Below are 144,179 nucleotides of genomic sequence, written 5' to 3' on the forward strand. Positions count from 1 at the left end.
TTCAATTTACTTAGCAAGAGGTGTTCCATTTGGGTTGTACTACGTAAAGGGCAGAGAAATTAGGCAAATGATTCAAGCTCTTTTAGGCGGCATTTATCTGAGCAGTGCACACGTATGGAATACATAAAATGCATTCACCCTGCTTGTACTTATAAAAAAAGGATAATGTCACATGTGTGCTGTATGTTAGAGTGTATGCTGAAATATGAACAGCAGGATTAGCATTTAGGATTAGGAATTTGTCTGAGACATGAGATCACAAAAAAGAGACTGAGAAAACGAAAGAATGGTGGGAGCCTAAATGTGTATTAGCAGCATTTTCCAGCCATAACCAGAAGCCAAAGACAACTTAAGTACATAAAGTACTGACATCATAATTTCACTTCACCAGATTTCGTTTGCCTGCGGTATATTTTAGCTGGCAGTCACAGATGCTACTCACTTTTCAAGTTGAGATCTGAGGGATTTCTAAAATTTGTTAAATGTTTAAATGCAGAAGAAGTTAAAAACAGCCCGACCATAACCAACCAGATTGTTATTATGTCGTTAAAAACTTAATTTAAAAGAAAAAAACATAAAATTAGAAATTTGTGTAAATGTTTTTCCAACTAGACATGAATAAATAGAACTGGCTGAATCGCTAATTGACATCCAGCCTGATATTGATGCCACCTTTGTGGCTCTAACATAATCAGTTTTTTATTTGTCCACCCTCTGTATGATTTACATAATGTGAAGTGAGAGATGAGGGGGCTGCATGAGAATTTAATTGCAGGGTTATAGGTGCAATCTGCGGACATGATAGCAGACTGTTTAATAGGTGATTTCAATTAGGAAACAGGAGAAAAACATGAGACCAAGGGGCCATATGTTCACTTCTGCCCCAAAGTCTCTGGAAAAAAAGAAAGAAAAAAAAGAACACATAAGTCAACAGATAGTTTTCAGATTAATCCCTGTGACATCCTTTTGTACCAGAGCAGCCCCCACGTGGGGGTCTGCATAAATCGCGTCTTGCTGGATGTGATTGGATAGTTTATAGATGATTGGCAGGGGGGTGCAACGGAGCGTGTATACTTTTCTGTCGCTATTGGCTGGCTTTAATGGCCGCTCCTCCCTCGGACCACACACCATTGGCTTTGGGGGTTTCGCGAAGGAGCTGGGAAGTTGTAGTTCTTTACAGCAGACGCACATCTGTAGGGCTTATTATCGACTAATATGAATTAAACTACACGTCCCGACGTCGTGCTACGGGTCCTTGTAATTGTAGTGAATATGTAATTGAGCTCGTACGACTGGTTGCTTCTAAATTTGGCGTCGCGGAGGCAGGCTGCTGTAGTCGGAGAGGTGGTCGGTCGGCGGGTGCTGAATGAGGATGCAAACCTTTAACGGAGACTGTAGGAAATAAACCAATGAACGCGTGACAACGGGACGCTGTGGAGAAGCGTACTCGCAGACAAGTAGGGTCATGGTGTGCGAGATTTTAATGTTTTCTGTGAGAAATCTGAGAAGATAGAGGATTTGTTGTTAGTTCAGAAGGAGAGCGTTAAGCGCTTAGAATAAGGTGCTGAAGATTTTGGAAAAGACTGAGAAAATTTTTGCTTTTATTATTACGCTGAATGGACTTTTGAATTACTGTCTTGCTGTCTCTGGTCAGCCAAAGGTCCGAGGATGTCTCCACTCTTCGCGGAACCTGCATTTAGCCCGCAAACCAGCCACTGACTGACTTTTTACGCACGGAGAAAGCTCGGTTCTCACACACTTTGTTTTCGTGTTTTTCTGGATGAACATTGCAATACATTTTCAATGATTCGAGATCTGAGCAAGATGTACCCCCCGGCGCGGCATCCGGTAAGTACAGAACAGTAGCGGTAAGAGCAGTGTGTCAAAACAGCGCAGATTAACAGTCGCGCCTGATGCGTAATCAGTTTAGATCAAGTTTCCGTGCCACTGCGCGCTCTCACGGACAATTGCGCTCATTGTCAAACTGCCACAGCTGCATGTGTGTCTCTGAGTGTGCGTGAGTTAACGTGTAAGGAGACTGAGTGAAACCAAAAAGGCCATCCTTATCACAGAGGCCTATTGTCAGCTACAGTCCTGCCTGTGTGTGTGTGTCGTGACGCTGAACTTTGGTGGCTCAGTTCTTCCTTTCTTCCTTCGCACGCTGTTTGCTTTGGATTGAGGTCCCTCATCAGCCGGGACAGCCGTTCAAGTTCACTGTCACCGAGTCCTGCGACCGGATCAAGGAGGAGTTCCAGTTCCTGCAGGCGCAGTATCACAGGTAGGATTTCGGATACGAGCATGACATTTGGGCTGCACTGAAACATCAGCTCGTCAGCCAGAACGGCAGTAAACTTACGAACCGTTCTGCATTCCCCACAATAGAAGCGATTGCGAATTTGATCCCTGTTGTTCTGAGTGCGCATTAGAAGTAATTAGTGGGTTAATTAATCACTTTAATAGCTGGAATTAAAAAAAAATTAAATGTTAAAAAATGTTTACATGTAAAATGCACAATTAATAATTAATACATACGTTTGGTTTTAGATTATTAAATGTTACCTATAATATTTTTTTTCTTCGTAATTACCTTTTGGTTCTTGCACTTTTGGTCAGTTGAAACCAGTTTTCCTAAGTCACCTTGGATATCAGGAGCTTATACTAGTGACCCCCCCCCCCCCCCCCCCCCCATCCACACACAGAAAATGCTAACTAAAGAAATAATAAATCTAAAAGAATTAATTGATTGATTGACTGTGGATTGACTCACTGTAAAACGAAAAACCCGAGATAGTGTTAAAGAAATGGTCGAGTTCTGTGCTGCTGTGTACTAGTCATGTATGAGTCACGAAGTATGACCAAATTATTAGGGAAATGTGTGATGCAAGAACATGAAATACAAGACAGAAATGTATTTTTTTAATTTAAGTTTCTATTAAGAAATACAGTATGTTGAGTTTGACATTTATATTCAGGGATGTTATATTGCTATTCCTCTCAAATGCACCATATGCAGCTAAAACAGTGGTAGCCTCTATTTGTCCAAGGTCCATCTATTACTAGTGACTAACCACGGGTAAACCCCCATCAACCTTTGCATGCATGCACATCTCTCTCTCTCTCTCTCTCTCTCTCTCTGCAAGTGCAAGTGGTGTGAAATACTTTTTTACCTGACATGATGAAGTGTGAAATACATTGCTCAGGGCTGAACCACAGGCACAATACCAATGCATAATAATCACCCACTTCTGGCCACCTCATAATTATTACCCAATCACCTGGTGAGATGAACCAGTGGTCCAGTTTGTTGGCCAGTCCTGAGGCTGAACTGGCTGAATGGTGCGCTGCATGCTTAATGCTACAGCCGCACAGATCAAACTCTTTCGTTCCACTGAAATCCAAAACGAGGGTGGCGCTGATCAGATTTTATTTATTCATTTTTTAAAATAGCAGTGAGTCAGACATACTCTGGGAATACGCTACAATAAGAATTACTGTGGTCCCACATGTTTCATGTTTTTTAAGGATGAATTTATTAGTATTTATTATTACGGTAGTTCTTATTTAGAAGAAATGTAAACATGTTATGGACCTTACTAAAACAATTAATCTCTTTGAGAATATTCCCCAACCTTAGAGTACAAATAAAGAAGAGGACACCGTCATCATCAAACTTAAATAAAGTTGAGGTATTAAACATTTAAAGTCTGGCAATGCCCCAGATTTTCAGCTGATTTCAGCATTTATATTTAAGCAAATGTTGAAATTTCTCATTTCTTTTCATGTTTTACATTGCTGTGATTGACGTGTACACGCAAAGGTTTTGATGATGATATAAACCCGATGAGTTCCTTCTTAAAAGATGCACAAAAACTTCATGAGGAGCGACACACTGGCAGACACAAAAGAGTTAAGCTTTTCCGCAAAATGGATCCTAATGTTATGGTTGCTTTTTTTGTTGATGTTGCAGTTTAGGCTTTTACTCGCACTATAAGAATATATGATGAGGTTTGTGTGGTTGTCCATCGATCCATTAATTACTGCACTACACCTGCTGAGTAAGTGCCTGTGTCTGCAGAGGAAATTGCTGCATTCCAAACAACTTATTTGTCTTTCTTTTGTAGCTCTCATATTTAGAAATGCAAATTTAAAGTGGCAGGATGCAGTGACTTGCCTGCGCAGTATAGTGCAAGTATCATCTCTGCTTTCAGTTTGCTAAAGTCTTGTTTCATTCTCGCTCATCCTCTTTTATCCACTCCCTACAAAATAAGTCAGTTAGAAGTCAGAAGTCAGAAAAGATTTTTGGTCTTTTGGTTTTACTTTTGATCATGTGTTTGCGTGTGGCATGGATGCAGCTTGCTGTGTGTTTGATGGTGACACGTGCTAACAAAACATTTTCTATCTGTCTCGCAGTCTGAAATTGGAATGTGAGAAACTGGCCAGTGAGAAAACTGAGATGCAGAGGCACTATGTCATGGTGAGACAGCTTACTTCATGTGTTGCCATTAGTATTTTATTAGTGTGTGTGTGTGTGTGTGTGTGTGTGTGTGTGTGAGAGAGAAAAAAGAGGAACAGAGAAGACATGTTTGATCGACCTTGCTTTTATCTTTCAGTACTACGAAATGTCATACGGGCTGAACATCGAGATGCACAAGCAGGTAAGAGATGTTTTTACTCAAATGATGAAAAGGAAAAAAAACCCCAACAAAACAAAACATCTGACGTAAACCACGCTGTACTGTGTGACAAAAGGAATGCAAATGGAAATGGGACTTTTATTCCAATTTGTAAGTGCTTTTAAATTCTAAATATCTCACTGGGCAAAGTCCAGCAAACTTGGAGGCACTTTAATTTATTCACGCCATTACATAGGACGGCTTTTAAGCAGAGGACTGACATATCTCAGTTTTTAAAATGTCCCAGCATGCTGGTAATATTCTGGAAGAATATTTTTGAGGTCTTTACCTTTTCTCTTTCACCATTTTCTTTGACAGCGAAGGGTCATGTGCTTCCATAATACAGATAACGCAGCTGATTTTCCGAAGTATAGTTATTGCTTTTTCTGGATGTCAAAGACTGCTATCAGTTTACAAAGTGCTCTGAAAAAGTGGCATTTCCAACATAAAACAAGTTACATTATCAATATGTTGATATTTACACACAAAATGATGTTATTCTTATTGCTTGGGATTTTCTAAAATAGGATTAGAATTCCCAACTTGAGAAATGAGTTACACATTAAAAAAAACTCCCTTCACGGCACACATTTAGCAACTTTCTGAATCATTGTAAAGAGTCATAGTGAAACGGGAGCAGCCCAGGATGAGGCCAGAACATCAGCCACCAACATTTAAGAATTTGATCCATTTGTCCCCTGTTCTATTTTCGAGCGGTCGGTTGCCTCGTGAGGTTGAATAGTCATTTCACATGCGAATAATAATTTCATCAGTTTAATTGAACAAGAAAATGGGCTGAAAAATGACTCAAGCGAACGAGGATTTGGCCTTTAACGAGCCTTTACATTATTGCTGCCTTTTTTAAACACGGAAGGTCATTAGCATAAATGTCTCTGTTAACCACACATCAGCTGCCAGGATAAATGAACCACAGCTAACCAGCTACACATTCATTTCCAGACAAATGGTGTGTGTAGTGTGTGTGGCTGTGTGTGCGTGCGTATGTGTGTGTGAGAGAGAGAATGGAAGTGATAAATTGTTGGCCTTTGTCTTTCTGTGTGTGTGTGTGTGTGTTTTCTGTATCTATACCATGTGTTTGCTTTGCTGTGTGTGTGTGTGCATGCGCGCGTGTGTGTGTATGTTTAACAGCCTGTACATACTGTACATGTTTACTCTGTGTGTGTGTGTGTGTGTGTGTGTGTGTGCACACGTGTGTGATTGTGTGTGTTGGTCTGTGTTTGTCTGTAGGCACACTTTCGTTGTTTATTTAGTTTTGTGTGCACTATTTGTGTATTTGTTCACATTGTGCGTGTGCTCCTACAATGTAGACATTTACTTGTGTGTGCTCTAGTGTTTGTTTCTGTCAGTACGCGTGTGTATTTCTGCGTGCAAATGTTGGACACACGTGCAGCTTTTTACTGCCACACTAATCAGACTCGTCTGATAAAATATGGGATCCCTACTATAAATTCCTGCTGGCTGCTGCTGTTTGTGTGTGCGTGTGCTGTGTTTATATGGGCAAGGCAGGCAAAATAAAAAGCGGTTAAATGTGGCCTGTAGCTCCGTGTGGTGCCCAATGATTTCTCTCAGAAGAGTGAATCCCTCATCTCTGCCAGCAGTGTGCGGTGCACGTTTTGTCCTTGTGTGAGGGAGAGACTTTTGGAAGCAAATGATTTTGAGTATTACACCAACATGCCCAGGCTTAAATATGTGTTTTCTATCCATGGCATTCAATATGATGATACAAAGTATGTGGCTTGTTGAGTGGATGCTGAGATTGAAGAGAGGGGGGCTGGTGGTGGTGATGCTGAGGGTCGGAAGGGGAGGGCGGAGGACATTAAGGCCTCCACCACCAAGCGAGTCGCTAATTTTGCTTGTTTAGCATTTTCGGAGGGTAATAGGCCCATTGATTTTTGACTCTGCTCTGTGTTTTATTTACACAGAAGGGCCCCGGTGCCCGGGGAGTGAAATGTACCAATGCTTGTTAAAGAGAAATTGACTCGCGGATGGAAGAGAGGATAGGCTGTGAGGCAAGGGGAAGGGGGGCGAGGGATAAGGAGGGAGGAGGGTACGAGGGATGTCGAGCATGGGACTGAGCTGACTGAGAGGACAGCTAATCAATTGCAAATTAACAAAGCTGAAAGAGAAATAAAGAAAGTGAAGGACGAGGAGAAAATGGGTAGGAGAAGGGATGAGAAAGTGGTAAAAGAAGGAAGTAATAAGACGTTTTGATACTGAAGACTGGCAGCGATTTCAATGAGGTCTGACAGCTCATTTTACTGGTGCAGACAGGGAGCCATTTATTTCGATTTGAGGATTTTGGTCACATAGTGTTCCAGTGGTACTTTGAATTTGGGATTTTAGAAATGCATTGAGAACAACATTAAGTTAGTAATATAAAACTACAGTAAAGCTACTCCCTTATTCACAAGGTGTTGCCACAGCAGGTTGTTCCACGTGTTTGATTTTGCAGATTTTCATGCCAGGTTGTGTCAGAAAGGACATCGAGCCCGGCTCAAACCAGGGATCTTTTGCCTTATTAGACAAATGTGTAAACCACTACAGGATGGCAGCACTGTAATACAAAGTGACAGTATTTGCAATTTAAATCAGTAAGTATTTATAAAGTGTAAAACTTTCATATACATAGTTAAAAAGATCATCTGTTCAATCCTCAATTTCACTATGTAACAGTATTTTTACAGTAAAATTCATATTTGATGGTGAAAAAGTGTAGTACCACAGTAACCACAGGAGCTGCACAAGATGCAAAGTTGGGTTTCAACCAGAAAAGCAGGAAGACCTGGTGTTGGTGAGGTTAACAGTTCACTTCAGGTTCATGTCATGACATTATCTGCTGCTAGTGTGAGGAGAGAGGAGAGGCAAATGATTTAGTCTGCCATGCTTAAGTAACATAAACACAAGTTAAATTAAACTCTTTTCTTTACCTTTTTAATCTTTACTAATGCTGTGGGGATGTTTTTTCAATTGTGAAAAATAATTAATGATAATAGTTGATTTATTACATGCATTAGCTAAAAACTTATTAAAAATACAACAGTCCCTAGTGCATGGGTCCCAGGGTGGGAGGGTGTCGAATTTAAGGCCTAGAAACAATAACTGTGTGGTAATAACAGCAGAGAGTTCACAATCCAAGTCAGCTCTAGAATAAGCCATTTTCACTTCCATTCCCTCTTTTATGTTGAGGAATGAACGATTGTTGTTCCATGTTTTTCAGTATATAGCTTGTTCAGGGCTTCCATTCTGTAAAAGTTGACCTGAATTTTTTTGTGTGAGTATTTTTATTATGTGTAGGTATGTCAATCTTATAACACCTACACAATTCATCTGAAACTAGGCTGCATGTAGACATTATTTTACGGCAACAGAGAAAGCCACGTAATTGGGGGGAACAAAAAGATTTATACATGTGGGCAATGAGCCTTGTCAGTATTGGTCTGGTGAAAATTAATCAGGCTTTTGAATGTTTGGTTCTCTTCTCTATTGTAAGGCAGGGTCTTAGTTTGTGTGTATGAAAGAAACCTGTATCCCACCACCACTGCCATAATCTCTGAGAGAGAGAGAGAGGTTGCTCTACAAAATCATAAATGTCTCAAACGAATTGCACTTAAGAAATTAAGTTTTTTAGTTATGTTATCACACACGTGCTGCTGCTATTCGGGACATTCTGCAAAACAGGCATGCATTTAGTGAGCTGGACAAAATACAGTCAGGCAGAGACATGCACTGCCGTGAGTTTGTGCATATCCTGATTTCACGCAGTTCAGACTTGAAAGTAATATGTAAATGTTAATTGGCCAAACCCAGTAAGTAAAGCAAATATGACCGGGGTGCTCATTCAAACATGAAGCTGAGACATTTTTATGCTGTCAGTTAAAGGGAGGAGTGCACGAAAGGGGCGCACATGTCAGACTGAAAGATGGAAGGAAAACTTTACATGAAGTGCTCCTTTCCTTTGAACTGTTTGTAACCTGTCTGTATAGCACCCTTTGTTTTTCTTCTCTGTTTTTCTCCACTGATCTAGCTGTTTCTTACACACACCCACCCACATACACACACATACAGAGTCACAAGAGAGAGTAGCCTTTATATGGTGGGGTCCATTAGGTGTATTAGCTGGTGGTGAAAAGTGGTGCTGATGTGGTGCTTACAAAGCTCCACAGGGGAGATGGACATTTGATCTTCTTTCTGACCCAATCTGACTCCAGGGCTCTTGCCTGATCTAATTTCTTTTTTGTTAGGAGTTAAAGTGGGGCTTATGGGGCTGTTTTTCCTCTCATATTCTTCTTCTTCTTATTACTCTTTTGGATAACAATTCAACTAAAAAAACAAAACAGAACACGTTTTCTCTGTCATGAGCTTAGTTACCACCCCATTATCACAAAGAGATTTTTTTTTAAAGAAAACCGATAACAAGTGGATTATTTCTGGCAAATAATGAAATAATAAGTAAGAATTTCTGCAGAAGTCAATTTTTGTGGTCATGAAATTCAATAGCTCAGGAAGATCACACCATTAGTTGCATTTTCTCTGTATTGTTGAAGTTTGATGTTGCAAAGCTACTGATGAAAGATATTTTCTCTTTTTTTTTTAACTGGTAGAACATTTCTGCAGCGACTCACATACAGGTTCAAAGAAAAATCCAGTACCCATGATCTCAGGGGTTGCTGCTGTTTTATGTGACTGCAGACTCTTAACTAGCAAAAGGCTCCATAGATTGACTTAGTTTGAGTCCCAACCTCAGTGCAATCTCTGGCCAGTTGTTTCTTATTTTTGTCAACAAGGTGAATACTGCGTGTTAGAGCTGGGCCCTGATCATTGCAGAAACAAATTCTCCAGGTTTGCACGAACTGCAGGACATTTTTTTGGGGAAAAAAGGGAGCCTTGCTTTTTTTGCTTTGGTCTCTTCAGGGTGAAAAGACGTGTTGGCCGAACGGCCTGACATCCCTGCACTCTGGCCGGCAGACACAATATTTTGCCATTGATGTAAAATGTCACCTGAAATTGGTTGTGTTGCCTCATGGAAAAACACCTCCATTTCCTTTTCCGCTCTGGTGCTTTTGTTTCTGTTCGGATGCCAATATCTTTGGGTCAGTTCTTCCAGATGTTGCTTGGAGTTGTTAGGGAAGATCTGCATCTTTACAAGTGATGTTGTAACTTTGAAATCTTTCAAAATAAATGCTTATACACAGTTACATCTATAAGCTTTTGGACAGTGGCATTTTTTTGTGTCATTTTTGCATCTCTACATCACCACATTGGATTCTAAATCAGACAATGTATTTACAGTGCAGCGCTTTAGCTTTAAGTCGTGGAATTGACTAAATTCCACTTTTTGTAGCTTTGCACGAATTGAGGTCCAAACGGTTGTGATGGAGGTAAAGGTGACCATAATTAGGGTGAAAAAACAAAATAAACCTATTAGAGAGATAATAATGTTATGAGTGTCAAAAGAACAATCTGGTACTTTCTTAAAAAGCAGAAATCCACTGGCCAGCTTAGCAACATCAAAAAGCCCCAGAGTCCTCGTAAGCCAGTTAAAATGGATGATCACAGATTCTTTGCTTGGTTGAGAAAAACCCCTAATAACATCTCTCCAAGTCAAAAACACTTTTGAGGAGGTGTTGTTTTGGTGTTTTACTGTCACACTCCAAAAGCAAGGGACACCTTAAGTAGTATAACTGTCTACAGTGCAAATCACTTGTTGTGTTTAAGAAGAAGAAGGTCAGATTAGACTTTTCCAGAAAACATTGAAATGACCCTGCACAGCTGTGGACAGTAATCTCTGGACAGATGAAGTCAAGATTAATTCAAGCAAGGCTCCCCTAAACTAAAGACCGAAAGACCCACAAACAAGCAGCAGCTGAAGGCAGTTATATAAAAGGCCTTGCAGAGCATCTCAAAGGTGGAAAAACAGCATTTGATGATTACTTTGGCTTCTAGAATTCAAGGGGTTGTGAGTGACTGTTAAAAACAATTCTCAAGTTTGAAATTATGTTAGTTTGTCCAATTTCTTTTGAGCCTCTCAAAACTGGGGACTGTGGATTAAAATTACTCTAATTTTTAAACCAGTAATAAAGTACTTTTGTTAAACTCCTTGAATTAAAGCTGAAACAGTCACATCTTGATTATTTGATTTGAAATCCGTGTCGGTGATGGACAGAGAAAAAAAAAACTTGAGAGAAAACATTTTGCTTTCTTACCTACAACAGTTTTTCTCTGCAGTTCTCAAACACTTTACATTTTACACTGCTGTAAAAAGAAGAGATGATGAAACAAAGTGGTAAACATGTCCCTGATCCAACTTTGAAGAAATGTGTCTGAAGCATCAATAAGTATATATTTAAACAAATGTGAGTTTTACACTATGTGATGTCTTTGTTCTTCAACAAAGAACAAAGACATCACATCAAATGTTGTCTTTGTTCTTTGATACACAAATCATTGTATACACAACTTTTTGGGGGTTTGTAGCATGTCGTAGCCTTAGGCATTTTCTCTGTTTACTAAGAAACAAAAATGCCCAACAGTTTCAATAATCAAATTCAATTGTAGCCTTATAGAGAATTGCCAAATAACTTCCTGGCTGTAAAAAAAAAAAAAGAATGTCTTCCTTTCCTGCTTTCATTTTCAGCACTAAAATTTAAGGCGCCCTTTAGTAAGGCAGTTGAACATCAACTAGCTTGGGTCTGATACACACTGAGCAGCTCCCCAGTGCGTGAATGTGAAGAAGAGTCTAGCTGAGAAAGGGCATGTGTGCTCAGCAAGTTTTTCCTGTATAAACATTAAATATAAAATTAAAATGTCAGTGTTTTAGGTCCTCTATGCCGTCTTGTTATGCATTAGAAGGTAATTTGAGGTGTACATGACACTAAATGGTTTCCTTTGTGTACTTCCTTTGCCATCCTAAAGATTACTGCAGGCTCTTAATTTACATCGTCTAAAGCAGGGATGTCAAACCCATTTTACATTGTGGGCCGCGTATAACCCACTTTGATGTTAAGTGGGTTGGAGCAGTGAAACTCTGCTTTCTGTCAGTGTAAGGAAGTTTAACTATACATTTAATCCCTGAGATATTTTAATATAAGAAAACAAATGTCAGTTTCAAAACGACATCTTAGTGTTTCTATATGATAAAGAAATGCTCAAATTATAACAAACAAAGGTGTAAAATTACAGAAAAAGGTTTGTTAGCTTCTTGCACAGATTGCCTCTTAATTATAAGAATGGACTGCTTGTCTAGAGCTTGTTTGCTTTGATGTAGTTTGCCATTGATAGGTGGGGGGGGGGCATACAGTAAATACGGTTACAGTATGTCCTCTTCACAAAGCCGTTGGATTAGTCTTTGGAAAGCCAGTTGTGGCCCCTGAGCCTTTTGTTTGACACTTCAGCTCTAAAGTTTAGCACTACTGATGAAAAAATGATAAAAAGTTGAGTGTCAAATATGTTTAAAGGTATTTTCTAACACAGTGTCATAATTTGTGAGATATTTGTAAGTGAATCATCAAGAGTAAACACTGAAGAAGTTATTCTGAATCCCCTTGAGTTAATAACCCCTCAGGTCTCCTAGTCTCAAGAGTGAATAGGCTCGCTTTGAAGCAGTCCTTCTGTTTTTTTCATATGGTTTTATATATCCACGCTGCCTGGTTGAGTACTTTAAAAAAATATATATTTTCTAGATAAATGCCTTTTCTGTGACTTCTACTCTAAACTTGTAAAATCTTCACTTGAGCTAGTGCTGCTTCTTTGCCATTATATTTCTTCATACTTCAGCCTTGGTTGAAATAATGTGAAAGTCAGCTTCCAGCCAGTGGCAGATTTAGATATGTGATGGGCAAGTCCACCTCCTTTAGACCTTGCACTGGCAAGTTTGCGATTTTTACTGAGTCCTAGCTTATTTTTTTAGTCATCACCTGGCATGTAGGGCTTTTATAGACTTTTGTTTGACTAGACGATTGAGACGAGACACAGCTGCTGCCTGCTAAATGGTGACTTTGGGAGAAATGGGGGAAACTATTTCAAGCTCCTGCATTAAGTATTCTTTAAAAAATCCAAATAACATAGCCTCTGCACATGGATACGTTAAAAGGCTTTTACACACTGCCTCCAGATAGTCAAGATCTCTGCTTACTTAGTGCTTACATTTATTCACCTTGATCCACAGGTCTTGTGGCACTTTCGCCTTTGCTTGCACCTTTCCTCTTTACACTTTGCTAGAGCTTGTTGTAATAATTTGTTCAGATTGCAGAATTGCATATATGCACTGAAAAAAGAGCATATAGGATTTACTTAATTCAATAGTGGACATTGGTTGCACACAGATGTTTTGCTTTGGCAGCAACTTAAACAACTGAGTTAAATCAACACAACTTATTCATAAAATGCACAATAAACCTGTGCTGTGCTGTCTTGATAAAATGTGCTTGAAACATGTTTAGATGAAGTAAGTTGAGCTCTTGGAATATTTTAATCTTCACAATTTTCTCACTTTATTCCAACACTTTTTAATAACTTTTACCCCAATACTACTTGGTCACTTAAATACTACATGTTGTCTTCATATTACATAATGTTCAACAAAGTCTAGAGTCTGGCTAACATTATGTTAGGGCATAACCCAGAAGTTATGCCCCAGCCTGTATCGTAAAGTAAGAGGCAAGGTACACTTGGACAGGTCGCCAGTCTATCACAGGGCTACAACACAGAGACAAACAACCATTTGCACTCACATTCATACTTATGGGTAATTTAGAATCAACAATTTACCTATCCCCAATAACTGTATGACATTAAACTATGTGAGCAAACCAGAGTACCTAGAGAGAACCCACTGCATATATTCTTGCTGTGACATAACAGCACTAACCACTGCGCCACCGAGCTGTCAATCCAGGCTTAACAAAAGTAGGAAAGCTATTACAAGGCTTGATGCAGAATTTTCTTTACATTTGTCCTTGACACGTTAAACCACAATAAATAGCAATAGCATACACGTGGTGTGTGTATAGTTGTCTGCCTCTTATAACCCCAGTGAGTTTCCTGTGGTTTGAAATCTCATGTGATTTTGTGAGCCCAGGCAACTAACCACTCTTACTAGATTATATCATGTCTTCTCAACAAGAACAAATTGAGTTGTTGAATTTCATACAGATCCTACATGGTTTACCATAGAAACATGAAATTATTTTGTCCAAATTACAAATTAGACTTTTATAAATGTAACAACCACCCAATTTTCCTTTTTTGAGTGTGGTTTCATCCACTTTATGTATGGTTTAATGGGCCAAAACGCCCTCCCGTCTGTTTCTTTGCCAATTTCCTGTCATTCCATCCTGTTTGCTAGAGTGACCTAACAAACTAAATGCACAGTGTTTCTGAATGATATATACCCCATGCATCAGTTTTCTAAACTTCTGTCTTCTGAATAACTGTGATTCCCTACACTTCATAAACATCTCTACCGTCTGTTCAGGTCCATCTGACCTGTTCTGGTCAGATGGCACAGAGGTGGTTTTTCTAAAAATGACTATTTCTGCTTGTCCTTTAATGCTGAGATGAGATTGTCTCTCTCAGAACATTAAAGTGTTCTCACTAAAGTTCTGGGTCACATCATTAGTCAAATTTGAATTTGAATAGACTTGTTAGTCACTCCGTTTTGACAATCAGTTACTTGTTTTTATTCAAGTTTATGTGTCTCGTCACAAAAATAGGGCACACTTTGAGAAATAGTAATTAGGAGGAGGTTTTATTGTTCTCAGTGTTTTGTCATGGGTTAAAGATTAAAGATAAACTGATTAATCAAGTGTTCATATACTGTAAACGTTAGAGTTATTTGAATGTTTAACAATCAGTCGACTATTAATAATTGGTAGTGATTAATATTGCAACCCTAACAACCTAATGACCCAAACTGTCTCCTTATACAGGCTCTAAAACGTCTTTTATCAAAGTTAGTTGAAAGTTTATGATAAAAGTTGAAATAATGCTCAAACCAGCTATTAAATAATTAGCTAACATTATGAATTGCCATTTCTTTGTTCATTACCAGTTAAAAAATAATAAAATAACCCAAGTTTAATCGCATATAAATTCACACTGTTACTCGCCATTACCTTTGATTCAGTGCTTGATTGATTTATGTGCTTTCAAGTTTACTAAACAGAAACAGAGATATTGTTTAGGACTTAGAACTTAAATTGTCACCAGCAGGCACACGTGAATTTGGCTTTGATGGGAACTGACTCTATAATGTTCATGGCATCACGAGAGGAAATAGTCAGTTATGTAGTTTTATGCACTTAGTGTTGCAAACAAAGAAGGTGATGTTCATCTTTGTGTAACCATTAGTATGCGGTTCTGTGTGAGTCTGAGTCTTTTGTCTGTGTTGGCGTTTGTATTTGAGGTGCACTACTAGCACTCCCTTTGGGACAGTGGATCAGGCAATTTCCTGTTAAAAAAATTCTACCTGATCTAGAAAGAGAGAGTGCTGTGTAATCTTTAAAAGCTAGCCCTTGGGCTCAGTATAAAACATCTGATGAATACAGAGAAGCTGGAGTGTGTATGTGCATGTGCATGTATTTGCGCACACGGTTGTGTTTATGTGTCTCATACTGCCGCAGCGTTGCTTGTGCTGCTGTCTGAAGCCTATATTTGCCTCTGGGGGCTCTGTTACCACTGATGCCAGAGCAAAGTTCACCTCTGCCAAGGTTATGTACATAAAACAAGTGCTTGGCAAGGTTACGGCTGTAACTTATATATTTGTGTTGGCCTTGGAGAAATTATCTCAAACTCTGATTGCTTTTTTTCAGTAGCCAGGGTCTTAATTTAATGTGTTAAGTCAACAAAAATGTTACACTTTCCTTTATCTGTCTGCAAAGGATTACACTTTCTATACTCCACTTTCTCTCTGGGTTTATGTTTACAAATCATCCATTTAGCTTAAACTGAATAAAGCTCAAAGAGTACAGCAGAGAATTACCTTTCAGGGATGTAGAAGGATAAGGAGTAAATCTGATAATGTAAAGTTGGACTTTTGAGGCCAATAATGAGACATTTAGCTTTAGCATAGCAGAATTTAAATGAATCAAATATAATTGCTGTAATTTATAGAAATAAATACACATCCAGTCTTTACAGATGAAAAATGGATATGTCATAGCTTTCTGATTGGCATATGATGAAATTATGATGCCTTTTAAAGTGGCCTACATCTTGTTGAAAACTGTCTCTCAGATATCTTTAAAAATCTGCAGAGGTTGTCATTACAAGTGACTCTAACACCCATTAAATGTTAAGGCACAGTTTATCAGTTTATTTCAAATTAAGTGCTGTGATCATTCCTCTGGTACTTAAAGGTTTACTCCAATTAGTTACAGACGAGAGTCACTTTAAAGGTCTTGGTGAGTATTATGGAATTGTGAGCGATAGTGCATTGTGTATGTGCTTTTCCCCATTATGTTGCAGAGCTAAGTTGGCTTGCCACTTGACCAGTGTTCTGCAGGGGTACTTTAAACTTCATCTAAGTTACTGTGTCCATCTCTGAAGCAGCACCCACGTTGGAAGCAGTGCAGCGACTAGAAATCATAGAATGTGAATAATATTTGGCTATTTCACGCGACTCCAGGTGAAACCATTGGCAAAGTAACCTGGGCAGAACCCAAGATAAACTTTTGACAACTTCCAGGCAACTGATTGAAGGGACTACCAATGAGAATGCAGTCTAATATATGACCTAGTAGTAAATTCATTAGAGGGTTATAGTTAACAGATGTCAGCTTCAAAGAGACACGCAATGAGCAACTTCCTTGAAGTGTGGCTGAAACTTTATTCATTACCCTTTGGTTTGTTTTTAACTTTCAACATGCACTTCATGAGTAGCTTTACATATTGTTTTACACCACTAATACAGATTATTCTGATTTATACTTAGTTAAACAAATCTATATTAAGTCTTTACTAGTCCATTGTTCTGGTCTGGTCATATCAAATTGGGGCTTGTTCAGGAATTAAACGCGATCTCTGTACAAAGACATGACCTAAGCACAAATCTGTATCGTGATTTGCTTTAGGCTAGCAGCAGAAGACTTCTTTCAGTGCTACTAGGACAATAATCTTAGATTAAAGCAGTGAACTGTCCATTGTTGGCGGTCGTGGCATATTTGACAAAGAAGAATTTGTAAAAAGAGAGACACTCTGCTGCACTGATTCTGATATTTTTTAAATAATGCACATTGTGAGTGTTACAGGAGTTCAGTGCTGAATTGGTGCACTTCCCCTTTTATAGATATATAGAAAAAGTACCAGATACCATTACACCACCAGCAGCCTGAACCACTGATACAAGGCAGGGTTGGATCCATCATATGTAACCCTGTCATCTAAATGTTACGCTGAAAATTGAGACTCATGAAAACCATGAGTGAGAAACACTCTTTCAGGCTTCTATTGTCCGCTTTTGGTGAGCCTGTTCAATCTGTAGCCTCAGTTTCCTGTTCTTAGCCGACGAGTAGTATGCAGTGTGGTCTTTTGCTGCTGTAGCTGATCTGCTTCAAGGTTTGACATGTTGCATATTCAGAGATGCTCTTCTGTATTACTGCAACAAGTGGTTATGGCAACCATGCCACATTCAAAGTAGCTTAAATCACCTTTCTTCCAAATTCTGATGCTCAGTTTGATCTTTAGCAGGACATGTTGACTGTGCTTACATGCTTATATACACTGAGCTGCTTCTATGGTATTGGCTGATTAGAAATCTGTTTTAATGAGCAGTTGAACTGGTGTACCTAATAAGGTTACTCCTGGTAATTAGGTTTAGCAAAAAGTAGGCTTAGTAAAAAAAAGTTGTTGCTGTTTAGAAAATGCTGGTTATGGGTTAGATGCTTAGTGAATTGAATATGTGATAATAGTGATGCTCTATATTTTTGCATGGAAATGTCTTCCTGTAGTTTAATGTGAATGTGAATAATGTTGTAGCTATGAAACAGAAATAAGGCACAAGCAGTGTGTGAGTTTCTTAAAGCTAAGCGGTGTGCATACACACAATGTATGAAACTTTCAGATATTATTTCTTGAATTTTCTGCTTTGGTTAGCAACACTTTTTTTAAGACTTACGGTGCTTTTCCTCATTCACACAACACTTTACAGGGATATCTTTGTCTGTCCAGTATCCTGTCATAGCATAACTTAGAGTTTGTAAGCAATCTGCTCTACCTAACTACCTAACTAACTAAATATTCTTGACATTTAAAATACACAAGTTCCCGTGCACCCAGAGATTTGTTTTGGAGGAAACACAATAGATATTAAACACAAGTTTATGAGAGATGTTCATCAAATTATTAGTTTCATGTGACGAAGTAAACAGGTCTTGAAATGAAAGTTATGTGAGCTATTACTTTGATATAAACTGAATCAGGAATTGAAGGCTGTGTGAACAGGATGACGCCTTCTTGTCTGCTAGAGAATTTAAACAAATTAAAAAAATGATTGTGTGCTTCCCACTTCTCTGTCTTGCAGGCGGAGATCGTTAAACGGCTGAACGCAATCTGCGCCCAAGTCATCCCCTTCCTCTCTCAAGAGGTAAGACTCAAAAATGCCTGTCACTGTGAGTTAAGAAGGAGGTGGGTGAGAGAGAGTCAGAGAGCGGGAGGAAGGGAGACAGGAAAGGGGAGAACTGTGTGGTGGATTTTAAAGCAAGAGAAAGAAAATATGGGGACACGCACACACACGCAGACACACACTCGTACAGATTATCCTGGGCTAATCCCCCCTGCTCAGGATAGACAGATATGCTCTGAACTTATCAAATGTCTCCCACTAACATATGCAGGAGCCAGCGGCTGAGTGTGTGTGAGAAAATACTTTTTGTGTTAAAATACATTATAATTGTGTGCACATACAGCAGTGGGTGTGAGAAGTGTTTTTATGCAGTGTTTATTGTGAAATTTCTAGGCGTGCGTGTGTTGAGCTGATAAATCCTTCCTCTGAGGAGCTGACAGTGTGTGTGTGTGTGTGTGTGTGTGTGTGTGTGTGTGTGTGTGTGCTGAGGGGTGGGAACAGCAGGAAGGAGTGAGTGTGGACTCCAAAAGCTCTCCTCCAGATTAGCCATGGATTAGGAGGGTTTAGGGTGGATTAGGAATAATGGCATTAGACTGTGGTGCTGCTACACAGCCCTGAGGCCTGCAGAGAGGGGAGGCAGGGAGAGGAAGCTGCTTTGTTTTGGTGCACAGCCTTGTTTACTGCATGTGCAAGTAAATGTAACACATTCATCTTATTGTTGTGCAGCAAATCACATCGACTGTGTCTGTGTATTTCTGGTGAAAGCGCTTTGTTTTCTATTTTTATTTTTGTCATTTTCTGATAATGTTTCATTGGCCTTTGGGGCCATGTAAGTATGATTGGTCCATTTACAGCAAAGGCAATAAGTTTGTGTTAAGTCAGTTGACAAAAATGTTATTTCTGACAAATTTATAAAGAAAAAATATACTTGAGTAAATAAAATCCCCCAATTAACATAACATATAAATAGAATCATTATCATGAGGCAGATTTTATGTCTCTGCCATAAAAAGGCCCCTTTTTTAAGATCACATATGCATTCCTTGATTGACATTTACATTTGCAAGTAAGGTAAGGCAACAAAAGTGCCATCTGTTTCTGAAAGTTTTGGAATAACTACGTCCTTAAAGTCTACCAGTTATACTTTTTCTTATTATAACTCTTTATCAAACAAGTATCATACATACCAGCTGGACTTATTTTGGAGTTTTGGCTGTAAAATTACAAAATAATTCTCATCTTTCACCAAGCATTTAAATTTTCTCTCTTACCTATAATGGTTGAGGAGTCACAGTAATGTGAAGCGCACATGATAGCATCTAGTTGGAGCTAATTTTTCTGTCGGTGTTCAGACAGAAGTACTTCAGGAATACAGTGGGAAACCACGACACACAGAATATCTCCATAAATGTTGTCTTCTCTTCTTTATGAAACCATTTCAATTTTATCTCTAGCACATCGCTAACAGAGTTATGATCATTTAAAGCAGCGGTCCACAACCTTTTCTGCGCCACGGACCGGTTTATGTCCGACAATATTTTCATGGACCGGCCTTTAAGGTGTCGTGGATAAATACAACAAAATAAAACTAGTACCGGTACCAAAAAAAAGAAGATTTATTCATAAAACACGGGAAAAGACCCAAGAAAACGGAGTTAACGATAAAAACGATAAACAAATAACGATAAAAACCCTGAAAACCATAAATTTCACACACAAGCCTCAACTCTTGCGGCCCGGTACCAAACGACTCACGGACTGGTACCGGTGCGTGGCCTGGGGTGTTGGCTGATTTAAAGAGCACTTGTAAGCACTTGGGCACACCACCTGGCCGCTAGTTAAAACTATGGATCTTTGTGATGTCAAAGAGAGGAAATATTCTTAATATGCTCTTCTCAGAAGTGGTGGTTATGTACTTGGTCATGTCTGGTACACAGCTCTGGCAATGTGCATAGCAGGGACCCAGTCCACCTGCTTCTCCTACCATCTGTTTTCAAGGTGCAGTTGGGTGGGGTGAGGAATTACGCTAAGCTATTGTAGCAGTTTTCAAAAATGAAAATCTGAAACTGGAAATAAGCATAATTTGTAAAATCTGGCATTTAGTTACTCGTTATTTACATGTTCCTCGGTTGTTGCCATATCCCCAGTGAGGAATCATTCCTCTGATTTCAAGGTGTTCATGTGCTTTTGAGTTGGAAGGGACACCAAGATGTGTTTAAGTCAGTTGCTCAGAGTAAAAGAAAAAGACACGTTGTTCTCTGCGAATAACTGCTTTGCCTGACTTCTTACTTGACTTACCTCAAACAAATACCTCCATGCTTATCTAGTTCCCTCCTTGTGGTTAACAGCAACCAGATATTTACTTAAACTCACCATATTTTTATGTATGACATTAACAACTCAGCAGATCATGTATCAAAATTTTCTGAGCTGATTTCTGAGCTCTTCATTTGAACTTTCTCAGTTAGAAAGTCAGTTTTTGCTCTTGTCAAGCTACCAAATGAATGCACAATTAATTTGATATAATAATTTTAGTAAATTTTGTCTGCTTTACTGTGTTGGTTATTAACCCGAATAATTAATCACTGAATAGGTAAAATCTAAAAGTATTTTGTATGATTGTATTTGCTTTTGGCTACTCCTTTATTTCCCAAGGGGGCCACCACAGTGGATGGATCCCCATATTTTCATTTTGGCACAGATTTTATACCAGATGCCCCTCCCAAAAGAACCATCTCATTTATCCAGTTTTACAACCAGCACTAGGAATACATTACCGTGTAACCTCCACCCCGAGGCTAGATTTTTGTCCCCTCCAAGTCCCAAAACAGGTGTAAAGTGAATATGTTAATCACTGAACAATCGAGCCACAGTTTTGCTGTGATTGCAGGTATTGTTTCATATTTGGAGTCAGATTTTCCCTTACAGTTTTGCAAGAAATCATAAGTAACCAATCCTCTTTAGGCAAATACAAAAACAATGGTGAAACATTTATTCTGTAAGAAAATCTACTTCAGTGCACTGAATCCTTCGTGCCATCTGAAGGCAACAGAATATGTACATTGGTAAATATAGAGCCTCTAAATTCAGACGTCCTCTGTCAGAGTGCAGAGGCATTATGCAAACTATCACTGATTATCTACGTTCAGTCCTGTGCAAATTTTAACAGGCTGCTAGGATACGACCCTCTACAACTCCATCTCATTAGTATCGCGCATCATGTTGTCCTTCTCAACTTTTTTCAGTTTTCTCAGCTTTTCGTATTTACTCTTGAAATGCATCACAGTGTCTGAGGTAGACTTATTATTTTGATTTCTTTCTCTTAAATGCCCCCCTCCCTTCAATACCTCTTTGAAAATGGTTTACCTCACCAAGCCTTTAACTTATACTAGCAACATCTGCACATCTAAAACTGCTTCCCCAAGTGTGACATTCCAGTGGAGCCTATGGTGTAACAATATACAAAGAAATGAAAAGCATCTGCACAGATTGAACTCTATTGTTGATTATACGACTGATTTTGGATTGTTCTATTTTTTTTTATAACTGTTGCATAAAAAGTGTTTGGCACAATTTATATAGTGGATCATTCCATGTGTGTGTGTGCGTGCGTGTGTGTGTGTCACATTCAGGCAGGTTAGTCTGAGCCTGCAGAGGTGTAGCTGAACTCGATGGTCAGGTTCATTTCCACACCTGATAAGCTCTTTCATCTCGGGCGTACTTTGATGTTTTGCGCTCCTGGATGAATCTCGCTGCTCTCTCACTGTCTGGATCTGTCTTTCTCGCTCTGTACCCTTTGTATAACTTTGCCCTGTTAGCTGTCTGCCTCTCTTGGTACCCATCTTTTTTCCCTATGTGTTGAACTTTTTGGAGCTGTTCAGTGTCGAGACGTGTGAGCAGACTGAGCAAAAATCAGAAAACAGTGCTGCATAAAATTTTAATAACAATCTCAAATCAGAAACATTAAACCAATCACAGAATCCACAAAATATTGTACGAGTCTGTAACTGAATTTTTGGCCACTTGTAATACACGTCTTTAACTGCTTCCTTTGGACATCCACTTGTTTGTTTGTTTTTTAATTCTCCTCCACGTAGAGGAAATCAACCAGCCTGTGCAGGTTACACTTGACTAACTAGTATACCCTAATTAGCTGCTAGCTGCTTCTTCTGCCTGATGACTTTTAATGAATGCACTGATGGGTGTCAGATTCTGAAGCGAAGCACTGAAGTGCAGTCATGATTCAATGGCCTCGGGGAATCTTGGCTGTCTGGCGTTTGACCTGATTCTGGTCAGAACCTTGAGTTTTAATAAAAAGGAAAAAATATATATCAAGTTTCAGGTGATTTTATAGCACGCTCGTGTTACTGAACATTGATATCTGTTTTAATGAGATTGACATATTTCACAGTCAGTACATTGTTAATTCTGAAGAAATTGCAGGCTGTGTGAAGTTACAGTGTGCAACTAACTGACAGCTGTGAATAAGGTTTGATAGGCAAAGCACAATGACGGATTCAGATGGAAAGCAGTTTAAAAGATATCACAGAATGCATTAGAATGATTGCTGTACGCATATGCAAGTTCAATGTGATGAAACGAGATAAGTTCCTGCTCATTTTACGTGTCCATTCCAGTCCATTTTAAATGTTGTTTGAATTTTGTAAAGATGTTGTTTGTAATAACTACAAAATTCTTTTCATATCATTCTTTTCTCCGTCTCAGCTGCTGTTTCAGTTTCAGTTTGTTTGTTTTTTGTTTCTGTGTGTCTCTCAGCATCAGCAGCAGGTGGTGCAGGCAGTAGAGAGGGCCAAGCAGGTCACCATGGCTGAACTCAACGCCATCATAGGAGTGGGTGTATTACACACACACACACGCAGACACACACAATTAAATACAAAATGCATAGATTATTTTTTTTACAGCAATGTTGGAAAATAGCTTAAGAGATTAATTGAAAAAGAATAATGTGAGGAGAAGAGTAAGTACAAAGTCAGATGTATTCATAATAATATACAATAAAACCAAAGTATTTTGTATAGTAGTAATAGCTAACTTCTTTCTGCAAGAAATTTGAATGTTTTAGCATCTTTCACAGAAATTGTCAGTTATATAAATATCACCGTTTATGTTGGCTGATAAATCAAAGGTTTTGGTGTTTTTGATCAAATTTAAAAAAAGTGTATCTGATATTTAACTATTGTAGCTGTAGTCTACATGTTTCAGTTGCTATCTTTTCCCCGCTCTATTTGAATGTGTTTGTCTTTCCTTCTCTTTCCTTTTATCACCTACTCATTTGTATTTTATCATGCATGATCTTTCAAGTCTTAATTGGTGTTTCTGTGTCTGGTTCAGCAGCAGCAACTCCAGGCTCAGCACCTCTCTCATGGCCATGCCATCCCTGTCCCACTAACACCCCACCCAGCGGGCCTTCAGCCCCCTCTGCCTCCTGGGGCCAGTACTGCCAGCCTGCTGGCTCTGTCCTCTGCCCTGAGTCACCAGCTGCCACTCAAAGATGAGAGGAAGCATCACGATAACAACAGCGAACACACACGAGGTGAGGTCTGCTCTGTGTGTGCTGTTTTTATATAGCAGGTGTTGATTTTGGTTTGTGCGTGCTTGTTTCTGTGTGAGTCTTGGTCTCTTCATGACTGAAATTACCCTTGCATTTGTTACATCTGCTTGTATGTTCAAAGTCACAATTTGAGTTTTCAAACTACTGCTTTAAGGTTTACTCTAATTATGGTTTAGTCAAAAAGCGAGTTACCTGATTATCAGGGGCAAATTCTTACACAAGGTAGATACAAAGATACGCTCTCAGTTTGTTTACTGTAAAGGCAAAAAGAAAGCACACCCTCTGTCAGTTCTAAGGTTTCCCCAATTGGGATAAACCTATCTAGTCTTTTCAGCCAAGGTGTATCAGGTCTTAAAATCAGGTAAACACAATCTCAGTTAAATAACAACAGATGATATATTGCATCATGTCATTATTTAACAAAAACTAAGCCAAAACGCAGAAGCAGCCTGTGAAAATGCTTCAATAGCTTGTACAACCACCTTTGACAGCAATAACTTAAAGTAATGCCTTCCTTTTGACAGTCTCTCACATTATTGTGGAGGCATTTTTGCCCACTCATCTTTGCAACATTGTTTCAGTCACCTGAGATTTGAGAGCAGACCTATATCTCCTGCTCTCTAAAGGTCCTGCCATAGCATTTCAGTTGGTCTGAGATCTAACTGTGCCATTGCTGCATCTTTTTTGCTTTTGTTGCTGTTGTGGATTTGCTGTTGTATTTAGAATCATTGTCCTGTTGGATTACCCAGTTTTAACCAAGCTTAAGCGTTCAGACAGATTGCCTCACTATTATTATAAAGAGGAGTTTGTGGTTAACTCGTTGACTGCAAGGTGCCCAGATTCTGTGATTACAAATCATCAACCCTGCATTGCTGTGTTCTACAGCTGATATGAGGTGTTTGTTTGGATATGCTCTGTTTGGTTAAAGCCAGATATGGCGCTGTGCATCACGGCCAGACATCTCCACTTTGGTCTTGTATGTCCTCGGACATTGTTCCAGGAATGCTGTGGTTTGTTCAGAAGCAACTTTGCTAACTTTAGCTGTGCTGCCATGTTCTCTTTATAGAGAAAGGGCTTACTCCTGGCAAACCTTCCAAACGAGCCATATTTGTAATTGCACTGTCAGGAACTTTAACAGTTGACATGCTAACTGAGGGCTGCAGAGTCAGGAATGTAGCTCTTTCTCTGTATTGCATTGCATGGTCTGATCTTAGGTAACATTTGCTGGGATAACCACTCCTGGGAAGATTAGCAGCATTCTTTTTTTTTTCTTCTTTTTTTTTTGTGTCCCGTTTGGATCTTTAGCCATCAGAATTGTTGTCTTAAGGCCAAGAAAGATGCCAAGCGGATTTATTTTACCAAGTGGATCATCATGGCCTTGCCATATTGGTCCATTTGATTGACCTTTATTATAATTATGAATTTATTTTATTTTCAGTTGCTACAAACGGGACAGACATGACTGGGGGATAGGACAGGGAGAAAGAATGAAAGAAAGAGAGGGAGAGAAAGAAAACCAAAGGGGAGAAGAGACGGTGAGAAGGGGGGGAAGAAAGAAAAAAAACAAACAAACAAAAAACAAAACACCTGGGTCACCTGTATGGAGAAAAAAAACAGAAGAGAAAGCAAACAACAAAGAGCAACATAATAAAAAAAAACAGCACCATCACAATAAACTAGCTAGCAGTAGATATCAGTAGATACTAAATAATAAACGATATTGTGCAGCACGCAAGATAGACAGCGCACAATGTGCTTTGAGGCAGCAGCCAAGAAAGCTGTAGTCCGCGTCTGTGAATACCCGTGTGTACACCTGTGTGCATACCTGTGTGGATCAGCATGCTTGAGATTAGCAGCATTCTTGAATGTTTCCTGCTTGTGAATATTTTTTAATGATGATAATAGACTTCAGAATGTTTGGAAATGGCTTTATAAGACTTCCTTAATTAATGGGCAGCATCAATTGCTTCTCCAAGATAATTATTGATGTCTTTCCTCCTTGGCATTGTTTTAACACACCCCTGAATGTTAACGACGAGCAAACTGCCAAAGCCTCTGTTTTTATAGAGGTGCTCACACTTGCTGATGATCAGTTAATTAAATGGGTGTGCACAACCTGACTGCTACTTACTTACACACACTGCTTCTGTGTTTTGGCTTTATTTGTGTTCAACAAATAATTGCACAGTATAATATATCACATGTTGTCATTCAGCTGAGGTTTATTTCCCTCATTTAAAACCCGCTGAGGACAAGAGGTTTTGATTATGCCTTGATGTGTGCAGCCTTATAATTGGAAGAAAGTACACTTTGTTTTTATCGTGACTCTTGGTGCGATAGTTTGAAGCGGACTAAAATACTTCGCAACAACTTGGCTGTTTTATTTCACTCACAGACAGATGCTAAATATATTTGGTAAACATAAACATCAAAGCTTAAATCTTTTGTTCAGTTAATGATCCAAATCCACTTTTACATGTCAAAGTATTCACCCAGCATTACGAATTACCACTTGTAATGGCTGATGCTTAATTGTTAGTGCTCTGAATGAACAGCAGTTAAACAATTAAAAACTGATTTGTCTTTATGCCACTTTAATTGGCCTAATAGGAAGCAATACACAACCACCATGATGCCTCTTTTCTCCTGTTCACACAGAGCGCTTCTAATTCTTCTCTGAGCTGACTTTGAGCTCAAGCATTTAATTACTCTTCATTGAGACTATGTGTGTGCATGTGTGTGTACGTGTGCGTACTTGTGCGTGTAGGTTTGAAACTGTGCGCCAGCACTTAATTACTCTGTTGCAGCATGTCAGTGAGGGTTTTTACAGTGCAGCAGAGCAGTTAACCTTGCTCTGTAGCTGCAGTAAAGCTAACGGCTGCTAACTACTTATCCACCTAAGGACCACAGTCACTAAGAATACAGTTCCAGCTACAGCTTGCTTCCTGAAATGACTAAGTGAACAAAGGGAATAAAAACTTTCTTTTTTCCCCTTTTAGTATTTTAAAAAGCATTTTCTCTGCAGGTTGCACTGTTGAACATTGTGTGACTGTGGTGCTAACCTCAGTGTATTTTTAACCCGTTGGACTTCTTCACCACATTTAGAAACTTCACTGGTCAGTAATAATGGTTAATATTAATGTGTTAAAAGACTGACACTGAAAATGACGGATAATGTACAAACTCTAATAAATAAAAATCTATTCACTATGTCAGCTGAGAGCAGAGTACTGAGGCAAACACAAATTAAACCAACAAATCCTCCAACATTTGTCTGAGTTGTTTTTTCTACTTTCTTGCTTTAGTTGTGTTTATCTTACTGCCCACTTTTATTTTTGTATGGTATGATTTGGTTTAGGCACCAATGCCACTTGGTTAGCATTTAGGCTACGTCCACTTTTTTCAGTTGTTTTCACAGAGTTGTGCATCCACAAACGGCCGAAAATGCTTACGTTCCACTACCGTGCATGCATGAAACACAAGAAGATTCGACCTGCCTCATTTAGTCTGTCGCTTATTTACTTTCCGGCTCTGTGAAACATCGCGGCAAAATGTTGAGGAAAAGCACCGAGTTGTTGCTGCGAGTGACACAAAAGTACAAAGTTGCAAAATCGAGTGAGAGTTAAAGAATTTGAAGAAAAGCCACCTGGAGCATATACAAACTGATACTAATCTTTAATAGGGCTGTCAAAATTCAGAGCAAACAAAACAACTGCTGTATAATGCCCTCCGCTATCTTAGTTTAAACTAAGATGACTAACATGCCTCATCGTTTTAGAAAGTCTGCGTTTTTGCGACGCGAGAGCACCGTTTCCAAATGTATGCGTTTTCAAGAGCGTTCTCAAAACGCTGCATTTTCCATCAGCGAAAACAGTCTCAGTGTGGACGGGTGGCAAAAACGGAGAGTGAGTGTGGACGGAGCCTTAGTGTTACCAGTGTGCTGAGTTCTGCCCCAGTAAAGTTGCAAACATCAGCACACAAGTCTTAAAGCCGAAAAACGGAGGTTTCCACTTCTTACTTTATCTGAATCCTCAAAAGGTTCTCCAAAACTTTGCAATTAGGATTTAGAGCAAGTTAGGTTGATTGATTAATCTGCAGCTGCTCCTGTTCATTTGTCGAAGTGCCTTGGGCAAAATAATGAACTTAGAGTTTCCAATGTGTAGAGGTCTGCTTTCAAAGACACCCCTGTCACTATCAATGTGTGAAAGCGTGCGTGAATGGTTAATTGAGAGCAAAACTGTAAGAGATTTATCTGTTAATTTGGAAAAGAGGTGTAAGTGCTATTTATTTGCAGTAGTACTCTAATAGTACCCCTCAAGATCCATAAACAGTAATGAAATTCCCCACTATCTTCATCAAAAATATCATAAATTCGCCATTAGCTCTCTTTTTGTATCTGTATGTATCTGTTATATGCAGCAGTGTGTGTGTTTGTGTGTTTGCCAGTGTGTTCTTGTGCTTCAGACATTGAATCTGTCATTCTTTTTTTCTATCTCATGCCCTCCGCCCTCTCAGACAGAGACTCAGTCAAGGTAAGTCCTTCCTTTCTTTATTCCCTTTGTTAAAAAAAGAAAAAAAGACATGTTTAGAGCATAGCTTCACTTCTGCTCGCTCAACTTCTCTGTGTCATTTTGTACTTTGAATTATTTATTTTTTTTGTTGATATAAAAGGATAGACAGGTTTTGATTTTTATTCATAACGCACACAAAAAGCCTGTCTGTGATGAAATCTTGATGTTGGCTTTAAGGATGTCTATGTGCACGTCTGTGTTTATGTAAAAGAGACTGTTAGAGACTGCCATCAAACTGAAAACAGTTCTGTGACATTTCCAAGATCCTAAATATTTACACATGTAGTATCTGATTTAAAACATTACTGTAAAATGATATTGTTAATATGTTCCCACAAAGCTCCGAACATGTTGGACTGGCGACATGTTCGGGGTGCATCCTGCCGCTTGCCAAATGACAGCTGGGATAGGTTCCAGCCCCCCTGCCACCCTTAATTGGATAAGTGGTTAAGAAAAAGAATGGATGGATGTTCACACAAATGTCCTATTATGAAATTTTATTTTATGCTTGTCAATGTAATTGGAAATGAAAATGACCACACTAAGGCTTAAAGAAAACATTATAAGCTTCTGATCTTATTGTCATTTTCATATTCTTCACTTGTGCTTTGTGTGTAATAAAAATATCAGATATGGGAAACTGGTAACAGCTCGGGAAGAAAAAAACAAAACAGTGTGAAAGAGAAACCCCAAGGTGAGCAGAGAAGAAAGTAGGGGGAAAAAAGCACAGTATGGTTAGTGAAGGAAGGAGGGAGCAGAAAGAGGCAGCGCAACAGATCACTGTTCTATCCAGCGCTTGTAGTAATTAGTCCCTTAAGCGCAGCGTTTTTCCCAAGGCAAACATTTGGTTTGTTGAATACTCAATGAGCAGATTAGCATTTCTTTATACCAGCAGCCTGAGCGCACACACTTTTACACAAACATGCATGAGTTTAGAAGCCTGTGCATGTGTGTGTGTGTGTTCTTTGGTGTTTTGGAGTAGGCGGAAACAGGAGGAATGCTCTAACTGGAGGTATGTTTGTTATCTCTTGCCCCCCATGTAGTTTTCTCCTCCTCCACACACACACACATGTTCAAACACACCTGGATGCACATGCACATACGCTCAGAGGTGTAGGCACCATGATGGGAGAGATTAGCAGTGTGTGTGTGTGTGAGTGTGAGGTCACAAGAACGCTTTGATAAAGATAGAGAGAGGCCAGAATGATGGATGCCTTTCATTAGTGCCCTGTGAGAACACACACACACACACACACACACACATGCAGAGCTGCTCTTTGACATGGCGGCCAACAGTCACTTCATGAAACCAATAAGCCCCTTGTCAGTGGTCTGCAGTTGCCTTGGCAACAGTCCACAGAGTACAGTGTGTGTGAATTGCATGAACATCTGTGCCTTAATGTCCTTGGCGTTAGCACCTCACACACTGATAAAGCTACGTGAATGTAAACGCTACTTGTGTGTGTGCTTATGTGTGTATAGACGCCAGTACAGGCAGTCAGTTATGCAGTTACTTTATGGTGTGTTCAAGGACTACAACTTCACAGACCTGATTATGAGTACACATTAATTGCTGGATCAGTGGTCAATGACAATTTTATTTTAATTCTGTGTTTTTAGTGTTTGTGGCTTTTTTTAAAGTCATTTCTGAAATGCCAATTCTCACAAACAGGTTTTCTTTTTTTTAATCACCTTAAGTCAAATTAGACGCGTAGAATCACATAGTAACATTGTAACCATCTTTGTCTGTCTGCGGGATTGTTTTTGTCTTCTTTTTAAAAGAAACAGGAGGAATACATTTCTAATGAGGTCGCTTTCAAGTTTAGACTGACCTTTACAGTTAATCACCTGTTGAAGTATAAATGCAGTGCAGCTTGTAGTTTGTGCGATCGCTACAGTGGTCTTCTCTTTCTATGCTTTTTGTGTTGAATTTTGTCGCTGGTAAACAAGCTGTACAGATGCAGTCTGCTTGTCTTTGTTTATGCCGGGATGCTCTTTAAAAGCTCTGCATACAATGTGCAGTCTGGCTTGCCATGCTGTGTTGGCTGCAGAATAATAAGTGACAAATTGAGCTGAGCAGAGTGAGAGAACTATTTGGGGGTTTTTACAGAAATCATTTGTGCAGAGCCCCCTGTGGTCCAGCATAGAAAAAGACATATTCGTTTATAAATTCGCAATTCTTCGATCTGTGCAAATTTGCTGATGACTTCAGAGAACAAGAACGTTCCTCGTAGTTTAAATAGTTTAAAACTGAAAGGCTGGTTTTGAATTTATAGCATAAATATGGACACTCTGTGAGGTAAATCTACCCTTAGATCTAGATAAATTGGACTTACTTGGGCAATGTGATTATCACTAAAATGTCTCTGAACAAAGAAGCTGTTTCTTTGGAGAACAATATGAGAGGATTTACACATTTACACACATTTTTCATGCTGCACATGGGGAAGTTCTGTGTTTTTGTGCATGTTAATGACACAGGATTTTCAGATAGCATGCTATTTAGTATTTTCTGTGATAAAGTTTGGCAATAATTTGATTGAACAAGTGGCTCTGTGTGTAATCTCTATAAAAACATATCTTCTTATAAATATGCAGTTTGTAAGTAAAATGTATGATTTTTGGCACCTGGAACCTTTCTGGCTTCCATCTGGTCGTCTGCTTGTAGCTCTAATCCTGAGCAGGATTTGGTTGCATCTAGTTAAACAGTCTCTGTGGAGAGCAAAAGAAAAAATACATTTGCTCAAATGCAATCTTGAAAAAGCTTAGTCTTTTTATTGCCTTTACTGTACCTAAAGTCTTGTGTGTCCACTGGCTACACCAGAAACCCCTCAAAATTGACCTGTTGCTCCCAGTGGAAGACTAGAAGCGGAAGACAGACAAAGTTAGATTTTTTGGAAAAGGTGTCAGACTCGGGTGCAGCAACTTCTCAGTGTCAGACTGCATTTGAACTGGATTTGAACTCTATTTTTATAACCCTGAGATGCACCCCAAACATCCACGCTGAACATAAATTTACAATGCCTAACAACGGCATAGTAACCTCATCCTGGACGTCCGTGCTCCTAATTACCCGAGAGACACTAGGGAGCGAGACTGTTTGTAAAGCTGAAAAATACAAAACACTCGAGGTTGCAGATATCATTATCAGGACCTGCAGAATCAATTTGAAATGGGAGGCAAATATAATTATGATGTGAATGAAAATGAATACTCTCACTCAACCACACCTCAGAGGTCCTCACGTTCATAATGCTCGTGCTGTCGGCAGCGCCTTCATTTGTCTCTGCGGCAGAATTAATTTGCTTTGATGTTTTTGAAAGAGCTAATTTGCAGGCTAATTAATCTAATCAGTCTGGAAATAGAGCGACACAGAGTCAGGGGCTCAGTTTGCCTCGTCTCACTCAAGACGAGACACACACCTGTACACACACTGACTCCTTAACACTGTTTGCACATATGGAGTACTAAAATGTAAACAGGTACAAGTGCTGCCTGAGCAGCACACTCACGCACACAGACACACACACACACAGTCAACCCCTCACTCCTCCCCCACAGAATCTTTGTCATCAACACTTGCAGCACGGCAAAGGGCAGCGGAAAGGTTACAAGCGTGAGTTAGTGGAAAGGTCGAGCTAAAGGTCCTGCTTTATTTTTCTTCTCTGTCCATCGTCTGCTGGGTAAGAAGGACCTCCCAATGAGTGAGTGAGAGAGAGAGAGAGAGAGAGAGAGAGAGAGAGAGAGATCAGCAGAGGCAGGCAGAGCTGGAGGGGAAATGTTTAACTGACCTTATTTTGATCGTTACTTCTCAAAGAAGATTAATCCTTCAGTAATGGTATTTAAAGGATGCCATATTTGATTAAGAAAGAGAGACGTCAGCCAAGCCCTCCCCGTAAAGCTGCGATGTTGTAGTCAAACTGTCAAGGCTGCAGTGCTGCTTTTGTATTGTGTGATACAGTAAAAAGGAAATTGTTTTGACAGCCAGGGGATATTTTAAAAGCGATACAGAAATCTAGCCGCGGCGTACGTTGTGTCTGCACCGCTCAGCTTTGTCTTTTTGCTCAGATTGTTGACTGACCGCATGGCTCTCAACACATTCCAAGTTTCTTCTAGCGGTAAAAGCTGCAGCGTACATATTTCCTATCAGTCTGTCCTGGGTAAGATTAGTAATTTATCTCAACTTTTTTTGCCTTTGATAATCACATCTTCTTCAGTGGAGCTTGGATGATTCTTTCTGTGTCCATTTGGTTTGGGTTTCACATCCCAGAAAATGTAACCTAATCTTTAAATGTATGTTTTTGTTGAATACAAACAAATGTAATTTTATATTAATTTTCCTTCTGTCCGGAAGTGTGTTTTGTTGCTATTAGCACAAGTTTGAGTTATATGTGTTTCTGGAATTCAATGTCAATGGAAATGAATGATTTTCTATAGCAAAAACCATTGCTCTAATAGCTATTTTCCACACATGTTTGAGCTAGAAAACGGGCCTGTTCTTATCTGATTCTGCCTGATTTCTGATTTTATTATGATTTTCCAGTGCAGGGTTTATGTACTTTACAAACAAAAAAGATCAGTTTTAATCAGCTTCAGTTAAGTAAATGGTTGTTTTTTTCTTCCAGAGCTCATCTGTCTCTCCATCAGCCAATTTTCGAACTGGAGAGAAGCATCGAAGTTCAAGCGATTATTCCTCTGACAGCAAAAAACAGAAGACAGATGATAAGGAGCTGACCTCCACACGCTATGTGAGTGAATATGCTAAAATGAATAGTTTTTGAGCTGCGGAGAAGATTTATTATCAAGCTCATTAGAAAGGATTAGGGACAGGGAGAGCTCAATTATTCAGTTCTCTTGTGATTACATGGCCCTGTACTGTCATATCTACAGTAACTACACTTTTTTGTCTAAATGAAGTAAACTGAGATTATTTGTTCTTTATTTCAGAGATGAAATTAGGAGAGATGCTAGAGACTTGTAGAAACATGGCGCACCAAAGGTCTTTGAACCAAGGATGATGCAGTTTATGGCCTGTAACTCAGTCAGATGACCCACTGGGATGCTTCTAGTGAATCCATTTTGACCAGTATATTTAACAAATGGCGTGTAGCCTGTGAGCTAGTTCAGGCAGGCAAGTCACATGCTGTACACATGGAACACCCCTCACTCACATCATGTTATATACCAACCATACCTGTTTCAAACCTTACCACCCCACAAATGCCACCTTTAGCCGCTTTGTTAGGTACAACTGCTCAGCTGCATGTTAATTCAAATATCTGATCTGACCAATTACAAGTCAGTAACATGCAGACATGGTCAAGATGACCCGCTGAAGTCTAAACCGGGCATGTTTGCTTGTCTTATGAGTCGCAACATTTGAATGGCAGGGTCAGAATATGGCACCAATGATGTGAAAGCACTGACCCATTCCACCTTGTATTAATGGTTCAGGCTGCTGTTAGTGTAATGGTATGTGGTTAATATTTTCTTGGCAAACTCTGCCCCTCAGTAGCAAATAGGCATTGTTTAACCCTCTAAAGCCTAACCTGTCACTGGTGTTAGACAGGTAACAGTTGCTTTCTAAAAGCAAGGACTATGCGCTTTTCAGTGATATTAGGGTCATTACGGTAATCCCACGCGTCGCAGCACCATTGAAGTTTGGTTGAAACGAGACAGAGTGAGTGGTTTGATGGTGCTCTACAGAAAACAGACATCTTATCAGGGATTTGGGTTCATTTTATTGCTTTGTTTTTCCTGTTTTCTGTGTTATTTGTGGCGCCCCGCATGGGATTACTGTAAAGCACAGAGTTGCTGCTTTCAGCAACCACTGGAATTTTCTGATTGGTTCAAGAGTTACGGTAGTTTGATCTAAAAGTTTGATGCCCCCATTGGTTTTAATGGGTTAAACAGCTTACCTTGGTATTGTTGTTGACCGTGTCTATCCATTTATGACTAGAGTGTACCCATCCTCTCGCTGCTTCCAGTAGGATAATATACCATGCCACAAAGCTCAGATCAAAGTGTTTTCTTCATGACAGTGAGTTCACTGTAATCAAATGGCCATTTGACGTGGTGGAGATTCACATCATGGACGTACAGCTAACAACTGTTTGTTGCTATCATGTCAACATTGACCCAAATCTCTGAGGAATATTTTTAGCACCTTTTTGAGTCTATTTCATGAACCATTACATCAGTTCTGAAGGCAGAAGAGTCCAACCCAGTATTAGCAATGTGTACCTAATGATGCCCATCAGCAAATATAACACATGTGGGGTGTGGCCTCAGACTTCTTCTGCTAAAATATATTATTACACTATTTTATGGTCTTCTCTCACAATGAGGGAACTACTTGCTTGTACATGAATTTGTTATTAGGTGTTGAGTTCAATAAACTGATTCTGATTTGTGTTCATATAATAAAAACATTTAAATAAATGTAAAAAAAAAAGTGGACACAGACATGAGCACACACACTTTTCAACAAAGAATAATTTGCTTGTTGCCTATTCTCAAATCTACATTCTGGGAGGTCTATTTTATTTACCTTTGTATGGTCCTTGTTTGTGTTTGACCCAGGAAAGTGATGGAGAAAAGAGTGATGACAACTTGGTTGTCGACGTCTCCAACGAGGTACAAAATATTACCTGCACACTACCAGTCTACCATCCAGCGTGTTACCTGTTGAGAAAATGTGAATTGTTTCGGTTTAATGCTTACAGGATCCAGTGTCTCCCCGAGGAAGTCCTGCACACTCTCCTCGGGAGAATGGGTTGGACAAAAGTCGCCTGTTGAAGAAAGACCCACCACTGAGCCCTTCCTCAATTGCTTCTTCCAGCAGCACACCTTCCTCCAAGTCTAAAGATATTAATATGGTGAGTCATTTGTGTAGCCTCCTTTTCATTTAATTTCTTTCAAGAAACCCTCTAAATAAAGGGTTAAACAATGCTTATTTGCTTCTGTAAAAATGATCAAATAGTAAATCTGGCAAACTGTAAACCACATGAAAGATGTAAGATAAAATCCAAGAGATAAAGGACACTATTCGACATTTTTATAGAATATCAATTTAATGAGTCTTAGAATAAACTGACGCATGAATGCTCCTGCACTGTTATTATATTTGGAAAAAAAAGCATAAAGATTTATTTCCATGTCTTTCACCTCTGAAACCCTTCTGTATGTAGAAATCTTTCTTTTTTAATTTTTCTGGTAGAATGAGAAGTCAACAACTCCCGTGTCCAAGTCCAGCACTCCCACATCCCGCTCTGAAGCCCCCACACCCAGCAGTGCCTCCACCACAGGCCTGAGGTCTGCACCCAGTAAATCATCAGGAGTTGAGGCACTGAGTAAGTGTTGCAAGCATAACATAAAACATCTCTGCCTGCATCTGTCAGATATGACTCAGTGCAAATACATAAGTATATGTTTTTGAAAACTTAAAAAAAAGCCTATTACCATAGACTAGCTTAACAAAAAACTCTGTATTTAAGACTAAACCTTTGCTTTAAAGCAAAAAAATAACCTTTGTACACCACAGTTGAAAAAGATAGATGTTTGCGTCACAATCTGGCTGTCTTGTTTTGTAGCTCCTGGTCTTCGCACACCCCTGGCAGTGCCCTGCTCGTACCCTGGCCCATTCGGAATGGTTCCTCACCCTGGTATGAATGGAGAGCTGAGTGGAACAGGAGCAGCCTACACTGGCTTGCATAACATTTCCCCACAGATGAGTGCAGTGGCCGCGGCCGCTGTGGCAGCCTACGGACGCACACAAGTGGTACCTGAACACTCACAGATGCATGCAGACAGCAGACGTAAACATTAGCTACCTATTCTGTCAGTGTTAAAAATGTACTTTAAAGACAAAAATGATTTAGTGGAAAACAACTAATATTGTGATGTTTGGGGATTCTAATAATTAGTCAATTTTTTGCAAGTTATTCTATTTAGGTGCGTTTTTACGACTGTATTTTCAACCGTTTATGTCAGGTGTGAAATGAGAAACTGTCCTAAAATGGTAACCATGTATGAACAAATATTCTCTGTGTGATGACAATCTTTCACCAGGTAGCAGGTAAACAGAGTACCGTTAACTACCATCCCCACTGAAACTATGCAAGCGTTTTTGAGAGATTAAAAACTAAACTGAATTAGAATAAAAGCTAAAAATGGTGGTCTCACCAGGATTTTATTATTATTTTTCAGTTGACTGTTGCTTAAATCTGCTTTGAAATGCTGGCATGTATCTTGTACCAAAAATTTTGATTGGAAATTTACTTCAAGGTAATTTAGGAGTACAACTTCATTCAAAAAAAATGCATTTAGTATTTCAACTTTTAATTAGTTTTAAGATTAATCCCAATGGTATGCTTATGTTCAATTAGTAGGAAAATGCTTAAAAATATTGTGCAAAAAAAGAAATGAAAACTGTTCATGGCGATGGTTGAGGAGGTTGAAGCAGGGCAACATGTGGTATTTACTCAACTAATGAGTTGATGAGCAAAGCAAAACCTGCAGCTAAGGAGTGTGGACAAGGTAGAGCATAAAGACTGAACTGTTTCTGACGTTATTATAACCACATATCATGATTCACAAAAAAAAAGTAATCGCAGCCATTGAAAAATCTCCTGCCTCTAGAGCACACTTACCAGGATTTTCCAATAATGCAAGAACAGGCGAGGGCACTTGTTTCTAATTTGACATGCTATTTATAAAAAAAGTCCTTCTCTTAATTAATTTTAATCCTCCTGTTAATTCAAAACACCTTGATGTCTGGCAATTAATTCCTACTGGGTATCTGTAATGACCCAACATAAACAGTGGGAAAATCACTTAGGTTAAGTCTAGACTTTTCTGAGAGAGAAAATAATTTCCACATCAGAGTGTTTTTTAAAAACACCTACTTGCGCTTGGTTTCTGCTTGAGTCATAGCTGGGATTAAAACTGATCGTTTGTTAATTTTATAAATGAGGTCGCTGGATGTAAAAACACACTTCCTTTCCTGTCACGTCACTATAAATGCCTTCCTGCCCTGCACACCTGACTTCATTCGAGTCTTCTATTTGTTTAAGCATTTTTGTATATTTTAAAAACGTCTCACTCTTGTGTTCTTTAGGTAGGATTTGATCCTCACCACCACATACGTGTTCCTGGACTTCCTCCTAACCTGTCGGGCATTCCTGGTGGAAAACCGTAAGTCTTTTTTAGTCTTTCTTAAATGGCATAATCATACTGAGAAAGTTCACAGAAACACACATATATTCCCCTCTGCTTATGTTTTCTTACTTTTCTCTCATCACCCTTTATCACCTCACACGACCCTTTTATTTTGCTTCAGAGCTTATTCCTTTCATGTGAGCGCTGACGGACAAATGCAGCCTGTGCCTTTTCCTCCGGATGCACTGATCGGCCCTGGTATCCCGCGCCATGCTAGACAGATCAATACTCTCACCCACGGGGAGGTGGTGTGTGCCGTTACCATCAGTAACCCTACACGTCACGTTTATACCGGCGGCAAGGGCTGTGTCAAGGTGTGGGATATCAGTCACCCGGGCAACAAGACCCCTGTTTCCCAGCTGGACTGCCTTGTGAGTTCAACACATTGGTCCTCATGTAACATACTTTTAGAATACCACTTTTACAGCCACTAGTTGCTTGCATGTATACATTTCAATGACAGTTCTTTTTTGGCACATCAGAACAGGGATAACTATATTCGATCCTGTCGGCTACTTCCTGATGGACGAACTCTTATCGTTGGGGGAGAAGCGAGTACTTTATCAATCTGGGATTTGGCTACACCGACTCCTCGGATCAAAGCGGAATTAACTTCGTCTGCACCTGCATGTTATGCTCTGGCCATCAGCCCGGATTCCAAAGTCTGCTTTTCCTGCTGCTCTGATGGAAACATTGCCGTCTGGGATCTTAACAACCAGACTCTGGTTAGGTAAAGAACTGGGGAATGTAATTTAAGGTTATTGAATTATGCTGAAAGAAAAAAAAAAGAGAAAAAAAAAGAACCTGCTATTAAACCAAAACAGCATCACATGTTGGCTACCCATTAGTTTAGTCAAGATGCTGATCTGGTTGATGTCAAGCCAACTTGAAAGAAAAACAGTATTGTTAGTTATGGGTTTGTCTGTTTCTCTGCAGGCAGTTCCAGGGCCACACAGATGGAGCCAGCTGCATAGACATTTCTAATGATGGGACCAAGCTTTGGACCGGAGGTCTGGATAACACTGTCCGGTCCTGGGACCTGAGAGAGGGACGCCAGCTGCAACAGCACGACTTCACCTCTCAGGTACACATTTATACACGTACTGCATCACGTGACTATTGGGAGCGATCATAATGAAGCAGTGTGGAATTTGTTCCACTCCTCCGGCAGCTTTCAGGTGTGTGTTCAGGGTTCAGAAATTTGGGTTTTGCACGGACGTCTATTATTATTTGGTGGTAAAATGTCACAGATGAAAATTGTGCACCCCAGGACAAGTCACTGCCATTTGCAGTTTGTGTGATTACTGTCTCGGGTTTTGATTTATTGCAGTCATTTACAAGCTCAGTTCAGAACATTTAACCCACACTAAAAGCCCGGCTGAGCCCTGTCCTCAAATACTTTTAACACTAATAATATGTGCCAGGTAGAATTTAGTTTTTTCCCCCTTGTGAGTAGAAAAGCAGCAATAATAGACCATTACTGCAATTTTCCTGAATAGAGCCATTTCAGTGTGCACATGAGGAGGTGAGTGTGCAGTAAAGAGAGCTCAGAGAGGACAGTCATGGCTGATAGAGTTCTTAGGCTTTCCAGTAATGTCAGGTCTAGCCCCACTCCCCCCTGCTACAGCTTGAGCAAATCTGGAACCATTTGACAGAGAAAAGAAGTAATGGTTTACCAGTTTTTACAGCTATCAGTTGTATCCTGTGCATGCATTTTGCTCTTCCACGGTGTAAAAAAGGGATTTTTAAAAAACAATGAGGACTTAACTATTCATCTACCTCTTTGTAATGTAAAAGGTTGAGGTATAGGACTATGACATATTTTTGGAACATCCATCTGTGCCCACCTCCAATAGACAGATGCATACCTTACCCTAATATAAGAGATATACTGAGTATTATTTACACAGAATATAGGGAGACATAGCTGTCATTAAAATGGGTATGTTGGTGTTGGCTGCAGATCTTCTCACTGGGATACTGTCCAACGGGAGAGTGGCTGGCAGTTGGGATGGAGAACAGTAATGTGGAGGTGTTGCATGTCACCAAACCTGACAAATACCAGCTCCACCTGCATGAAAGCTGTGTGCTGTCACTCAGATTTGCGCACTGTGGTAAGCATAAACAACTTTATTGAGATGATTCTGTTGTCACCAGTATTTTGCAACATGAAATGAATATATGTGCCAGGTCTTGAGATGTTAACGATGAGATAATGGTTTAGCACCTGAGCGAGCAAATTAACCTTCACTTAAATAATTTACTTTGGCTTTTAAAGATTTAAAGCGTTTTTCGTTGCCGTAGACTAATGCAGTTGTCGATCCTCTGCAGGGAAGTGGTTTGTAAGTACAGGAAAAGACAATCTGCTAAATGCATGGAGAACCCCATATGGAGCCAGCATATTCCAGGTAAGTGGGCAAGAACACAACCATGGATGAAAGGCAACTGAGAGGCCAAGTGCAGCACAGCGTAATAGCCAAGAGTTATGGATTTTAGAGAAATAACCCAGGTAGAGATATCAAACACCGCTTTTGCTCACTGATTGTAAAGTTTAGCTATCAGGGTTCTATATAGAGGACCCAAGAGTATGACACAAAAGACAGATGGTAAAAAGCAAAAGATGAGCTTTAGTCACACAAGGAGATTCAAGGTTATAAAAAAACAAGCACAAGGAGCAGCTGATGCAGAATCCTGGGCACTTACCGTTATTTCTAAAAAAAAAGACATACATTGGGACTAATCTGGTGCAAAACGGAATTGAGCAGCAGAACACCAAAGAGCTAAAGCGCTAGGTAATGTGAGACTGGGAGTAGCCTGCTGATGGGGCTGATTAGATGAATGAAAACATATGAGAGGAACAGGTGATGCAGCAGGTGGGAAAGTGAAGCAGGTGAGAATCAATTATGGGAATGAATAAACTGGACTGAATGAATTACTAGATTAAAAACAAAAAACACGCAAGTGGGGGTGTTATTTCTTATTTTTAATAAAGAAAAATAAGAACTCTTAACAAGTCATTCTTGGGTATTCCTTGGATGAAATTACTTTCCTAATGAAAATACAACAGTCTGTATGACTGAACTTTTGCAGCTATTGTGAATTCAACAACCTTCTGTGTCTTTACAATAACAAGAAAGTCGTGTGTCTGCGTAGCCTTCATCTTTCTCACCCTTTTTATACATTTTCTTGCATCTTTTATTCCCCCGACAGTCAAAAGAATCATCCTCTGTGCTGAGCTGTGACATCTCCATTGATGATAAGTACATTGTGACGGGATCAGGAGATAAGAAGGCAACTGTCTATGAGGTCATCTACTAATAGCTGTGCTTGTTAAACAAGAAGGCCATCCTTCCATCCAACCGTGAGGTCTCCTTCATCTGTGTACATTTTTTTATGTGTATAGGATAAACCTAAAAGGAACAAACCAAACATTTTCTTGGACCATGACTTCCTGACCTTCTGGCTAGTCGAGGATCAAAACCAACAAGCGGACCCAAGCACAGATCTTTTTTTTTTCCTTTTAAGTGACTTTGTGTTATTGTGAGGATGAGTGAATGCTGTTGGGCTGTTAACATTCCTTTATGTTACTTTTCACTTAAGCCTCTTATATCATTTTTCTTTTTTCAGTGTGTAGACTGTAAAACAAGCATGACTGTTCACATACATACTAATCTGCCTGTGTACTTTATACATACATGGAGGCTAAAATGTATGCAAACTAGGTGGCAGATCAGAGCCGTAGTGCTTCTGGGCTACTCTGGAATATCAACAGCCAACCTGCACACAACTAATGCTGATGGTGTAAATAAAGGGGCAACAATTTGGTTACTTTTTTGCCATTTATATTGCCATGTGTTTTGAGTCTGCAGCTGAGCTTTCTTCCCATTTTGACATCCCCTCATTATTTCTGTGCTTAACTGCATCCTGCAGATGTGTCGCCTTAATTGTGACGATGGCACATTCATCCAAAGGGTGCAGGACACACAAAAATATAGCACTTGTGCACATGTGAATGGGTTTTTCAAGCAAATATATCAGAGGCTCCGTTTTTTAAATGGTATCGAAATGTGAGACAGTATATTCATCTTTAATTGGTTAGTTATGGCTTGAATTCATGTACAGTGTGTTATTTCAACACACTGATTTTTCCTTCTTTGGGCTATGAATATATACACCTTTTTATTTTTATTTTAAATAACAGTAAGAAAAAGCTTCCACCTGTGAAAAACATCAACAAATTTCATAACAATCTATCTAAAAAGGTTGTGTCAGACCCGCTTAAAATAGTATTGTCCATCAAGAATTAGTTTAGAATAGTTTCTTATTAAACATGTTCATATATTCAGTTTTTTTTAGAGATAAGATCAATAAGACTTTCTGAATGCTAGATGCAGCCAGGAGGACTTAAGCCTGGCTCAGATTAGTATGGATACTCAACTATGCCTACTACAAGATATCTGGTCATTGCTGTGAGATTTTCAGGCAACAAGGATTTACACCTAAAAATATCTGATAAAGGAACACTGCATATGAATATGCAAAATTTGGAGACAAGGGATGATATTTCAGGTACCACAAGCTTTCCGGTTACCATGTGTAGTTAGAATTGATCTATTACTCTGAGGAGACACTGGTTGCATATACATAAAAGTATCCTATTAAATACAATTTAGAAACTACTAACTGTAGTCTAATGAGATAATGATCATGGTTTTTGTTTTCATTGTATTTATTAGCTTCATTTGTAATTAATGGCTATACTGGATGGTCCAAACTGTTGGCTATTGTTCCATCAGGTGATAAATGAAAGGGTTCCTAGACTAACAGAGTGTAGTGCTGATCTTCTAATCCATTCATTCCCAAACTTAAAAATGTTGCCAAACGATTTGAAATCTTAAAATTTTGTGCGACCAGCCAAAAACAATAATCACAGCTCTCATCAACACATTTTCCCAACAACGATAAGTTAGAAAATACACAAAACAGGTAGAACAAGCCAGTAACTTAATTCATCAGCTTGACTTTATGAGTATATATATGAGTTCTGGTTATGTTTTAAAATGTAAATATATAAACATAAAATATGATCATAAATACTGTTTGGGGGCGTTTGATTTAGGGCAGGCAAGCCCTTTCAAGACCCAATTGAAATACCTTTGAAGGCCACAAGGAGGCAGCCACAAACGCTTTGGGAAATCACAGCTCTGATCAAAATCTTTGCCAAAAAAAAAGAAAAAGAAGAACTGTTCCTTTAAATACCGTTGTTTGTTTACCTACAGCATCATTTTCTACCTGTGTTCCTGAATTTGTTCTTGTAGTTCAGCTTCTGAGTGAAGTAAGAGCTGTTTGTGTGTGCGCGGGTGTGTGTGTGTTGTATTTATTTCTGTATTTTCGACTCTGTGGGCACTGAACAAACTAACAGAATTGCCCTCAATGCCCTCTCTACTGACTGACTTTTGCACTGTCTCTGTCCCTTAGCTCGGACTTCTCTGGATGCTCGCTGGCTTCCTACTGATAGATTTCAGTAAAACAGATTTATTGGTGTTTGGAGGTCAGTCACTCCAGCCTGGATTTTCTGTTAAAACCTTTGGGAAAAACAAGTGGTCAGCGATGTGGTCTTGATTTGTCTTGGATTTACGTCTGTTGGCTTGTAAAAATAACACAGTGCCTTTACGCTATACTTCTGCCCTCCTTTTGTCCTGCTGCGTTCAGTTACATACGCAGAACTGAAATGTGTCTCCTCTGTTGGAAGTGTTTTTGAGTGTCTTGGAACATTTAAGGATCCTTTTTAATTACAAGGATCATTTATCAACAGTACTGCTGAAATGATCACAAATTTCCAGAACCAAACTTTATTTCAAACACTTGGAACACACTATTGACCAGTGGAGTTAACCAGAAAAAATAACTATTGGAGTTAAAAAGTGTTTATTCTTTGATATTTGTTGCTGTTTTTAAGCTTTAAAAACTTGTTTGTTGCTTGTAATTCATTTGTGTTATTACATAGTTATAACATCAGTCCCACATCACATTAATCTACAGGAATGTAAACACAACACAATAAGTTACTAGCACAGATTTATGTCACCAAGATTCTAACCTATAATCATCCAATCAGGATGGATGCCAGCTTATCCTAAACAGGCATTTTAAACTTTCTTACTAAACCGAACTATCAGGAGGCATATGTTAAACAGTAATAATTTTAAATTGAGTGCCTAAACCCAATCTCTTGGTTTAGCTACTGCCAGTAACTTTTGTTAGGTTAGTTTAGTTTGATATGAGATTTTTAGTACTTTGGAGTAATTTGGCAACAAGAAAGACTGATATAGACTTGCTTTGTGGATGTACTAGTAGTGCCTGTCAGAATGAATTTGAAGACTATGAATGAAACTGTTCTTATATTACTCAGATCCATCCTGTACTATTGCTGAATTCATCTATTTCCTTTTGAGGTAAATGACATGTTGCCAGCAATGTATTTCTGTAACTCATTGTTTACGCTTTTTGCTCTCATTTCATGAAATGGGAGGGGGGAAAAAAAGAAATGTGACCACATTTTTTTAACTACTGTAAATGACTGCTTTACTTTGAAAATTGATAAAGCACTCATGCTTAGTGTTAACCTGCCTGAGATCTACCTACCTATCTTATTTTAATAAGGTCTTGATTAGGGATGTACTGATATATCGGCAGATTGTTTTAGGAAAAGAAAAGTTTAAATTAAATACATTATATAGAAGCATGTTGGCTATGTGGCAGATTGAAAGAAAGCCTTGTAATAAATGCACTGATCTGAATACAAAAAGACATTTTACAGTATGGTATGTTGAGCTGACTGGATTTCATACAGGAGAGACTGTATTGAAAATAATTTACTGTTATGGCTGTTTTTTGTTTGTTTTTTTACACAGACACTGTACATTTCGAAGGTGGTTATAAATATGTTTTTTCACATTCCTGTTTGCTAAATTCAGCTATGCTTTCTGATCAAAATGACGATTCATTCACTTTGCTGTCTTGAGTGCTCTTTTGCGCTTTCTGCTCTTGAATGAATAAAATCTGGTGTCACCTCCTTGTACTATCTTCAGTCTTCATCTAGATAAAACATTAAAAAGGAAAAAAAAGGAAATGCTCTTTGGTTGTAGTCGCTGTCATGTCAAGAGTCAAATCTGAATGTTACTCATCTTATCTGACTGCTACATGTTAGAAGGCTAACAAGATCTGGCACAGAAATGTTGTTAAACAGTAATGATGTGTAGAGCATTTAGCTTGACTGGCTATAACTTTACTGTAAACATGTAATTATTCGAGCTTACAGCAGAAATTTCCTGTTACTAGTTGAGCTTTTTTCATTCGATACAAAATGCCTTTGCTCTCTTTTTTCTAGTCTGTGCTTGAATTTATTAAATTACTGTGTGGACTGTTTTGTCTGAGCGTCTTTTACTGTTTAAGCTAGAAGTCTGTAGGACTTGTGTATCGTTTAGGTTCTATTTTATTACCAGATAACATAGTTAATTGCAATTAAATTCCCCCCCAAAAAACACATTGTAGTTGCACTGGAAAAGCATCAGAGAAAGTGTAAGATTTATTGCTACATATTGCAGCAAACGTATTAGTGACAAGGATCTGAGAGATTTGGGTTTCTTCTGCCAATCAAGCAAGGGATCTTTCACTTGTTAGGTGAATGTCTATGGAGCTGCTATATTTAACGTATTAGGGACTATGTGAAATATAACAATAAGTAGATTTTCCCTACAATACCTGTGTTGGTGGCACCTTGCACTTTTGTATTGCACTCAGTCTAAAAATATTTTTTTAGATAAAGCAACCTACAATAAGAAAATGTTGTAATTAGTTATACTTGTTAATACTAATGGGCATTAGTATTCCTCACCCCTAACTGTAACTATTCAGTGCAAATGTGAAACCCAGCCACCGCTTGTCTATACATATGCAATGCTGGGATAACTATTTGAGTTAAATTACTAACCCTAACCTGGAATGTCAATCAAGAAATACTGGTCTGCACTATTGTACTGTTTTTTTCTGGTGAAAAATAAACAGTCAGGGAATTCCAGATGAGTGAACATCCTGTGTATTACTTTTGGTTCTCTAAATTGTTCTGATGGATGGACTGAGACTGGAGGACAGTCATTAAAATAGTTTTGGGGTTTCTTCATTTAAAATTGCAAATGTCCAATGTAGACATAATTTTTGTCCATAAATCTATTTCCTTCCATTTATCCAATTCAGGGTTGTGGTTTGAGCCTGTCCCAGCTGTTACTGGGCAACAGGCAAGGTACACCATAGATATATCTTTTAAAAGAATTAGTTGTGTAATGCACTGAGAAAGGTGCGATGTGGGATATACCCAAAGAAAGTGCACTCAAATTGTCAGTTTTGTTGAGTAGATTACATGGGATTGTTTTTATGACATGCAGGTCAATCACTTGTGTCTCATTTTAAACTGAAAATCTAAGCTGCAGTTTGCAGATTGTCTTTTGTTTAACTGATTTAACATTAAATCTACTAAAACAACCTTCCATATATTCCCATCTTTACATTTTGAAACCTGCTTCAGAATCCTCTTTGCACCGAACTGATAGAATTTAATTGAAAAAACTGGTCAAATAAAGTATCCAGTGTGTCCACTGTTGCTTAGAAATCCCACATATTCACTGATTTCAAAGTATTCCTAGGACACAACCATCTATGTTCATTTTAAAGTATACTGTGTGCCCAAAAAATATATTTTACCAGAAAAGATCCCGATTTTGACTGGAGTGTGTAGCAGGCCTTCTCTACATCCATATTAAATGAGCTGCGAGAAACAAGGGTTTCGAGTGTTTTAGTGTGGCATTTTAGTGCAAACTGACAGGTCAGCGTCTCACTCTAACCTCCCATTGTGAACGTGCTGTGTTCACACAGTGCACAGCACTGGACTGCTAAAGTGGATTAAGTGATCTAAGTGAGGGCTGTGGAGGAGGACGCTCCACCATTACAGTGAATGATACTCCTGTTACAGCTCTCCAACCAGTACTTCACACAGCCAAAAGTGGGAGAGAAGGAGGAAAGGTGGGGATGCAACGTGGGAATGAGCCACCCTACTTCAACATTTTATATTAAGAGCACTTGCAGCATGCAAATTGCCCACTTTCCTGACAGACACAGAAGCTGGATTAAACAAACAGGCCACACAATAGCAACATGGTGTTAGTGTCCACGTGGTGAATCACACTGTTGCTAGATATGGCTCATAAAGCAAGATATACTTTGTAACAAAACTGCATATTTCGATATCTAAAATAGGTATGTTTGTGACCACAGATTTACATTTATTCTCCTTCCAAAAACCGTTAGGATTCCAATAATCCGGGGTAGGCTAAAGGACGGGGCTGACTTTGATCAAGCGAAGGGCCACACACGGGATAACAAAACTGTGGTTACAGGTTTTAGTCTAAATTTTACTAACATAAAAGTAAAATCTGTCTAAATTATATGTTAACATTTAATTTATCACACGTCTTTAAAGTGATATCAGTGATATCACTGCAACCGAGTTAACAAGCTGTGCAGACTCACTGTAGTCATTCACCTCGATTCTGTTTCCAGCCCTTGCACCATATTTGCCCATGTGTGTCATAGTCTGTAGGCATAATGTTCGCAGAGTACCACTTAACAGAATCATTGCAATACTCTGCTGACTTCGCACTGTCAGAATTGCTTTAATCAACTCACTGTTTTACAGCTCTGGCAGTACACTCTCGAAAATCTAGAGGATTATAGTAGCCGAGTGAATATTTACTGCAGTTCCAAACAAAGACTGTGAGGGTGTCCTTCAGGACACAGTTCACTAGAAACACTGTGCAAAAGCTCTGCGATCTACTTAGGAAAAGGGATTCTTTAAGCTAGCATCAGATAATGATGTTTAGCAGGATTAGCATTTTAGCTTTGCATGCTAAAGTTGGAGTTTTTAAACTGAAAGTATGTTGATGCTAATAAATTTTGCATATACTTTGTCGGAAACAAAGTTACTGAACATTTATTTTGTAAATTAATCCCACAGTGATAAATAAAATGAAACTTAAAATTTGAGAAAATTTAAAATTTCTTCTGAGTGTAACAGGCAAGTTCTTAGTTTAGTGACAGTACAGCCAACTGTAGCAACAGTTTCCTGAAAATGAAAAGTTATGGGAGAAATTATATCTCAGTCGGGATCAATCTATTACCAGACAAATTCAGAGTTCTTCTCTGTAAAAACAAAGGACATCAAATGACTTTGCCAAAACCCCACCGAAATGAAACTGTAGATAGATATCAAATAGATAACTGACATTAGCTCAAGATATAAACAAGGTATAAACATATATGCAGACAGATATGACAATAAATGACCCATAAAATAAACTTAAACCATACTAAATCAACTACAATGTCAGCTTTAAGAATTACTCTATGGTTTATTCATTCATATTCAACAATTTATTCAGGCACAAAAGCTCTTATGGTTAACTTTAGCTTTTATTTTCATTTCTTAACAAGCCTCATCATCTGGATCATGTTAAATCTGAAAACAGGGGCAAACTTTAGCAGAAGTCCTTCAAAGTCCAGTGTGTCAGAGGTAGGTTTGGTGGGTGTGTTACGCAGTCAGCAGCAATGTGCGTGCAAACTCTACTGTTTCCATAAGACACTGCATGTGTGTCTTTAGTCTTTTATTTCTCAGAGGACACCAAGTGCACAAAGGATATAGAAATGCCAAAGTTTAGGCTTACTGGGATTATATCAGTGTTATAGTACTGTCTTTTATGGCCATGCATTTGGCCAAATCTTTGAATGTCATATCTGACTTACTAATTTTCATCTTATTCCATTTTCTGCCTTGCCTGTACCGTCACATCTATGAAAAAGATTGGATGAGACTACATAGGAGTCAGCATGTCCATTAACTTATCTGGGGAAGTAAATTTGAGAGTGATTCTGTAATGAGATGACAGATTTGTAAGAAGCTTTATACTTTTGAGCAATTCAAAAGCAGCATTTCTCACAACAGCTGATGCTGCTAACAATTTCCTGCCCTGTTACAGGGTGGACTGATGATTAATTCATATCTCTGCCATCTTAACAAGGTTGTGCCCGTTAGTGGGCGAGAGGGGTGGGCACACTCCGCAGGGCTTTGATATCCTACATTCAAGGCTGTGTCACACATTAATGACTTCTTTGAGCTATGAAACGAGCGTCATTATCTCTTTCCAAAAAGGGAAGGATGAGAGATTTCAGCTCAACTTGTATAAAGACAGGGGAGGAATCAGTCATCATGTACTGACTATGTGTGTGTATGCGTGTATGTGAGACACTTCGGCACAGGAATTGGACCTGAGTCAGAGGATGGAAAAGGTAGATTTTGGTGTGTATAGATCTACATAAACCAATCAAGTTTTGGAGGAAAAACATTTAGCTACATGAGCCGAGGGCAGCACAGTGTAGAGGTTAGCACTGTTGCCACTGTTCCCTGGGAAAGCACAGGTCCTTCTCTGTGTGTTTTCATGTTCTCCTGGTGCCTGTGTGTGTTCTTTCTAGGTAGTCTGGCTTCCTTCCGCAGTCCAAAGACATCCATGTTTGAGTCATTACTGACTTTACATCAACTGAATGTGTGAATGTACGCTATGAAATGAGTTGTCTGTTTTCAAGTGTTAGGCCTGTGACAGACTGACGGTCCATCAAGGGTGTAGCCCACCTCCTCCCTGATAACAGTTGGGATAGGACCCAACCCCCCTGTGACCCTGAATTGGATGAGCATAAGAAAATGGATGGATGGAAGATAACCTTGATATCTCTGAGGATCATATTGCATCTGCATCTTTTAGGGCTGTAATCAAAATCACACCAAAAAAAAAAAAAAAAATCAAAGTTCAACTTATTCAAATATCTGATTTATAACTACCTCAGAAATGATGCCGGAGCATGCTTGAGTGACCTTCCTGTTAGTTGATAAGGTGGGAGAATTTACATCTGTATCATGAGTTGGTTCATGACTTGAAGTATAATTCCAGAATAATTCATTTCAGCTGCTGCTTGAACTGCCATAGAAGTCTAATCACTCGGAAAAAATGAACTGGTCAGGACAAAGTTCAGGCAAAACAAGGATAATGGTGGCTTTTATTCAAATATACCAGTAAGCAATTTCAGTGAGTCAGCATGAGCAGAACCCTGACCCCAGCTCACCTAAATGGAACCAGCTCACCTAATGTTATTATCTGCGCTTTTCTGATTAGACTGTGAAAAAGTAAAAATACCTGTAGCTTTTATGTAAAACCAATTTGCTTGTGTATTGAAATCTTTCAGTGCCCAATCTTTGGATTTGTGCAATATGCTGCCGGCAGGAGGTTAATCATTGTGATTTTGAAATAAATAGCTCAAAAACTGGAGTATCCCTGGATCCATGAAGGGATAAGCTGCAGTACATCTGCATCTGTTTCCTTTAGATCAAAATTTCAATCTGATAGCAGATTTACCACCCAAAACTTTGTGGTTTTAGAGTATAAAACAAATATAATAAAAATATCAGTATTAAAAAATTAATCAGTTTCATGCCTTCTATTTTTTTCCTTTTCATTTGCAATTCAGTCATTTTTCTAAACCTCTCAGCTATCAAAATGTTTTAGCTTTTTCTTTTTTGCTTTACTTTAAAAGAGGCTTTTCATGCCTCTACATCTATTCTGTCACTTCACGGCTGCTGCTGTGAAGAGTTCAAGGGTCACGGAAAAGTAGAGAGAGCTGGATGAGTGAGAGGGTTTAAGTTCACACGGAGAGTGGAGGATTGTATATTCCCTAAGAAAACAGGAGCAGTCATTTGAGTGGAGGTCATGGACATTTCCATGCATACTGATAGAATAGGTGGGAGCGTTGGAGGAGAAAGGCCTCTTAAAACCAAATGAACTAAAAGCTCTTGGTTTGAATGCTCTTCAGCCCGTACTTTACTCTACCTCGAATAAAGCACTCAGGTCAGAAGGGATGCTTTTTGAAGCTTTTAGGCTAACTCCCATTCCCACTTAAAACCAACTTTAGTTCCCATTTCTAAACAAGGCAAGGCCTTTTCCCTGCATTGGTTTCAGTGTTACTTTAGCATGTTGTAAAAGACCAATTTGTGGCCACAGTTTGTGAAATGTTCAGTGCACACCTTTTTAAGAAATTAAAGATGTGCATTCTGAATATGCCATTATTCATGCACATATGAGTCCAGTTCACATTTAAACAAATGCACATTTAATACCAACAGATCAGTTACTTTCCGGCTTTTCTTAAAGAACTGTATATTTTAACCTGCATAATTGTGTGAAAGGCACAGTTCTCTAATATACTAACACTTTTTGTAAAATTACACTGACCGAATACATTTCCTAGACAATTTACCCGATTGAAACGACCACATTATTACTCTAATGATTATCCTAACAATCAGCCAATCTGAAAACGTCCAGTTTTCAACTTAAGCACCTTGAGGGACCAGTTGTTGTGATTTGGTGATATATAAATAGAAATGAATTGAGTCTTCATTTTAAAATTGGATTATTTGTTTTCACAAGGAAGACAGATCCCCAGAGTGTAACTGTGTAAATAATGTACAAGAAGAGTAAGGCAAGCACACACACTCATGTAAGTTCAGCTCAGCTGTAGTGCTTTTAAAATCCACATGATGGCAGCTTTGACGTGCGATGCTCTGCTTGCTCTCATGCTTTCAGAGGAGAAATATCAACAGAAGTTTGCAGTTCTGGCCCTTGGAGCCGATGCATAATTATTATTATTTTTTTTTTATTTCCATCTGAAAATGGATCTGCAAAAATTTATTCAGAAGCCGATTTACAACCTTGAGGAATAATTTACCAATTTAGGCCTATGGACAATAGATAGTTGGGAAAATATTTAGATGGGTGTTTTTTGTTCCCATCACAAGGCTAGAGAAAGAATTTAAAAGCTACACCTAAGCTACACCACAAAAGGTTTTAGCAGCCACTCTAAATTTGATGCAACAAATATGAAACAGTGCTTACTTCAGTTACAGCAGTACTGTTTTCATAACAAGAAGAACCTGAACGGGGATCTTATGGTAAAAAAAAAAGTGTTTAGGCTTTTAAAAAGATGCAAGATTCTTTACTTATATTTTGTTTAATTATAGCTATACCTTTACTGGTGCATACAATTCAAATAACAGATCAAGTCAAAGTCAAAGTCAAAGTCAACTTTATTTGTCAATTCTGCCACATGTACAGGACATACAGAGAATAGAAATTTCGTTACTCTCAGATATACTAATGTGTGTGTATGTATAAATATATGTAGATATGCATAAGACTATCTATATTATATATAAATATGTGATTTTGGAGGATGTAAACAGTACAGCTTGACAAAAGAATTGCACATCAGAGCTATATATAAGTAAGTTTAAAAACTAAAGTGATAGAAAATGCTGCATTTAAAACCACTCTTTACACTATTTGTGTGAAGCTGTAGAAAAGGCTGCTATAGGGAGCTTGATTTAAATATTTCAACCATATGACATAATTGTAGGATTTAGAAGTAACAAAAAACAAGCAATATTCATAAAAAAATGTGGTGCATTTTCACAAATCTGCACATGTAAACCGTTTCTTTAATCAGAAGGTGGCGATATGGAGCTCTACTTCCCCTGCCAAAAACCACAAAAGAAGATTACCGCTAGGTTACCTAGCAGGCTAGCAGTTGCTAAATTTGATCCCGTTTAATTAGTCGAGAACATTTAAAATGATCCTGCAGTCATTCAAACCGTGGCTGCTTCGTTGCAGGAGTCTGCCGTTGGCTTGCACAAGAGCGTACCACGCAGATAAAGTCGCTCGACTCGGCTCACAGCCTGATAAACAGACTTCTGAATATCAGGTAGGTTAGCCTGTTGCTAACGCCTGCTAGTCAAACAGTAAGGTAACAGTTCGGAGAGTTCAGACGCATCCAGGTGAGGTGTTTTACACCTGACGGGCAACAGGAACTAATAACGTTCCCAGACACGAAGGAAAGTGTTTGTTTAGTCTGTCCCCTATGTTGAAGTTCACTCTAGAGGTCAGACTCCTTAAAAGCTAAGAATTTATCGACAATATCAGCGCTGAAGAATTAAGTGAGTTGTGGAGCTAAACAGCGTGCAAAAAAGTCTACCAGTCTAACTGTGAAGGTGCAACCTCTGAAAGTGAAAGACACAAATAACAGCTTTGCATGTCATTGCAACAACAATACATTTCTTAGAATAACTGATTAGTGAGGCTTGATGTTTTATTGCTTAAAGTTGCTAGTTTGAAGCTATAATTTTGTGATTATATCAATGGCACAAAACAGTCAATTCATCCTCAGTGGCACAATCATCAGCTGTTTAAATACAACATAAAAAAATCATATGCACACAAGGACTGTAGTGCTTTCCCACTTACGCCATTAAGGGTTAGTTAGTGGAAGCCAGTTACAGGTACAGATGTCTTGTATGAATCAGACTGGTGTTAATAGCAGGTTACTGTTGGGGTTGAGTGGTGTTTTAATTCAACAGTTAATCTGTTTTTTATGACAGCGTGTTTTTGTCATTCACAATTTATATGTGAATTACAAGTTTCAAAATACAAGATGATCAACTGCCCTTGAAGGTAAACTGTGTAAAAATCTCACCATGTCACGAGGTATCAGTCGATTGCCGATTGCAGTCAACTGAATTTTTTTTCTTACATTAACCAATTCAAGTGCATAGTACTAGCTATGTTGACCACTGTAGGACAAACAACTCTGCCTGCCATTAATCTGTAGTGCGTGTAGGTGTAGTAGGTGCATGTAGTATATGTCCACGTTTATTTACTGGAGGAGGCTGCAAAACCTTGTGAAAGGAGTCTAATACAAATCGATGAAGCACTGCTGTCTTTGCTGCTGTTTTCTGCTGTTTTATCAAGTGCCTCTAACATCTCTGGACTCAGACTCTTAGCAAATAAACTCTCACTAGGTGAGAATCCAATCAAACTGTTTGTTAGAGGCAAAGTGTGATTTTTAGTACAATCAAGCATAATATTAACAGACACAATATTCGCTTATAACCAGCTGTTGCTGTTGTTTAGCTGGTTTGTAGACAGCTGTCCAGAGATCGGAGGTTCGCTTGTCCAATCTGATGACAATAAGTCACTGTGACAATATCTAAGCATGTTTCCATGTGTTAGAGCCCTGACTTCAGTTCAGGAAATAAGGCTTGAGGTGAGCAGGATGAGGATGAGTTTCTAACCACATGCCGCTTGCTCCTTCACATTTTTGCTTCTTTGGTGAACAAGATCTACTCTCAGTTTAAAAACCATAGGTATGATCCTTAAATCATATCACATCTTGAATCTGAAGGTGCAGGCATGAATTAAAATTTGCCTCCATTGTACTGCCTGTGTGTTCTCGTCTCCTCTGCCTTTGGCGTACCATGTATGCGGTCCGTCTCTGGCCACACATATAAAAGGTTATTTGGCAGAACGGTGATGCCCGTCTTGTCCATTGTATTCAGTTTGCAGAGCAACATGGGAGCTTCCACAAACTGCTGACCTCTTCTGTGTTTTTTAATAAAATTATCAATTTGTTGGAACACATAACTAAACACTAATCAGTGTATATTTATGAGTACAATTTTTTTTATATTAAATAAACTCAACAAATGACTGGAGAGCATTTACATCATCATCATCATTTACATTTTCTTATTTTAGTGCAAATCTCTTACAGAAATTGGATTAAGAGGAAACTCTAACAAATGAATTTCTCTCTTTTTGTTTTTTAGGAGAATTATGACCGAATGAAAGTTCTTCTTGATGAGCTGAAAAGCCGGACAGAAAATATTAAATTGGGTATGTGTTCGCACACAGCAGGTTACGCACTATCCCAGAGATAAATTCATCACTTTGTGTTTTCATTTCAGCAGTTCAAATTAGTGCCTGAGTTCAGGCAATCTGGGTGATGAAATTGTTGCCCAAACATCATTGCTTTACACCTATGTGTTCTAGTAAAGTAATCAGGTTCCACTTGTAGATGATTAAGCCTTAAGGGACCTGCTCTAACACGTAAATGCATAAAAAGCACTTTTTATATGGGAGTATGTGTTAAACTGCATGCCGTTTAACACATAGTTAGCTGTTTACTTGATCTTAACATAATGTAAAAAACATAAAATAATCTACTTCCAAACTCTGTAATGAGAGGTTGCTATTATTAGAGAGGCGTAGCTGGAACTCAGGAGAAAAGTTATGTTTAAAAGCAGTAGACAAGACATATTAAAAAATGTATAAGTTATTATGATTGTGTAGTCTACTGTATAAATATATAATAAAAGTAAGAAATATAAGACTTGTGTAAGATTTTTATTGTTTATAAAACATTTGTTTTTCTCTTCTGTTTATTTGTTTTTAATTCTTTTTCTCTTTTTGGTGAAATGTAGTTAAAAAAGTACAGTATTGCTATTTAGAGCAAGTTCTGTAAAAAGTATAGGTGTAATAAGGTTTCAAATTTTTATTCTTTTGATAAATGATGACATGACTAAAATAAAATGACAAAACATTGCAACTAATTGACCCAACAAAAGGAATAAATGTGCTGAAAGTGACAATAGAAATGATTTTCAGTAAAACACAGAAAGTTGTGACCCCGACCGAGGTACACGTTCGCTTATTTTTCAACCCTACTGGCACACAGAAAAACATCAGTAACTACAAAAGTCACAAAGAAATGAATAAAAGCCTGTCCCACCAGTGTTTAACAATTCTTGGTAATTTTATGTTTTTATTTGTCTTACACCATCAGCACTGTCATCAATGCTACTTGCAAGAGTAGTAGTAGTACTTGCAAAATATTCTCAAATTGTTAAGTTTGTAATTTTGTTATTATTCATTTATTACTTTTTAATTAATTCAGGAGGAGGAGAAAAAGCAAGAAGACTTCATACTTCCCGTGGGAAACTGTTGCCTAGAGAGCGCATAGACAGACTGCTGGATCCAGGGTATTACTGCTTACTTCTATCTTTGTCACAGATTTAAAAGTCATGGCTGTTTCATCCCCCCTAGCTTTTGTCCTAGAATTTGTCCTTACACAAACTGTGGTATCACTAGTTTTAAATGTCTGATGGTGTCTACAGTACAGTTCTCTGTACAATGAGAAGAAGCAAAAGAGGATAATATTTCTCTAAACTAAAATGTACTATTTTAAAAGAACTTGTGCAGAAAAACATGGATGCATGGATATGAATTTGTCTTCTTTTCCCCGCTTTTATTTCATGTTATTGCAGGTCTCCATTTTTGGAATTTTCCCAATTTGCAGGATATGAGTTGTATGGAAAAGAGGAAGTCCCAGCAGGCGGTATAATTACTGGAATTGGGCGGGTTTCAGGGCAAGTGCTATAAATGTTTATGATATTCACCAGATTTGAATGTAATGCCTTTAAAAAATAGTGAAAGTGTTTCGTTCTGATGATCATATGTAAAAATGGTTCAGTTTAATAATTTGTCACAGATGAAAATTTATATTTTTAACCACAGGATCAGATCCAAAGTAATTACAGTGTAGGTTTTCCACTAGAATCTCAATTGAGTACCCCAGGTGCATAATCTAATATTTATTTATTCATTCTTTTCTAAATGTTCATAGAGTGGAGTGTATTATTGTTGCAAATGATGCTACTGTCAAAGGGGGAACATACTACCCAATTACAGTGAAGAAACACCTTCGTGCACAAGAAATAGCCCAGCAGAACCATCTGCCATGCATTTACTTGGGTGAGTATCTCCATATTTGTAAGGGTTTGTAAAACACTAATAAACGATTATCTACAGAATCAAAGAATAATATTATTAATAATAATTATTAGTAATAAAAAATAATAATAGTAATAATAATTTTCTACTATCCCTGTTAGAATTTAACTTTAAAATACAGTAGGACTGTTGGGTTAGGGTTTGTCAGTTCACCTGTGCAAGTAGAGCCTGACTGATATATGCAATATGTTATAATGGCTAAAAAAATAAACATTTCAAAAGTAAGAGCGAGATGGATGAAACACTTTAACTGTGTTATAAGTGATGGTGTTGCATAGTTTGTCCACCAGAGGACACTCTGCAATTTCCCTGTTGACAACACTTATTTGGTTCACCACAAACACAACAAACCAGCTTACCCGTGTTGTTGGCAGAATGTAAATGAGTAATCAATGACTTGTAACAGTAAACCAAACTACATTTTCATTATATCTTAGTAAACACTCATAAATAACTGCTGGGGAAATCTGTTTGTTTCACACATCTGAAAAAAAAAAACATTGGCCAGTATATCAGATTTTTAAATCACCAAATATTAGTATCAGTATTGGGCTTAAAACCCTATAACAGCTTCTTAAGGACCTTATGGGAAAAATCCTAATATTTGGGTTGTTTTTTTTTTTTTTTTTTGGTCAATATTTACACCAGAGACATCCCAGAATGCCCTGCCTGAGGATAGCAGGGAAGTCTGTCTCTGTAATCTAATTATAGTCGAGATGTTTATAATAAGTGAGTTTGTAATGTTTTTATCTCCTTCAGTGGATTCTGGCGGTGCTAACCTGCCCAGGCAGGCTGAAGTCTTTCCAGACAGAGATCATTTCGGGCGCATTTTCTACAACCAGGCCAGGTTGTCTTCAGAGGGAATAGCACAGGTGATGCATTGTATTAACTCATTTAATGGGCACAAAAGCAGAATGATAAAACCCTAACGGAGTGGCTTTATAATTTGCTTGCCTCCCCCGATTACATCTTTACTAAAGCCCATTATTGGGCTTCCACGTTATATTTGTTTACCTTTTAAATAATGACTTTTGTTATTCTTTCATTCTATACGTGTAGAAGGCAATATAAATGAATATACATGAAAGTCACAGTCCTCTATTATGTATTTTTTAAATTATTTAATTTTTTTCACCATGCTGTCTTGGGGCAAAGGCCATTTTGCTGCAAGGCAAAGGCAATAAAAATACTGAGCGACAGATACACAAAAGAAATTAATTATGGCAGCAGGGGCATTCATGGCTTCCATGAACAGAAATTGACAGCAATCACATGATAAACTGTATTAAATTGAATTTAATATTTATTTAAGAACACAGAAGAGCCTTTATCACCAGGGTTATATCACATTATACTGCTCAGTGTCTGTATTTTTTGCAGTTCTGGTAGCTCTCTCTTTTTTCAACCATACGTGTGTTTACATCCTTGTTGAAACAAGAAAAATATCAAAGAGCAGAGGTGGTATATTCAAATGAATTCCACGCTTGAAGGCTCTTCATGTTTTGCACCTGCAGGCCATCTTATATATGATGATGAAGAGAACTGCAGCGGTTTTGCACTGTGCACGGTTTTGCACCTGTCTTGCAGTCACATCTCTATTGATTCAAGGATGATAAAAAGCAGGATATATTGCTCACCAAACCGACCTTCACTGTGTGTTATTTAGAAAGCTGTTTTCAAATTCATCTGCAGGAAGACGAAAGTTTTTCAGAGCTATAAAATGTTTTGGCCAGTGTAATGTTCTTTTGGAATTTTTCCTTCTCTTGGCAGAATAATATATGTTCAGAATTTATTTCTGGAAGAGTGGTTTTCTTGAAAATGGAATGTTTCTATGAGCCCACCTGAAATAAGAGTTGTAGTTCCCACATCTAAATTGAATACCATTCCCTGTCCAATAGGCATCATAAAGTCTGCAGTACTCATAGCTTAAAAGTTGTTGTTCAGTGATGTAATGGCTATTTTGTTTCTAGTATTTAAACTTTTCAAGTGAAACTATAACCAGATTTTTTTTTTGGTAATGGAGTAGTCATAGGTGGCATTATAACTGCACATAAGGTTAATTGAAGTTTTAAAGAGAAAAAAACCCCTAATCATATGCAAATTATTCAAAGCAGAGTAATGAAGATATCTTTGAAAATGCCTGAAGGATATGTTTTAATATTGTACATGTCTGATATGAGACCTAACTATTTTTCTTCTCTCTTCAAGATTGCTGTCGTGATGGGCTCCTGCACTGCTGGAGGAGCGTATGTGCCAGCAATGGCAGACGAGAGCATCATCGTACGGAAGCAAGGAACCATTTTTCTTGGAGGACCTCCACTGGTTTGTTAATTTTTTATTATTTCTGTTATTATTTAACATTAAGTAACTGACAAACAGACAAATATTGTGTTTCATTTTATAGAGCTAAATGTTTGTTCATATAGCAAGCTATATATTTGAACTTGTACTGAATACAAGAGATGAAATGCATATTTCCTGGTAATATAATTCTTTAATAGGTCAAAGCTGCCACTGGGGAAGAAGTTTCTGCAGAAGATCTTGGTGGTGCTGATCTACACTGCAAGTATGAACAGATCATTTTTATGGGATATGTGGGATTCAATATTAGCTCTCATCTTGACTTTTAAATACCAAAGAGATAGCTAAATAGTTTTCGCAAAATATATACATCAGGACTTGATGTTCGAATCCCTGAAAATGACGATTTAATGTCCTCTGTGACCTTGTGTTATACGTCCAGTTTGGGTATTCAAGTGATGCTAATTACAAGCTGGGTTGATAGAAAAGTAGATTGTTCTCTTACTGAAATCATAATGTTATACAGATCCTTAAAGCAAATTCACTTTCCTTGTTTCTGTGTCAATGAGGAGGCAGTACTTCACAATGACAAAGTGTTGTTACACAAAAGAAAAAGACTAAAATATCCAAATATCCCATTTACTTAAATATCCAACTACTTATTGTTATTTTCCCTTATTGTCATGTTGGGAAAGTTCCTACAAGCTTGGAACACCATCATTTTAGACACGTGTCCCATTACTCTTGATAGTTGTTTGGTAGAAGCTTCACCAGGTTTTTTTTTTTTTAGACATCTCTAGATGCTTTGTTAGGTTCAGGTCTGGACCCTGACAGAGTTTTTCCCCAAGCAACACCATTGTTTTCTTGGCAGTATGCTTCAGGTTAGTCTTGTGTGATTCTAGTTGCTTGTTTAACCGAGGTCCTTCTTCCCAGATGACTCAATTCAGTTGAGCAGCCAAATTTAGGATGACTGTTCCAGGATTAAGAATGATGGAGGTTATTGTTCTCTTGGATATTATTGTGTCTTTCCCCAGATCTGTGCTTTGAGACAATCCAATCTAGCACACCTACCAATAGTTCTCTCGACATCATGACTTGTTTTTTTCATCTACAGTCTGCTGTGTGTGCCTTTCCTGATTATTTCTATTTAATTAAGTTAGGCACAATTGGAATCCAGTCAAGTTATATAGACATCTCAAAGATCATTGCTCTGAGTGTCATAGCAAAGGATTTGATTTGACTTGGGTAATTAAAGTGTTTCTCAGTTTCTTTCTTTCTTATTTTGAACCAATTAACAAAATACATTTTGGGCTTTGTCTTTGTTTCATATAAAAATGAACTCAATCCGATTATTAACCCTTTCATCGAAAGCATGAAATGTTCAGGAAACTTTCTACCTACACTATGTACTACATAGAAAGCACTGTAGGTTTTTTTCCCCCACAGTAATGATTTATAAGGTAATATTTCCAATGACTGCCTTTGTTTTTTCTTACTTTGCAGAAAATCTGGAGTGACAGACCACTATGCTTTAGACGATAACCACGCTCTTCATTTAGCGAGAAAGACAGTGAGAAGCCTTAACTACAGAAAAAATATCGAGGTCAGTCTGTTGTTTACAGTCGACAATTTAAATCAAACTGTTCTCTCTGTAGCTTCATTGACACTGAGTCTTTTTGTTTGCTTTTTTTTTTAGGTTACTATAGAACCTCCTGAGAGTCCTCTCTATCCTGCAGATGAACTCTACGGCATAGTCGGAGATAACTTGAAACGTAACTTTGATGTCAGAGAGGTAATTGCCCAGTTTCCAGAACGATGGTTTCAAGTCGCACTTAAAAAAATTCCCTTCTATATTAAGTGATACGCTTTCACAGGAGTGTGTGTAGATCTGTGATGGACTACACCCTATTATTCACTAGCTTGTAGAACTAGAAATAACTTGGAGTAATAATGTTCAGTGTGACTTTATCAGTGTTTCACATCATTGTGGTGGATTGTTGTCCCACTATTCTAACATTTCTTCAGTTCATTGATTTCTGCAGAGCTCTCCTAACATACCTGCACAGCATTTCAATCAGTTTGAGGTCTGGGCTTTTATTGGGCTGTTGCAGCACCTTGATTCTTTTCTTTTTCAGCCAGTCTGTTGTAAATTTTCTGCTGTCCTTGAGATCGTCATCCCGTTACGCAACTCAGTTGTGCCCGTGCTTTAGCTGTCAGACAGATGGCCTCATTTGGCTTTAGAATATGCTGGTGTACAGAGGAGTTCATGCTTGACTCAGAGACTGTAAAGTGCTGCAAAACAAGCACAAATCATCTCTCTTCCACCATGCTTGATAGTTGGCGTGAGGTGTTTGTGCAGATCTGCTGGGTTTGGTTTTCACCTTACATGGTGTTGTGCATTATGACCAAACATCTCCACTTTGATTTTGTCCAAAGGACATTGTTCCAGAAGTCTTGTAGTTTGTTCAGAAGCAACTTTTTGAACCTAAGCTGTGCTGCCATGTTCTTTTCAGAGAGCAGAGGCTTTCTCCAGGCTGCACTAACAACAAGTCCCTTGTATTTCTAATTGTATTGTCATGAATGTTAACATTTAACATGCTAACTGGACCCTGTAAAATCTGAGATGAAGTTCTTGTTTTTTTTTACGCCACAGAAATAAAAGGCTGATGGAGTATTGTTGTCACCCTCCTGGGTGAGTGGGCAGGTGGGCAGTGTGGGCACCCACAATTGTAAATACAATAACTCAAGAAAGATGCGATGCAGATTTGGAAATCTTTACCATGGGTGCAGCTGCTAGAAGCTAGAGCATTGCTGGGCCTGAACTTTGGTTCGATTTCCTGGGAAGATTGTGGCATTGTATTAACACACACCTGAATATTCCAGACTAGAAAATTTCTGTTCAGTTTTATTTATACAGCTCCAATTCACAACAAACTCTCAAAGCTTCTGCTTTTATAGGTCACACTTGCTGATGATCAGTAAATCAAATACTTCTGGTTAGCAACACCTGGCTGCTACTTATCCTGTTCCTATGGAATTCCTTTGAAGCAATAAGAGTGTACTAAGCTTTTCACAGGACTGCTTGGAAGATTTCTTTACCATTTCTGAACATTTCAGAATCTTATTTGGATATTTTGTAGGATACTGTGTTGAACCTCTTAGTAATTAGTTTAAAATGGTGAGATAAATAATACGACTTTTCTTTGCTATGATATTATTTCTTTAATGTGAGTCAAATATAATAAAATCATTCATTCATCTCATTGTTTAATACAGCCAAAAGACTGATTTACACAATGTGGAAGTGCTATGACTGCTTTAAGATTTGTAAATAAACCAATTTTGATTGGTTTATTTATAAATCTGGCTGTCAGAGGTTCAGAATGCACTTTAACAATGTTGAGTTGTCATGTTCTCCTATCAGCAGCTGAATCAATAATAAGGTGGCTGGCATCAGTCACTTTGCTTTTCTGCTGTGTGGCAGTGCTTGCCAGATATTCTCTATTGGTTTAAAGCTTGTGCCCTTTGATTCTTGATGTAGACCCGCGAGCTAGAATTACTGCTTACTCTACAGATGCCAAAGTGTTTGTAGTGTAGAATAGTATTGGCAGTCCATTTAAGGTTGTAAGATCAACTGAGTGCAGCCTCTTTACAGGAGTTTTTCAAGTGTAGCATTGCTTTTAGCAGAGTGAAAATCACTTAAATAAGTAGAAATTGTTGAAAAGTTGTCACTATCTGTGTTATTTGACATTGCATCACATTTTTTATAACTTTTGTTTACTGATTGGATTGCAGGTCATTGCCAGAATTGTAGATGGCAGTAAATTTGATGAATTCAAGGCATTCTATGGAGACACGCTTGTTACAGGTATGTGAACTAGTATTGATTTCAATTTCCAAGACATGGTTGATTTTTTTTTTCTTCTCTAAATTTAAAACCTGACCATTGTTTGAGTTCATTCTTGTGAATTTGTACCTTTTAAGGATTTTCAAGGATATTTGGTTATCCCGTTGGAATCATTGGGAACAATGGAGTCTTGTTCTCAGAGTCTGCAAAAAAGGTAAAGGCACTTTATAGCTACAGATAAATCAAACTGTAAAAACTGTCTTTTATCTGCAAAAACAATACAATAAATAAATAAATAAAACCTATACAAAGTTAAAAGCTGAATTTCCAGGAGGCTGAGCTTTGTACTGTTTTTGTGCCTCTCAAAATGTCAAGGACTTTAAACACTGTGTGGAAATAGTACAGATAGCGTGCTCCACAGATATTTGCTGCTTATGAACACCAACATTTTTCTGTTTGTAGGTTATTTGCACTTCTCATTCACATTAGAGTTGTAGTGTTTCTCCTATGCAAGAAGCCTTAAAATGCACCTTTACATCCTTTCACGAGTAGTCTGATAACTATGATAGCATTTAGAAACCATGCACGGAGAACAGTAATAATTTTCATTCAGTGTAATTCACTTAATTCTCAAGCCAATTTGCTGTGCACAGAGCTGAACTTTATACAGGCTTAGGGAAGATGAGGGGCCGAATTTGTGATTATAGACTAATAAGTTTTTCTAAGCACGTTTTGAATTGGATTACAAGCTTGACCTGAACGAAGATTTCTTTCATTCATTTTTATTTTTTATTTTTTTGCGAGGTCTCAACATGACATTATAAGCATTGGCTATCTCGTCACTATAATTACTTTCAAAAGGGTCTGATACAGTGCCTCAGACAAAGATGTGGAACAGACATGCTCGGGGAGCATATTCAAGAACAATCAATACAGTACCTGCATTTCTGAGACACGCTGTCATCGCTAAAGACATGCCCAGGCTTCCATTATGCTAACTTTTAAACTGTTAAAAGCTTTTTCCAGTTTTTTCTGTTTTGATAAAAGGGAGAGGTATCAGAGATACGATTAGATTTCTGTTGTTCACACATTCAAATTCAAATTCAAATTTTATTCGTCATGTACACAGTCATACACAGTACGATATGTAGTGAAATGCTTGGACAACTGCTCGTGACCTAAAGAAAACAAAAAAGGAAAAGGCTATGAATAAGATAGGAAATAAATATGAAAAATTAAAAAGGGTAAATTTAACTAGGAAGGAATAAAATATAAATTAAGGTTAAAAATGAAATAACTGTACAACACAAATTAGAATGAAGGGTAAATTTAACTGGGAGAATAAGATAAAATATATAAATTAAAGTTGAAAATAAAATAACTGTACAACAAAATACACAATATAGAACTATATAAGAATGTATGAAGAAATATAAATAAATATATACACAATAACAGCAGCATATACACAATAACAGCAGCGTGATTTAAGTAATGAAGTGAAACAATGTCCAGAATGTCCAGTGTGTGTAAGAACTGTATGTGTGGGTCAGTACTGTGTGGTGGTGTGATTGAGAGACCGTATCGCCTGCGGGAAGAAGCTCCTCCTCAGTCTCTCTGTGTTGGTCTTCAGGGAGCGGAATCGCTTTCCTGACCTCAACAGAGAGAACAGTCTGTTGTTGGGATGGCTGAGGTCCTTCACGATCTTCCTGGCCTTGGTCCAGCACCGCCTGCTGTAGATTGAGTGCAGGTCAGGGAGCTCGGAGCGGATGGTGCGCTCAGCTGACCGCACAACCCTCTGTAGAGCTCGTCTGTCCTGCATGGTGCTGTTCCCGAACCAGGTTAAGATGTTTCCCGCCAGGATGCTCTCTATGGTGCACGAGTAAAAGTTCCTGAGCACCTTGGAGGGCAGGGTTAGGGTCAGGAGCAATGTTATAGATAACCTTATCTCATACTACCTCATGCTACCATATTATCTCAATAGAACACTTTGCTCTCAGACTGCAGGCTTACTTGTGTTTCCGAGAGTATTTAAATGTAGAACAGGAGGTTTCAGGCCCCTCTTCTACGGAACCAGGTCCCAGTTTGGGATTTGGGAGACAGAGACCCCCTCTTTTTTTAAGATTAGGCTTTTGTTCTTATAGTTAGGGCTGGATCAGGTGAACACACTCTTAGTTATACTGCCATTGGCCTAGGCTGCTGGGGGCTTCCCATAATGCACTGAGTGTTTCTTCTTCTTCACTCATCTGTTTTCACTCTTTGTGTTTATACTAATAAAGAGTGTGTTGCATTTAATCATCAGCTACTCGTCTTTTGTCCTGTCTCCCTTCCCTTACCCCCAGCTGGTGGCAGTAAATGACTGCCCCTCCCTGAGCCTGGTTCTGCTGGAGGTTTCTTCCTGTAAAAGGGAGTTTTTCCTTCTCACTGTTGCTTGCTCAAAGAAGGGTTTCTGACTGTTGGTTTGTTCTCTTTATTATCGTAGGGTCTTTACATTAAAATATAAAGCACCTGGAGGCAAATGTTGTTTTGATTTAGCGCTATATAAATAAAGTTGAATTGAAATTGAATAATTTCACAGAGAAGCAGTCATATTTCACATTGTTCCCAACTGTTGTTTGCACTTTGCAACACACAAAAAAATGCTTCACTGAAAGAGAGCCAGTGGAGGAAACTGCCAAAATAAAGAAAACACCTGAGTAATTCAGCAATACAAATATATGGAAATGAGTTGTCTCCACATAGTTCAGTCTTTTGTATGTGTTTGTCTGTTCAATATTTCCTGGCAGCTCTGTGTTATGCAGTGATTTTTTCTGACATAACTGAAGGCCATTCACCGCCTTCGTATTTAAACTAGAATACAGAAAATACAAAGTCAGTGTAGCGGCAGGTGAGCTCGCTCCCAAAGTAACTGGTTTCTGTTATTTCTGGATGGATTGAGGGGAGGCCATGAACTCTGTTGCTTGTTTTATTTATTTATTTATTGTATTAACAGGTGTAATGCAAGATTCAAAAGCATCACCTCAGGCAACATTGTGACAGTTTACATCTTCTTGTGAAAATACAAACTCCAGATGTAATCCAAACTTTTCAGTGGGTTATTACCCAGATTTCACTTCACTGGATAAACTTGTGTGCTTTGAATATATTTTCTTAAAAATTTACACATCTCTTTCCTTTGGCAGTTCATTTAAAGTTTATGGTCTCTTGGTTATTTCTTGAGAGGCCCAAAAAGTAAATCATTACCATCTTGTACTATTTTAAGGTAATACATGTTTGAACTCTGGGCAGTTGTTCTTTAGGTCTGAGAATGTACTACATGTAATGAATATCTGAAATTCTTTTCAGGGGACGCATTTCATTGAATTATGCTGCCAACGAAACATTCCACTTGTTTTCCTCCAAAACATAACAGGTCGGTGGGAATTCTTTATTTACATCGGTAATTTTGTTCTGTTGTGGGGTTTAGATGTTGTTTGTTACTCGGCAAACAATTCTGAATATTATTTACTTTAATTGCAATGTGATCTGTGATCATACAGATAATTTTATAATTTACATCATAACCAAATCTTATTATATGATGTACAAATCTGTTTCATTAATCTCCCAGTTTGACTTATTTCGTGTTTAAGATTAACACAGCCAGACTTTCCTCCTTGAAATAACAACACAGGCTTAGGCTATCTCTTGTCTTCATCTTCATCTCAGGCTTCATGGTGGGTAGGGAGTATGAAGCAGGAGGAATTGCCAAGGATGGAGCCAAGATGGTTACTGCGGTTGCCTGTGCCAGTGTACCCAAGATTACTGTTATCATTGGCGGCTCCTATGGTGCGGGAAACTATGGCATGTGTGGCAGAGCCTACAGGTATGAAGAAATTCTCTGTAGGGATTAGAGGTTTGTTGGAATAAAAACGCAGCCCTGGTAACAGCTAAAGTAAATTAATTCATTGTGAACTATTGCGAAACACATTAGCTGCTTCTCTGCGAAATTCAAGTGTACAAAATGTACAAAATGCAATTGCCTTTCATTTTGTACATCAGATAGCCTTGGACTTCTTGCGTGTAGGTGGTAGTGACCTTTTGTAACAGTAAAAGAGACTTTCTAAGTGGAACCCTTTCAAAGCTAAGAAGTATTTTAAAATAAAAAAAATCAATTTTAATCAAAATAAAGTGACATTTATTACTCGAGGATGTATCATTATTTTGTCTTTTTAATTTTTGTCAGCTATTTTTCAAAGACTAGGAGTGATAAGAAGCTGAATTATTGATGTGTAGCATCCTTAGTGAAGAGCACTCTACAACAGAGTGCAGTGTATTTGTATAGGTAGATAGACTGATGGATAGAAGTCTTAAAATCACTTGAGGAAGTTTATCAGATTTTGCACAGCTCCCTCTGGATAGAAAAAAATGGTTTTAACAGTATTAAAATTACCATTCAAATAGCTTTAAGCATGTATGAAGTCAGTGGAATGATAATATTATTATGGGCACACTCATGTTTAATTCCTATCAGGTTATTTGAGCTGTAATAAGCGTCCTCATGTAAATTGAAATAAGCATAAATGATTTAGTGTTTTGGAAAGTTGGAGCTGATACTCACCCTCCCTTAGTCTTTCTATGAAATATCAAAGAAGTACTTTTCCCCAGGTTAAGCCCTCCTAGTCTCTCAAATCATATTTTTGATGTTCAGGGTTTCTTTTGTTATCCTATTGGTTGTGATCTAGGTGACTATTCTGGCTCTCGAAACATACTCAAATTGACACTGTTTCTTGTCTCACAGCCCACGTTTCCTATACATGTGGCCAAATTCCCGAATCTCTGTAATGGGTGGTGAGCAAGCTGCCACTGTCTTGGCTACCATCACTAAGGATCAGAGGGCACGTGAGGGAAAGGAGGTAATGATTCATGTTAATCGCTTGACACGGCAGACTAAAATCTGTGCTCCGCTGGAAAGGCTTGAATTGACTTTAGTGGGTTTCCTGCCAACAGCATAAACATTATGAAAGACACTTTTCTTTCAATAATGGTTTGACATGGCACAGTGAAATAATTTCAGTGTTAAGTGTGACTGTGATGACTTATCCTGAATAGTGTAGCCATCAAATGGCTGTCATTAAACTGTGTCAGGTATGCTGTTATGGGGCTATTAACCCCATTAATAGCTTCAGAATGACACCTCACATCAGTACCCTGCTGACAGCCGTTTTGATGATGTTTAAAATGTTTCAACTCAAAAAGGTTGTAAAAACTAATCATTGGGTCAATTTTTGAACAGGTATCAAATATTCTTATTTTTTTCTGCTTTTATTCTACATGTCTTCACAGTGGAACACAGGTTGAACTACCGAGAGCTTATTAAATTATACAGTATAATACAGCTTACATGTTAAACATGTATTAGGTGTACAGTCAGTACTACAGTTGTTTGCCCCACGAAAACACAATTGATAGTATTCTGAGCCTGCACCACTCATCACTTCCACCAAAATAAGAACTTCCTTTGTGATTAACCAACATAAGTCGAACTTTACGTGAGAACTCAAATATCTGGTTCAGTCGTTTAGAGCACAGGATGGTCTTTTCCTTGTCATCTTCCTAGTGCAATTGCAGTGTCCGATTGCAGCCATGTGAGTGCAGCAGGGGTAATTGTGCAGTGAATTCCCAGCAAGTATGGTGTCATGTGTCGTGCCTCCTGCAGGCTCTACACTAGGTACCCCTCAAAAAGTGTTTCCAGTAGAGAGAATGCATCTGAAGCATTTTATCTTCGATTATGTGCTTCATGTGAGAAAGGATAACTTAGGGCGATGAGCTTATGTGTGAAAACATGTCTTCCTGGTTAAAATTAAAGCAGTCCAATATAGAGACCTTGAATTACAGTTTAATGAATTCAGTTTTTCTTCATACCATTTCTTATATTTTTGTTGCTGTTTAATTTAATTTTTCCCCCTTTTTAAAAAAAATTGTTTCTGATATTTACAACAGTTTGGCCCATTTAAATCAGTAAAGATTAGCTTTGCGTTATTTATCGAGTGTATGATCTGTTTTTATTGTGTTCACAAAGATTGGCTTGGTGTTTTCAAGCTGGGGAAATTGACCTTCATGGCAAATGAAATGGCTGTGTGCTTTCAGCTTTACATTTCACTACACCTTCAATAATTCAGACAACCTTTAAAACGCCTCTGGCGCAGGTCCTTACCGCCTAATTCTATTTTCTCAATATATTCACAGTTCACAGCAGAGCAAGAGGCTGCCATGAAGGAGCCAATCGTGCGGCGGTTTGAAGAGGAAGGCAGTCCGTATTACTCCAGTGCTAGGTGAGATCTGCTCATCCAATATGTTGTATTTTAGGGATGTGTGTGATAAAATGAAGGACTACACATAACTGAGTCTTTGAATTTCCAAAATTGGTTTAACTACTGTTGCTAAGATAAAATGTTGTTTCTCGAATGGCAGCACTGGCCACAAATGAACTATCAGCAGGCCACCAGCATGTGTTTATAATTTATTTTTTAGACTCTTTTCAGTAATCTCACATTAGCCTTATTTTCCAAGAACTAAGAAACCACAAGACTATTCATGCAGGACCAGTGATGCTGTGATGTTTTTCTTTAGCATCAGATGTCCTGTTGTTTAAATAATAAGAGCCGTGTTCTTTTCATTTAGTCCCTGAGCTGTTTTCATTGTGTGTTTGTAAGCGTAGAGTACAAATCCTCATGTGGTGATTACATGTGCGTCTTAAAATGAGATGGATAGTATACTGTACATATTTATCTAACTGGAAACTGCCTCACTGACATTAAAAACCAATATAGTTATGAAGGTTAAACACACATTTCAGAGCATGTTGGTGCTTATTTTTGCAGTTAATTGTATAAAATATAAAGAAAGAGAAAGGCCAAGGGGCAATCAAGGCCCCATTACACACTAATTAATCACAAGCTACCCTGAAAGCACTTGTCAAATTTATGTGTGTCATTAATGCTTGAAACCTGTTGTATCAGAATTGCTTGCTGTGGAAGCATCAGTTAATGAATAAAAAAAATTAGCTAACTGCAAAAGAGTAAGAATTTTGAAAACTGATTTATCTCTTCATTTATTTACGACTTAAGCAGGAGCTGGTATTAGTTTCTTAAATATCAGGTCTTGCTTGTCTATTATAATCATTTATCTGATGATACGCTTATGATATACATATACTATATTATATTAACAACAGCCATATTGTTTGCTCTTTAATGAAATATAGGTCCGACTCTGAAAAAAATACAAATCTGATACCTTGCAGAAAGGAAAAAAATGCAAATCTTTAAACCTAGACTATAAGGGGAGTCATCCAAAGAGAGGAAGACAAAACCTTGACACTCTATTAAAGTAATTGATTATAGTCCTGCACAAGCACCGCAAGAAGTATCGCATGAGTGAGGAGTAATGTGCCATCTAATAATGTGGAGCACTTTATTATTTTTACAGGCTGTGGGATGACGGGATTATTGATCCTGCTGAAACTCGTATGGTTTTGGGTCTGAGCCTCAGTGCAGCACTCAATGCACCAACAACGAAGACACGTTTTGGAGTTTTCCGGATGTAATGCTCATTTAGTTTGTACATATAGAGACACGAGACTTAGTATAGATTTACTGTTTATATAGTATTTCTCGTAGTTTACCAGATTGAGTAAAAACTCTCACAGAGTTGGGATCGCTCGACTTTGGATACCTTGAGCTGTGACTGGATGATGGAACTGTTGTGAGACACTTCCCCTGTTAAGTTGTGCCTTAACTGTTTTCATTCCAGTGTAAATGCACGTTTTCTTAAATGTGTTTCATTTGTTGGCTCAAGTACTGTAAATGCAAACAATTAAAAAAAATGTGAAAAGTTCAAATTGCTGCCTTTTCATCAATCGTGCATGGCCAGAACGAAAGAAATCTTCATAAGGGGGCACTGTTTAGCTATAAATATCTGAGGTAGTGTAGAGGAAGCATACAAGCACGCACAGAAGGACCTGCGTATATAAAAGGAGAAAAAGTATTTTGAAGATTTCCAAGTTTAGTGTAATTATTTATTATTTAGAGACACTGGAGAGTTTATTCTTGTCTGGCTTTCTGGGGCTTCTGCTTGTTTATTCTTTTATTGTAAAGCACTTTGTGATGTCTGCTGTGGAAAGGTGCTGTGCTACTATTGTGTCAAAGGCACAAATAGGATGTGGTCTTATATCTCATGCTGCAGACAGAGTGTGCTGTGTGCCGAAGCTAAGCCTCAGAACGAGTTCTTCACTTTACCAGCTGGCCAGCCTCTCTTTCCCGCCCTCCCGGTTTTTCATTTTGTCAATTTATCTTTTTAATTGAACATGTTGCACACAGTTGATATGTTCACATATTGGTATAGACCATCTGAATTCCCCCTTGCAACAAGTTAGGTTTTCCTCCGAAGGATTTTCAGAACCCAGGGATTTGGTGCAGGAGTAGATTTGAATGTTTGTATGAAGCCAGGTGGTTAAAATGCTTAACTGGAAGCCCTTCATGCTCCTCTGTGTATGACTGTGTGCCTGGTATACTGAGGCTGTGAGAGCCTCACTTTGGGGAGAGCAAAAATACTCAGGCCATGATATGTGTGGAAGGTGTGTGTGTATGCATGTGTATGCCACCCACACACACACTTTTTAAAACTGGTTTGCTGGTTATTTCTTCCTTCGTGTTCCACCAAATGTCACTGTAGGAGGACTTACCGAGCACAATGGACCCTTCTTCAAAGTTTTTACTGAAGTAAAAAAGCCATAATGATTCAGAAAAGTCCTATTTTAAGAATGTTTTAACATAGAGTATACATCAGAGAGTGAAATATCACTTAAATGTCAAATTTACTTTTGTTCCATTTTTTTTTTTAACCAGGAGATATGCACGTGAGATCTAGAATCCTTTTTGGAAGAGCGTCCTCCACAAGATAGAAATCAACAGTCACAGAACAACACACGCATAATACATTAAAGAAATGAAGTATTGAGATTAAAAATATCACTATAGAAATACCTGAAAAATGTGTTTCACTGTAGGTCAATGTCTAGTTAGACAGGTGTGACAGCCTTCAAGTCATTTCAGATTAGTCATATTTAGTGAGCTCAGCTTCCTAAGATTTAGTTGGTTTTGCAGCAGATTTCAAGCAGATGGAGCAGCATATTTGAAAACACTTTTTTCTCTCTCTCAAATTCAGTAGAGGCTTTGGGGATGGATAAAAGAACTAAGTCTTGGGAGGGAAGACAGTAACTTCCTACGCATTTTTGACTGATGTAGGTCAGTAAGTAAGATGGGAGCAGACTAAGAATAGTTAAATAACAGGATGCCAGCAGATGAGTCTACAGGACAACAAAGCACTAATCCAGCTGAAGCACAGATACAAACAATTCAAAGAAATTGATTCAAACAATCAAAAGCATACGCTGTAGAAGAACTCTACTGAAAGTAGATCCGGCAAAGGAGAAATGCAATGCAACAAAAGTGACTATCCTTGCAATCGCCGACACAAACGTTAAAAAGAAAATACTGAAATGAAGGTGAGTACTCATGTGTAAGTCGACTCTTGGACATATCCTTTGTCTATCTCCATGTCTGCACCATGGTTCCTCATGGGAAGAACCACCTGATGGAATTTTAAAAATCTGATTCAGTGACCAACTAAAAATCAGTTGAAACACAGTTGTGACAGTAATCAGGAAGATAAGAGTGGGGCATAATAACTCTAATCAGAGGTGCAGTAGCACTGAAGCACAGATGGTCAAGTGCTTCAGCCTTGGCACAGGGGTTTTCAATGGAAATCTGTCTCCATTGAAAAGCTTAGTACAAAGGACACAAGACTGCAATATAAAACTTTGCTATAGAGCATAAAGAGTAGCTTGAATATTGGCAGCAAATTCTTTAGTCACATGAGACCTAGAGAGCTTTGTTTGGCTCAGATCGATTCCGGCATGTTTGGCCTGATGTTGGCCTGGAACAATGACTGAAATCATTGTCCTGACAGTGAAGCAAAGTTTGATGTTATTGGTGAGTGCAAAAGGTGTTGGAGAGGTGACATTTGTAGATTGCACCATGAATTCTCGTGAACTAGATAATTCCCTGTCTCCAGAAGCCTGCCAGAAGAAGAATAGTGTAACATGACAACAATTCAAAGCGCACAGCAAAAGAGTTTCACACAAGTGTTCTTAAAAAATAAAAACTATGAAATGCTCAAGCATGTGCCTGGCCTGGATCAGAATACCTCTGTAGTAGAAAGTAGAGAAATGTAGAATAACAATTCTCTCTGGAAAAGACAGACTCAACTATTTCTCTCCAGGAGCTTCTATAATGTTTGTGTCTTTCACAATAAAAAGGATTGAGAGTGTTATTAAAAAATAAATAAGTATTAGCTTTAAATTTCCACAATGAAAGGTGTAGTGACTTTTGTTGGATTGAATTCATCCTGTGAGGTCTGTTAATGCAGTTACTGCAAGGTGATCCAGTTTTGACTCATTTCACATGTAAGTGATACATAAGTGGTACAGGTGTGCACTCGCTTTTGTTGAAGCTGTTTATTTACAGCCTTAGTGATCTTTCCTACTGACTTGAACTACTTTTAATTACAGTAGCAATTAAACTTATGAAACGTTTTGCCTCTGAGGATGTGAGCTTCTCCTAGGATTCAAAGGAATAAGAGGTAGTTGGGATAATTTCCAAGACAGAGGCAGATTTTTCATGACCTGGCCACTGGCAGCACTGATTTAGATAACCATAAGCATATACTTTCCTGTGTCTCTTTTGTGTGAGTGCTGTGCATCTTGTCTGTGCCCGTGTGCTAAATCGAGTCTGTGTATAGAGCGCCTTCACAAACAAAATGCATTGAAAGAGCTAAAGAAGAAAAGGCCGGCTTTAAAAGAGGCAGTTTCAGTCAGTCGCAGTGAAACAGAACAGTACCTTAGTTGAATATTGTGGTACCTCATAGAGAGGCCGGCCATACACAGTGGGTTGCCATGCGTGGGTCGTGGTATCTAGGGAGTCTGGCAATCTTTCGAACTTTGAGGAAGGCTTCAGAGTAAACTATGGCTGCTGCAGACACTGCACTGAATCATAGCAATAAACCAAAGATTTAAATTTTATTTTTTATTTATTATTTGCTGCATTGTTCCATCGCCACATGAAAGTAATTATAAGAAACCACATTTGCATAGCATATCTTACACCTCTGCACTCAGTTTTTACTTAGATTGTAGTTTGAATACAATCTTCAACTAAAGAATATGTAACTATTTAGCTCTCTGCTCCTCCACAATCACTATTACTTCAGGTTCCAGTGTTGAATTTGTTTGTTTCTCGCCCACCTTGTTCTGTAACATAGTCAAACCTTTGACTTTTATTTGGTCAAGGATAAGAAGAAAGTGGATTTCTCTGTTTTAGATCAGTGAAATGTCAAACTATGCCAGCTACCTGATGTAAAAAAGCAAATATTTGTTTTGTGTACTAGTCATAAATGAATTTAGACAAAATTCAGCTACTCTGTACTCTATAGTTTGCTGCTTAAATTAAACCCTAGGCAATTTAACTGGCACCCATCCTGTGTGTTGGATTTATTAAAGTCTTTGTGAGTTAGTGTTAGATGAGTAGAGTTACATCTTGTTGGGCACATCAGTAACATTCTTTTGACATTCTTACCCTCCACACATTTTCTTTTAGCTCAGCTCTAGTGCTTTAGTTTAATGTTTCATTGATGACAGATCAATTATACTCAATCCCAATAAATCAGCTGGGACACTTATGATTCATGTCACCCCATGGCCTAGAAATAAAAATCTGAGTCATTCTTAATGGCAGTGTCCTGGTGGTAGCATGATGATTGTCTGACAAACACGTCACCCGATGACCACGTGATCCTTAAAATGAAAAATTCAAACTCCTCAAGTATATTTTGTGTATTCATTCACTTTTAAATATTTTTCACTGGATAAATGTAATGACTCATTGTCCACTTGTGCTTTGTTAACTGTGGTTTGACTGCTTTTATATTTGAGGCCCAAATTGAGCCCACTATGAATCATTAAAATAAATCCTTTTAGCCTTTCATTTTATTTATGCTCACGTAATATGTTATATTTTAAGGAGTATGTATATTGCTAGTTTTTTAAAACTAGACTGACACGTGGAGTTGCTGCACTTTTACTTTTTTTTTAGTCTAACAGAAACCCAAATTAGTTGCTTTGAATTTATTAATCGCTGGAAATCGTATTTTATTAGTTTTGAGGCTTGTGCACGACCACATAAGATGAAGTCTTCCATTCCTCCAAAGTACCAACTTTGTGTCCTGGGTCCTGGCAGAAGAGGCTGCAGGCTCGAGGGGCAGCTGCAGCCTCACACCTCACTCGTGCCCGTGTCGGGTGGCCAGGACGGCGAAGTGTGAATCCTTGTGGTGCAATCTACGTCTGCACTATCGCCGGACTGACAGGGCCGGAGGTCCAATGAAATAAGTCGACATATTGAGGTTGTCAAATCAAAGCCAAAGAGGAGGCGCTGTCCCGTCGTCGTCTGAATGACGTCATGCACAAACAGCTGGTCGTTGGCAAATATCTGAAAAAATGTAGACCAGCAGAGCGTCTGAGAACTGCACTCGGGCTGGAGCCCCTCACAAAATATTCTGCTTTTAACGATGTGGCAACTGGAGCGCCTGGGCTCAGGATGTAGCCCTCCGAGGCTCCTCTTGCTTGTTTACACCTATCTCTGCGCTGTTGGAGGTGAGTTTCCATTCAGTGAGTGTTTGATTCGCGGAGCTGTTCCTTTTGTCGGGGTGCTGAAATCCTCCCAGCAGCGGCGGCAGCATCTCATCCTGTCTCTGGCTTCAATTCAGTCTCCGAAACATCCACAGCTGCTGCTTTCAGTCTCGGCCACTGACAAAACGGTTTTCCTGAACACGGACCTGCTTCGGTTACGTTACGTATGGGGAAGGATGCTGCTAATTATGGCTCACAATGCACTGAGTGAAGCTCCTATAGGTTGTAGGCTACGATACGGAGGTCTAAATGTGGTCACAAGAAAACCGATCAGTCCGGACGTGTTGACTCTTGTTACCTTTCATTTGTTCTCGTTTTGCGGAGACGTGAAGGCTCAAAGCCAAGTTAGTGCACGCTGGCACGGCTGACTACAAAATGTGACCATAGTAATGGGATAAAGGGAAAGGTTAAGTCAAACCTTCTTGTTTCCCGTCTTAAATTTAACCTGCTTTGATAGGAGATGAGGACTAAACTGGTTTAACTGGATAATGGGACAATTTTGAAGTTGACTTTTGTAAAATCAAGTTGTTTTTAGGTTTTTAAATGTATGAAAAGTGCAGCATGCTCTCATTATTTCTCTCTATCTGTTTCCTTAAAAAAGAAGAACCTAAGCGTATCCTCCTTGATTTGTTTTCTTTTTTTAAATGTCTATCCATGAAAATTTCTTTGCTGCTTCAAGACTGAGGTGTGCAACAAAAATCTCCCTGTGTGATAACAATGAATCCATACCTACAGCACAGACTGTACTGGCTGTGGCCACTAAGGACCATACAGGTCTGTCTGACTTGTTGCTGTTTTGCTTTATCAATTCTAGTAACTCATTCGACATATTTGGCTTTAGACAGAAAGCCCAGTTTACCCACTTTACCCTTCCCCCCTGCTTTCTTGGATATATCTCAGTAAAACAGAGACAACAGAGAATTAGAGCTTATTCTTTACCATAAAATAATTTATGTTAACCCACTTGATTGCCAGGCAGATTGTGCATGTTTAGATGTGTATGAATTGTTAATGTTTAATATCTCTGGTGTCTGCATCTCCCATTGTGGAAGTGGAAGGTCCAGTAATCTTTACGGCTGCGTGTTATCTTCGAGGCGTTTGTTTCTGTAGGTGGATGTGAGGAGGATGGAGGAGAGAATAGTGTTGACTCAAAATTTGACTTTATCGCTGGCCAGTATTAAATTTGGTGTCATTTAGTGGCTCTTGTTCCAGATGGTTGATCTTTAGCAGCTGTTTTTTTTTTTTGAGAGATTTTAAAATCTGCTAGAGGAGGAGGAATTTCGAAAAGCAGCAATTACTTTTTGCTGTTCCAAAAAATAAAGTTTAAAGACAGCCCAGCTAAGTATTAATGGATAAATCCCATGTTGAGATGACAAAAAGCAGGATTATGTCTATATTAAGCCTCTAACAGAGTAAAACAGTGGTAGGGAGGTGCTCATTGAAGAGATTATTGAATCCAGAACCACACTATGAGAAAGCCTGTAAGCACTCGGCTGCCTTTATCTTCAAATGAAACGTCTTTATTTGGCTGGCAAACAAACAAGCATATTTAGATATTTTGGCATGTTTACACCTTCAGACTTAAGTGAAGTCTCTGTGCGTGGCTGCTGGAGTGTCACCGAGCCCGGAGCTTTTCACGCGTAGCTTGAAAATAGATATGTCAGTTCATTATTCTAATTTTCTGTATTCATTTTGTCACAACAACCTCAGATCTTGAGATCTCGACGTGTTTGACACGTAGCCTGTCTTGTCAATTAAGTGTGACGGTAACCACCTCTGTATAGCTTGCACATTAGAGAGCATTGGAAATCACAACTATAAAAATGTAAACGCGAGGCTGTGACAGTTGCCAAAGAAACGCACCCTGTTTCAGGATATTCAGTACTTGCAAGACACTGATGCAATTAACACGTGTAAGCAAAATCAAGCCTTAAATATTAACTTGTGATAAAAATGATGATTAAAAGCTATGCTTAGGAAAAACGATTTTTTAAAATCCTTTGGCTATAAACCCCTCTAAGATTTTAGTTTGTGCCAGTAAAGAGGCAAAATGACAATAAGCAAAGGTTTTTAAAAAGGAAGAGTTTGATTTTCTTAGTTCCCTCTACCATCTCTTGACCCACTGTGACAGCCCTGACCCTCTGTTAGTGATCTAGAGACTGTGTGAAGGTGTAGTTTTGATGATGAATGGTGGCTTTCATGTACCTTAGATTATGACACCTGGAAAAAGTGACGATTAGCAATTAATTCTGATTTAAGGATTCCTCTTGAATAGCGTAATCACCATTCACAGTCCTACTTCTAGATGTGCTTCTTTTTTTAAACCTCTTTCTGTAACTACACTTTTTGTGGGCTTAGCTGCAATCTGTAAATGGAAAGAAAAAATCATGTCTGTTTCTTTCTAATCAGCCAAGCAGTGACTGTAGGCTTACTGCAGACTCCAGCACTGTTAGCGCCAAACTCACCCTTTTGAGTTATAGCACTTCAGGCTGTGACCCCAGTCACAGTCTGTTAATGAAAGGGCAAAGAAGAATCTTAATGTAAAGAAGGCTCACATATACCAGAGATAACAGTCCAGCAAAAGGCTGGAATGAGGCTCAAATAAAGACCTGGAGCTTTGTATGGGATTAGGATTTCACTCTTGACAGCAAACCACTTCATTCTTCTCAGTTTCGGCTTCCGTAGTACATCTTTAGTATTCAAGGTTGCCTCCATAGGTGAGTGGATAATGTCGTGGGGGGAGAAAAGAACAGAAAAGAGCTGTTTTGCTCCTTTTACGCAAACATAAGAAAGTATTGCGCATTCAAGACAACCTATTTCTTTACACGTCTGCACCTCATTGCCTTTTCACTCGTTTTATTTATCATTTTTTGTTTTGTTTTGTTTTGTTATTTTACTGTCATCATTTTTAGATTCACTGTATTCTGAAAACAGTGGTGTGAAATTATTTATATTTTTGTACAAATTGTAGGTGAGACAAAAAGAAAACCCAAACAATGTCACCACAGGTATTGCAATTTTAATGGCTGACACGCAGAAACCGAATGCGCCACAAGTGGAAGCATTTTCCTCCAGTGAAACATCAAAGTGCCACCGCATTATTCCCGTAATAATCTGCTGCCTTCTTTTCTACCTACTTGAGTTTATATTTATGATAACGCCTCGCCTAAAAGACGCTTTATGTTCTAGTGTAGCAATTAAGTGACTTGCACACAATTTCCCCCATTTTTTGCCCACCCGCTGGCTGTGCTTGATGCCAGCCCAGCTCATGTAGGTAATGTGGCAGATTACACCTGCTGCTTGTCTGCTGCATTTATATGGAGAGGCTTTGGTGGGTGTAATCCAAGGATTTGACATTATGCAGGACGTGAGTGAGCCTGCATATATCCGTCTCCCGCAGCTTCTTTTGAAGGAGTTAAAAGTCTTTGATCACATATTTTGATTATTTACCTCTTAAAGAAATAATTTGCTGCCTCTGAGGTGAAACTCTGTAAGTCATTACAGCGAGTCACCTTAAAACTGCTCTCTAGTCACAGCAGTGATAGTACAGGCATATTGGGAAATGTTCATAATTAAATATTTATTCTTTGTAAGCAACAGCTTTAATCATGATTCAATGCTTTCAACGATGTTGATATTGGTCTGTTAGTGAGATGGTTGTTCCAAGCACACAGCTTTCCTAATTGAGATATGCTGACAGTTATTTCATGGGCTACCATAAATGTCCGTGGAGCTATAGATACACTGAATACATGAACATACAAATAAATCCAGGGTTGTTTCCAGCTTAGCGGTCGTACTACACTGTGCAACACATTTAATAGATTATAATAGTACACTCTGCAGTCCTTCTGTAGTATGTAGCATGCAGTATGGATGTCATTTTTAGTTTTAAGTTTCCCAGCTACAACCATGAGTCAAAGCATATGGGATGTTCAGTCAGTTGAGTCAAAGTTTCTCTTCCTCAAACCAACCACTGCACTTCAGAGTAAAGCAAAGCACCCGCCTGTCTTGTCTATCTTTTCATTGCAACTTTGCTTCAAGATTTATAGGACGTTGTTACTTTAAAGTAATAGTGGCAGTAAAACTGTTTTCCACCCTGTGATATAGTGCCCTGCATTGGACACTACATCACTTTGATCACCTGACTTTTCATATAATACCATTATTAGGTCACGTTTTTATTTTCTTGCAACTTCCATTAACCTCAGCTATAGTTTGTATGCATTGAAAAGAAATGATCAAATTGGTAACATTCTAAACTAATCTGGTAACATGCCAAACATGATGCGTACATCAGTATGTTGAAAGTGACTTTTAGTTGTGACAAAGCAGAGTAATGGCTCGATAAGGCTTAAAGGCTATCCACCATCACAAATATTTTTGGGACACATTCCTCTTATTCTCTTCCCTGCAGATTGCCTTTTTGTGACTGAATACTTCACCCGTACGCCTCGTAAGCTGAGTGCTTTCAACTCCTTCGCCAGTGTGGAACTGTTCCACTTCAATGTGCCTGACGACACCATGATGGCCGTATGGAATCTCATCACCTTCAAGGAGCAAGGGGGCACGTTTGGAGACAGCTGCCCGAACCGCAATGTGACTGTGTAAGACACCGAGTTTGGCTTAACACTGTTCTGTTGTTGTTCTCCAACTGAAGTGTTCTTCTTCTCCAGCTGATTATAAGCATCTTAAATACATTTAGAAAAATAAGGGGTTATAGCCTACACGCAAGGAGAAACTGTGAAGCCGTTAGCTGTATGAAGCTTTATGTATTTTTGTCAGTCTCCTGTGTCTCAGTGATATAGCGTCTGAAATAATGGACGCGTTTGTTCCATTCAGATATGAAGAGCTTATTATTAATGTTCTGTATCTGAAACGGTACCAGCTGTGAGTGTGTGTGTGTGTTTGTCATACAGAAACATGGCCTTGGAATCACTTGCTCTAGCAGAAACCAGAACAAAGACCATTTTGAGTGCTTTGGCAGGTGTTTATATGCCTGTCTGTCTGGATTGTCAGTGTGGTGGTGTCATAACTGTGCGCGATACAGTCAATGCTCTACAGGTGCATAGCTGAGATCAAAAGAAAGGTCAAAGATGGATATGTGCTGAATAAATTAACTCCTTGCTTGAAACATCTTTGTCTGGTGTATAAATATATAATATTTTTGAAGACGTGTGGTCTGAGAACTTGTTGCTGTGACTCTTATTTGTGTATAGGATGCCAGCTGTACTTCTGCTGTTAGCTGTTCCCATGGATAACTTTAATATTTAGCAGATGTTCTTGTTGTTTATGACAGTATTAGGCCTAAGGAGGCTGAACTGTGGCTTTGTGATTAATAGGTACTTCAGGTCCGGGGCTCCTCCAGTAATCAACCCCCTGTTCACCCGCTTCCCTCGGGATACAGTCATCCCAGGGTCCTTTGCTGTGACTCTGACCTGGACTCTTCCAAACCGTACAACAGGAGCATTCAACGTGACCAGCCCTCTCCCTGGAGACTGGTTCCTGGCGGCACATTTACCTAAGGATGAAGGCAAGATCTCAGTCAAGGTGAGCCTGCACATTTATCACAAATAAACACCAGAATTCCTACAGCTTTACTGAAAACAAATACTCCGAATGAATCTCTCTTACTACTGAACCACTAGACCAATATTGCCAGCGTTACATCCACGCTGTGAAAAATAGAAACCCCTCTGCACCCAGCATCAGTTGTTTAGAGCTGTAAATGAAAAGACTGCATCATGTTTGTGTTACACATCATTCACCACTTATGACTGGTAAAATGTAAGCTTATTTGTGTCAGAGTGTTATGTATCATAACTCTAATGATATCTAAATCATTTTCCTCATGCTTGCTTAACTCCCCTTTGTGACGGGAAAAAAAATAAATTAAATAAAAATGATTTAAGTGATCCTTGGCATTAGTATTCCAGTATGTACTGCAGAACCTAAAGAGGCTGAACAGTGTCAGAGAGTTTTTCTTCATCTCATCGTGTTCTCCTATTTGGCTGCATAAACACCTGCTGATTTCCATTTCAGGGAATTTATGTGTCACTGGCATGGTGTTCACTTGTGCTTTGTGGTTTCCACTGACTGGCAAAAGTGCACCTGAAATACACAACAATCAAAAATATAATCAGAACTTGCCAGCAGCATCACATATACAGAAGAATTGGTTTGTTTTGGGGGATTTGGGGATATAAGCCACCATGGCTCAAATGTGACCAGCTTCCAATGACACACTCTGTAGATGGAAATAACAAACCTTTTAAAATTTTGCTTTCTGAAGCAATTTTCTAGCAACTAAGATGTTTTTCCTTTAGAAAATAGACACAATTGGAAGCAATGCAAGCAGAAAAGGGAGATGTGCGACGCATTTATAACTATCTCAGTTTAATACCAATCTTAAGAGTAAGTAAGGATTTAGCAACTGAAAACAGAGTCAAAGGGAATAACTGCATTTGCTGAAATGTCCTTTATTGCAAATAGAATATGCTACTCTTTACAGAGCAAAATTGGAGTTCTGTAATACCCTTTTTATATGTCTCTGTAGAGCGCACTGGATGCCCTTGAGCATTTTTATAAACGCAGGGCTAATATTGTGAAGAGGTACATTTGTAAAACGTTCTTTTAAACTTAAACAGGTAGTTGTGGTACCTATACAAGATAAAAACGTGAGTGCAAATGAAAAAAAAATGAAAAGAAAACAAGTCAGCAAAAGTTCCCTAATAAGGTACAAGCCACGGTCTACTTGCTAACAAACCTCTAGGCCAATGCTACACCTTTTCCAAGGAAAGGGGACAGCTTTCTGCTTATCTCTGTGATGCCAGTGGCAAACCGTTGTATTTGACACCTTGGGATGAGAATGTGTTGACAGGTACTATGTCCTGTCAATTCAGTGCAGCAGCAATACAACAATACTTACTGCTGACTCAAATACAATAGCATACAATTGAACAGAGTTGAGAACACAAGCTCTAAAAGGTTTTTGTTTTTTTGCAGCTCTCCATGTATACCTGATAAACTTTGACATACTGTATATTCCAAAGCGAACCTTAAAATTACATCGTCTCGGTGGGCAGCTGTGACTGAAGGAGCTAAAATAATGCATTTAGACAGGGTTTCATTAGGGAGGTTTAGTGCTTTATGGCTCTAATGGAGTTTTAGAGGCTTTAACATCTTGCCAAGAGTGAAATTCTGTGGAAAATGAATGAATGCCCACATCGCTTTTGGTATGAAGAAGGTCAAATGTAAAGCTATTGAACATCAAAACCGTTTGGGCTCACAGTGTAAAACCATTTGCTCTCAAAAGCCCACGTTGGTTGAGCTTTTATTCAAGCACAAGGTGCATGTGCATGTCCAAGCGACAGGCTGTAATAAATCAAAGGGTCACCCCAGCAGCTTCCAGACTAATGACATGCCACAGTAATTGTGACTCGAGAGCAGGAGGGGTCAATGATCAGTTGACAGAAACGAAGGGCCTAATTTGGCATTCACACCTGTCCTGTTGAATCAGGTGCAAAAGGCTTCTCTTCATTTTACAAACAAATTTTACAGCACATCATGTGTAGAAACTAATGCACGGTCTCTTGGCTCTAAATCAGTCTGTCTACTCGGCTCATCTCACAAAGTAATGCACATCAAGCATTAATGGTTCAGAACAACACAAGTGAAATAGTGGGTGCATGTTACGCTGTGTGGCAGGGAGGGGGAGGACGGAATGATATTAATCCAGGAGGCTGACAGGCTTAATGCACACAGTCCATTAGGAATTTTCAGTCGGTCTGAATGATATCTAATCTCCTCTTTACCAGCTTTTAAAAAAATTGGTGAGTTAACCACAAAAATACAATCTGAACAACTGCTGCTTTATCTTTGTAGGGTCTGTCTGAGGAATGCCAGTATCTGTTCCAGCCTCAGCTCATTGTTCAGAGGCTGATTGGGATTTCAGTACTTTACCCTGGATACTTCATTGACCAGATGATCCCAGTCCATAATAGATCTGCACTTTATAAGTAAGTCACCTACGTGGGCTCCTAGAAACCTGACAGGGGCTTGACTTTGAGAAAAGACACCAGGAGAAAATTGCGTTTTATTTTTATTTTTTGCAGCATAACACTTCCCCAGCCTAATCCTTCATCTGCCTCTTAAGTTATGTTTTTTTAATGTATCTTGCAATTTCATTTTAAAAGGTGCAATTCCTGTGTGTGATTAGTTTGCACACCTTTATCAACTTCACCTACTTTGAGTCTTTTGAGTGGAATAATAAGATTTTGCTTCCAAGGTTAATCTTCATTTTTTTCATGGTCTTCGCGATGGTGCCTAAAGGAAGGAGAGCTGCTATTATGAGTGCTGCATAAATGATGTGAAGGGACTATAATACTATATATATTTTTATTGAAGCCTTATCTTAATTTTCTCATGATAAAATATATAGTATATAGATTTAACATAGAAGCCTTTGCAGAATAGATGTGATACACAACATTCAACAAATCTAAAAGACAATTATTTCAATGAAGCTGACTTACATTATGTTTACTCAGTAGAGGTCTACATTTTATTGTGTGGTATAATGCCTAAAACATGTGTTTATGTGTGCCTGTGCAGAGTGTTCATCCCCAATTATATATCAAAGGTGAAGGTTCAGCTGGTAAACTGCAGCACCAAGAACAAGAGTAGTGACAGTTGTCCCGTGGTGCTGAAGATAAGAGCGCGGGCACCGCCAGTGCATAACTCAAGTGCCCTCGACTGCAGGGAGGGGAACCCTTGTGAATTAGTCACCCTTGTACCTGCCTGGGAGCAATGGTATTATATCCTGGTGGAGAGATATCTAAGTAACTCTGACGTCTACTTCCGCATCGGGGTGCAGGTCACAGGTGAGTGTGATGCTTTTTTGCCATATTTTCTGGCTAATGTTAATTTCAGTTGTTTGTAGCAAATTTGTGTTCTTTATTTATATCAGAATAAACACATTATAAACACATAAATAATCATTTCAATTACAATTACAATCATTTCAATAAGCTTCAGACCTGAAGTTAAAAAGTCATAAAGTCAGAATATGGACTTTGTTGGTTAATATTACATAACTTTCACTGCTATTTGCTTCTGGTCATTCAGATAAATCAGTAAAGCCTGATTTAGACTTCTGCAGGAAATCTGTTGTAACTTACAACATAGCTGGAAACCCCTTTTAATCTTATGAAAAATGTAACTACATGTGTATATTATGGTACAGGTCAATACATCTCACAACAACTAAATGGCTTGGTAGGTTACATCGCAAGGTTAAGAAGCGTTTCCTGTTACGTCATAAGTTACAAGGCAGATTTCCCACAGACGTCTGGGGGAAATCTGCCTTTAGACAGTGACCGTTTATAATGTTGCAACTGAGGTTTGACTGAGATTAGACTTTTCGTTTTAAATCAGGGGTTTTAATAATAACACTGCATTAACCATAAACGAATTACCATATAGACATTTTTTAAATTAATATTCCTTTGCGTAGTCACTCCTTTTTATGGATTTAAAAATAATTGGACAGCTGACTGATAAGGAGTGTCATGGCCAGGTAAAACCCAAATCCGCATTAATTCCCTGTAAATTAAGAAGATACAAGGTCTGTACTTGAATTGGTATTTGCACTTGGTAGATGCTCACAGAGCTCCTTATGTGATCCAAAGACATGTTGAAGTAGTCAGCAACTTCAGTGAGGCGATCGTGGCTCAAGAGTTGGGCGTTCGCCTTGTAATCGGAAGGTTGCCGGTTCGAGCCCCGGCTTGGACAGTCTCGGTCGTTGTGTCCTTGGGCAAGACACTTCACCCGTTGCCTACTGGTGGTGGTCAGAGGGCCCGGTGGCGCCAGTGTCCGGCAGCCTCGCCTCTGTCAGTGCGCCCCAGGGTGGCTGTGGCTACAATGTAGCTTGCCATCACCAGTGTGTGAATGTGTGTGTGAATGGGTGGATGACTGGATATGTAAAGCGCTTTGGGGTCCTTAGGGACTAGTAAAGCGCTATATAAATACAGGCCATTTACCACTACTAGCGGAGTGATGGCAGGAGAAGAGTATGGAGAAGGAAAGGGAGCGCTTATGATCAAAGCATGCCGCATCATCTGTCAAGTATGGTAGAGCCAATTTGATGGCATAGGCATGCATGGGTACCAGTGGAACTGGGTCAGTGCAGTATTTTGATGATGAGAAGTAGTCGAGCAAATTCTGAAGTGTATAGTCATATAGCCTTTGTTTTGTTTTTTCATGGGATTCAGTCAAATGCTGCAAAACTGAAGTGATCCACAGAGGGATATTGACTCAGAACATACTGCAAACTAACCCAAGAGCTTCTAAAAACAAAGAAATGTAATGTTCTTAAATAGCCGTAACATTCCCCTGATTTCAGCCCAGTTGAACATGCTTTTAAGTAAAGACAACAGATGGCAGAAAGGACTACAAAAGCAGCTCTAATGAAGCATCTGAAGATGGGGATGGTGCTCTGCTGTGAATGGAGACACAGACAGCTGCAGACAGAGTAGTTGTTCCTGTTATACCTTTTTCAGGTCCACTTAAGAGGGAACATGCACAGGTGTAACATAGTTCCTCCTCGGTTTCAGATTCAGTACATTCATCAATGATAAATTATTTCCATCTAAATTTGAATAAAGTCTTTAATGTCTGTCATTATATTAATTTAGATATTAAAAGATCAAAAAATTTATAAAATGGTTATAACAAAACACATATATTCTTTCTTCTTTTAGAGAATTTCATCATTAAGCTGTATTTTTTATCTGGATTTTAAACTTATGAAAGTAAAATATTGCAAACCAATATTAGTTTTATATTTAATAACCTGGTTTATCTATTGTGTTTAATTGGACAAGTGCTGGAAAAGCAATTGCAAAGAATAAAAAAAGTGCGCTGTAAATGACATAAAAAATATTGAGTTAGATTAAACTAAAAATTGAGATGCTGATTTAAAAACAAAAACAAAAAAACAAACCCCTTACCTTCTGTTTTGCCTAAATTTCATGATTTGACCTTTATAGATATGGAGATTTAAAATTAATAAATAAAAAATGTATTCTGTTTAAATTTACATTTACATTTTAAAGTGAAGACATCTTTGTGCATTAGTGTTATAGATTGATTTAAATGACCCTTTAATGTTTAATGACACGGCATATTCAGCGCCTGTTGTGATTGTGATTTGGAGATCTATAAATGAACTGAAGGTTTTTCACACTGTGAGGTTTTTGAATTAAACTATTTTACCAATTTTGCCAATTAAAGTATTTTACTGCTTTACTAGATGTTTATCTGTTGGATTTCTCTTTTTTCTTATTATCTGCAGATAAATTGCGGTGTTTATCCATGAGCAGTTTGTCTGCAATTTTATTTATTTTTCTTCCTGCTGCTTTAAAAGACCAAGCTTGGGTGGTTTACCTCATAAATTAGGCCAAACAAAAGCTCAGAGTGGATCTCTGCAGCATGCCATATCAAGTATTCAAAGGTATGCAGTCAAAGTATAGAGGATTATGGCTTTCAGATGCACATAAAAGACTAAATCTTGGCTGTTCTACTCTTATCTAAGCACAAATCAGAAAATGTTTTTCAAAGACTGTCCAAAATGCTCATGCATCTGACAGTTTATGTTTGATGGGATAAGGGATGCCAGACACAGTCAGATCATCAAGAGGCTTCTTCAAGAAAAGACTGGGACCCAAACTGAGGTGATTCGTGCAGGATTGCTAAGAGGCAAATGATACCATCCTTAAGTGCTACATGCTGTTTTTGGGTTGTGGAGAACCGAGATACTCTTTATGCTCCCTCAATGGGGATAGCTCACAAATCTGTGGGACGTCCACTTCCATGTAGCGATCCCCTCCCTTTGCTCGGCACTGTACAGTGCACTTTGTTACTATGGCAACACAGACACTAATTATTCACACTCTGTCTCTCCTCCTGTCTGCCAGGCAGATCTTACTTGACCTTTTGTGGATTTAAATTGGAGAACAGCTCAGGTTGAGGGAGGAGACCATCTGGAGTCCTCACCTTTCTTTCTGTTATTGGTTATTGTTGTTATGAGCTGTCTCAGAAATATGTGCCCATAGTTGAATTTGGTCCAATTTACAGGTGTCACGGTCGCTAGTAATACAAAGTGTGATAAAACTAGGTTGCACTTTATTATTTATTGTTGCTGTTTATAAAGCATTTCATCACTGCAGCTTTTCTGTCCTCAGCAGACAACTGAACAGGGTTCATGTGTTATGCTCTAAATCAAAGGGGGGAAAGCCGCCCACACAAATACAGTACAGTGCTTATTGTGTATATACATTTAGTCTTGCCTCTCAGCAGCCATTTTTGTTGGATAAGAGCAACTGCCCATCTAAATGAATGAAAAGAGACTTTAATAAGAGACTTTTACTTTAATTGTAGTGGTCACCAAGACCTAAATATACATCAATATGGAAGGTTTACAGCTTAATTTAAAAACCTACTCGATTTCAGGACTGAATAAATACAATGCGAATACACATCTTAGATACAGAAAGCCAAGAAAAACAAAAGGTGGACTTATCTATATCATCACAGAAATAAGTTAATATGTCTGCCACCACACAGCCGAACGTATCATGATCTGTATTGTGTATGATGTGATTGGTTAACATGTCTTCTGGTTTAATTACTGGTTGGCTCTTTTTGAGACAGATGGGTGACATTTGCCTCTTCTTCTATAGATTTTTCTATAGATTTTTTTCAGGATTCTTCAAGTGCTCCATCTTTGTCCTCCGTCTACGAGGCTTTACAGATTTTACACAAATGTTACCTGCAGCTGCAGTATTCAGTATTTTTAGGCGTTCTCCACCTGCCTGTACGGACATCAAAATACTTCAAACCCTTTCGAGACAATAATATGCAAACGAGGTTGAGCTAAAAAGCCTTTGAAATCCTTTCCCCTTGGGGACTGTTGGTATTGGATGATACTTTGCCATTCGACATCAGTGACCATTTTGCATTGATTTTCTATGTGTTGGTGGAAAACATACAGTCTACAATCAAGTTAGAGGCAATCCACAGCACTGAATCTTGTTGTATATGTTCTGGAAGCCAGCTGAACTAAATAATTAGGTTTCAGTTCCATTAATATAGTGCCAAACAACAACATGGTTTACTCTGGGTGCTTTACATATATGTCAAGACCTTAAAGAAAACCCATTAATCCCCATTAATGAAATGCTTTCTGTGAGAAAAAAAAACACCTTCTAACAGACAGAGTTTTTAACAGCAGGGTGGGCGGCTGCCTTGGTGATCAGTCGGGGGTCACAAGAGAGCAGAGAGAGAATAAATGATATTGAGGAACAATAGCAAACAATAAACACTGCCTGTAAGCACGGATCTAAAACACAGAGCTCCAGCTCAAACATTTATAGAGACTCTGTTGCTTATAGTGCATATAAGTGCAAATTAAATAACAGCATTGTTTTGACTTTTTTTTTCCTGAACAGATTGCTCCAAACCCAGTTTGTTGAAAGACCAAGCACAACCCAGCTCCTCGATGAACATGCCTCAGTCTTTTGGAACAGCGATGGGTTTCTCCTTATCTGATACACTGTTAATGGCAGCCCTGCCAAGCCTGTCCCAGAACAGCAGTCACCTGCACACCTCAGAAGACAGCATCATTTACCTTGCACCGACTGCAGACACTAACAAGTGCTGGCCGATCCGTCCTACTCTGCGCAATGAGCTGGACACTTTTTCTGTGCACTTCTACGTCTTCTTCGGTCCAAATATATCGATTCCACCGGACAGGGCAGCCGTGTTCGCCGTCAACCTAATGCCCGTTTTAGACAGTGGAGGAGTCCTAAACATGGAGCTCAAACTCAACATGGTGAGGTTTACAGATGATACAACTATTGTTTCTTTCATAATTTCTCGCAGTATTTGTAAAATTGCGAGGCACTGTTAGCTCATCAAATCAGTATTATCATCCTGGTCCAAGGAAGGGATTTGGCCCAAGATGCTGGACAGTGCTCTGGCACCACTCTCACCCTTCGCTTGCTGTATCCTGTGCAGGGATCAGATTGTTATCAGAAAAGTAAATTTGCAACAGTCATAGAGGAGAAAATCAGCAGCTAGCAAGGGTGAATAACTGGGCTCACAAAGTGCCTGGCTGAGCGCGCCTGCTAAATATGGATGCACGTATGGTCATAGACTTTGCTGTGGGAACTGAAAAAGTTCACAATGAAACAGGCGCCAGTGTTTGGGCTTGTGGCATATGTCTCTAATTGAGAGCAAACAAAATGCAAAAATCAGCCAAGCAGGATTTAATATGTCTGTGTTGATCTGTCCTTCAGATAGTAATGGCATTAGGAATGCACCTGCATTGGCTCTGGAGGTCTACAGGGAGCCAGAAACTGGAGAGCTACAGGCTGGCAGATGGACTTTTAAACATTTTACTTCTAATGGAGAGAAAGCCAGCCAGTGTTGAGACAGCAACAAGATGAAGCACAAAACACTAACAGATAGCTTTGATTGTTTACTTCTAAGGAACATCCTGACAGTTTGGGAAGTATTGCTTAAAATATCGGGTCTATCTCCCCACATTTAAAGATAGAGTAAAAATACTGGTAAATGAAATTTGTTGCCCACAGTACCAGTGATTTAGCACAAAAGATATAAACAGTAGGAAATGTCAGACATTAAAAAAGATGAAAAAGAGCATTTGCAGCAGCAGACTTGAATTTAACACTAAATCTATTACGCTCTAGGTTTAATAGACAAGATAAGTCAATTAATGAGGAAATTAATGTCAGATTAATCATAAATGAAAGTAAACCCTATGTGTAGTGCCCCCTCCCCCCCGTACAATCCTGTCCTCACAGGTTTGAAATTGTCCAAATGCAGCTTATATACTGTTTCTCACCGCTTCAAGACTTTATAATAAGCCAGACTACACATCCATCATCTCTACTGAACACACGCACACACAGATGAAATTAATGATCGATCTTCTCATCTAACCCCCGGTAAGAAAGCAAACAGCCTTCTTTCCAAGATTGTCAGAGAAAATTTTTAAAGGAAATGAAAATAATTGACGGTAATTCATTTAACAGTGTATCAATGGAGTTTGGGATTGCTGTGGCTGCTGTCACCACCCACAAAGGCTACGTGAGCCCCTTGGCTTTCTCCATGGTGTGCCCATTTTCACCTGTTTACTGTATCTGTCCTTTATCTTGCAGCAGAACCTCTCTTTGTATTTATCGGTGCTATCTTTGCAGTAGCAAAGTGTTTTCCCTGACCCCTTTCACCCTCCATTCAACACCCCGGTATACTCCCAAGTGTGTGCTGTTGGTTAATTTTAACTGGGTGCGCACTGCAGATGTCACAAAGACAGTATGCTGGGATGAAACCTGGTTGGTGTGATAGTTGTATGAGCCGTTAGATGTATTCTTCAGAGAGACTGTCATGCTATATTATTCTATGAACAGATTTAACCCCCTCGGCGATGATCTGTCACTTGCTTGTCACAGGCGCAGAATCCAGTCAGCCGCTGCCTGTGGGGGACTCTGGCAGATTTGCAGGGCTTTAGGAGATAATAGCTGGACCTGCTTGTCTGCCTTGCATCACTCTCTGTGCAAAAGTGTGAAAGGAATGCATATGGCTTTTATTCCCACTGATGCCTCACCTGGCAGTTGATCAGTTTAAGTTTACCTTTGGTAAGGCTCACGCAGAAAAGAAATTAGAAACAGTGTAATGAGCGCATATTCATGAATGCTTTGGCTAACCCTTATGCACTAGTACTTTTGTCACAGTAATAAACTGTTTTGGCAGCATAAAAGTGTTTGGGGGAGTAGATTAAAAAATAAATAAGTGTGATACATGAAAAATAATGCTTACATATTATACTAGGTCCTAATAGCTAAACAGCCAGGGACAAACAATAAATATGTTTTTTTAAAACTATATTAATTTCTTATGTTCATTTTTCTATTTGTAAGTTTATGTTCACATCCAGTATTTCCACGGCCATTTATTTTCATATTTTTAATCAGCCAGTGAAAACTAGGCGCTTTTATGGCAGAGTTGTGCAACACCATCTGTCATTATCACACAGGAGAGGTGTGAAATTGAATGCTAAAATAAATATTGATTAAAACAATCATTTTAAAAATCTTCATAAATATATAATTAAACATATGCACAATAAATAATGAATCTAAAGAAATGTAATATTTTTCACATCTTAATTGTGCACTACGTGTATCTTTTATTTAAAATAATAAACTTGGATTGATACCAATAAATAAATTACAAAAAAACCCCCCAAACTAATAAAACTTCTGTTGCTTTTGCTAAGCAGCATTCATGTGGTCAGAGGCTGAAACATGTGCTTTAAAAGATATCCAGATAGCAGATATATTATTGATTAAAATTAAAACCCATCACAGAGATTGGAGTTTGGTTTAATTATTTTGGGCACTGGAATATGGAGGCAGTATATACAGCACATGACAGCTTGTCCATGTTCTTGCATCAGTTGGCATTATCTACTGCCTGGCACATGTCATCAGCATAACTTCTATTAAACTCAGCAAAGCAAAAACATGTCAGTATACAACATAGACAAACTGGCATTCATCAAACCTTTTTTTTCTCCTCTATTTTAGCAATCAGAGTTGATGCATCAGGGCTGTCGAAGTGATCCTTTTAAAGATTTTCCACAGTAGTTTTCTTCAGTCTTTAACCTTGAGCCTTACTTTGCTGGTAGATAGCACCCCTGATTGAATTATGGGTCTGCCACTCACATTCACCAATCATAACTAACATCTGCATAATGGATCGGGCATATAAATCCTAACATTAAACATGATTAATATAGCAATGCTCACAATCATATTACAAAAGGCTTTACGAGTAAAGCCAGTAAATAAAAAAAACATACAAAATCAACATTAGAATTCCAGACATGAATGTGTTCTTAAAGCAGAACAAGAATAGAATATTATTAACAACACATCACATAATGCCCTGACAGCTAAAGCTATTTTAAGAAGTGATTGAAATCCTTTTAGAAATTCTGGGTTCTGGACAGAAATGATGCAGTGTGCTGAGAAAGCCAGCATCCACGCTGAAGGGAAATTATTTCAGACAGATTTGAGAGACAGAATGAGCCTCAAAAGTTATCAGTAAAATATCAAAGAAGCAAGGGAATATCGTTGTTTCGAGTGCATGAACGGTTTGGATGATAGATTTGAGAGTGATCACATATATCACATCTCTGTATCTTGAGATAATCTTTCTTCCTTAATTGCATGTGTTTCCTGGGGAACCAGGATGTTTATGGGCAGATAATGAAATGAATAAATGAATCACTGAGATTCATTACTGGTGGAATAATAAATCATATTTAAAAAGTACATTGATTCTGAAATAGTCTTATAGTTTTTTATATTTTAAAAGGGGATATAATTTCTAAAAAATGAAAACAAGCTACACATGCTCCATTGATTTTTGAACATCTTTAGCTTTCTTGGCTAACCAGGTTGGGTGCACTTATATTATAGATGTGCTTTTTTAACTTGCAAATAATTTACACACATGTGTCTGTCATGTTATTTTGAGTAAATACACCAAAAACAGGATGGACATCGTCACATTTTGGCTTCATGTAAGCTTTAACCCTGTAACAATTTTCATAGCAGCTTGAATTGCAGGCTGGGGTAGGTCGAGCACTCCATAGTGGGATTTGTTATTTCATATGCGACAGCATACAGTTGAATCCTCGCTAAACCTTGACAAAGTATATTTTGTGTGACAGTGCAAAACCTCACGATTCTGTCAGTTTAAACCGCTTTAATACTGCAGTATTACTGAATCAACAGATGCTCAGGAATGCATATGAGGCCAGCAAAAAAGGAAGTTAAGATTGGTAACTTGTTTTTTAAGAGTGAATTCCAAAAAAGTTAACTTTGAGAAAAGACTGGGACTGTAATCACAACAGTTCAAGATGCTAAGAATTTACAGTTACCTCTAGTATGTCTTTTTTTTTTTGGTTTGTGATGCCGTAATTTCCCATACATGCTTAAAATAATAATAAAGTAATATGGATGTTTATTTATTTATTTTAATTCCTCTATCTTAATTGCCCTAATTAAAAAACAAATGTCTAATAATTAAAGTATGTTTTCTGTTATTTCCTTTGCATCATTAACGCTTCACACACTCTCATTTTGCTCAATTAAAAAATATGTCTCTTTTGACTTTTACACTGAGCTTTGTGGAGCTTTCTAGTGTACAAGAACAGCCGACAGCTTTGTTGTTCTGAATGAAAAGTTAGGAAATCAGTGTCACTGAAATGTGTCCTCATTAAGGTATCAGACTATACCGAACTTTTTGCTTATCCATCTATCCTTCCATCAGTCCATCCTCAAGTCAGGGTGAGGGGGAGATCCTATTCCAGCTGTCACAGGGTGAGAGGTGGGGGTACAGCCTGGACAAGTTGCCAGTTTATCACAGGGTATACATCACAGTAAAAGTATAAATTTAACCATTTAGTGGTGTTTAAGAGCAAGGGAGAAGATTATCGAATAAGATTCACCAGGAATCATCCTTTGCTGACATGAATGGCTGGATAAACCTTTGTTACAAAAGAAAAAGTCAGAGGAAAGAAATCACAAAAAAATTAATGTGTACATACTTGTACTTTTATAATAATCCCTCTAATAGTGCTTGACTGGTCAATTGGCACACCAACCTTGCCATCTAGCTACATTGACTACAAACATCTCTACTTTGATGGAGCTCTTTGACCTGCCAATTAGAATCATATTATCTGGCTTTGGGGTGGCTCTTGCCTGCTTTGCTCTCCCCGTGTTTGCATCTGGTGAGCCACTTTGATATTTGTTGCTTAATCCTTTATCCTCAAACTGTAGAGGAGAGCCAGGATGAAGGAGGGGGAGGGTGTGGGGCTCTCTCAAAATGCCACTGGGGGTGATTTAGTCTTCCCACCAAGAGAATAGAGGCCAGATGGTGAGTTTAGGAAGCCTGAAATCTCAGCACCTGGCAAAGTGTTTGTTAGTCATTGCATTAATCAACAACTTTGCCAACTCCCTATATATACATTATGCCCATTTTTTGCTAAGAGGGTGATAGAAATCTTATGTATTTAAGAAATAATTGTCTAAAGTTATCCCACAAATGTATATAATGTGGTGAATTTCTGAATGTAAAGTTTTCGTCAGAAAGTCTTCTGATTTTTAGCATACTTTGTGGTTTAGTAACTGACCCATCGCTGTACCCACCCACACACACAGAAACAAAAGATGGAGACTGGGTAAATAATGGAGGGGCATTTTAAAACTAATAAAGTGTCAAGTTTGGTGCTTGAGTGCAAATTGACACATCCAGTTTGCTGCTATTTATTGTCTACCAATAGACCAATTTGGACAGCTGTGGCCTCCCTTCACCTCTCTGCAGAATGAACCAATTTGTATAAGCATATGCAGTTCCCGACGCTTGAATAATTCTCCTGGATTTCTTTCAATGCATGAGCATGTTAATGTATAATTGATGCTTCAAGGCGATAAACTGCCAACATCTTCACTTACTGTAGGTGCCTCTGGCAGACAGAGAGAGAGCACTTTACTTGATTTGTTAGTTTTAAAGTTTACTATCTCGTGGCTGTGCAGAAAATAGACCTAAAGGTAATCATGAACAGTGTTAGCTCACCAGAATGATAGCAGCAGATGGTTGATGGTTGGACGGATGAATGACGTTTGATTATGTGTTTTTCCTGCAGTCTACGCTGAAAGGAGCTAATCTCACAGTGTTTGGCTGCCTCAACCACGGGATGCCACTTTTCTTACGCGAAAACACATCACTGAAATGTGAATCAGGTATGCCAAATTTTGCTTAAACAAAACAGCCACATAGTGTGTGATTTTGAATCTAAGCAAGTTTATTAGTAGAATTGTGAGAACAGCACAAGTAATCGATATTTTTGCCTTGTATGCGCAAAGCTTATCTAGTTATGAACCTTCTCTGTCACAGCTTGGACTGTGTTTTATTGTGTTACCTTTTTCTTCAGAATCAGTGGCAGGGTTTTTCCTCTCTGTGAACACCTCCACTAATATCACCAAGCTGAGGATTCCCTACCCACAAACAGGCACCTGGTACCTCAGTCTGCGCTCTCTGTGTGCTACTGAACATGGGTAAGACAGAAAGCACTGCTTCCCTTGAGAACTTTACCTGTTTGTTGGTTATGTATTCTATTTTATAGAGCTTCATACCAGTCTCCATATTTGCTATATATTATCTGTGCTTTACATATAGTGTTGTAACTGCTGTAACTTTCTCATCTCATCTTATCCTAAATATATATCAATTAAACCAGCGGTCCCCAACCCCCAGGGTGTGAAATTTCTGGTTTTCAGGGGTTTTATCGTTTTTATCGTTTTTATTGTTTTTTTTTTTTTTTAATCGTTTTTATCGTTAAGTCCGTGGCGCAAAAAAGGTTGGGGACCGCTGAATTAAACCAAGTTTTAGTATGTGTTTTTATGCCTATAAAGAGACATTATTTCAGTTTTGGAAATTAATATTTGCTCTGTTAAAATTATGATACTTGCTTTTATGGTTATACACTAAATATGAACCTCCTGTCAAACAGGAGGTTGAAAAACTTGGCAAAAAGGCTTGATAAATTGGGTCCAATGGTAAGAATCCTTATAGCTATGCCTTCTTTAAACTATTCTTTAAAATTGTGTAAACTATAATCTCCTGAGTGCTCAACCTAGAAAGTCTCAAAAACATCTTTTACAAGCAGGAATTCAACAAAACAAGCTGAACGTCATACATTTTGACATAAATTTATGACATTCTCATAATCAGTTCTTCGGCCAGGTCCCAATGCTCCACAGCAACCTCTACGAGACAATATTTGCTGTCAATTACACAAAGACAATTGCAAAATAGGACATTCATATCTTCTGAATTTGTCAGCATAACACAATCACTAGTTTGTTTACCAAAATAAATAATTCATTGCCATAATGAAGACACCATGCTTTCTGTTTGAATGACGAAGCCTCCCTCATTGAACCACATCCTCTGCCATCTGTCACCCAGCAGACTGATTTGGCACTGGCTTCATAAATGTGTGTATGGTGCACACCAAGCATATGACATAAAGGAGGGGTAGATTTTGAGGTTTATCCATATTTTCACACTTACCAATTAAGAAATGTTTTTTTTGCACACGTCATAGTGAATTTTAAATCAAACAATCAAGTTGTAATCGAAATGCACACATCCAGTTTTAATTCAAGGGGTCCAAGAAAAGTTTGCAAAAAGCTTTTTAAAAAAAATGCTATTGCAACGCTGTTTTATTGGTAGTGGTATTTGGATATTAATAGTTTACTTTGTAGGTACCAATAAGGCTTTGGCCTACTGCAAAGGCCACACCAGTGTCCCTCTCTTTCTGTTTTTCTCTCCATGTTTATGTAGTTTATGTTACTTAACTTGTGAATTCAAGAAGTAAAGTATTTTTCTCTGAGGGTTATTTAAAGTCGGTGCGAATCATGTCAGAGAGAGAAGTTAGAGCGAATGTTTTCATTAAGTTTTGTTGTTGTAATGTTATATACGAGTTCGTAAGTATTAGCAATTCAGCAGATTGAGCTGTTCTGGCGAAGCCTTTATGGCACAAAAATGTGAACAGAATGAAATTAAGCAGATTTTTCCCGTCCCACTTGGGAGTTCCAATTGAATTTGAATAACAGATAATAACAGATGGTGTGGGACGTGGACTCATCCTCACACGAACACTTAGCTGATGTATGAAAATGCAGACAAAGATCAGAGTGTTATGTGCTAGATTTCCACGCATTTGCATATACTAAACCAATCAGGTGTCATTAGATGGTAAATGACAGGTGCCCTTCAAATATACAGTTAAGCTGATGTATACAACTAAATAAAAACAAAATAAATAAAATGTTGCAGAAACACATAAAGAAACATATTTGAAGTTTTATTCTCTTTAACTGATTGATTAGCAGTTTTTGTTTTTGTAGTGTTAAAGATGAGCAAATTAAGTAAGTAACCTCTGTCTGTGAATATGCAGTCACCTGTAGACTTAGAGTTTTGTGAGAAATTACAGCTGAGTTATCTATTCAAAATAATTAATGACGGTTAAACTAGAACCCTTGGTGGAATAGACATAATTTACAGAAAATTAGTTTTGTAATTGCGTTATAAAGCTGGAGATTTCCGAGGCCTAATAGAATGAAGTTGTCTGACATCTAGCAATGCCGAAACAACCTTTTGATCTCCAGTGTTTTGTGGTGATGAGGGCTTCTGGAGGACACAAGAAAACTAGACAAAACCCTGCAGGCGCCTGAGCGGCTTTGTGAGACAAAGCTCTAAAAGAGCTTGGAGTGATATGTGAATGTCAGCTGATAACATGTTCACAATAACAATGCTGTTATATTTGTATTTAGTAAGTATAATGTTTACCAGCTTAATTTGGAATGCTAAAAAGTGTGCACAGCTATGCAGTCTATAGATCTGACACATTTGGCCATAAACAAAAATCATTATGCAGATGAAAAACAGTGAAGGCATCACCTGCAATCATATATTTTTGCCTTTTCCAGATTTGAGCAATGCAGCAATGTAACTGCAGAGGTTTATATGCGTGCATACCTGACTCCGTGCATCAATGACTGTGGGACGTATGGACAGTGCAAGCTTCTGCGCACCAACAATTACCTTTATGCTGCATGTGAATGCAAAGCAGGTAACATTTTACTTTAAAAATCTATTGCAGTCCATCACAGTGTCTTACTTTTTCCAGCTTAAATGGACAGCTTTGTTAAATCCTTGTTTATTTATTTGAACTTGTAGTGCACACTGTCAATTAAATTGAAACGAGGTGGTCCGGTAAAGTCTTTTTTGATTCTGTTTTAATATCTAAGTCATGCAGTTATTAATAAAAGAGCGGAAGTTGTTTTATGTAAGGGAAAAATAATTAGTACTGTATATATTTAACAACCTCCTTAAATATTTATCAGTAATTAATTAGTAATTAATAAACAGCAAGCAAGTGCAACCCTGAATGTATAATTACACTTGTCTGTCAAAAGATTCTTTCGCATATGAAAGATAAGACAGAACTTTTCTTTGAGAAAATAGGTCATCACTGCTGCAAATAATTCCTAATTTGTTGGAAAATACATCATGCGGAGTGACAAGAAAATGAGAGCGAGCCAGGTGGGATGGCACAGGTCATTTTCCAAAATTGAGCTGACAATTCTGCAATTAAATTGTATGTGCCACTTTTCAGTGACTCATTCAGTGGCCTGGTATTAATCTTCTAATATAAGGCATTTTGATAAGACAATAAAACACAGTCTTAATTACCAACAGCTTTTCAATAAAAGATGAGCTTATGAAACTAAACAAAGCATGTCCTCTGAGGCTTTTTTAAATCCTGCCTTTGATCTTCTTTTATCAGAGTTGGTTTCTCCTCAGTTAAATTCATTGTCATACTTCACATGTGTGACTACTTCCTGGCAGACGCTTTGCATTCAGCACTTGCCCTTGGCCCATCTCAGACTGCAAAACCTCTGTTCAACAGTGCTCACGAATATTTAATTCACACTGTCTTATTCAATCAACCACTTGATAAAGATCCAATGTACCAAAGCGGGGGTGTTTTAAAATAGAAGTGAGTTCACACCAGGAGGCTCTATTATGCAGGATAAACAACTTCACACATATCTGTTTTTGATTATTTTTGCAGAGAAATGTCTGTTCATAGCAAAAGGCTGCTAAGGCATTATTCTTGTCAAGAGATAATAAATATTTCATACATTTTAAGAGATTAAGGGTTTGAAACAAACAGTTTCACCTGCTGGGGAAACTCTTCTCATTCATAAACCAAAACCACGTTTTTCCTGGAATTGATTGAGGGTTTAAGGAAGTCAGGCACCATTTATGCTTTTCCCAACATGTAAAGCCTGTTAAAAAACAAAAACAAAACAAAAACCTGTCTTAGAGCTTTAGTTTTTTAGGTGAAAGTACCAGATTTACTAAGGTGGTCTGTGTGTATTGGTATTTTAGGCTGGGATGGATGGGGGTGCACAGACAACTCAGAAGCCTATTCGTACAGTTTCCAGCTCCTCTCCACCCTGCTACTCTGTCTCAGTAACCTGATGTTTGTCCCGCCCGTGGCCATCGCCATCCGAAGCCACTACCTCCTGGAGGCTTCGGTCTACATCTTCACCATGTTTTTCTCCACTGTGAGTGAAAAGTGATAACCTAAAGTATATTTTCCTTTTATTTAAGCATGGTACTTTGCTAATAAACAGTTGGTATCAGTAATGCACAAAAGTAAGCATAAAGAAAGAAAGAATCACAAAAGCAGATGTTTTCCGAAAGTCATCAGATTGTGGCAAGGCGAGCTTTAATAGGAAACACATTCTGCATCAAATTCCCGTGTATGCAGATGACATACTCCTATTTCTGAGTAAGTCATTCCAAACTACACCACAGTCAGAAATACTTATGCTTACAATTCTATTCTGCATTGGAAGCATTAAAATGAATGTCCTTCATTAAAACAAAAATGCTCCAGTATCTCTACTATGATCCCCTGCTCAGAGCCATAACTTTATTACTTTTCCACTACGGGAACTTCCCCCAGGCAACAGCGAGTTTTAGAAAACATTTTCACTGCAAAAATGACGACAAAATTAAGTTTGGGTAAATTATTTCACCCCCACCAAAAGTACCGTTTGGCAACTAGAACTGTTAGAATCAAATGAAGTTTTTTGTTTTTGTTTTGTTTTGTTTCTTTCAGCTACAGTACCTTTTAAAAAGCTACATCTAGTATATTAGCACAGAATTACAATTAAGAAATACTGACAATAAACGTTACTATTGATGCTAAGGATGAAATCTTGCTGGAGCCAGAAACAATGCTCGGTATGGCATCATTATTTTTTAATAATCTGCTGCATTTTATCCGCCTCCTAACCAAGAAGAGTGCGTTTTATAGAGTGAAAGAAAACTACATTTAAAAGCAGACCATGCTTTTTCATATCTCAGGGGACTAATTTAATATTTCTCCTTGAAGAAAAGGTTTCACATGCTTTTGTTGAGAAAGTGCCTGTTGTGTAATTTTTTGAAATATTATTTAACAAAAGAAATCCTCCTTTATAAAATGATAAAAACCCCAGTTCTCCTTAAAATGAATGATGTCTCACTACGATAATGTGATATACAGTGGGGCAAAAAAGTATTTAGTCAGCCACCGATTGTGCAAGTTCCCCCACCTAAAATGATGACAGAGGTCAGTAATTTGCACCAGAGGTACACTTCAACTGTGAGAGACAGAATGTGAAAAAAAAAAAATCCATGAATCCACATGGTAGGATTTGTAAAGAATTTATTTGTAAATCAGGGTGGAAAATAAGTATTTGGTCAATAACAAAAATACAACTCAATACTTTGTAACATAACCTTTGTTGGCAATAACAGAGGTCAAACGTTTACTATAGGTCTTTACCAGGTTTGCACACACAGTAGCTGGTATTTTGGCCCATTCCTCCATGCAGATCTTCTCGAGAGCAGTGATGCTTTGGGGCTGTCGCCGAGCAACACGGACTTTCAACTCCCGCCACAGATTTTCTATGGGGTTGAGGTCTGGAGACTGGCTAGGCCACTCCAGGACTTTCAAATGCTTCTTACGGAGCCACTCCTTTGTTGCCCGGGCGGTGTGTTTTGGATCATTGTCATGTTGGAAGACCCAGCCTCGTTTCATCTTCAAAGTTCTCACTGATGGAAGGAGGTTTTGGCTCAAAATCTCACGATACATGGCCCCATTCATTCTGTCCTTAACACGGATCAGTCGTCCTGTCCCCTTGGCAGAAAAACAGCCCCATAGCATGATGTTTCCACCCCCATGCTTCACAGTAGGTATGGTGTTCTTGGGATGCAACTCAGTATTCTTCTTCCTCCAAACACGACAAGTTGAGTTTATACCAAAAAGTTCTACTTTGGTTTCATCTGACCACATGACATTCTCCCAATCCTCTGCTGTATCATCCATGTGCTCTCTGGCAAACTTCAGACGGGCCTGGACATGCACTGGCTTCAGCAGCGGAACACGTCTGGCACTGCGGGATTTGATTCCCTGCCGTTGTAGTGTGTTACTGATGGTGACCTTTGTTACTTTGGTCCCAGCTCTCTGCAGGTCATTCACCAGGTCCCCCCGTGTGGTTCTGGGATCTTTGCTCACCGTTCTCATGATCATTTTGACCCCACGGGATGAGATCTTGCGTGGAGCCCCAGATCGAGGGAGATTATCAGTGGTCTTGTATGTCTTCCATTTTCTGATGATTGCTCCCACAGTTGATTTTTTCACACCAAGCTGCTTGCCTATTGTAGATTCACTCTTCCCAGTCTGGTGCAGGTCTACAATACTTTTCCTGGTGTCCTTCGAAAGCTCTTTGATCTTGGCCATGGCGGCGTTTGGAGTCTGACTGTTTGAGGCTGTGGACAGGTGTCTTTTATACAGATGATGAGTTCAAACAGGTGCCATTCATACAGGTAACGAGTGGGGGACAGAAAAGCTTCTTACAGAAGACGTTACAGGTCTGTGAGAGCCAGAGATTTTCCTTGTTTGAGGTGACCAAATACTTATTTTCCACCCTAATTTACGAATAAATTCTTTACAAATCCTACCATGTGAATTCATGGATTTTTTTTTCACATTCTGTCTCTCACAGTTGAAGTGTACCTCTGGTGCAAATTACTGACCTCTGTCATCATTTTAAGTGGGGGAACTTGCACAATCGGTGGCTGACTAAATACTTTTTTGCCCCACTGTATATAATCATTTATTGATAGTGTATACAGTAGTGAGTAGACATTTTATAGATAATGTATTCATACCGGAATTTTTTTTTCTTCTTTCAACAAAGCTGTAAAAATAAAATTGCAAGAAATATAGCTGCAAACATATGCTAGTGGGATTTCATACATAAATAGAGTCGGCCAGTATGTGCATGCCACTGTGTTGCAATGAATCTGAGATGAGTTTGTAAAAGAATGGTCTGTATAGCTTCTTTGTCAGTAACCAGCAATAACCTGGGTATTGCTTATTTTATTCAGCTTATCATTCAGCTCAAGCTTTTTACAGAATCAATACTTTTGTGCTGTTGTGCCGTCTATTGTTCTGACACATCTGCGTGTTTTTGTAACCTTTGTGCCTTTCTCTTCTTTTCTCACAGTTCTACCATGCATGCGACCAGCCAGGTATTGTGGTGTTTTGCATCATGGAGTATGATGTTCTGCAGTTTTGTGACTTCCTCGGGTCACTCATGTCAGTGTGGGTCACCGTCATTGCAATGGCTAGGCTAAAATCCATCATCAAACAGGTATGTGTAATTCTGAGCGAAGCCTGTTTCTACTGATACTCAGACTGGATATTTGTTTTCTTTCTATAAAACTGAAAAGTCCTGTTGTAATAGAAACTTTTCCCTTTATAAAGATAAAGATGAAAATGTAAGGCTTGCATAGTGATATCAACAGTTCTTCGATACATTGATCTCAACACAAATGAACTGAGAAAATGCATGTCATCATTAACAGTGCATATTTATAAACACACTAATTTTCCCCACTCTAGCTGCAAAGTAATAAGCGGCACTTCAGCCTGGACACATGAAGTGCAGCTTAGGTCATACCCTTTTATGTGGAGATTATGTTTCTAAATGGATAAACAGCCATTTAGAAAAACAACTCAGCCTGTCACATTTGCTACTTAATAAAATGTTAGTCGTAGGTAGATGTCAGTAGATTCAGACATCCGGAAACAGACGTTTTCAGACCCTGATGCCTTTGCACTCTCCCAGACCATGAACAAAGAGAGATTAGATTAGATTAGATTAAAGTACTGAGAGGCTGTAGCGCTATAAACGAGCACCTCATATGCCTCAATTTTCAGTCATAAATGAAAAGATCAATGTGTTAAAATCAGCATTGCATGGCACTAAATTCTCTGGTTGCTGACATATTGCGTGGGTAATGGTAAACACTAACAGGTGCACCTTCTCCATGGGTCACTCCCTGGCTGCATACCAAGATGGAGCAGTCTGAGGGAAAGTGTGTGCGTATGTGTAAATGTGTGTCCATGTCCATAAATGAGACAGAGAGAGGGGGGAGAGTGGAGAGAGGGTGTGAGGTAGGAGGAGGGTGGGGAGTGCATGAACATCTGCTGTCCTCTAGAGTTTTCATTTTTGCTTAGCGCTGCAGTACGCAGTCACTAATCAAATCGCACATGTCAGGACTGGCAAGTGGGACTTTGTGCGTTTGTGTACTTGAAAGAGACACTGAGTGTGTGTATGTGTGTGTTTGTTTGTATGTTACACTAGTACTAGAGGATAAAGGACCTAAGAGCATGGAATATTGTTTGTCTCGCTGTGTAGTATGCGACTTTTGGACCCGCAAAGCTCTTAATGTCTCACAAAATTGTTGGCTGAAAATCATTTTATGCTAGTTCACATAAAGATTGAGCACCAGGAGGCATGTTAGTCTCAACTTGGTGAAAGTTCTGGATCACAATTATGAAGATAATTACACTTCATCACATCTTTGTAATTTTGCCCCTTCCTTACTGAACAGTTCTGAAAACATTGTTCTCACCAATGTAATTGCACTGTAGGACATCAAACATGTTTGTTCAGTCAATCAGAAAAAAATAGCCACATGATTTTAATTACTAGTAGCTAAATAGGTATGCCTGAAATATCTGCTGCAAATAGAAGCGCTGTTTTCTGTTTCAGTGTTTGATGCTCCAAATTTTCTGTTTCCGTTTGCTTTTCATGATATGAAATTAAACCGATATTATTCCTAATATTTGTAAAGTGACTTCACAAATAATTTGAAAATTTGAAAATATACTATAGAATGAATGAGTATGTAACCTTGCTAATAATTTAGCAGTTATTAGCAGTAATCCACAGGAATCTTAGTACATCAAATGTCTGTACAACCTTGTAAAAATGTTTTATATAGGCATATGTTAATATATTACTGGTTCCAGCATTATTTAATTATGAAATTTTTATTTAAAAGATGATAAGTTGACCTTTACTTAGCTCCACTTCATCACATACTGTTTCCTTGGCCGTTATATGACACCTCAGTGTGGTACGGTCATTAGACATGCACCAATACTATATACATTAAATCTGACACACTATATATCTTATTAAGCATGAAAATATAAGTTGCAGATAAAAATAGATTGTTATTGTTTTTTTAGAATTCCTGCAGGCTCATTTGTCACTATGCATTCATGCCTGCATGCAATGCATGCTTGTTTCTGTGCCACTGTGTGATCCACCAGAGCAGCATGACTGATGACTGTTGCTGCAAAGAGTCCTCAGGCTGCACCATGCTGCTCCTTTCCTCCTTGGTGTGTGCCAATTAGTTCTATTCTCCTGCAGACAGGTCATCTCTTACCAGCTCAAAAATCCCCGATTCCTCCTCACATTGCCTACTAGACCCTAGGCATTCTGGATGGGCTCAAGTTCTCCCCGAGCATGTGTAGCACAGCTTATTGATTTTTTTCATTCTCACTTTATCTCTTTTATATCCTGTGGCTTTATGTCCAGTTGTGAGCTTGGCAATGAAATAAAATAAAATAACTGATTTTATATATCATGTGGCTCTATTGTTAGCATTTTGTTTTCACTGTTTTATTGGGGCTTTCAGCTGTTTCAAAAGAGGTCTAGTGTATTTTTCTATAAGCACTTTAAAATACCCATTTTGAGTTCACCTGAACTCTGCAGTTATTTTCCCTATGGGTACATTAAAGTGCTTGTATATTTACATAATGAGAGGCTTTTACCTTTTGGAGCACAGACTTGCATGCTGTGTGCTAAAGGTAGCTTGTTGTGGCAGTTAACAATGCAGTAAATAGCTGCCATTATTTTATATTTTCTTGTTTTGAATAGATAACATGAACAAATACTTCTATAGTGCCTCAAAACCATCTGTCAATACTGTCAAACTGTCTATGATTCTCAACCGCGAACCTGTTTGTTCTTTCATAACATGGACATCTTTAATAATAGCTCAATGTTACACGTAAACATGCAACAGCAGACTATTAACTGAAAACTAAAATTTGTAATATATTATTGTGGTGACTAGTAGAAAATAACAACATCCAAAGCCTTGTTGAACTTGTTGACAAAGCACAACAACATTTCTTTTAGTAAGGCACTTATTTCTGTGGAGCATCACAGCTATGATCTCCAATAGAACTTGATGGCAAAAAAACACGTGTGTTAAGAAAAGTATAACTCTGAAAGCCAAATAACAGGATGTCAGCTCAAAACAGAGAAAACGTGAAAGTATAGTCCACACATGAATCACCTGATGGTTTAGAGATTTGATGCAAAGCCATTTTTCCTATATGTATGGAAAAAAGATTACAGCTTTGCCACACTGACAATAGTCTTTACCTCTCCAAAGGTAGAGTTGTGCTATCGCCTGACCGCACAAATATGTTCTTGCTTGTACATGTAACAATGCTGACTGTGTTTATGGAGAGCAGTTATTGATCCATGGTTTTTTTTTTGTCAGGTTCTGTATCTGCTGGGGGCGATGTCTCTGTCCATGGCACTGCAGCTGGATCGTCATGGTCTGTGGAACCTGCTGGGACCCAGCCTGTTTGCTCTGGGCATCATGGCCGTGGCATGGGTAAGAGAAAAATGATCTCCTTATTTATAGGAACTGTAGAGAAACAGTCTAAAGCGATAAATAAGTAAAAATAAAAATATGATATGATATAAGGTAAGAACATATAAAGTAAAATAAAAATGTGGATATTACAAGTATCACACTAAAAATCTTTATCCAATATATAAATAACCTTTGAAAATTTATAGTGGGCTGGGTAAAAAAATTTTTCTTGTGCCAAAATGTATTTTATCACATTATATGTATGCTTATTAAAATTAAATTAAACCTGTATTAATCAGGTGTAAAAGCATTTCTGCTTGTATTTATAGGGTGTAAAATTATTGTGCAATAGGAGATATTTTATTTTATATTTATGCACAACATGAAACTGTTACTTTAATACATAATTTGTGTTTAACATTCACGCTGGTTCAGACATGCAAATAAAATGCGTCTCCACAGTCCCTCGAGTCCCTGATGATAGTAAGTATAAAAGGATTAAATCTGTCATGTAAGCTAACATAGGCTTGGAACATGTGCATGCATAAAAAACTGGTGGTTTTCTGACCAATGAAGCTATTTTACATTAGTATTGAAGGGGCTTTAAAAGTTTTGCAGCCTGTGGGTATTAGTCATGGGTTGTAGTTCCATTATAACTCAGCTTGTACTTTCACTGACTCTTCTTCGAGTCATAATGTGCTCCCTGAACTGAGAAGATAAAAAATAATAGTCTTTCAGGCAAGGTTCTTGTGGAAAAAAAAGCCTTTAACACCAAACCTCTGACATGAGTTTGAAAACAAGGTTTGTGGTTTCCTTGGAGAAAGCTTTGTGCTGAATAAAGTGTGGGAGTTGTAGCTCTGAGAGTTATCTATCTGCGAGCTGGAGGATCCTACAGAAATATTGGAAGACGAAGTACTGTTTAATTCCACCATGTAAACCCTGCAGCTTTAGCACAATAAGTAGGAAAGTGTATTTTTTACTATTGTCAAAAATATCTTCTTTCTAAATGCTTTAAAATAAATCACTGCAAATGTATGTAAAGCTACCGGCTTTCAATATTTGGCTGATTTTCTTTAGTCTTTGGCTGATTTGTAATTCAATTATAGATGGTTTGTTGACATATGTTATTTGACGAGTGGCAAATGATATACTGTGACAGTGTCTACGGACTGGAAGTATAAACAGAGACAGATAATCTCATCCTCCCTTGGCAAATGAAACAACAGACTGCATAGGAATAAATTCCTCGCAGCAACTTTTCCATAAAAGGCAGTTGAATCTCATGCTAATGTTGCAGTTTTTAAAGATAAACCCGGGATTCTGCTTTGATTACCTGACACTTAATAATTTATCAGCGGTTCAACAGCGTATGTCTGCATTTCAACATTCTCCGCTCCGTACTCCAACTCCGAGTCTGAGCACTGCACATTTTCTACAAGAGCCCTTTCATTTCAGCTTGTCATGTTTCTGCAAAGCTTGGCATTCTGAATGTTCTCAGACACAACCGAATTAGATCAGTCAAGCGGAGGGCACAGAGCGTCTGCTGCTGTGCAGGGGTGTCATTAGCAGCAAGAGGAAGGGGGGGAAGTTCAACTCTGTCAATGCCAAATATCCCTAATTCTTCAAACTAAATGAGGTCCCTGCCTCATACATAAAAACACAATCCTGGTCTAGAATTATTTGGCTTAACCACAAAAGTATGCAAGGATTTTGCATTCTTCATTGTTAAATGCATACAGAGCCGTTTCGTGCATGTAATTACTTTTGTCATTCACGACCAGCTTACGTTTCCCCTTATATTGTGTCAAATTCTTCATAATAACCTTTTGAGAAAGAAAAAAAAATCATTCAAGCAATCAGTGTTTATGAAGCGATGAAAATAGAGACTGAATGAAATTAAATGTTCATTTCTCTTTGCGCTGTAATAGAGGCAATCATGGGACACTTACAGAAAGCATTAGCACATATTCTCAAAAATAGATTTCATATCCAGCTCCAGCAAAGAAACATAAAAAAGCAGATAAAGCATTGACAGGCACGTCACTAATCCATCAGCTGATCCAGATGATAGACTTTTTCTGCGGCGCTAGGCATGAATACAAAATTTCATACAATAAAACCACAAGAGATTCACAGAGAATACCATCCCTCTCCACCTGCAATAAAATAGAGATGTCTAGTGGTCCCTCGCTGAAATCCCACTGGTCTCAGTTCTTTAATGACTCTCCCTGTGTGATCTCCCACTTCAATATGCTCTTTCTACATAAAAAAGTTCATTAAATTAAATTAGTAAGACCGTTAAACACAAGGCCTTGGAGATCAATTCATGTGGAAAACAAACTATGATCTATGAAAATAAACTTCACTATATAAAACACTTTGTGGTTTGCTACGCGAGACTCTGCTGCCTTTGACACACATCATGCTGTTAACATGTGAGCATAAAAGAAACACACATGACAATGTTTTCAAACACGTGTTTACACACAGCCCTGGGAAGCGCACATTATAACTCTGCTTTCTAGTCTGTGGCGATGAGGTCAGATACACATGAATACAAAAATAGATTTTTTCAGGTTCTTAGTGGTTGTTGCTAGGGTTATATTGGTTGCAGGCACCACAGCACATATGGGAATAAATTAAGTCTTTTTCTTGGTCTGTAAATGGATCTCAGTAAAGGATTGGCGCTGTGTTTTTCTTTGCATGGAATTTCTTTTGGAAGCTGTCATTTCCTGTATGAAATTATGAGTGGGTATTAAACTGTTCCCATTGGAAAATGTTACTTTGTGAGCTTTCAGAAAAAAACAGGTGTAAATAGTGATATTGATAATCTTTTTTTTTATGTGTCTGTGGACCTTGTCAGACTGTGCGCACCATCCGGCGTCGACGTTGCTACCCGCCCACCTGGAAGCGCTGGGTGTTCTTCCTTTTCCCGGGCACCATGATTGCCACATCTGCCGTGGCACTCTACGCCTTTGTGGAGACAGAGGAGAACTACTTCTACATACACAGCATCTGGCACATGCTGATTGCAGGGAGTGTGGGCTTTCTCCTGCCACCTCGAGCCAAGCCTGATGCCAAGGTGACCCCACTGAAGCGTAGGCGGGGCTGTGGCTATCAGCTGTGTGTGAATGAGCATGAGGAGCTTGGCCTGGTGGACCCAGGCATCATTTCCATCAATAGCATCTGCACCAGCTGATAAACTCCCCACTGTCAACCTTTTACCTTAGAGACACTTCATTGCCTTCTTTTACTTGGGAAATTCACACACGGGAAATTAAGCCACAGAACTTGAAAAAGCAATGTAAATACTTTAATGCCGATGTGACACTATGTATTTCTTTTTTTCTGTTGTTATTGTCATGGTAATTACTATCAATACAAATGTAATTATTATTATTATTATCTATAGTTAAAGTTCTGATGAATTGTGGGTGTACAGTGACACACTGTTGTTTGTGAATATGTATTTAAAGTCTAAGCTGAAACACTGCTGCTACCTGACAGTGACTGTAAAACTGCTTCTGTTAGTTATTTATTGGTGGTCTTGTACAGTAAACAGGCCAATTATACTATTGTAGGGGTACAGATAAGGGGAGGGATATGGACGGACATTTAACAAGGGCACGGCTTTTCTGAAATTCTTTTGGAATATATATCTTTTGCACTGAGACACAAAAAATGTTATTCTGTAAATTTTTATAAGGATATAAATTACAGTGGGCATCACAAATGTAAAACCTAGCTGTCATGTGGAATGTTAGACTGTCTTTTGCAATGTACTGCTTTTACACGAATGTGCTGATTGTTCTTGAAAAAGAACAGTTCCAAAGTCCAGTTTCCTGTGCTTAGAGAAGAGGGGAGGCAGGATTACTTCAGAGACCTCAAACCAAGACCTCACCTCCCTGCTCTTTTCTGACAGGACCTGTGTGACACCACATTCATGAACAATAAATGTTTTCTTTCTTTGCCTCAGTATTGCTTTGCTTCCTTCGAAGCTTTTAAACGTAGTGCAACTGGCAAAGCCTCCCACAAAGACATCGTAGTGCAATTCCTGGCCCTAATGGATGGCAGTGGTTTTCAGACAGTGAGATGAGATGTTGTCAAAAGCATCCTCCCAGGAATAGAGCTAAAGATAAATAATTCTCCTACAGAGCGGGAGCATGAATGCCGCTTCAGTCCATACTGTTTATATGTAGACTCTCTTCTTATATAAAGAAAAGAAAAGCTGTGAAAGTTTTATTACTGTTTGCTGTATTCCTTTTAGGCATGATCCATCAGTCGTTCTTCAATATTTATCGTTCTGGGTGGTTTCAGGTTTTTGTTCTTTTTATTTCAGAATAGATTAAATAATTTATTGTTTTGGCAGGTGTACAAGTGAAAATTGTACCTGGGCTTGATAGCCCTCCAATAAGATATGATCACAGTGCTCAGAGTGAGAGACATTTTGAAAGTACGCTCATTTAATCCTTTGACTGATACAGCATCCCTGTAGCTGTTAGCTACAGCAAAAAAGACAGAAAACCTGGAATAACAGTTTTACATCATATTAAATAACCAAATATAAGAGTTCTTTGAGTCTTAGCTTGATAACCTACAGTATCAGATGTTTTTTACATGTAAATGCAGTCAGCTGAGAGTTTAAAAGCAAAGCAGTTATATAGTATATTAGGTTATTCTCACTGCTGTTGCCCTCATACATAATATCTATTTACCGTTATACACTTTCATGTCTTTGGACCTTAGACTTTATATAAAGATAAATATAGCCTCTGGGGAGGCAGAGAGCTAGCTGTATAAAAACACAAGTCCAATTGTAAAGAAGTCTATAAGAAAATGATCCTAGTTTTCACTTGATTTGTGGCCTCAGTAAACACTTTTCCTGATGAGTTTATAATCACCATTGCCAGTTTCAAGGCTTCATCAGTGCCTGATCCTCATTTTGTACATTATGATCCTCATTTAGAATAAAATATATGATAAAGAAGGGAATGCTTTAGAGTGAAGGCTATCTCATGATTATGAGCCTGTTACTCAGTCAGAAGACATTGTGAGACCATGCAGTTATCAGTTCAGTTTCTCCACTGATTGCATTTTCCTTATGTGATGTTTCCCTTATGTGATGTTCACATTTTGATACCTGGCCAACTTTAGCATTTTGGGTCTTTTTTATTCAATTTAGTCATAACAGTCTGTAAAAATACTTAACATATGTTTACTTTGTCCCAATTCCAAACAATTCATCTCAGTCTGTAGTTCAGCTCCCATTAAATAAATAGCCTGTTGGTGCCAGCATATAAACCACACAAGGGACAGAGTTTTGCTCTGTGTGTTGCATACTTAGTTCATGCACTTTATCTATCTTTCTGTCTATCTTGGACCCACACACCTCTTACATGCTTCTGTTGCTCCTTGATAAGGAGGAGAATTTATATCAAGGAACATCTCACAGTCAGGATGATTTTCTAGATGCCATCTAGGATATAAAGTTAAAGATTTCACGTCACACCATTTGCGCTGGCCCTGGTTGCATCGTGGTGGCAGTCATGCGGGATGGCTTATTTCTTGGGCATGAGGACCATTCGCTCTCACCATTTTTGACATCCATTTCCCCCCCTTGATGGCTGCTGATGGGACTGTTTGGGAGCAAAATGATGGTCAGTCTCATCGGTGTTTTCAAACTCACTGTTATACTCCGAATTAATGATCCTGCTGTAGCTCACTTGATTGAGTAGGTGAGCCATATATTGAACATTAGAGTCCTTACCACAGGACGAGTTTGAGTTTGCCCCAGACTGTTTCCTGTATTTTAAACCCCTCCTCTCCCAACCCTGCTGTCCAATAAAGAAGGGTTGGGATCCAACAAAGGCAAAAGGACTCTGTACTGAAAAATCTTCTTCCAGACTTTCTCTTTTGTCTGAAATCACAAAGTTCTCTTAGAGAATATTTTCACCATTTTGATTGAAAAGCAGGCACAGGCACAGCTACTTGTTGTTTCCTGTCCCTGATTTACAGTTGTGACAGAATGTGAAACAATACAGAGTAGTTCTCACAAAACAGAGTGTAAAATGTGCAGGAATGCAGGAGCAGAGAGTTGGAGGGTTGGAACACAGACACACAAGAAAAACACACGTTGTATATGTGCTTATATTATAATTTATATGTCCTTTTCCATAAATGCGACAAGGTGTCTGAGGTTGAAATGATATCAAATCACATAATGTTTCTTTTGGTAAGCATTGGAAACAGGTCCAACACCTGAACACCAAACAAGATTAAGACTGTTACTGGGCATCTAAAACATTTATCATCAGTCAACAGAGTCACACGTTAGATTTTTGGAAACTAAGCTAGTACTAGCATTAGCTCCTCGGTACTATCTCGTGATCCAAATATGGTTATGTTGAATTTTTAGAAAATAAACAAACAAATGCCAACAGCCAAAATGTCAAAGAAAAGGTTTCAAAAGAATCTCTGAAGTCTATTAGATGATGTCACTGTGGAAATGTCCATCTTTTATGTACAGTACATGTGCCCGGCATGCAAAATGTATGAGATGAATTCTATAAGCATGCCTGTCTCTGTTGTTTAACTCCACCTACAGTATGTGTGAACGGAGGATTACCAGAGCTTACCAAAGGAGACTTTCATAGCAACTGGAAACTAATATTTCTAAAGAAAACCTGCCACCTGATGTTTTCTTTTTGGTTATTTTTTAAGGCTACTTCCTACACATGACCTCTTCTATTGTTTTAAAATGTTAACTCGCCTTATTAACAACACTTATAATTGAATAACAACTCTTTTTTTAAATTCTACCTTTAAAAGCAAAGTCTTTATTTACAGCTGAAGATAGAAGATTCTACTAAAGCCTCAAACTACTGCAGCTAATTATTTCTCAAGTGTTTGTGTGTGTGTGTGTGTGTGTGTGTGTGTGTGTGTGTGTTTGTGTTTGTGTATGTTTTTATGTTCCAGCTAAATAACAAGACTAGCATATAGTGCAAGGAAATCAGCAAACATGGCAATTTGTCCCCCGGGAAGGTCCATGCAGAATTTCATGGCATACAGTTACATTATTCTCTCACAAACTGAGGCACGATTGTGCCCATTAACAGAGTTGTGTCAGGATATGTCCAAATAAGACCTCCAAAAAATCATAAAAACACATGTTTGTGTGTTTGTGTCTGAGAGAGACTATTGAGCTTTAAAATATAACAGAATGAGGTCTCTGAAGGCTATATAAAGTCCTTACATTGAATTTTCTTCTCTTTGTTTGAAGGGAAAGGCGCAGGAGCCCGATGTCTACACTGTGTTGCTACGGTGCTATTAAATAAGAAACAGTATCAAAATGACTCATACAGTTATTTATGCTTAAAATGTTTGTTGAATCATATTTATATTCATATTCTTTATATAGAATTTCATTAGGGATTTTTAAATGCACAAAGGTACAGCCCACATATTCCACACAACCTAGACAACCTATAGCCTTTGCTGCACTCGACATCTCATCAAAACATCAAAGCATCCTTTTTTTTCTTTTTCTGTATTATTATTATTTTAAGAATTTAAGAGGCACTATTCTTAAAAAATCTTGTTGGTACTGAACAGGAAAATAAAGTGCCTTTAAAATTCAAAATGAAAGAATGGTTAAGTTAACACAAAACTTTGTGAAGCTGTGTATATTTCAGGGCATTTTCTCAGTCACTCCCTTGCCACATCAATGAAAAGCCAAGAAATGGAAATTCATGTAATAAGAGACTCAATATTCCAAGTGCAGAGTGCACCCCTTGGCAGGAATAAAAAGCCTCAGACTGTACTTAATGAGACAAATTAGACCAAAATGACAAGGTCTTAGATATTGAAATTTCAAACACTGGATATTCTTTTACTTCCATCACACATGAAATCAAAGCTGCAAGAGGCATCTTTGTATTCATAGATTCTTGGCTAACATAACAGGGTTTTTATTACTTTAAAACATCTCCATAACCTACGGTGGGAGAGCTATTTAGTCTTCACTTATTTACATGGCTGTTCCAAGGTTAGTTTCTGCAGTTTGAGGATGCAAAGACAAAGTACTAGGAAATTTGACGAAAAAAATAAGATCTAGCAATCATGCCAAATATCTCTGCTTGCTATTTGGCTAACAGAGTCATGTTTTCAAAATGATCCATTCATTTTCTTAGCTGCTTTCTGATTCAAGGTCATGAGAGGATGGAGCCTGTCCCAGCTGTCACGGTGGAGAGGCAGGGTACACCTTGGACAGGTCTCCAGTGTACTGCGGGGCGAACGCAGAGAAGAAGACAATCTTTCATGCTCATGTTCAGTCCTACGGCCAATTTAGATCCCCCAATTAACTTGATAAGTATGTTTTTGGACTACACAGTTTTTGGAGTATATCCAGAGAGAATCTCATACAAATGATTCCAAGCAAAAATTAAATGAATAACGTGCACATGCAGCAATCTTATGATTTGGACTGACTGAAAAATGATTGCCTGCTGTGTTATTTCATATTTTCCAAAGCAATGCAACCTAAACCCAAAGGTGCCAGTTATCTCACTTTTCCCCCAAATATACATAAACGTTTTAAAAATATGGAGTTCACAGGGTGTTTTAATTGGTAGATGATGGTGGCACAAACTGATTTTTTAACATATACCCTACGAAGCATCAGCATGTCTATAGGCTCTCCATCAGGTTCAGTTTGAACTGATTAATGTAATGACTTTTGTTATGATTCTATTGGATTTTCATTTGTAAGAAATCGACAATAGTTTCACTATAATGAGCACTTTTCCAGCTATAAATTATAACAGATGCACAAATCGTATGGAGAGCATAAATTTAAATAATGTGTTAAAACATTAAAAATAAAAATGAATCATGCAAACGGCACAGCAGTGCAGAAGATGTGAACATAAAAACATTACACAGAGCTAATAACATGAGTCAATAACACGAAGAATATGCATATTTGAAGGAACGAAGAAAAACTCCTCGGTGCCGTACAGGGAACACTGCTGAAACGATTAAACTTATTCAAAGCACATTTTTATGTGTTTTGAATGCCCCAGCAATAACAAGAGTTTAGCCTTCAACTTTACTCATGTTAGAAATTTTGACCTCGGTGTCAACAGAGCTGCACATCGTGAGCATCCCAAAGTAGGAACAGAAAGGCAGTCTGAGCACAGTTTATATACAAGGTCAACACAAAGATGCATAATGCGGTCGAAGCAGTTGAAATGCCCGAGGGCTCGTGACTAAGTAGCTTTTCGTTCGGAAGGGTTTAAATTTGAAAAAAGTCAAAAGAGCGAGTTAACCCACAACGTCATGTTGGTCAGTCTCCAGTGGTTAAGATGTCCATTGGGTAGGGGTCATTAGGTCCAGTGTCTGTTCTGCATGACTGCATAGCAACCAGGAAATGAGCCCATTTTACAGAACCAGATGCCCTCTGGGGTGCAAATGCTAGCTCGTAATGATGTTAGTTTATTAATAAAGAATGTATTACATTTTGAACAGACAAATTCAATCACAGTGAAAATACACAAAGAAAATGTTATTCTTTCTCATTTTTATTCTTATTTCTATGTTTCACTGACCTTTTCATTGAGGTCAAAGCTAGTGTTCCTGTGTAACCATTGGGGGGGAAACATTGACTTTTCCAGCATCCTCATCACTGTATCACTCACTTAAATTGAGCTTGAAACAGTAATGAGCTTCATTTTCCTCATGAGCCACACATTCTGCATAAAGTTGTGATTTAAATATAAATGAGAGATTAGTGTATGTCCATGAGGGAGATTAAAAGTTAGGAAAGAGAGCAGAACTAGTGATTAATTTGTTACAGCTACTGTGACTCTATCAGTTGGAGGAGGAAGAGAGCCTCTTCTTTCACTGCAGGAGCAAACAGTACGGAGACTGCAGGGAAAGTTGAGAGTCTTGAGTTTTATCTCAGCTACTGACCTCGGGGCAGCAGGTTAAATACTGAACTGGGGAACAAGTCCACAGTATTAGGTGGAGGGAAAAGAAGTCAACAGAGTTTCAGACCTCTTAAAGGAACACTGTTTGACACTATTTTGTCCAGTCCCTATTGGCAGCCCATTTTACCGCTACTGCCTACTGGCCACCTGTGTGCAGGCAATCAACACCCATGCCAAGTCCCAAAGTGTTTGTTTCTGCTGTATTAAATATTACATGTTGTTATTCACATACACTCACCACAATAGGAAAGAAAGCTGATTTAAGTTATATTAAACGTGGTATGGTTCTTGGTGCGAAATGCACTGGTTTGAGTATTTCAGAAACCATAGTTAATGTCAATGCTCTGAGAAAAAAAATGCCTTGTTGGTGCCAGATGTCAGAGGAGAACGGCCAGATTACTTCAGTCTGTCAGAACTCAAATAATGCCTGCATCCATGCAGAAGAGAATCTCTGAAGATGCAATGCATCAAACCATAAAGCAGATGAGCTACAGCAGCAGAACCACACCAGATGCCACTCCTTTCAGCTAAGAATAGCAAAGTAAGGCTACCGTTTGCACAGGCTTACCAAAACTTGACAAAAGAAGACTGAAAAAATGTTGCTTGGTCTGATGACAACTTCCAGGTGGTAGGGTGAGAACTGTAAACAACATGAGTCTTCTGTTGGCTGCTTCCACCAGGAAAACACAGCACATCACAAAGCTCAGATCATCTCAAACTGGTTTCCTGAACATGACAGTGAGTTCATTGTCCTCAAATGGTCTCCACGGTCACCAGATCTCAATCCAATTGAGCACCTTTGGGATGTGGGACAACAGGAGATTTGCATTGTGGATGTGCAGCAATTGTGTGATGCTATTGTGTCGATACAGACAAAAATCACTGAATGTTTGTAGGAGTTTGTTGAAACTATTCAGCACTGTAGACTAAAGGGAGCTAGCAAGGTTTACCAAGGTGTACCTCGGTAACACTGGGTAGTGTCCAGTGAGTGTAGCTATATATTATTCAGTCTACAGCTTTTCCAAATTTTATGGTAGGTTGTATTACTTCCAAGCAAATGTCCATTAATTCAGTGGGGAATAACAGGAGACTCAACACATCAGATTTTTATTCTCTTGTTAGAAATCTGAATTTATTTTTGTTTTTATACAATGTAGTTATCGTGATATTACAATACCGCATGCACATACAAGTACTGCCATCTGTAATCTACAACAACTGTTTTATTACTGATATCATGCATTATAAAATATATGATTTTTGATGAGTATGATATTGTCAGTGGTTTGGTTGCCAGCCATTATTGTCATTTGCTACTGTAAATAGTTTATTACTTTATTGTAGCTTAATGTCCTCGACCATGCAGCTTGAATTCATTTCTTGTCTTGATTGAGTGTTATCAGCTTTGTAGCAGTTCCCCTGTCATGGTTATTCCCCTGCTGCTCATGGTTATAAGAGACTGCTGTATTCAACATTTTAATAAACAGCCTAAACAATGCTGGCTGGGTGTGATTGATCACTATAGGAGTCACAGTCACGGTGGCCAACTGCTAGCTAAACCATAGAACTGAAAACCACATCACACATTCAAAATAATAGTGAAGCCTGAGGAAATTATCACAATGTTACTAAATTAATAGACTAAACTTAATCCTTTAGATTCCCATGTTTCCTTGTGCTTACTCCGAAAATACTGAATTACAGTGTAACAGTTTTTCACAACATTCTCACACAGCTTTGTTCGGTCAATGCTACATCTTGAGCTACTAGTGCATTTTTTGAAACTAGTGAAAATAACATGTAATTAGTTATATGCATGTAAATAAATGTGCAAAACAAATATATGGTTTGTTTTGCAAGTAAAATTATTAGCTATTATCACCTAATATTGATAACTCTTCTGGCTTATTATAAATTATAACTATAACTTTTTTTGTATTTTAACTCTGATGGCAGAGAGTGCGTTTTTAAATATCATCATATTTCTTATCTCCAGGTAAGTCCAGTGAAGCACGCAGTGTTCTCTGAAACTTTAGGTTGAGATTTATGAAATAATTTGCTACAATAGGCGCACATGATTGTGCACACATGCAACAGTGTAAGGTAAATTTCGACTTGCATCGATTTGAATCATAGTGTGTATTCTTAATATAAACTCTACTTAATTATGTCACTGCTATGATCATACTTGGTAATATGAATTAAATCTATATGAGAAAAAATGTGGCGTCATTATGATTTGGCATAAATGCTTTTTAAAGACCTGTTGCATATTTCCTATCATTTTTTTTAATTCCATAATCCATGATTAGCCTGGTACACAAGATTTGGAAATTGCCTGCAAGCCATCAGCCTCAAGTACTAAACTGAAATGAGACAAATTGAACATGCATGAGAGTGTGCATTCATCCATTGCTGACACTTAAAAAGGAAGTAGGGGTCTAATTATGGAGTATTTAATGACATCTATGCGCATTGAATACAGATAATCTCAAATCTGTGTCCCATGAACACTTAGGTCATGTTACCCTGAGATAAAAGTGAAAGCTGATGGATCATCATAAAGACATCTTGGGTTCCTTATAGAGTCTATGTTTCTGAGTGGTCTGAATCTTTTACATACTGATCTGTCAATGTCACTTTAAATTTAAAGCAAGGAGGATTTAAAGGGTGTCCTTAATACAGGGGTATAGAAGGGGGAGAAAACTGTCAAAACAGGGTTGCTCTGAATAAGTACCTTCACATCTCTGATTTGGCTCCGCTCTGCTCCTCCTCCAGATTCCTGTCAGCACATACTGGACCCAAACACATCAAGCAGACAGCCTGGCAGTCTGATGGGACCAGAAAGGTCATGCTACATTTCAGATGCTGTGTAGAAAGGGATCGGCTGAATGTTGGAGCTGTGAGATTTAATAAAGTCTGTTGTGGTATAGGCAATGTGCAGCCCCACACAGACGTCTGTGATAAAAAACTAAATGATGACTGTCTTTTGAAACAGTAAAAAGCCCGGGGTTGTTAGAGTCCTTATGATGCTTGTAGTTTAACAAGCAATAATATTAGGAGTTGTGAATTAGGAGTCTCAACCTTGACTGCTGCTTGTCAGAAAGAAATATAACTCTTCATTGTCAGCACTCTGTGGTTTCTGTTAAGATGCCAACTCTTTCAGTGAGTTTCAAAGTTTATCACATTTTTATCCAAATTAACAGTTAAAAATGGAGTCTTCACATAATCAGTATTCATACTTGATGTCCTATAAAACATCAAGTATGGGTTTGCAGTGGTGGAAATTATTGAGACTTTTTTAAGTAGTGGTCATCAATATTTTCATAATAACAGTGTATGAAATGACAAAGTAAAAACAATGTGCAAATGATCAATAGAGCATACTCGCTTCACTCCCTCAGCTTTATTGAGTTTTTTTTCTAGTTGTAGATTAGCTTCTAGCCTGCAAAATTACTGTTTGTCCTCTGACAAATAATTTAAATGCCAGCAGTTTATGTGACTGTGGGTTATAGCAGCCATAATAGTTAATGACAGGAAACATTACGGAATTAACATTAAAGTCTACACAGAAAAAAGAGCACGATAAATAGTTGGTTTTTAAACCATTGTAGTTGTGGTTCGTACTGTTTGGCTCCAATTTGAGCATAAATGCTGACCTTTTACCTTTAAAATACAGTTCTGGTATGCCTAAAACTAACCAAAGCCAAGTACAGATGTGCATTATATTTCAGGAAATGCTTCTCTGGATTCTATTGACAAACAATTGGCCGACAGTCATGTGAAAAATTTTGTAAATATCTTAAATTGTTTGCCCTTTCCACATTTTACAACAATGTAATACTTCCTTCGATTATTAAATTGTGCAATGCTGAACCAAACATAAGGTTGATTTCTGGTATTTTATCAAAACAAACAGTTTCAATTCAATTCAATTTTATTTATATAGCACCAAATCACAGCAACAGTCCCCCAAGGCACTTAATATTCTAAGGTCCCTACAATATGACAGAGAAATCCCAATAATCAGACTGTGCCTGTGAGCAAGCACTTAGGTCATAGTGGGAAGGAAAAGCTCCCTTTTCACAGGAGGAAACCTCCAGCTGAACCAGGCTCAGGGAGAGACAGTCATCTGCCGCAACTGTTTATGCAGAATAATATTAACAAACATATAAGAAATAATCAGACCCATTCATATATGAATTGATCATATATTCAAAGATGAAAAAATGGATAAAATGGATAAATTCATGAATTCATAGTCTGGGTTGAATAGGTGTCAAATGAATGTTTTTTTCAGGGAAAGTTTTTATTCAAAAATATTTGCAATTCTGTAAATCTGATGATTTTTTTGTTAATGGGGGCTGCCCATGTTCAAACCTTTCCATCTTATAAGTGAAATATGGAAAGATTTAATGTCGTGGTTTGCACATGGCTACATTTGGAAGAGGCTCATTTATCATTATTGATTGCGTCTTATAACAAAAACAATGGTTCAAAATCTGCATCCCGTGCAAAACATATTTTACTGTTGATGTAAACTGGAAAGTGGTAGACAGACCAAGGCAGACATCATAATTAAAGCCAACTGAGCATCTTACCAGTGGATGCAAAAATAGGGATGCAGCAAACATCAACTAAAAACAGCAGCATTTAGTAAACTTTTAGTGAAGACAGTGCACCACAGACTTGTGTTGTCATTGCATCAAGGGACAAAATATTAGACTCCATTCCTTTTTGTTTGTGTTCCTTTCATGTGTTCCCTTACTTGTGCACATCAAAAAAGAGGACATTAAAATTTCTCCTTGTGCAATGACAAACTTTGCACAAATCAATGCTGTAAAAGCGTCATCTCCCTGTCATGTTTTGATCTAAAATTTTAATATTGAAAGTAGCTGAAATTCTTTTGTGCTGTCAATGTACTTTTAGACAGCACCATTTATAGAACAGATGAAGACCTGAATGAAATCGCACCTAAATGCACAGTTTAAAATGTTCTTATGAGATACACATTACAATATAAATATCCAAAATTGCTTAGTGGACCCCTGAGCTGAGATTATTGTGTTGCACACGCCACCAAAAATGAACTTTCATTCCAAAATATATCAACCAGCTCTCACATTGCTGCAACTTTTGTACACTCTGATATCATTTAGCCCACCGCTTTCATTTCCATTTTTAAAAGCATGTTGCTGTTAGACTCTAGCTTTCCCTAAAAGTTCTCCAGCGTTATAATTGCAGTGGAGCCACAAATATCCCTCTGGTTTTTGGGAGTTATTTCATATCATGAGAGACATCTGTCCTCCCTGTAGCTTCCAGAGGTGTTATGCATTATGCTAAATAGTATCAGCACACCACATGCTGGCTGTGCCAGCTGTTGAGTGTTGTGAAATTATGAAAATCACTCTAAATTACATGATTAAAAGAACTAAACTTTGCTAACAAACTTTGTACCTGTGAGGCTGTCATTCATTAGTGCTTGTTGTACATGTTTTTTTTTCTTTTCTTTTCAAAGTCGACAGGTGTAATTAACCCCTTCATGCTAAACTATGTCCTGTTTTTGGAAACTGTGATCACATACATCGGCATTATTTGACTCATCTTTTATTTCTCGAGTCATAGAAGACAATTTATTATTTAGTGTTTAAAATCTGGCCTGGTGGATGGGTTGACTTGTACAGGAATCATAAAAATGAGAAGATTAAAATTAGTATGACAGATATGGGGGGTTTTTTTTTGTCTCTCGCACCCTCAGTATTTCTGGGGGGTTTGGATTGTTTCACAGCTTTTGAAATGTGAGGTCACATTCCTTCAAATGACTTGATATTTTAGGTTTTCTTATAATTTTGTTTTTAGACTGATTTCAACAAAAGGTGGATCTTTTACACACTTTAAATCTGTCAGTTGACTGACCACTTTCGTCCAAATATCTGTATGAATTCAGTGAAATACAATTTCTGAAAACTGCAGCTTGATTGCAGTTTTCGGACTTTGTATATCCTAATGATTAAATGATTAGATTAAAGGCCAAATTAATCCAATGATGATCTCTGTCAGACTTTTAGTACAATTTCAGAATTAAGATCTTTCAACACTGACATGCATGCAAAAAAAGGATTTGGGGTTTATAGAAACTATGGATGAGGAAATACAATGACAAACAGTAAGACCAGAGATTTCTTAGCTTAAACCTATAAGGTCTGTTTACAAGTAATACATGAGTATAAAACAGGCTCTCTGGCAGAAAAAAATAAATTGGTAGTCACCGGGAAGCAAAGGGAGAGAGAGATATGCGAGAGAGAAGAAAGCCACTAGATTGGAAAAACAGTTCCCAGACAAGATAGATGAAACCACAAAAGATATGTGAGCCTAGATGTAATGTTTTGGCTTAATTTTTGTGACTGATAAGATCCAGTCAAAAAGTGAATGTAAGTGGCTGCATCATTTCCCCCCCAAAAGTCTAAAACACAGAGTTTTCAAACTAAAACTAGGTCAGTGATGGTTCCAAAAGTCTCACTTTTACAGGCCTTTAAACACCAGAGAAGTGCAGCTGCTTAGTGTAAACACTGCATTAGCTCCATGTTTTAAAATGAAATCCCTAATTGTGCTGTTAAATGCTGCCTTCCTTTATTGTAAATCTGTCAAATCCTTGTTTGATTTGACCCCATCCTGTTCATTTGTAAGGTTGGAGAGGTAGCCTGCTATGATTAACTACAGACTCTTTCACTGTGATGTTATGTACTTTTCTCAAATGTGCCACATAAAATTTACACTCAGTGATTTTTAATGGTGTATAGACAGTGATTTGAGTAACTGTGCTGTACGTCTGGTGTGTGTTTGTGTGCTCCTGCTCCAATGATGCTCCCAGTAACTATGGCTTAACAAGCTCCACAGCCAGCATGCAGTTCCACTCCTGTGGAGAAGAAGACATTCTGATTGGCTCATTCTTTGCTATAAGCCCACAGTCTTCCCAATTAGGCGCTCAGAGTATTGCAGTAGGAGGTGAGGGACAGGGAGCACAGGAGGTTGGGTCAATCACTGGGTTGAGGCTGGTCAGCTCTGTATAGCTTGTTGCTTGTTTCTGTGGGCCGCTCAGTGGAGAAGATGATGTGTTATTGTTCTACAGTAGTGTGGAAATGAAATGTGCAAGTGTTCTGTGAGGCAAATTTCATCATCTTTGACAGTGTGCAGCTGTTTTGGAAATCAAAGAGACTCACACAGTAGAGAATCGCATTTATTTTATTTTATTTTTTAGATGTGGGAAAGTGCAAATGATGGGGTAGTACCAACATCTGCTTAAGCGGCAACATGGATCTCTTTTGAAATTAAGACAGCAGTATATTAAACTCTGGCTCCATTTCCCAGTGTTATCTCACACAGGCCTCGATCATCTTGTTCACCTGGAATTAGCTCTCAGGGATATTGATGGTGTTTTTCAGCAAAGTCATTTGCTGAGAGGGTGACATCTGCTTAGGATAAGCGAGGGGAAATTAAGTCGGAAACAATCCAGAACAAGGTAAGTGGTTGGCAGGGTTAAAAATGAAGCCAGAATGTGTTCATTAATAACTGAGTGAGGTGAAGCAAACAGTAAAGTTAAACTACTGTGGGTGACAAAAGCCAAGGAAAATGTGTTAGCCACCCTGCACACAACGATTCCCTTTGGCTTCAAACACTTCGGTTTACATATGTGATCATAACACAAAACTCCCTTTTATTTAACCCGTATTTGTATCTGTAAAATCAAATCCAACAGAGTTCCTCTCTACTCAAATCCTTTGAGTTATCTACGTTTCCCAGACTGAGTCTTTTGAATACATTTTAGACTTTGTAAGATGTAAAATTATCTGGAAATCCCAACAAAGTCCTTTACAGTAATCAGCAAAATATCACTTGCAACTCCCCTTCAGCATGTTCGAATGTTGTTATCAGAATGGCACAATTTGCCATTTTTAATTTGGCATTGTTTTCAGAAGTGGTAAAAATTAACAATGAAGAATAAATCTGCACTGTGATCTGGCAGTGTGAAGATTGTATTAAATTTAAGGTTTAAGTTAGAAAAAGCACAACTAAAGATAGGGGACCTTTGCAATTATCCTTACAATAAATGTTTAAGCCTGATATGATTTATTTTAACTTGAAAGATTTTCTTTCATGCCTTTATTATACTTGTAACCCTTCAGATTAGTCTTAAGACCCCCTGGGGGCATGATGAGGCAGAAGTACTCCTCTCTGTACCAGTGGTGTGAGACAAAAAGACTCAGCATTTGAGTTGCAGGGTGGAAATTATTTAAAGGCAAGGGTCATTATTAAATATACAGACTCGTTTTTATCTTTGTCTTATTGTCAAGCTGATAAGAAAAATGCTTGATTCTATTTTTCAGTTGTGTTGGACAAAAATGTTTTACTCTGGGGTTGAAATATGTGCTTCAACAAGAAATACTGCTTTAAAAATGTGCATGTGTTTTTCCAGCGTGGACTCCTTTGGCTATAGAGACAACAATTTGATGAAAAGAAGTAGCGTCAGGTAGAGAACATTTTGGTGCTTTACTCTGATTTCCTTTGTGCAGATGCGCACATCAGCATGTTATTAAAACAGAATGAGACTCTATAAAAGGTCACGCATCCAGTACAAAACACATATTCTTCTTATTAACTGTAGCTACCAATAACAACAAAAAAACAGCCAGTACATCACAGCACGCATAAATTTTGTGACCCTGTTTTATTATAAGAGAACATGAAGTCAGAGTCGATCGTTGTACTTCATCTGCAGTGGTAATGAACGCAGGTGTGACCTAGAGATGCATTCTTATTTCCCCTCTCTATTCACATTTCACCCATGACTGCACTGAAAAATATTATAGGGACCACATCATTAAATTTGCAAGTAGCAAAACTGATTCAGGGACTTCAAGATAATGATGAGTCGCTTTTACATTGAGGAGTTTGTGTGACTCACAGGGTAGTGAAGTGAAAATAAAGCTGATTTAAATGCAAACACGATGAAGCAAATCATTACTGACTTAAAGGTAACCAGTAGAAAAGACACTTGTAAAGAGTCTTGCATGTCTTTAATGTGCAGCCACTCCAAAAAAGTTTAGAAACTGAAGAAGATGGTGCTGACAATCATTATTTCCATATCACAGCCTAGTGAGAAGATATACTGCTGAAAACAGAAGGCCTATAGAGCAGGTTGCTAAAAACAGGCTCATTAAACAGCTCTGAAACACACTTTCCATCTGTTGGTGTCATTTATGTACTGATCGAGTGATTGTGACAGATGCAAAACCACCATGATGACAGACGGATCACTCACTCTCATCAGGTAGATATTAAATCTGCAAAAGCTACTTGGAAATGGAGGTATTTTGCTCACAGCTGTCCGGGTTTCAAATTTATTTCACCTCTTTCCTTTAGTACAACAAGCTATTACCATTTATGGACAGTTTAAGCTTTTGATTCATTTTATATTTGTCTTCCTGCTTGTGTGCTTCCTAATTTCTTCTTATTTTTAAGTCAACATAAGTGTTTAGAAAGGAGCAAAAAATGTAAAGATTGAACCTTGTAAATCACACATATGTGCACATATTGCGGCTTTTTATTTCATATCATTTTATATCACTCGATATGATATATGGTATATACAGCTACAATCTGATGGTTACTCAGAAAAGTCATGTCATACACATTGTTTGTAGCTTTTTTTAAGTAATGCATTATGCTACTCAATTACTCGTAAGAAAAAGTAAATTGTTACACTACTGTTTACATTACTTTTGCAGTACTCTGTAATTTGTTACCAGTGAACCACAGAAACTTTAGCCTGAAGTCGGGCACACTGAATCCCTGATTACGCACAGTTGTGGTCAAACCTTTAAATACTCTGATCATGGACATGAATGTCGCGGAAAGTTTGGCCTTTTTTTGACATTTTAGATTTCTTTGAACTGTACTTTTTCAAGGTTTCAATGCTTCCTGCAAATGAACTAAAATCATTGACTGGAGCTCAAGTCCACAGCAAGAAAAAAGAATGCTTGATGGTTCTTTCTCTCTATCCACAATTTATGAAAGAATCAATGTTCCAATGCAAGTAGTGACGTAAGTGTAACTGTAATGAGACTACTGAATTTAGTACACTATTGTTTCATCACTGTGATACCAAAAAGTATATATAGTGTATATAGTGCAGTACAATGATGTAATATAGCACTGTTTGTTGCATGTATGTACATTTTTAATTATTTTTTGTCGTTTAAAGTGAGAAGAGTTTCTTTCAGCTCATTATGTTTCACTGTGGCTGAGTCAATGGATTCAGTCCACTGTGAGCAGTTTTTAATGTGTTCCTTGCCTAAGGTGCTAAGTTGATTGTAAAACCTGAACCAGCTTCTTTCATGTAATGCTCGGTGTTGTCAGTTCAATACTGAGCTCAGATAGACTCCACTGCCCCTGAAGCCCCTGTAGAATAAGCAAAGACAGATTATGGACAGATCCCAAAATGTGAACCAGTTCACACAACCCGTTCTCACTCCCAAAGCGTAACATTTTACGCTAGGTGACAAATCGTCACCATATACCTACAATTAGGAAACATGATCAATAGTGGCAGAGCCTGTCCTTGTGCTGAAAAACATTGCATTGAAGAAATCGCTCTCAAAAAAGCAGGTTCAGCGTGTAATTTATGCAGTACATTTATTTCTTATTAGTTAGATGACTAATAAGAAGTAAACGTTGAACACTGAACCCTGATTTTTCTATGAGTCACACAGGTTTTTCACTTGAGAGGCAAACATATATCACTCACTTGAAACAAAAAACATTGCATGTTTCACAAGAAGCTGCATTACATAAGAGTAATGGAGCCAAATCAAGCTATTGTGGCTCCACAGCTCGTCATAAATAAATCAGTAAAAGTCAATCATTTTCTTCACAGGAACTAACCTTTTAAAGTGCTGCTCCAGATTTTTAGACCAAAGTACTGCTTTTCACATATATAACAACTTCAAGCTTGACAAGGTAAATGGCAGATTGGAAAGAGAACACAAGAGTGCTGGATTCATTTCAGGAATAGGGGGTTCAAAAGGCAACAAAATATTAAAGTGGCCATCAGGAGTCACTAAGGCCAGGCCTGCTTATCTTGCAAAGAAGAGGCAAATGCTCTGCTGCTTTTGCTACAGCATACAAGATACACTTGATTGTCAGGAAATTCAAGGTTATCTCTTCTCGGTGCAAAAGGTTAAAACACACTGACACAACAAAATGTCCCTAAAAGTGTTGTGCGGTCAATTTAAAGTTGTATCTTATTAGTTAATGATACGGAAACATAATTGCTGGAATAATTTCATACCCTTTAATCCAAAATGCCATTTTCCCCATTCTGCAAGAATTTACTGTAAATTAGAAGTGTCTAACACATCTCCTTTTGTTATTTGCAGGGTAACTATCTGCAGTGAAATAATGGCTGCAGCAAGTACTTACATTTATGATAGACTGTAAATTAATAGGAGACATTATTTAACAAGAATAAGCCTAATGCTGTGCTAGCAGCTCTGTGAATTCATGATCCTTTCACCAAGACAGGCACAGACCATTAACACTGGGTATTTATTCAGAAACCAAAATGTTAACAAATTTAAATTTTGACCCGCTATTGGTGCTGATTGGCTTACCAATGTTAATTACTTGTCCTGAAGTATTGGGAAGTGAGCCAGTTTTCATCACAATGCTGCAGTTTGTAATAATTATGTTGCAGTCCAGTTTGTGTCCTACTTATTTAAAACTGTATCCCACTAAATAACTTGCATTTTCACCTTTTTGGATTCATATACTTCAACTTTGTATTATTTTTTTAGTCTTTTTTTTTTTCCACAGAATTGCAGACTTTCTTAAATCTCACACCAGCCAGTGGTTGTTGAGGTATTTCAGCCCTGACTAATTTTGGAAGGAATTAACAGACAAAACAACAGAGATGCTGTTAGCAGTTTGGCTGCATTATTCAAGGACAATATCATCAAACATTTTCTGTTTTTAATAATTTAAGGAATAACTCTCTGAGAAATCTGACTAATAATCCTTTCTGGCAATCACAGAGAACACCCACTGAGATATTTGGTCTAGATTATTGTTTGGCAACGACTTTATGACAGCCATTTAGAAATTCACTCAAAGAAAATTCAATCAGTCTCAATACTATAGATTGTTTCTGATGTTTATTACCCTTGTAGAAGTCTTAGTGTGAGAGCTACATGTAGTTGGAAAAAAAAGATCAAGAGTTAGGTTACTTTGGGCAATAAAGTACCTGGTGCCTTGGAGCGTAACTGACTTCTTAAACCATCTTGGGAAAATAAGTGTGTGGATGAGTGGGAGTGACGGGACTTTCTAGGTCAAGGAAAGTGAATCCTGGGAAAGCTTTTACTTAGAGCAACGCAGCTTGCTTATCTTGAGTTGCCAAAGCCATAATCACATTGTTACTCTGCAAGGCTCCATTATTAATAGGGTTTGCTATTTATATAAACAGCAAATTACCACAAAAAGTAATCACCCTCCAAAGTCATGAAGGCCAGGCCATTAACCTTGATACTGTCCTTCTTCTTCTTCTTTCTTAAAACAGACGCTTCTCAAAGGTTTGACTTGCAGTATATGGAAAATGGAGACACAGTGACTCAATTGCTGTGCTGCATTTTAATATTTTCACTTGTGTGGATACTTTTTGGAGTTTGTCCAAACACATGCAAGCCGTTTGTACTGAAAATACAATTTGGTCCAAAAGTGAGAGTTTGAATGACTGTCTATTGTTGCCAGTCCTGTTATTAACTGGCAGCCTGCCCAGTGGTGATATACTTCAGGCCCCTGCTTAAAAACAACACGATGAATAATTTACAGTATGGAGGTTTACCACAGACATACCACTGGTATTAACGAAATAATATTACTGACGTCTTACCCCCGCCACCGTCTGATTCACTTACCATTTTGTATTGATAGAAAATATTTTTTGCATTTATTTACACACATAACCACACTTGAAATTCTGAAAAATATACAGCGCCTCCTACACACTCTTTCATAGACAGCTTGCACATATTCCACTTCACCGTGTTTTGTTTTGAGGCCAGGATACTCCTGTTCAAGTAGTCTGTGAAAAACAATTGCAGTTGCCTTGCAGCATGTATTTGCTTTCAGAGAACAAAGAATATGTTTGCCAAAGAATAACATACACTGTATATATATGTCTGTGCTCCTCATCAGTAAACAGACGGTATCAAGGTTATGCGAGCCATATAGGAAGCTGCAGTTGACGATCAGAAGAGATGTTATTTTCTCTTAAAGAAATTCAGAAAACACTTTAGTCTGAATCATGTATTTGAATATTATATGGGAAATAAGACAAGGTTAAAAATATTGTAATTGCAACTGAAGCTAGCATCGGTGGTGTGGGGCAGAGTTTCTCAAGAGGTTACAGTGAATTTAACATAATGATATGGTTTAGTAGGGTTGATGGCATAAGGGTTTCATTAGGAATCCTTTGTGCCTTTGCTCTGCAGTTTTACTACCCACCTAATAAGTTCTTTTTATGAAAAGGGATAACAAATAGGCTTTTCTCTGAGCTTATTAGGGCTTCAAAGCTCTCTTACATTAAATCAAACGGCTGTTCTTCGATTTTGAGCTGTCAAATCAGTTAGAATTGCAGGACACCTAGCATGATAACACACAGCACATAGCAAGTGTTCTTCAGATTCTCTGTTGTAGAGCTGAATGGACAGTCCGTAACCTTCTGCTTTATTGGATTTTCTATGTGTCTGTGCCAGGCATTAGGCTAAACAACTTCTATTTCCCCCCAAACCCTGTAATAGTGTTTAAGGACCTCTGTCTGCCAAAGGTCAATGGCTGTCAAAGACAATGGCAGTTAAATTAGAAACACGCCATTCTTTCACTCACTTGACCGCCCATGGTAGTAGTCCCATCAGGTATATTAGCCAAAAAGCGGTCACAGACTATGTCCCTCAAAAGTGGTTCAGCGTGTAATAGCATTTTGCTTTATACATCAGGGGTCTATTGTGGACAAAGATTGTGACCTTGTCTCAAGTCCACAGAAACAAGACAGTATATAGCAAAAAAAAAAAGTTTTTCTGTTTTCTGCATTATGTGGTGCAAGCAAGAAATATAATTTTTCATACTTTATGTCTTATACTCGAGGGTCTTTACAGAAGGGCACTCCACAATTTCTCCGAAGAAAGAAATATCTCAAAATGAGAAATGGAGGATGGAGAAATTTTCTATCAAGGCAAATAATGATGATGTGTTACCAGCTACAAGAGAAGGTTGGAGTAGAGGACAGAAGAGAAGGTGAGACTCCAGGGAGCATTGGAGGTCTGGGCCTTTAGGGTGCAGAAAATTCCAATTTTCCAACTGACAATTTTAACATTGAGGCAAAATTGTCATTATTGTCATTACCAAACTATAAATGGTAGAGTAAAATAAATAAAACGTGACATACAGTCAGTATTGAAGTATTAAATCCAAAGGTATGCATGGCACAAATAAAACAACAGTATTATGTGCTGTACTGCAATGCAAACATTTGTAAAGGAGCATTTTACAATGCCAGGGTGGCTAAGATAGAAAACTGGATCATGGGGTTGGTGGTTGAAACCCTGCTTCTTCTGCACTTAGGTAAAAATGTTAATGATAAGTGATTCGTCTAATAGTTTACTGTTTAATTTCTGTCACAGTTTTTGAACTTGTCACAGATTATCAGTATCCATTGTTTTTGCCTTTTTAATTTTAGAAGCTATGCTTAAAAAAAAATAAGATTTCTTCAAGGGAAGCTTCGAGAATTCAAGAATACCACGGTTTAGCATGTCAAAATACACCTCCTCTGGCCGCACCTTGACCAAGTGTTTTCTGCCATGCTTTGAATGGTTAAATATAACTGGGAAACATTTTATTAGATTACTCACATTAAAATAATGACAAATTAAATTTTGACTAAATTAATGTTACAGTGACAGGCTGTATAAACAACATATTGACTCTGCATTTGTGATATACATAATCCAGCATCTGTAATGTTACTTTGTTTTTCCAGAAACACAAACTGAAAAAAGGAGGGCAGTGTTTTATATTTTTTTTGCACTTCCTGCTTGTGCTGGAAAAATAATTCTGTTTCAGTAGTGATGCAAATGGATCTTTTTACTGGCCCACTGAAAGCTATTTGCTATATTCAAAAGATGTTCAAACATAGCTCCTTACGTGTGCCAGTTTCCTCTTACAAATACATGAATGAATTGCTCTTCTTGTCGTGCTCGGCTTGGCTGAGCTGATATGTCAAAGTTGTTTGTTGCCGAGAACACAAGCACAGAAAAGAAAGCGCTCATACATTGCCAATTTCTATCTTCCAGATTGAACTGTCACAGAAATCAGCATCTGTCCATGGGATTTACTGAAAAGAGGCAATTGCAGCAATGGGCCCTGCTACCTTTTTCCCCCCCATAATTTAAGAGCCAGTGATTGTTATTGTAAATGTATTCATCTGCCATGAACCATTTTATCCAGTTAGTATGTGACTGGGGTCCCACTGAATGGTTGCTGCGTCACAGCATTGAACACTTCAAATGTCTTCTCATAGCCTCCCTCAATGGAGAGAAGTTAATATTTGGTTACACAAATAATGCAGAATGCCAACATTTATCTTCTCCGTCAGTTTGTTTATCATAAACTGATGTTTAAGAATACCACCTGACATTAAATTACAGTTGTTGAAGCTTTCACCGTGACCTCATTAGTGTTTTCCAATATGATTTGTGTGATTCAGGTGGCATCATATTTACATATTTGTAAAGGACTAATAAGTAAATAAAATTTGACAAATCTGAGAGCCATAACTGGCTACACATATACAGCAAAGGCTGCTTTTAGCACAAACTTTTTACTTCCCTAAACCGCATACAGTATGCTATAATACTACTTTCAAACTAACTAAAAGTAACTTGCAAATGTACTTTCATAAAGGTGTTCTTTGATCTGCTGCAGCTGTCTAACTGGTTATCAGACAATGGTGTCACAAGAACGGAAAGCTCTAAGGTAATCTTTGTTATTCTGCTAGAAGTAGTGTTGCCCACAGGGAGAGGATTCCCAGACTGTTTAATCAGCCATATTAATCATACATTATTTATTACAATTACAAGAGCTGTTCTGTGTGCAGCAGTAGCCCTTGAAGGCAACAGCATGAAAAAAGAGTGTGTGAATAGATTAAACCAAGCCTTTGGCACTTCTCAAAGAACAAAATGTATCATTCAAGACTGAGTGAAAAGACATCTTTCTATCAGCCCTACACGTTGTCAGTCCAGAGGCAAAAAGGAACGACGCTACATTTGTAGTATATCAGACAAAATGTCAGAAATGCCCCAAACACCTGCACTTCGTGGCTTTGACTGTTCTTCAAGACACCAGGTTGGAGCTTTAAAGTTGATTATCTCCCCCAGATACAACATACTGTGGTAGAATGCAAAAATTAAGAGGTGGGGGAAAGGCTTGAATATGTAAAAGAACATGACTCCATGGTCTGTAGTTCTCCTTCGGTTCTCTACCATATTTTTTGAGTGAACACCTGCTATGCCAAACAGAAAACATTGCACAGAGCTTGCCATTACAGGTATTTCTCCAGGCAATCCATCATTTTGGCATAGCGGTGCTGAGGTATGCTTAGGTGAGCCTGATTAAAGCCAAGGATGCCTCCTGACCTGCTCCAAAGGAAATAAGGAGGGAGGGAGGCCTTTAAGCCCCGCTCCATCTATCTCCCTACTGCTTTATTCATGCGCTTTCTGGTTCACTGGCTTTTGGTTCGTGTTCCCCTTCCATTACTAGGATTCTGCAGCAGGTGCTGGTGAATTGTCCATGTCTCATTTTATGTTCCACAATACCTTCCTCGCTGCTCTTTGTGAATAGATTATTGTGCCCTGGAAGATCTGTTTCATAAAGTAAGAACAGAAAAAAAAGCATCAAGTTTTTGTTTAGTTATCTGGGAGACAAATACCACAGCTGCTATCATGCTGTTCCTATTTAGAAAATAAAAGTGTCATGTTTTTTTTAAAACAAACAAAACTGAAATAGTTATTTTTTTAGGAAATACAAAACTTACTACCACTTTAATAATATTAATAATGTTGATAATATTAAATATTGTACTGATCCATATGGATCTGAGTTTTGCTTATTCTAACTCTTATTCTGGATATTATTATAGATAAAATATCTTTCTTCAGCTTATTGTTGATTATAAATTGCTACCATGAGCAGTACTTCACTCTACTATTGTATAGTCATGCATTCATTTTTTTATTAATCCAAACATAGTTGAAGAACCCTAAGAAAAAAAAGCACCCATGCAGCATGAAAAAATACTGTACACCATTCTGTTAAATTAAACAGAAATTATTGTGCACTTCACTTTAATGCTGCAGCTGTTAAAGGTCAAGCTAATTATGCTATGTACTGGTGGGTAGCCTATGAAATTACCCCAAGGATCAGTGAAGTCTAATTTTAATACACAAATGATTATAGTTAATAAAAAATACAATAGGAAATTCTTAGAATAAAGCAATGCATGTAATAAATGTCCTTAAGTACAGTACTTTAATGAATGGGCTATCACAATTAATTTTAACTGCTAATTTTAACCTGATGGGGAGAGGGCTTGGGAGGGTTGAATCTATAGGGTGGGTACATAGGTCACTAGTCTATCACGGGGCTAATTTGTATTTAATAACAAAAGAAATATGCAGTTTTTTTTAAATGGAGAATGGAAAAGGCATCTTGAGTTTTGACATCTGAGGCAGTTGCTAGGGACTAACAGAGGGTTCAAGAGGCTTGCTTGATTAAAATGTCTACTGTGTGCCTCAGGACAAGATTAAAGTGTGCATTAAAAGTAATCAATTCTAAGTGGTCTCCATGAGGAAATGGCTAAATTTGAATGGTGGGATTTGATCTTCTTTCACAAATTAGAAACTGAAGTGGGGCACGCGGGGAAAAGATGGAAACAGAACAGAAAACCTGAGAAATGTAAAAAAAAAAAAAAAAAAAGGAATTATATTAGCATGGCCTGCATTGTGAACTAAATTAGCAAAAGGTTTTTGCCAAAGTACTGCATTTTACTTTCTTTAAAAAAAGAGAAGGAGACAGCTTTGCACTGGTGTTAACATCATCCTTGATTGCTATATTTTGTGGTAAATTCAAAGCATTTAGCAGCTGTTTACATGCATATCATATTTGTTGATATCCAGGGGTTTGTAACTAGAGGAATTCCCTGAGATTGTATTTAACATGGAAGGCTGTAAACAAAGCGATGAATGATATGAATTACAACACCCACTGCTACCTTATTTTATTTTAATGTGCCTGCTCTGTTATGAGCAGGTGTAAAAAGAAAAATGGTAAACTTTTCATTTTCAGTTTGTGAGTGAATTGTTTCAGATTGTAGTGCATTACTTCAAAACATTGTTTTTTGTTTTCATGATGAAATGAAAAACAAACAACTGTCCAGCCGCAGTCTGGAGGTGCAATGATGGAAGGAGCTTTTCACTGCTGACGTGAAGTGTTGGCAGTCATGACAGACAGCTTTTCACATTGATACATCATCTGTGAGCCAGTCAGCTGGAAGATATTTAGTCACATTTGTGATTGACTGCCTGCAGTGGATAAGGGATGGATTGTGCTGCAGGAAACTCGCCAGGAGAGACTCAAGATAGTCTCAAAAACAATTTTATCACATATCTTTAGCACAGAAACTAAAAACATAAGGAGATCATTTTTTTTACTGTTATATTTTAAGGCCACGCGGGAGCAAGTAAATAATCTAAAGCACAGAGAATAAGACTGAACCTTGATGGGCTCCACATTGTAATGTAAGATCAAACAATTTCTATAGTGGGTGAGCTGTGGTAGCATTAACAAATTGTCAACCTCAAACCTTAGGAAAATTCTGCATTCTCAAATGGAATCTGAGATAGATAGATAGATAGATAGATAGATAGATAGATAGATAGATAGATAGATAGATAGATAGATAGATACAAGTAATGTGTTGCTGTAATCCAATTACTTTTTTCAAGTAACGAGTAAAGTAAGGGATTACTATTGCAAAACGGTAATTAGATCACCGTTACTTTCCCGTAGGAACGCTGCGTTACTGCGTTACTAAAACCGTGATTTTTTTTTGCAAGAATGTCTCATGACAGTGACGTAAGCGAGTGCAATGTTCGTGACAACAGCTGTGTGCAGATCAACAGTGGATAATATATCGAGTGCGGGAGAGAGTATGAGCGTGCAGCATTTAAAGCGTGGAAGTACTGACCTTACTTTAAGTTTGATTCCATAAAAAGTGACAAAAACATTAGTGTCCGTTGTGGGAAGAAAAATTCTTTTTACAGCGAAAAAAACCCCCTAAACTTCCAAGCAAGTACCGAGTGCGCTATGACATGATGGGAAATTCACGGATTCCTCCACTGACCGCTGCGGCACACCTGCACCAGGGTATACCTCTGCCTACCCCACTCCTGCTTTACAGGTGAAAATAGAGCAAAAGGACCGCTGAGTCTTTGATTTTATTGATTTTCTGCTGTGTTTTACTTGCATCTATTTGAAAGAGTGAGTGTAAACACACACAAAAAAAAATGTGCTGGAATGTGCAGAAAATAGGTTTAAAAATATTAAACAAATTTCTTCCAGTCAGAGAATGTTGCATATAATTACATTTTTGCTTGATGCATAAAGTTAAAAGATTAAAACTAATAAAACAAGTTTTAAAAAGGGACCTTTCCATTTGATTACATTTTGTATGATGGATTATGTAGAAAAAGTAGAATTGGGCTGAAAGATCTATCGCTTTATCATCTATTCAGGTTGTAAATCATGTTTTTAATAAGTAACTAAGTAATTAATTACTTTTAAAAATAAATAATCAGTAAAGTAACGGGATTACTTTTTGGGGGAAGTAATCAGTAATTAGTTACTGATTACTTTTTTAAAGTAACTTGACCAACACTGGCTATAATAATAATCATTTGAAAAAGTATCACTCTCCTGACCTCCACTATATATATATATATATATATATATATATATATATATATATATATATATATATATAATGACAATTATTTGAAGCAAAAATTTAAAAATTATATTTTTTAAATGTCATGTTCTTGTGTAGTTTGACATACGTTAGCCTTTTCTCCCTCCCTCTCTTCCTTAAGAATGGCTTCTTGACTTTCATCTGATGTGGCTTCAGTAAAACCATGAATCAGCTGAAACACCAGGGGTATTGCTTAATTCCTGTTTCAGGGTTTTGCTGATTTTTTTTCCTATGGCTTTGAGATATTTCCTATCTGCTTTTTTTTTTTTTTTTTTTTTTTTTAGACCTGCCACTTTTCCAGTTTACTCAAATTTTTCAAGGACACACTGTACACCAAGATATGCCACGTTTTCAGCTAATAGCTGTTTGGAAATCATCTTGTTGTTTGATTGTTGGTCAGACTGTAGTTTTGGTATTTTCCATATATAGGTGATGTGCTTTTATAAGTGCCTAAAGATACAGTTTAACATTGGTTCTTTGCTCATTTATCTGTTATTTGTAGAAACAAATCACTTGTTCATTCCTTGAATTGTGTGTCTTTTTTTTGTTTGAATGAAGCTTGAATAGGTCAGTCACCAATTTCAGAGGAACCGCTCATCTGAAAATGGTCAAGTTCAAGGACTTGAATTTAGGCAATTCAGTGAATTTGTCCAGTGAATTAGAACTAGTGAAAGGAATTTGTAAGAGGAGAAGTCACATTATCACATTGTTTTTAAAACTGACATTTTATATATTGTTAATATAAAAAGTATCTGTTATAGCCATCTTAAATCGATGGCTTTGAGTTTCAGGTTATATTTTACAGTAATTCCCATTTAGACAGGGTCATTTTAAATCAAAGTTTCCATCGGCAAGGAGAACGATTGCATATTTTTGCTGCACCCATGGGGAAGAAAATAAAATATTCCATTTCATACTCTTTATAAGAATGTATGAGCTTTCTGGATTTTGTTGGGTGCTTTTCAATTTGTTAAATGAAATGAGAACTTGTGTGATTATCACTTCTTACCTGTGTGGATCACTGGGGCTTTCTTATGCACTGCTATCCAAAGACGTGGGAACGAGTCAGAGAAGTCGTGCTGGAGCTTAGGTCGACTAAGTTTTTTTTTCTTGTTTTTATGCTTCTAATGAGCTGTTTCATCTCAAGAGGCTTATCCAGCTATTGGAGTGAATAAACCTAGGGTAATATCTGTTTGGAATTCAAATGAGTTTAAGTTTTTCTCAGTGTTGTGTAATGTACCTCTGGTTAGGGGATCTAGGTCACAAAATCCAGTAGAATAGGAGAGAAGTAATTGTCCCTGCTTCTGTCACTCTACTTTATAGTAAGTGTCGCAACATTAAAACAGCCAGAGACATTGTGTGATAAGCCGTGCATGCCCCGCTTTGCAATGACATTCAGTGAATGTCACAGATTCATTTTAAAGATAACATGCCAAATCAAACACACGAGTTACCCATTGTGGTGACCCCTTGTGAATAAGGGAGCAGCCGAAAGAAGCTTATTATCATTATGATTGTTATTATTAGTACAAAGGAATAATTTCCTGGGTAATGGGTGAATTTTCAGATTCTAAGCTGAATGTTGATAATATTTAACCTGTTTAAACGCCTGCAAAATATCACAATGAGAGCTCCTTGCCTCTGTTGGGGTGTGTGTGTGTGTGTGTGTGTGTGGGGGGGGGGGGGGGGGGGCATCCACATACTAACAAACGGGGGGGGGGGGGGGGGGGGCATCCACATACTAACAAACGGAGAATGTAATTTTTGTTTAAAGGAGCATTGGTCCTTTGAGTACATCAGGATTCGTTTGGCAGTGGCAGAGGACATTAAGTCCTCTAATGCCAGTCAGGCCTGGCTTGGCTCGCATATTACTGTGAGGAGGTAGTAGCTACAGCAGATCCTGTTAGTTTCAATTTGCTTACTGCTGCTGAGCCAGCAGACTGAACTGAATGATAAGGGACCAGATTCAAACCTAATCCTTCTATCATGCTCCTTCCCTGTCTCTCCCCCTCAAACAAACCGCTACCGGTTGATCTGCCATCACCACTGGCTGTGGGAGGAAGCCAATAAATGTTCCCTTTGGGTGTGATGTAATGTACATTTTATAGTCTCTCATATTGACTGATTCTTATTTCCAACTAAAAGCAAGGGGGGGAAAAATGAACTTAACATCTTGATTTTTCTGCTTCTGGTTTTCCCTTTGCACAGGATTTAGAAAAGGCAGTCTTCCTTTGGTGTATTTGAAATGATGTTGCAATGCAGAGATGGCAGACTACAAATAGCAAAATTTCAGACGTCTTTGCACCTGTCTGGCTTGTCATGTCATCATCATGGTCTGAAGAAATATTGTACACAAAGATTCAACTATAATTGAATCTAGGCATTGTGCGTGGTTTATTTACAGTAAAGGTTATGGTCATAATGTCACTGGTGATTTTTCATATACACGTATATCCAGAGATGGGCAGTAATGCGTTACTTTTTTTTGCGAGAATGTCTCATGACAGTGACATAAGCGAGTGTGATGTTCGTGACAACAGCTGTGTGCAGATCAACAATGGATAATATATCGATTGTGGGAGAGAGTATGAGCGTGCAGCGTTTAAAGCGTGGAAGTACTGACCTTACTTTGAGTTTGATTCTATAAAAAGTGACAAAAACATTAGTGTCTGTTGTGCGTGGGAAGAAAACTTATTTTTACAGCGAAAAAAAACCCCTAAACTTCCAAGCAAGCACCGAGTGCGCAACGACGTAATGGGAAACTCACAGAGAAACTCGCGGATTCCTCCACTGACCGCTGCGGCACACCTGCACCAAGGTAAACCTCCGCCTACCCCACTCCTGCTTTACAGGTGAAAATAGAGCAAAAGGACCGCTAGTCTGTGACTTTATTTATTTTCTGCTGTGTTTTACTTGCATCTATTTGAAAGAGTGAGTGTAAACACACACAAAAAAAATATTTTATGTGCTGGAATGTGCAGAAAGTAGGTTTAAATATTAAACAAATTTCTTCCAGTCAGAGAATGTTGCATATAATTAAATTTTTGCTTGATGCATAAAGTTAAAAGATTAAAACTAACAAAACAAGTTTTAAAAAGGGACCTTTCCATTTGATTACATTTTGTATGATGGATTATGTAAAAAAAGTAGAATTGGGCTGAAAGATCTATCACTTTATCACCTCTTCAGGTTGTAAATCATGTTTTTAAAAAGTAACTAAGTAATTAATTACTTTAGAAAATAAGTAATCAGTAAAGTAACGGGATTACCCTTTTGGGGAAGTAATCAGTAATTAGTTACTGATTACTTTTTTAAAGTAACTTGACCAACACTACGTATATCTGTTCAACTGCTTTTCAATCTAATCAGCCATCTAATCACATGGCACAAATTCAGTGCATTTAGGTATGTAGACAGGGTTGTTGGTGTCGGAGGCTGGATTTGCCACCGAGTTGTCTTTAGAGTTTACAGAGAATGATCCAAAAAACAGAAGTGCCACTCAGGTGAGAAAAGTTTGCAGCACCTTGTTGAAACTATGCCATAAACAATTTAGGTAGTTTTGGAGGCACTAAGCAAGTTGTACCTAATTACGTGTCTGGTGAGTATATTTCGATGCATTCACTTGCAATAAACAGACACAAATGATAGGCTGCACTTTAATATAGCAATACATTTCTTACCCTCATACCACATCACTGTTAAGTAAGGGAAACATTTTATAAGAGTGATTCACCTTGAATAAAAACAAGCGGAGCTCAGTGCCGAGACACTTTTGATAACATATTGTTATTCCTTCTCTTCTGAAAAAGTGTTCTTTACCTCTTGTTTAGTGCGCTTCATTTGACTGCTGTCAGAAACGTTTCATGTGCATCAGCATTTGAATTTCAACTGAAAGGAAGCACCTCTGTCTGAACCAGAAACTCTGCAGGAAGCTCCACAGAGGAAGACAAATGAACCAGAAACAGACCTGCACATGAGGGTCCCAGTGGATGCATATGTTTGTGTTTTGCAGAGGAGTGTGTAAGAACAAGCTGATGTATATCAGAAGAGCCATTTCTACATATGTGTACATATTCTGTTCATACAATATCGAGAGCGATAACTTTTCCTAATTTTGAAAGAGGGGGAGACAATATGTGTATAATATTTTTGTTATGGTGAGAGAGGGCCGGCAAAAACATGTTTTTAAAGTGCTGGTCGGTTTTGATATTTTAGGCTATTTTCATCCCACTTTTCAGTCAAACAGTGGAATGAATATGTTAAAAAAATATTTTAAGCTGTTGACTTTACCACTTATTCAAATTAGTGCATATTTAGTGAGAGCCCTTATTTCCATAAACATAAAATTTAGGAAACTTTGTTAATATTAAACCATTGTCTTAGCTTAATTAATCAACTTTTATTTGTTTCTCGTTTCTGATTTTTAAAAAGTCCTGGAATTATACAATGCTCACATATTTTAGACAATTTTTAACATCTTCCAGATTTTCTGGTTTTATTCCTGTCTGTATTCTGACAGTTTTTATAGAGGGATTTTCTTATACCTCTCAAAGCCTAGTTTTTATAATATTATTGCCTTCCTAAAAACAAGGGCAAAAAAGATATCTTTCTGTCTGTGTTTGACAGTAAGACTGTGTTTTCTGATACATGAAGAGATAAAAAGAGATTTCCAAACTCTAAAAAGACATGCTGACTTTTTGTTCTGGAAAAGTTCTTGGATCCATAATGCCTCATAAGTGCAAATGGACTTATTTGTGGTCAAAAAAAAAAAGATAAAATAAAAATTTCTGAAAACTTTTTTATTAAATGAATGAATCTATCAGCTAAACTGTTTAACCTGTAGTTCCTCCCATTAGAACAACAGATCATTGTTGCTAATGTAAATGTGAGATCAGCTGATGAATCACAACATCAAAACTACCTACATAATCTTTGTGCTTCTCTTGCGTAGGTCATCTCATGTTATCAATGAATGCAAATGTAAAGATGCTTTGCAGTCAGCTGTCAAACTGGAGTCTAACACCATCATCCCAACTTGTTATCTTAGATTTCTGAAGCAAGGCAGAGCAGAAGAACATCACTGCATTTCCATGAAAAGGAAAGGCAATTAATAACCTTTTATATTGCTTATTTGGTAATAGATTACCATGAATTAAACATTTTTAATTGACTTGAAAAATGTTTGCCAAAAATATCAGAAGATTTCTATTTTGCCAGTGACTGATTTTTGTTGGCAAATTATGTTTCTCTGAGCTCCAACTTTGTTTTGTTAATTGACTTTTGAATACAGATACCATGATTTGGAAGAATGATGTGAATTTCATTGTTTCTAACTTGCTAAATACCATATGCAGATTTTTATTAATGTCTATATAAGAAATACAATCACCCGAAGCACAAAATGTACCTTGATATTTCAGTTATGGCACACTACAGACTCTAAAGGATAACTAAATACATGAGTCAGTCCATTTGCACAAAGTTAATTGAGACAGAGGAAGTTAGGAAAAAATCTCCATAATAGGTAATATTTAGAAAGGTCAACATTTACATTATGGTAATACATGCATTATGTGCAACAGCAGCAGATTTCACACTCATCTATATTTGTTTTATGTATTTGAACTGTGGGGAATAGCTGTATGTGTTTACTGTGGTGTGCTTTCAAAGGGGGGAAAACAGCTACTGTGCCTTGGGCAAACATAAATACTCAAGAAACTCATTCGACTTGGTATAATATTAGGGGTAGGATTTAGGTTGGGAGTTTATATTAGACAATAAATAAATAAAATAAAACATTTCTAGAAATGTAAAAACCCCTGTAAAAACAACCACGTGTGTATATATGGGATAATGGTGTTAGAAGCCTGAGATAAGGCCTGGGGGAATCAAACCATCCCATAAGGGATTCCGAGGCAGATGGTTGTCTGCCTGGTTGTGGTGGGCAGCGAATCCTCCTGCCCTTGTCTCTGACCTGGTGTCATCCTTTTCCACTATGAAGGGGAGCTGAAGGCCAGTGATTTGTCACACTGGAGTCTGCCCTTGAAGCAGGAACACAGTGGGCTTTTTGAACCAGGCTGTAAGGACACTTACTGAGCTGTAGTGTGAAACCTGGATGTTTCTTTCTTATGACCTTCATTAAGTGGTCTTAAGAGATATTACCTTGTGCAAGTTTGAAAACATCTTCCAACACCCTCAGCTATTCTTATAAGCTATCTCAATTTATTCTTTGAACTCCAGATTTTACCTCTTTATTGCATCACAGATACAAGGCTTTGTTTTGTGGATACCGCCTTAGGTAAGAATTAGTGAGATTGCTTTAACTGGCCTTCTCTAAAATTCATACATTCTTTTATGAAGAGGTATTTCCCATTACTGTCTAAGAGAAATACTTCACTTATGATATGCTACAGCAGCAAATGATGATGTCACAGATTATGTGTGGGGAAAAAAATAAATCAAGATCAAATAAAATATTTATGGAGCATTCGGAACAAATCCCATCATGTATTCACCTCTGCCATTTCCCTTTAATGTGAAGCAGAGTGAAAGGCACAGAAGCGCTAAGCCTCAGTCTCTAGAGAGGCCTGGAGACAAATGCTGGCAATATCAAAACCGCAGGGAGGGAGGTGACAATGTCGTCTGCTTAATTGTAAAGGAGTGCAAACTGCAGGCAGGCAAACAGTGTTAGAGGCTGACTGGAGGTGAATTCTGGCTTAAGGTTGTCCTTTGTGAGGTTTCTATACTGACACCTAATGGCTAGTGATATAAAATATTCAAATAACTGTGGATGTAGAACATAAATTTTATCATAACTGCAGAAGGAACTTCCTGAATAAATCCACTATCTGAAGGTTTTGGCATGGCCGTGTTTTTCCTTTAACTCCTTTACTTTACTCCGTTTCAATTTTTGCACTGCTTTATTTACAGACAATGAGTCTGAATACTAATTAATTAAAAAATAAAATACATATGTATGTATTTTGCATATTTCAATAGGCCTACTTGTAGTGCATGGGCACGTTTCCATTTTGCTTCGGAAACATACATCAACCACACTACTCTCTGAGTCTGAGTTGGAACTAGACCAGTGTTCAAAGCCCAAAACAGAGCCAAGAAATAGAACATGGTGCCTGACTTTTCAAGTGCTTGAAGGTTAATTATTCAAGACTCCCCTCTCCTCACAACAAGCCAAGAACAGCAGGATAGTGCGGTGAGCTGCAGCTTCTTCTTTATTCCCTTGGAGAGTGTCAGAAGTTTAAAACCACTGTTCAACTGTAATTGAAATTCACACGTTGTCTGATGTCTGGTACCTTCAAGCAAGGAGAATAAAATATAGGACAAATATAACCTCAGATACTTGGTAAGCAGAGCAATCAGTGAAATGATACCAATCAGCAACAAGACTAATCTGTTCTTTGTTATTGTGATTATGCATGCATTGTGAGCGTAAATTATGTGCAATTAGTTTGCTCATCTGTTTAAAGATAAAAAAACACATACAGGTACTTCATGATGAATATGTTGGGTATGTGAGCAACAACATAATGAGATTAAGGATTTTGATAATTAGGTTTCCATAGTTTTATAAATCAATTAAAGCCTGAATAAGATTGTTGTATTACAAAAAAAGAGAGAGACAGAATTTAAGTACAAAAAGTGGAAGTAAATTGTGAAAGTTACATTGTGAAATATTCCCCCCCACCACCCCCAAAAAAGCCTCTTTTCCTCATCCTTAAATACTTAAATACCTCTTTTCTCAAAACTATCAAAATCTTCAGCAAGAAAAAAGAAAAAAAATTTGCTTAATGCTGATTAAAATGCACATTTAAAAATTAAACAAATTTGAAATGATAACAAAAGGCATAAATCTCTAATATAAATGGTCTGTATTTATATAGCGCTTTACTAGTCCCTA

The 144,179-nt window shown here is 38.1% G+C and overlaps 3 protein-coding genes across 6 annotated transcripts; all 3 read left to right on the forward strand.

The window, feature by feature from the left end:
* Window positions 1–589: 589 nt before the first annotated feature.
* LOC147317755 (transducin-like enhancer protein 4) lies at window positions 590–45,041 on the forward strand. 2 transcript variants are annotated; one of them, XM_086315057.1, is made up of 21 exons: window positions 590–1,848; window positions 2,181–2,278; window positions 4,411–4,474; window positions 4,611–4,655; window positions 18,211–18,273; window positions 23,029–23,103; window positions 23,608–23,809; window positions 28,343–28,359; window positions 33,024–33,146; window positions 34,981–35,034; window positions 35,124–35,276; window positions 35,618–35,750; window positions 35,991–36,178; window positions 37,517–37,593; window positions 37,739–37,988; window positions 38,100–38,347; window positions 38,554–38,701; window positions 39,581–39,731; window positions 39,949–40,025; window positions 40,828–40,923; window positions 41,021–45,041. In XM_086315057.1, exons 1-21 carry the CDS (start codon window positions 1,804–1,806, stop codon window positions 41,159–41,161), a joined length of 2,448 nt encoding a protein of 815 aa, XP_086171183.1. In that variant the 5' UTR covers window positions 590–1,803; the 3' UTR covers window positions 41,162–45,041. The 2 variants fall into 2 exon arrangements, with proteins under 2 accessions (XP_086171183.1, XP_086171184.1); XM_086315058.1 differs by having other exon boundaries at window positions 23,611–23,809; window positions 40,828–41,146.
* Window positions 45,042–52,302: 7,261 nt separating this feature from the next.
* mccc2 (methylcrotonyl-CoA carboxylase subunit 2) lies at window positions 52,303–70,477 on the forward strand. 2 transcript variants are annotated; one of them, XM_086315060.1, is made up of 17 exons: window positions 52,303–52,533; window positions 54,434–54,500; window positions 55,561–55,645; window positions 55,931–56,032; window positions 56,290–56,417; window positions 57,216–57,328; window positions 58,665–58,778; window positions 58,958–59,022; window positions 60,261–60,360; window positions 60,454–60,549; window positions 62,553–62,625; window positions 62,742–62,818; window positions 65,950–66,016; window positions 66,313–66,469; window positions 67,385–67,499; window positions 68,833–68,918; window positions 70,075–70,477. In XM_086315060.1, the coding sequence occupies exons 1-17, from the start codon at window positions 52,402–52,404 to the stop codon at window positions 70,190–70,192; spliced, it is 1,695 nt and encodes a 564-aa protein (XP_086171186.1). In that variant the 5' UTR covers window positions 52,303–52,401; the 3' UTR covers window positions 70,193–70,477. The 2 variants fall into 2 exon arrangements, with proteins under 2 accessions (XP_086171186.1, XP_086171187.1); XM_086315061.1 differs by lacking the exon at window positions 52,303–52,533 and adding an exon at window positions 52,654–52,765.
* A 4,686-nt stretch (window positions 70,478–75,163) lies between these two features.
* tmem8b (transmembrane protein 8B) lies at window positions 75,164–110,119 on the forward strand. 2 transcript variants are annotated; one of them, XM_086315062.1, is made up of 13 exons: window positions 75,164–75,352; window positions 79,806–79,995; window positions 80,731–80,938; window positions 83,273–83,406; window positions 84,002–84,270; window positions 88,897–89,279; window positions 95,190–95,286; window positions 95,478–95,601; window positions 98,041–98,183; window positions 99,509–99,687; window positions 102,682–102,828; window positions 106,046–106,162; window positions 109,008–110,119. In XM_086315062.1, the coding sequence occupies exons 1-13, from the start codon at window positions 75,268–75,270 to the stop codon at window positions 109,341–109,343; spliced, it is 2,412 nt and encodes an 803-aa protein (XP_086171188.1). In that variant the 5' UTR covers window positions 75,164–75,267; the 3' UTR covers window positions 109,344–110,119. The 2 variants fall into 2 exon arrangements, with proteins under 2 accessions (XP_086171188.1, XP_086171189.1); XM_086315063.1 differs by lacking the exon at window positions 75,164–75,352 and adding an exon at window positions 75,503–75,794.
* The last annotated feature ends 34,060 nt before the right edge of the window (window positions 110,120–144,179 follow it).

The sequence above is a fragment of the Aulonocara sp. 'chitande type north' Nkhata Bay genome, linkage group LG12, assembly GCF_057382095.1.
Source record: "Aulonocara sp. 'chitande type north' Nkhata Bay isolate Kocher_YH1m ecotype deep benthic linkage group LG12, A_spYH_male_GT1.1, whole genome shotgun sequence".
Lineage (NCBI taxonomy): Eukaryota > Metazoa > Chordata > Actinopteri > Cichliformes > Cichlidae > Aulonocara > Aulonocara sp. 'chitande type north' Nkhata Bay.

Bases quoted from the DNA above. Each gene is read 5' to 3' on its own strand.
- LOC147317755 (XM_086315057.1), top strand. From the start codon at position 1,804: ATGATTCGAGATCTGAGCAAGATGTACCCCCCGGCGCGGCATCCG. The intron at 36,179-37,516 runs GTACCTGAACAC...TGTGTTCTTTAG, and splicing joins CCTACGGACGCACACAAGTG to GTAGGATTTGATCCTCACCA. The intron at 40,026-40,827 runs GTAAGTGGGCAA...TTCCCCCGACAG, and splicing joins ATGGAGCCAGCATATTCCAG to TCAAAAGAATCATCCTCTGT.
- mccc2 (XM_086315060.1), top strand. From the start codon at position 52,402: ATGATCCTGCAGTCATTCAAACCGTGGCTGCTTCGTTGCAGGAGTCTG. The intron at 55,646-55,930 runs GTATTACTGCTT...ATGTTATTGCAG, and splicing joins GACAGACTGCTGGATCCAGG to GTCTCCATTTTTGGAATTTT. The intron at 56,418-57,215 runs GTGAGTATCTCC...TATCTCCTTCAG, and splicing joins TCTGCCATGCATTTACTTGG to TGGATTCTGGCGGTGCTAAC.
- tmem8b (XM_086315062.1), top strand. From the start codon at position 75,268: ATGTGGCAACTGGAGCGCCTGGGCTCAGGATGTAGCCCTCCGAGGCTC. The intron at 95,602-98,040 runs GTAAGACAGAAA...TGCCTTTTCCAG, and splicing joins CTGTGTGCTACTGAACATGG to ATTTGAGCAATGCAGCAATG. The intron at 98,184-99,508 runs GTAACATTTTAC...TTGGTATTTTAG, and splicing joins TGCATGTGAATGCAAAGCAG to GCTGGGATGGATGGGGGTGC.